The 144179-nt window shown below is 46.7% G+C and overlaps 1 long non-coding RNA gene across 1 annotated transcript; it reads right to left on the reverse strand.

Annotated features, from left to right (window-relative positions):
* Positions 1-9754: 9754 nt before the first annotated feature.
* On the reverse strand, positions 9755-73489 carry LOC129539006 (uncharacterized). The gene is made up of 2 exons (XR_008682376.2): positions 72740-73489; positions 9755-10031 (listed from the first exon to the last, which is right to left on the reverse strand). It is a non-coding gene; the product is annotated as an uncharacterized LOC129539006 (long non-coding RNA).
* Positions 73490-144179: the final 70690 nt, after the last annotated feature.

Here is a 144179-nt window from a genome sequence, read left to right on the forward strand (position 1 = left end):
TTCTGCACTCTGTGCCTCGTGTTGGGCCAAGTGCTTTCGTAAGGGGCTTCCCAGGTAGCTCAGCAGGCCAAGAATCTGCTCCCCCTGCAGGACACACAGGTGATGCAGGATCCATGCCTGCGTCCGGAAGTGCTTTCATACATGGCGGCAAACACCCTTGAGGGCCAGCCTGGGAAGCAGTTCTCTCCACAGTTGATGATTTTGGAAATCGAGACTCAAAGAGATCAAACTTGCAAACGAAGACCATGCAGAGCAGACTTGGGACCCAACAGATCAAGTGCTGGAATTTATGGCATCTCCATTTCTCTACTTTCGAGGAAGAGCCCCAGTACTGACCAGCTTTTCAGAAGTACTTTCCTGGGTCCTTCTTGCCTCGGGAAGGAACGGATCAAGGAAAGTCAGGTGTCCCTCTGCTAACACGAGCAATGATCTTCCAGAGGGTGTGGCGGGTGAGGGCCGGGCAGGGGAATATGCCAGCCGTGGGTCAGGCCAGCCATCCTCGCCTGTGGTCAGCTCCTCGCAGCTATGCTGATCACGGTGGAAACCTGGCCTTAACGAGAGAAGGGCCCCACCAGGCTGGGCTGCATGGCCTCTGCAAGCCTGTCCAGGAGGAGGCAGTCCTGGGGTGCCAGCCAGGGACACAGAGCTGGAGCAGGCAGCTCAGCTCTCCTACAACAGACAGTGGGCATGAACCCTGGAGCCAGGAGCACTCCTCCAGGCACCTATGCAGGGCAGAGAGAAGGGGCTTCCAGAGTGAGTCTGCTGTGGGCGTGTCCTTCTTGTGGCCCTACTATGTGCCAGTCACCAGCTGGGCATGAGCAATGGGGCCGGGGCCCGCCCCCCAGGGCCCTGGTGAAGATGGCCCAGGGCCTGTGCTTGCCAGGCCCCGAAGGCGTCCCTGTGCCTCCTGTCCATGTCGCCTCTCAGAGTGGCTTCCTTGAAGTGCCCCAAGGAGGGGAGGGACAGAGGTCTCCCCTTCCGTGGCGTCCTGTGAGTCTGAAGGGAGGCTGCCAGCAACCCCCGAGGGGTCAAGAAGCACACCCATTCCACACACACCATGGACACACACACACACTCCACAGATATCCTCCCCCCCCACATACAATCCACACACACAACAACAAACCCAAGGATGCACACGTCACAGACACTAGAAGGCACACACACGTCACAGAGTCCGCCCCACACTCCCACGCCCACTCTGTACATGCAGCGAGCAAACATACACACAGATACCCACAGTCAGCTACACACACAGCACAGGGGCCACACTCAAACACGCTGCACACACACACGAGCCACAGACACCACACGTGTGCCATCCCCACAGAACTCACACGGCCACACCGCACGTGCGAGAGCACACACACACACACCAGTGTGCGCGCACACACGCGTTCTCCCTTGTTGACGCTCCTTATTCTGGGGCACCAGAAACGGGGTGAGCTGCCAAACCCCCTTCCTTCTGGAAGAGAGGGTAGGTGTGTGAAGGAGTTCAGTGTTTGCAAAGCAACTTCTTGGGCTTTCCAGGTGGCGCTATTGGTAAAGAAGCCGTTTGCCAGTGCAGGAGACATAAGAGACGCGAGTCTGATCCCTGGGTAGGGAAGATCCCCGGAGGAGGGCATGGCAACCCACTCTAGTACTCTTGCCTGAAGAATCCCATTGACAGAGGAGTCTAGCGGGTTACAGTCCATGGGGTCACAAAGAGTCAGACACGACTGAAGCAAATTGGCACACATGCAGAGAAACTTCTTGGGAAAATTAAAAAGCAGCCCTATTGTGACCTAAAGAAAGAGTAACCATGACTTTACTGTCCAAACCAGGACATGATTGAGAGTGAAAGGCAGAGTGGAACGGCATTACCAGGTACTAACTGATGCCTGTCAGGCACGGATGGCGGTGTCCCAGGCAGACCCAAGTCTTCCTCCCCTAAAGGGACCAGGAACAGTCATTCTGCAGTTGTGCTCTGCTGCCTCTAGAGGCTTCAAAGATTTAAAAAAATAATAAAATTAATGGAATAAGAGTCAGTAAGAGCTGGAGACACAGCGGTATTTGTTTTAACTTTTTATTTGATTTTATTTATTTTAATTGGAGGCTAATTACTTTATAATATTGTAGTGGTTTTGTCATACATTGACATGAATCATGTCAATGTATGGCAAAACTTTTTATTTTATACTGGAGCATAGCCAATTAGCAATATTGTGATAGTTTCAGGTGGACAGCAAAGGGACTCAGCCATATATGTATGGATATGTATGTATCCATATATGTATGTATCCATACATGTATCCATTCTCCCCCAAACTCCCTTCCCATCCAGGCTGTCACATAACATTAAGCAGAGTTCCCTATTCTATACAGTAGGTCCCTACTGGTCATCCATCCTAAATACAGCAGTGTGTACATGACCATACCGAACTCCCCTTCCCCCAATCCTTCCCCTTCTGGCAACCACAAATTCAGAACTCTGATAGTTTGGGATGATCTATTTCCCTCGTTTTTGCTTGTCTCCTTAAAGGGCAGGGAGGACCCCTTCTACCGGTGGAGCTGTTTCCATGGGTCCTTAGCCCATCTCAATGATTCTCTAATGGTGCTGCCACTAGCTGAGGGCTGGAGGTCTGCCTGGGGCCCCAGGAGCTTCTGTCTAACTGATTTCCCCACTCCGCCCACCCCACAAGCTCCTCAGAAGAATAAAGACCAAATTGTCTTTACCAGAAGTTCTGTAGCACCTACGTCAGGCAGGCATATGTTGGGCTTTGGAGGTGAAAGGTGTGACCACAGAACTCTGACCTCAAGAGGCCCAGAGAGCAGAGCAAACAGCTGTGCTCCCTGGTCTCCTGGGATCTTGCTGAAAAGCAGACTCTGCTGCCAAGGGGCCCAGGTGGGGCCTCTGCCTTTTCGACCCACCCTCCCACCATGCTTTGAGAATTAGGCACTTTGACAGACCTGTCCACATCCTGGCCCTTCAGTGATTGAGCATCCTCAGCTGCATCTACCAGGAGGCAGGACCAACATCGTTGAGTTGCCCCAGGGTCACTGACTTACCCCAGGGTCACTGACTTACCCTAGGAGTTGCCTGGGTGCTGCCACCCACCTTCAGGGCTGCTGCTGCACCCACAAGGGAGCCAGGATCTCACAGGGGTCATCTGCCTTCCGATCGCCCTATTTTCAAGGATGCCCTGTTGCTGTCGTTTAGTTGCTAAATCGTGTCCGAGTCTTTTGTGACCCTTTGGACTGTAGTCTGCCAGGCCCCTCTGTCCATGGATTTTCCAGGCAAGAATACTGGTGTGGGTTGCCATTTTCTCCTTCAGAGGGTCTTCCCGACCCAGGGATCAAACCCGAGTCTTCCTCACTGGCAGGCGGGTTCTTTACTGCAGAGCCACCAGGGACGCCCTCAGTGGCGCTCTCGTATCTTCCAGCTGGTGCTTGGGGTTCACAGCCCTTCACAAGGAGAGAAATGGCATCTGCCGGCACATGTTCATAAAACACACGGACAGAACAGCAGAGGACAGGTGAGGCCAGACTGCTCTGGATTTTAGTCCGGATGCGCCATCGCATTCCAAGCTTTGTGCTTTGGAGCAAAATGAGACAAGGCTTTCTTAACTGAAACAAAAGGATAATAATTCCAGCTCTGTGGCCGGTTATGAGAACTGGAAATAATGTGAATCGCCAAAGAGAGGGATTATTCTCAAGGTGCCCCTTTATTAATCTGTCTGTTTGGACAGTCGTGCCTGAAAGCACAGCACCTGGAGACCTGGGTAGAGTGGGACAGGGACCCCCGACTGAGGGAGGGGCTGTGGAGTGGCTGTGCCCCGTCCCAGCCACGGGGACTCAGGTGGCTTCGAGATCCAGTTAAGTCCTGGGAAAAGAGAAAGAGCCCCGGGATTACAGTAGTGAGAGCATCACACACTGGCAGACCTCTCACATCTGGAGACATCAGTGTTCCCCAGGCACCTGTGAGTCAAGTCTAGACCTCCCCCCACGGAGATTCCCTTCCACGGGGTCAAAGCAAACAAACGTGATGGGAAAGTACTTCAGTCTTAACAAAAAGACATTTAAATCTAGAAATTTCAAGTAGAGCTATTTATCAGAAAGCCTCAGTCTCCATCTACCTGTCGCAGAGCACCGAAAACTATGAAACCCTCATGGCTTTTGATAAACAGCATCAGAACCCGATGTGGGGATTCACGTGAGTGAAGCCGAGCCCCACTGTTTCAATCACAGTGCCTTTCTGAGCCAGATGCTCACATGGGGAGCAGGGGAGGAACTTTGATTCCCGACACCAAGTTTTCATCTCCACTGGATTCATCCTCTCTTACCGGCATCTCTGATGGAAAGGGAACACCTGGACCAGCCAGCAGGAGGGGAGAGTCACCTGAAGCCCAGGATCCCAAGGGTGACCACATCCATCCTGGACAAGAACCCGGAGCCCTTAGCTCAGTCATGTTTGTGCTATGATTGTGCTTGTGCAGATCTAACTGCAGGGCAACCTGCAAACATCTTACAGATACTGGAGTGAAAAAGAGGGTCTGGAAACTGGGGACAAGCAAATATCCCCACCACTTCCTAAAAGAATGGGTTCTAAAACTTGCCAGAGGGAAGGATGGAGTGAAGGGGTAGTTAAGGAGCTTGGGATGGACATGTACACACGGCAATATTTAATACAGACAACCAACAGGGACCTGCTGTATAACCCAGGGAATTCTGCTCAATGTTATGTGGCAGCCTGGATGGGAGGGGGATTGGAGGGAGAATGAATGCACGTATATGTGTGGCTGAGTTCCTTTGCTGTTCTCCTGAAACTATCACAGTGCTGTTGACTGGCTATACCCCAATACCAAAAAAAACACAAAAAAACAAAAAACCAGAACCGGTTCTAAAAACTATAGAAGAGCAGACTTGTTCCAATTTCCAAGCAAGCCCAGAAAAGGCGTGAGGCATTTGGGAAGAAAGTAGTGGTCTCTAGAGGAGCACTGCGAGTTCTCTAAGAGAAAGTCATTCCATGCTAACCTCGTTTCCTGTTTTGACGAGCTTCACCAGAACAGTCAATTAGGGGAATGCCCCAGAAAGTGTGTCTTGCTTTCAGTAAAGCATCTGAAAACCTCTCATCGGATCCTATGCACGTAAGATACAAAAGATGGTCCAAAGGATGGTGTGACCAGGAGCATTCACGCTGGATAGGAGGAGCACCCGAAGGAGTCCACTCACAGCATCATGTCAGTCCTGCTACCTCTAGTCCCACCACGGCTGCCAGAGACGGCCAGGATGGCCACCCAGAGGTCTCAGTTGGACTATTCAGGGTTCTCTCCCTTGTGGCAAGTGTGGTTTGAAATGGTTCTCTGCAGCTCTATACCTAGAGAAGGCTAAAAGCTCCAAGGGGACAGTGCTGGTCTCTGGCTGGTTTTGCACCAGTTCTAGCTACTGGAGGGAGCAGAAATGTTCCCATGGAGGCCCAGAGGGCTCTGTGCAGTCACCATTCAACTTAAGTTCCTACTGTAAGGCACGGCGAACGATATTCAACTTCCTTGACAAACCATAAAGCAAAAAGAAATACGTGTGTGAGTGTGTGTGTGTGTGTGTGTATAAGTGAATCACTTTGCTGTACAACAGAAATTAACACACCACTGTACATCAACTACGGTGGTGGTTTAGTTGGTAAGTCACGTCTGACTCTTGAGACGCCATGGACTATAGCCCACCAGGCTCCTCTGTCTGTGGGATTTCCCAGGCAAGAACCCTGCAGCAGGCGGCCATCTCCTTCTCCAACACCAAGTATGCTTCAATTAAAAAACTGATTAATTAAAATATAGCCTGGAAGGAGACACTGAAAGAGTATTTGTTGAATTTACAGAACGCAAGACCTCTGAGGAAAAAATGGCTCACTCACACGAGTTGGAAAACTGGGATGAAACAAGACAGAACCCATGTGAAGCCCTGCATTTCCTTTCAAATAGCAACCCACTGGAGGAGCACAAATTCAGGGTACATTTGATTCTAGCCATGCCGCTATGTGCTGAGTGCGGCCAGAACTGACAAAATGACACCTCAAAGGCTTCATCTTCACTGGTAAATTCTTTCTGTAATATTAAAGCTCTTCAGTGTGTGAGACAAGTCCTAAAAATCCCTTCCCTACTTACGGGGTGACCTTGTTGTAAGGACGTGGTAAAGTGCTTTGAAAAAGGGAAAGCTCTGAAATTCAAAATAGTGTTATTATTTGTTGTAAGGTGCTTTCCCTCCAAAAAAAGAAAGAAAAAACCTGACAGACTGCAAGTGATAAGCAGAAAGTGAATCAGCGCTGAGTTCCGTGTCTCCAGCTCTAACCCGAGCTGGCAGAGCTTGCGAGCTGCCCCGCTCTTGTTATCCACTCGCTCAGACTGACTCTTTGTGACCCCACGGGCTGCAGCACACCAGGCCTCCCTGTCTCTTGCCATTTCCCGGAGTTCGCCCAAGTCCATCCCCACTGAACTCACATCCAACCATCTCATCCTCTGTTGCCCCCTTCTCTTGCCCTCAATCTTTCCCAGCATCACAGTCTTTTCCAATGAGTCAGCTCTTCAAATCAGGGGGCCAAAGTATCGGAGCTTCAGCTTCAGCATTAGCTGAGCCCAGCTTCAAAAGCCTAAATGCCTCTCAGGCTCCAAACACCTCTTCTGGCCATCTGCTTTTCCAAAAGTTCTTTCTGGAAGATCAGCTTTCCACTGATTAAACAAGCATCCAGAAATCTCCCTTTCCAGAGCTGGGTCTTTAAAGATGTAACCGGGTAAATGGCCAGAGTGGACGCCAAATGACTTCAGTGGGGCCTGAGACTTTGTCAACGATTTTAAATTGTTTTCAGTCTCACTGCTCTTGCTGCTGTACAAGCCCTAGTTCAAAAGTTAGGAGAAAAATACACTGTATTTAGTTGCTGAAAGCAAGACAGGAGAGCAGGTCTTAGTCAAGGTAACAGACAGGGATAATGACCTTAAACTTCTTTCAAGAGGGTCAGTATAATTTTACTTGGTAGTTATAGGCCTCAGAGTGGTCCTAGACTGAGCTGCCTGTTAGAACTTCCTGTGACAATATGAAGGTTCTATTATCTGTTATCTCCAATATAGCAGCCACAAGTCACAGGTGGCTATCTACATTTAAATTAATTAAGATAAAAATAAAATTTAGCTCCTCAGTCACACCAGTCACATTTTAAGTTTTCAACGGATTCTCCTGGTGGCTGTCATTTTTGTCCATATGGTCCTAGACCAATCATTCTGAACCTTGGCTACACTATGGACTTACCTGGGGAGTTTTAAAAATACTGATAGAAGTCCCCCCACTCCAAATTCTAGTGTGATTAGTCCTGGTGGAGCCTGGGCATTTGAGTGATTTTTTTTTAACTCCTAGGTAATTCTAATGTCTGGCCTGGGTTCAGAACCATTACTCCAAACATTTACACACAGGGCACAGCCACAAACCCATGAGTGGTCCTGGGTTCCTGGCACTCTCAGGGGCTTTGTCTCTGCTGCTCCACGATACTTTTCTGCATAGTCTCTCCCTCTTCTAGAACCCAGGGAAACGTAATGGGGGAGGTGGATAAAAAGAACCTCAGGGTAGAGTGGAGCCTCAGGAATCTTTTCACCCGCTCTTCCTAGTGTTCTCTTAAGGAAATTGGTGTCCCGAGTTCGAGGACTTGCCCAAGGCAAAGGCTGGCAGAACAAGGATGGGAGCTGTGTCCTCCAGACACCCCGCACATCCCTTCACTGGGATGTCACCTTCTGGAATGTGAGTGAACACAATGTAACTTCAGGATATTTATAAGCAATGGAGAAGGAGAAGGGGATGACAGAGGATGAGACGGTTGGATGGCATCGTTGGCTCAATGGACATGAATCTGAGCAAGCTCCAGGAGATGGTGAAAGACAGAGAAGCCTGGCATGCTGCAGTCCATGGGGTCACAAAGTGCTGGACATGACTTAGAAACTGAAAAACAGCAACACAAGAAATGCAAAAGTTGGTTTCAGGTGAGGGTCTGAGCATCCAGAGGGCAGATGGCTCACGATCAACCTTTCCTGCTGGGCAGTGACCTGGCAGGAAGATTGGGTCCTCTCTGGGGGTACACTGTTTATCTCCTTAGGTCGTCAGAATAAAGGGATTGGCAGTTTCCTCATCCAGTAGACAGTGGTTAGAATACAAGGTGCTCAACCTCACAGGGTCGCTCTGAGAAGCAATGTCATGATGGATCCAGTCAATACCTTGTCCCTGAGCAGAGCGTCAGGTGCTGGGGACAACTTGAGGGGGAAGACAGATCAGAGCCTGCCTTTGCTGCTGCTGCTGCTGCTGCCGCTAAGTCGCTTCAGTCGTGTCTGACTCTGTGCGACCCCATAGACGGAAGCCCACCAGGCTTCCCCGTCCCCGGGACTCTCCAGGCAAGAACACTGGAGTGGGTTGCCATTTCCTTCTCCAATGCATGAGAGTGAAAAGTGAAAGTGAAGTCGCTCAGTCGTGTCCGACTCTTAGCGACCCCATGGACTGCAGCCTACCAGGCTGCTCCATCCATGGGATTTTCCAGGCAAGAGTACTAGAGTGGGGTGCCATTGCCTTCTCTGGAGCCTGCCTCTACAGAACTGAAATCCGGAGGGGCAGGTGAGAGTGATAGCTAGCTAATAAGTGAACAAGCAGCGTAATTGTAGAGGGAATGGGGTCTGTCAGGAAGGTGGTCAGAGAGGCCCCCCTGACTTGGGGACATTTGGGCTGAGACCTAGATATACATCTTGTATATACTATTCAGGGCGGTAGGGGGGTTTTGATATGATCATCATGGTCTACTGATAAATTAATTCTGAAATGTGTGAAACAGTAGGACACAGTCATTTTAAATTATTCTTATGTGTCTGCTAAGCTTAAACATGAAGACAGACGGGAATTTCTGGAAGCAACTCCTAATGGCCTCTTTGGCCAGGTCCCCAAGAGCATGGAAATGTCCTACCAAGAGCTGGGGAAGAGAGTGCGGTCCAGCAGAAGGGACGTGCTGGTGTTTACTCATTTTAAGGAATATTTTGCTGCCAATTCCAGGGGCTCCAATGTGAAGGGTGGGTTTAAAAAACCTGGGCATCTGTGGTCTGTAATGAACTGTCCAGCACCCACCACACGTGGCGAGTGACGCCTAGAGAGGCTCCCACAGAAGCAGACTACAGGTGTTGGGAAGGCCAGGCAGCCTGACCCCAGCTTCACCTTTGTCTTCAGAACCTGGCACAGAGAAGCCCAAAAATCCCTTGTGGCACGAAATGGTGAATGGGCGACTAATGTGCAGAGACGGGGGGGGCAGCTGAGAAGACGGAAGTCTGCAGTATAAGCTCAAGTTGGTGATGATTCGCGGCCACCGTCTGCAGGCCATGATCAGAGAGGCTGCGGGAAGAGACTTCCAAACACCTCCCAGTATTTTTCTCAAGTGTCAGCTCGCCAGTACTGATTCGAGAGAGGGCTTCCTGGGAGAGAAGAAAAGGCAGGGCAGACCAGACTGAGTAATAAGTGATTCAAGTTCAACACACTTCTTCTAGAAGCTGTCATAATGAGCTGTGTGGTTGTGACACGGTTTCTCTGTGGTCCTAGAGAAATGAATCTCAAACTTTATTTGGTCTCCTCTACATTGAGATTTAAACAGAGCTATTGAGATCCTGGAGGACAGCGGAGCCTGGAGTGCTTGGGGTCTGAGTCCATGGGGTCTCAAGGAGTCAGACACAACTTAGCGGATGAACAGCAACAATAAGCAAACAATCCATTTTTCTTTAGTTATGCTTTTAATGAAGAAATAGGGACAAAGGTACACTGAGACTGGCCAGCTACATAGGAAACCGACCAGACTACACCATGACCACAATATGGCAGACACATCGCACTGAATGTCGAGTCCACGGCGGTTGGAATCAGGTCCCAGGGCCAGCCCTTCCCCTGCACTCAGCTGTGGGCAGCAGGTAGAGGTGTTGCAGAGGGGCTGAGTCTTGTGTCATTTTCAAGCAAGTGTGTCATAAAGTTTCCTGTTTCATCTCCCAGTTATTCTGAAACAAAAACATGCACGAAAAACACAGGTCACTGCCAACCGCATTGAGACACAGTCACTCCAGTACATGGAAACCGAAAAGGGAAAGACAGATCGTAAATGCCACAGTAAGATGGGGAATCAAATTTATCAGCATCTATTCAAATAGTGATAATCAACAAAAACTGCGGTGGGGATGGGGGTGGGCGGGGCATCTGTTCAAAAATAATTCAGAAAGACGCTGTAAAGGCAGATGTTCCCAGAAGCCCACTGCCTGTTTACTGAAAAGTTGAAGTCAATTCTGATTCCTCTGGGTCCAGGTCTAAGTCTGGGGCACATCATGGCACTTCCCCTGTGTGCCCTTGTTGGTCTAGCTGAAGTCAGATAGGACTCCTTGGACAACCCTGGTGTTGGCCCAGGTGATACTCTAAGAGCCTCTCCTCAGGGGTCCAAAGAGACTTAAAAGAAGTCACCATGGAATTGTAGTTGGATGCAGGTGGATGTGGAGGATGGTGTCTGAACTTCTGGTCCCCTCTCCTCTTCCAATTCAAGAGAGCTGGTCTCCCAGGGACCTCACAGCATTATGAGCACACAGGCTTGTACCGAGCAGCCTCAGCGAGGTAGGGGGAAGGAGAGATGGTAAGAGCGGGGGTCTCATCCAAGCAAAGACCCTGAAGGACAGCACAGGGCTGAAGATAACTCCAGAGACTATGATTCTTTGAAAACCGCTTTCTCCACTTGAGGCTGGTATGGTTTGGCTCCCAAGCAGCAGATTGTTTTTGGAAACTCACCCTTAATTCTCCCAAATAAGTGAAGGGACAGGTCCAGAGACAGACAGAGGGATGGCTTGATTCATGAATATAAACGGTCCAACCCCTCCCAAAAAATGGGCTTTGCACTTAAATCTGCTGCTCAGACCTTGGATAAGGAAGAGAGAACTGGAGACAGCACGGTCATGGGAGCAAAGGCAATCCACACCTGCCCACTCTTCCCCACTGCATTCTCTGACCAGCCACCACTGATGGTCAGAGGGTGGGTGCGCTCTGCCCAGGACTGTCCAGAACTTTCTTGCGCACCCTGTCATCCCTTCCACGTGCCATCTTTCCTGGATGCGACCCTGAGTTCACTCAGATAGCCAGCTGCCCGGGTCCCTCTCCCTTTCCTGACTTTTGTTAATGGCACACAACTTTCTGCAAAAAAAGGTTGGGAGCGGGGGGTGCTGCATAATTTTGGAAAAGCTCCATCCTTCTGGAAGAGATTCGTTCACAATGCACAGTAACATGCAGAAGACCCTAAGAAGTTAGGAAATGAAAGCCATTTGAATTAATTTCTTGTGTGCTTCCCAAACATATCTGGAGTGGAACCCCTCTCACACTGGAACTTCTGCTGACAGGGTTCCACTGGGCGACAGAGAGCGGAGCTTCACTTAGACCAAGTCCTTGCTGTCCTGACACTCACAGGGCAGTTGTGACAGTCTGTTTATTTCTTGGAACTCTGTATTGCTTTTCCTCAATATTTTCCCTCTAAGGTCCCCCACATACGAGTTTGCTGAATCACACAAACTATTGCAGCCTTTTTTTTCTCTCTCTCATAAGCCTCCTTTGCTAGTGACCTTTCTGAGTGATGATGAACCTGGCTGTGTGCTTGCTGACATCCTGGGGAGAACGATGCCCACCTGAGCCTGTTGGGAATACCAGTTTCCTAGTTTGTGTTCAATGAGCTAGCATTTTCTAATGTGACTTAATATCTGAATCTGGGCCCAAGATTTTATATGCAGTGTCTTCCTGGGTGGGCAAAGAGAAACAGGAACTAAGACACGCATGGGTAGAAGGGGCGACCTGGTTCCCCTAGTTTGAAATAGAGAGGCAGCTAAGGAACCTATGCTCCTCTCCAGTTCTGAGTGGGAAGGAAAAACCAGAGTGCAAGAGCCCAGGCAGGATTTGGTATGCATCACTTGACCATGTGGACTTGGACCAAAATAACAATGGGGGGGGGGGTGTCATCCGGTCAACCTACATTTTACAGACACACAGAGTGAGGAAGCTGGCAGTCTTCCTGGGTCACTCTGGAGAAGACGTTGCTGGGAATGAGACCTGGGTCTCTCCTACCTTCATCCCTAGATTCTGAACTCTAGTTTTCCACTGTAAAACCTGATCTAGCTGGTGTGGGAGTTTTTGCACGCATAAGTCAAATCCTGAGCGACTCCACATTGACCGGGCTCTCCAGTTATCATGGAAGAAACTCAAGATTTTACATCCAGGGATTCTAAAAGGTTTGCCCCCAATTCAGAGCTGACCACACAAATGGATTCTCATGTGCCAGCATACATTGGGATGGGGCAGAGATCACCAGCACTTCTTTTGCATTGGGATATTCCTAGAGAAATTTCTGGTCACACGTTACTCCCTTATTCTTACTCCCAGCTTGACTGAGCTGTGTTTTTGCTGCGGGTCTCTAGCATTTGGGGGACCCCCATGTGCTCGCCCCACTGTGGGTGCCCAGCTCCACTTTTCCTCAAATCTGTACCTCACACTGTGAATACGAGTCCTCATCAGGGACTGACGCAGCCCTGAGATGCAGCCCAGGCGATTCCCTGGATGCTCCCCAAGCCAGGTCCCACATTATATCCTTTCAGCTTCTTATGGCAGAGGAAAGTCCTCAGCCTGGGAAACTGGGAAGTGGAGAGAGACAGAGCTCAGACATCCAACCCCTGACTGGATGGGTCACAGCTCAGGGCATTTCCCCTCGATTCCATCCAAGCTTCTACTTCCCAGGTGGCAGGAATAGAGCAGGAATACTGGAGTGGGTTGCCATTTTCTCCCCCAGGGTATCTTGTCAACCTAGGGATGAAACCTGCATCTCCTGAGTCGCATTCATTGGCAGGCCCATTCATTACCTTTGAGCCAGCAGAAAGAGTGGGACAGGACTTAGCGACTAAACAACAACAAGTACCCGGGCAGGGGAATGGGGAAGAAAAGAGCACACACTTCAACTTGCTGTAACATCCTTGATAGTGCCGAAACCCCAGTGCCGAAAGACCAGACCAGAGCCCCCAGCCACCCACGTGCAAAACACACATTCAAGCCATCGAGGGCTCCATCAAGCTCTTGGGAAAACGATGGGCCAGGCGCTCACATCCTGTTCGTGTTGATTCATATCGGATTCGGATGGGTTTGGAAGCCAACTTTTTTGAGCTTTTGAAACTGTTGCCAGGAGGGTGTGGAAAGCTTGGCAGTGCCGAGGGGCACACTCTCAGAAAATGAAAACTTGGAGGACACGCTCAACAGACATGACTGTTCCTTACAGACTAATTTTAGGGATAAGTGATATGGATCCCCCATGCCAATGATTCAGCTTTTGTGCTACGAGAGATGTCAGGGCAGGGGAAAGAGGAGCCACCCTTGAGAGGCCCCCTCCCTTGTTTCTGGGGAGGGCCCCGTTTTTAGAACAAAAGCCGCATATCCCCTAGCAGACATAGAACCTTTTCTGAGGGGACCTCCCCGAGAAGCGGTTTTTGCGAAGTGTTCCATGCATCATTACAGACCTACCCATGGTTCAGGAAGCCTCAGTCTTTAAGAAAGCCATCAGCAGAGTGCAAGCCTGTCCCAGGGCTGCCCCAAACACAAGAAGCATCCTGTAGTCCATTGTTGGCTGAGCTCATCCCATCCCATCCCAGATACTAGTCTGGATGTGTGCTTTCTGTGAGCATCTGCCCGCTCAGATTGCTGCTGCAGGAGCATCTTTCTCACCTGGGAGGCAGGGGAAGTTCAGCCACCAGCTGGTACCTGATAGCACTCAGCCTCCAGTCCAGCATCCTGATCGTGATGCTCCTCCACCTTCTAGGATGAACAGGAGTTCATGGGTGATTCACCCTGAGCCCCGAGGATCTCGGAAATCTGTCCACCTCTTGGTACCAAAAGGGACCCACAAAATATCTCCCTCTGTTAATACTAAAGGTTTCCACAAATGGAGACAAGGTGGGCAGCCCAAGGACTGGGCCTCACTCAATCATTTCCTGGTTTAGTCAATACCACTCCCCTCCCCTTGGTCACCTTCTCTATCCATAAAAAATCCTTGTTTCAAAGAATTAAACCTCAAAAACATTTTAGGAGATCTATAGTCTGGTTGACATTGTAAAAGGTCAAAGTTACAGGTAACCTTGCTATACTGTTACTAAGGGATGCAAAAGTCTTTCTGAAAGGCTGTTTTTACCTCTAAAGTTGGACTAAAACACACGAAGGGAATCTCAGCGTTAAAGGGGAAAATAGAGACAATATTTAGGCCTCTAGGTTTTCCAATCACCCTTGGCCCATGGCCCTAACTAATGGTCCTTAATATGGACCCCTGGACCAACAGTATCATCTGAGAATTTTCATAAATGCAGATTTTCAGGGTGTGCCCTAGACCTTCTAAATCAGAAACTCTGGCAATGGGACCCAGGGATGTCTCTTTTCACAAGTGCCCGAGTGATTGTGACACACACCTGAGTATCACCAGTGGCAAGTAACACCCGGGCCGTGGGCTCATGATCATGACCATGGCCATGGCAGGTCGGCTGTCTACTGATGCTCTCTGCTTGATCAGCTGTCCCCAGGCTCCTCACTGAACAGCTCTGCCCTGAGTTGCCGCAGTGGGAGGAGAGAACCGGCAGCCCCAAAGCCAGCTGAGACTGGCAAGCACGGTCTGGGCTGACCTGGGAAGAAAGGCCGGCACAGCTCGTTCTGTAATCCTCTTTCCCAGACGCTGTGCATCTGCAGAGCGTGGGACTGACACCGTGGGATTCTACACCTGTACCCGGGAATCCCCCACATCACATCTCTTTCCTGGCCAAGCCCTCTCCTCCCACACACAGCCTTCCTCTCCCCCACGCGCTCTGCCTGGGGAGAATCCTTGAGCCATGATGTCTATTGGTATTTCTCTCGAATAGAAGACTAGAGAATGCCTTTACCTGACTGCCACTCTGAGAGGAGAGGGGAGCACAGGCCCCCTCAGCTTCGGAGCCTCGCTCACCCCCGGTGGTACACAGGCAGGGGGCTGATGGCTGAAGGCTCACAGCCAGATAGGTAGGTAGCAACACATGACCAGGTCAAAAAAAAAGTTAAAAAAAAATAGTTTGTTTATCATTTTAAAAAAACTAACCTCATACAGGAAGTATGAGAAGAAGAAGAAGAAAAACACAGCCCCAGGCTACAACACCGAAAGTGGCAGCCTTGGATACAAACCAAGGGAAGGCCCTGCAGTTCCCATTCCCACTTTGCAGGGGTGGTGGGAACAGGTAGGGCACTGGGCAAGGGTGGGGATTTACAAGGAGGGGGTTGCAGGAAAGAAATGGACCGTGAGTCCCGAGGCACAGCCTTGCCACATACAGTGGGAGGACGGCGCCCCGTCCAGGGCCCTCCAGGCGGGGATGGCTGTCCCAGCCAGAAGTGAAGAAGAAGACGCCTAAAATGGAAACTGCCCTCTGAAAGCATCCCCCGCGTCCGCCCCTGCTGGCCCACATTCTGCCCTTTGTGTGTTTCAGGTCAGGACCAGATCATGCTCACCACGCCCCACACGCCCTCCAAAGCTAACAGCAGTCAGCTAGGCAGACCCCACCATGCCAGGCCTTCCATCCAAGCCGGTGGCTGGGTACCCCTTCAGGACCACAAACCCAAACTGGCCAGCCTTGTTTTGGTTTGAAGGGCATGGACACGAGGCCACCCAAGGCAGACAGGAGTCAAGTAGGACCCCTAAACCAGGGCCACCTGCCCTCCCTGAATGTGGCTCAAATGGATTTATTTTTTTAATAGGGGCCAGGAACTCACAATGTCCACCCAAGAATTCAAATGAGGAAAAACAATGAGACTCAAGAACATTTCCTCTTTCATAGCACGAAATAGTAAGAGGATAGGAAACAGGAATCTTCCCTCCTCATCATTAAAAAAAAAAAAATACAAACGCTCTCAATGTGCCCACACTGGAACGACACCAACGAAATGACTCCAAGTCATGACTATCGCTGTCAAAGAAAGCCATTTAAAAAAGAAAGAAAGAAAGAAAAAGAAAAAAAAAAACTCTGCACACCCAAAAATCTCAAAATAGAACCAAAACCTGCAAATCATACTCAGGCGTCTATTGTGAACCTATGTTTTAGCATGCTCTTGAAAAGGTTAATAATTTTCCTACCGAAACTGAATGTGGGTTGTGAAAGAACATTAAAATGAAGAAAATTTCCCCGTGGCTGCTATTTTATTATCACCAAAGCCATCAAGTTTCAGTTTGAGTTATTTGTATTTATTTGTGAAAACAAAGATTAGATAAGTAGAAACATAGACCTCATCCTAATTATTGCCCTGGAGTATCTGATTTTTCAGACAAAAAAAAAAGAAAAAAGAAAGAGCATCAGACACACACTCAAGGCATGAGAATTCAAAACAACAGAGAGGAGAGAGACGGTCCTGTTATCTCATCCTATCACTTGAAACGATGTATTGTCTCATGTCAAACATTAATATTTGTTTACAGTCTCTAACAACCACACGAGAGGCAATGGGTGCTTTGAGTCGTTAAAGCTCTGGTCCACTGTAGGCTCAGGTAGAGAACTATCTTTTTTAAGCTGCAAACTTTCATGTTTTTGTTTTACACTTGCAGAAATGCAGTCCCAGCCATATATTTCCACGTTGAAAAGTCTTGAAAAAAGGGGAATTGAAGAGTTGCTTGAAAACATCCAATTCTGAGCCTTGAGATACTTTCCAAGCAGTTGAGCTGGGATGAAACCTGGGGTTGAGATGCAAAGCTGGATTTTAACTCAAATGGGTCTCAGATGCCAGGTAAGCAGCTTGTTTTCTGAAGTTTTCAAAGAAATCCTCTGAATGAAATGGTTAATCAAAATCAGGGGTGAGCAAAAATCTCTCTCCACGTTCTGCCGGCACAACATAAACAGCAGAATGAAAAAAATAACATGCAAAAAGACCTGCAGTGGTCTCACATCACCGAACAAACTGTTTTTCTACCTATTTTGTGTTGCTGGCTTTTGTTATCAGCCCAATCGGCAAATTGTGGCCAATTTTGTCATGGTTGAAGCAGACATTTTGTTCCCAAACTGCTTTCAACATTTTAGCTACCAAATAGTTTATGAGAAATTGAAGTAGCCACAATACAAACAGAAAAGGTACCTAATCTTGCTACATTAACCCCTTTTTAAGGTTAAAGTGACACACACACATAAAAGATTAAAAACAAGAATTCTAGCAAATTCAAATTCTGAAATAACCTAAGCAGAATTTCCTGGAAAAAAGAATAATTAATGATTAACCTACTGATTGGATTTTGAAACCAACTACACAACATTCCCCGATTCTGACCACAGGACACCACGAAAAGAGCTTTTAATGACACAAGAGGTAACTTTTATTTTACATCCACACACATCAAATGCTGTTTGAACCTGCACAGCCAAATTCTAAAGGAGTCGATGAAATTCTGCTAAAGGCAAAGAATCGGTTAAGCACTTATTTACTACTGAAAATAAATGACACCCACGTAGTTCATCTTATATATTAATATTGAAACCAAAGAGCAGTCTCCTACCACAAATCATTTCATTAAAAGAAAATAATGAACTAGTTAAAATGAAAACACAGGGTTTTACTTGATGAAACATTCAGTATTCAGATCAAAATGAGAGAAAGCTGACCTGGCTTTTCAAAATTTCTTTTTGCTTAATTCCAACAACAAATTGAAGATGAAACAAGGATGAAAGACTCCTTGTTAAAAATCCAAGGAGTATTAGTTGCAAGAAAAGCAGAATTTCTGACAGAAGACTTAAGAAAACTCTTCTCTGTTTGCAATCCTATCTCATATTTGAAGGCACAGCATTATGTACATTTTTAGCCTTTTAAAATATCAGCATGCCCACACACTATCTCAGATTAAACCAAGGAGAAAATGACACATTCTGAAACCATTCTCTAAAGCTCCTTTTCCTGATAACACTCAGGCACTCACAATCAATTTAATGAGTTTCTAAAAAGCCCAAACAGCTCTCCATAAAGAGACAGAATTGTTCACAACAGCCTGCAGGTATTTCTAGATTTTGCAAGCAATACTAACAGTCCTTGCTATTTACATTTAGAAAAGCTAATGTGTTTTCAACATCTATATCAGAAAGAAATACTACTCAGGGCTTTGGCTAATTAAATTGAGGAACAATTTGAAAAACCCCAAAAGATCCAGTCCAGCAGTCCCCTGATTTCAAACAATTTAAAAATTAGTTCATTCTCCCCTCACCAAGTCCTTTGCACAAATACATATTCTCCTAATCTATTCCTACTTGAAAATTCTTAAGATAATAAAGAAAGTAAACACCCACAAGAGAGTAAGAAGTCATTTCTTCCTAAAACATAGGGCGGCAAGATAAACAGTGAAAAGAACTAAAAACAAGTAGCACAAGTCAGGAAGAACACAGAACACAGGCTGAGGGACAGAAAACTTAACAGGAGGAATTTTCAGTCCTGAAGGGTGAACTCATTCACGGTGAGTTTCAGGTATCCTCAGGGAGTGATCAGCATAGCTTTGGGGAAACTTGAAGCGAACACAGTATCAATGTAATAACATTTTCTGGTTAGGCTGTTTGACATCAGACCCAAAACACATGATTCAGAATTTACACACTTTATGATTTTATGATCCAGCTCTTTCAATATTATGGGACTGTTCTGATACTTGAGAGCAAGCAGCCTGACTTGCGTAAGGCAACAGCATTTTATAACAAACCAAAAAACCTTGAATGAATCCTACGATGAAAGATGACAGGGAATAAGAAGGCTATGGTAATCACCTGAATTTGTTACTTTCAGACATTTTCTGTATGAGTCTCTTACCCTAGAATATCTGCCCTCACCCTTAACCAGCATAATCGAATATTCACATTCAGAAAAACCCTGACCTTAGCCAATACTTGCCACTCTTAAACCACATATCTCCCCTTCCCCCGACATAAGACTTGGGAAATGAGGGTGATTTTAGTCATCTGGAAAGAGTGAAACATGACATTGGTCTTTAAGCACTTTCTTCAGAACCGTTGTCATTTAAACTCTTTTACCACAAGTAAAAAAGGCCGTGCTCACGGAACAAATTCAAGTTCATCCTCAGTTGTATCTGTAACCTGGGAATTTCTCATGAGCAGGGTGGCACAGGACAAAAGCTTTCATGGAAGAAAGATTCAAAGCACTTTAAAAAAAAAAAAAACAACAACTCCCACTTTTTTGGCAAGTGTAAAAATCAAAAGGTAAATTCTACCATATGAAAATTTCATGTTCTCAGCACAAGTACTTCACCTACAACTAGCTAACTTCTTCTTTTTTTTTTTTTTTTCACAAAATGCATGTGTTAACACCAAGGTTTTGAAATACCATTGTTATATTTGGAGGCATTCCTAGGTGTAAGTAAGGGTTTTCTCCCCCATTTTATAGATACACATTTTTACTGGGAGTCAATCTGTTGTGTATGAAATGACAAAAATTTTGTTAGAGCAATCTGGCTTTACAGGTTCTACTGTAAAATTAAAAATTAGAAACCAAACCATTTTTTTCTTGAAAGCAAGAAATAATTTTCCAAAATCCAGAAATAACTGCCTCTGGAAAAAAGAAAATAAAAATGCCAGACAGACAAGGGTGAAAAAAAAGCTCAGAATCTTTGCCCTGAAAACAAAGGTCTCTCACATTGCATTTTCTATTTTTCACAAGGAAAAAACCAAATAGCTCTCTAGTCCCCAAATGAGATATGTAACAAGTACTGGAAAAGTGCAATATGTTAAATATTAATAAATCTAAAGGAAAACAGGTGTTGCAATTTTTTTTTCTTATTAGTATGAATTCAACCTACTGTGTTGGTGAATTGACAGAGATCAGACCCTGTGTCTATAGCATCAGAAATAGGATGATGTGTGTTGGAAACTCAGGTTTGAGCTAAATGATTCTCCATCTGACAGGGTCTGTTAGCATTATTAAAAGCATCGTGAATAACCCTGGATCATGAATAGCATAGTATATTTTTGAGTCTAAAAATCCTTCATTGATGTTGGCTTGAAAACTGTTTAATTAGCTGTAAGATGCCAACCAATCTCTTTATCAAAGCCAGCTGAAAACAAAACTGAGAGAAATAGCTTGTGGTTTCACAAAAAATGTATTTACATGAAGTATATTTTAAAGGGAGTTCGATCATTAGGTACAATGTCATCTATGCCGTGCGGTGGATTTGACATTTAAAGATGTCAGAGGTTGTCAGATTTATCTCCAGCCTATACTTAGTTCAGAGGTAACCACTTCTGTGAGCAGATCTTGTTTTGTTGATTTCTAGCCTAGAAATCTGCAAAGATTTAACTCTTATTTACTGAACACAGATCCTTTCCCTGTCCTCTCACTTCCTTACTTAAGACTGACTAAAAAGAAAGTGGGGCCAAGGGGGACAAAGTGGAATTGAAGCCCACTTTCACACTGGGTTACAGGGATTGTGACAGAACGAGCAAGTCATGGTGAACTGGGCACAGAGGAGCAGAGTGATTGACAAGCGTGATGTTTCCTAAAACACAGAGGGGTCCAAACCCCAACCCACTGCTTCACACAGCGTGTCTTGGAAACAACATGCTGATAAGAAGAACTGTTCTTCACTTCACACTTAACATTGTCCACTTCAATGGAAAACCCAGAGTGAGACCAGAAGTTTTACCACGATGAAAACTGTCTCAGCAAAAGTCCCCTCGAAGGAGCAGTAAAATATCCCAGAAAGACATCAGCCTTTAAACATCTTCACATCAGGAACATGGCTTGATAGTTTTGTCAGTCTATTTAGTGGCCATGTAGTCATGCTTTACATTTAACTGAGATGGTTTAGTGAATCACCACCGTTGCACTATCACAAGAGATGGGTTTAAAGAATGCATTAGTCACTCATTCACTCTTTTCCAAAGATCACTTTTCATCTTGTCTAATTTGTTGAAAATGAAAATTAAGCTCAAAGACAAATTCAGCTTGAGAGAAGCCGTAGTAGACCCAAGTGAAATTTGCAGCCAACAGCACCCTTGAACCACACAACCTCATGCCTGGGACCACACACATCTTTCAAAATGAAAGGGAAATGGTCGTTGATGTTACAGGACCAAAATGTACATTGTAAGTAAGAACTCTGTTCCTCAGGACCTTTCTACCTTAATTCACGTTGTAGAGGTCAAAGGGTACCAGCGTCAGGATATTAATTCAGGAATTTACATGCAGTTAGAAACAATTTGTAAAGGAGTACAGAAAAAATGTTCTCAAAGACTGCCACTGCTCATCAATTACTTTTCATAGTTTGTTTTACAAAGGGCTTCTCCCCAAACCCAAGTCTTTCGTTGTTAATCATTTTTTTTAAAGATGTAGCATAAAATCTGTCCATGTAGGTTGTCATTCAACCCCAAGAGAGCCAGGAAATCCCCACCAGGGTCTGACACAGCAGCTAGAAAAGGAAGCATAACAGGGGCCCGAGGAACGAGCAGAGGACAAGAATGTGTCCTGTCTTCTGCTCTGTGACTCTCTGAGTGAGAAGCAGCCATTTGATTCATTTTCTAAACTGAAAAACAACTGGGCTTCGTTTATGAAGAGTTCTCTTCTTGCCTGTGTGGTGGCTTTCCTTTGGGAAGTTACCAAAACTAGTGCCCAAGCACCAGGAAAGCTGGAATCTGGTGAGGGATGGGAGAGAGGGGCTTCCTGTCCCCCAAACGAGGGGCCTCTGCTTCTAGATTCTGAGAGACCTCGTCCTGCCTGTTCCTTTGACCTCCGGACCGAAGTTCAAAGCCAGTGCACAAGGGTCCCAGGGACAGCTAATCAGCCAGTTTCCTTTACAGACTGGTTTTAAGGACAGATAAAGAAAAATGGAGTTACGAGACAGCACTAAAGCACTTCTGATGGGACGATTCTAGAATGGGAAGGCGAGCCTGCAAAATCCGACATGAAATCTTCCAAACAGTTCAGCACATCAGAGGGATTCCCTCATTGGCAGGACCCTTCCCAGCGGTCTGTGGCCGTTGTCACAGACCAAAAGGCCAGGAGGTGACAGGCCCTGCCACGTGCACCTCCTCCCTGGGCTGCCTTTGTCCTTGCCGTGGTTCCCACTCTGTTGATTTTGTGACACTCCCGCCAGGCTTGCTTTCCGCAGTCGGTCGCCTGTTTCCAGGGAAGGAGCCCTAATCCCTTCAAAGGAACAAGAGCAGCCGCCGTCCACACTTGGCAGTGAACAAGCACAAACGTCTCCGTTTGGTGACAAGGCAGAAGCAATCCTTCAAAACACCCTCACTGGCATTTTCCCTCTGCAGGCTGGCAATACTCCCCCCTGCTGAGACGCGTCTTCTTCTCCTTCAACTGGGGTTGGTGCCTTTGTGACAGATCTCGTGTCTGTAACAACTGTCCTCGTCCCCCACCGCCCTGCCCCAGGTGATGGCGGACGACTAGCAGAGCTCAGCTGTAGGTCTCACTCCGCTGTCAGCCTTTATTTACCTTTTTTTTCCCCTTTTTGTTCTTGGAGCGAAGCAAACCACATCGTCAAAGCATTTAAAAACACAAACCAAAGGAAGCTGGGTTTCCAGGCTTTAAGTAGATGCTCTTTACCCACAGTTTATTTCCAGGAGTCGCTTGGAAACCATTGTCACTTTTCACTCGGATTCAGTGAGAAGCCTAGCATTTGGAGTGGTAAAAGTGATCTATGCTTGCCTCTTGCCAATGGGAAGCAAAGCCCAGCCTCTGTCCTCAGACCGAGACTCACCTCAGCTCCCCTGGACGCGGCTTCCCCAGCTCTCTTCCGCGCCTTCTGTGCGGGCGGCCGGCGTCCAGGCCCTGCTGGCGGCCGTGGCCCCAGAAACTGGTGGACATGGACTGAGCCTTTCTGTCTTTCGATGCCACCACCCCTCATTTGAATGGAAGTCCAAATGTCATTTTGCGGTTTGAAAGTCACCTCCTGTCGCCTCTCCCTGGGACACGTTGTCACCTGAAACACGTAGGCCTCTGAGAAGCTGGGTGACCAGTGTCGAGATAGGCTCGGTCTGGCTCGATTGTGTCTTATCCTCTCGCAGCGTGGTGTTTGGTCCGAGCTGGCGCTGGGTGAGAATCTGATAGATGGGCCCACAAGTGACAGATGGATGCAGCTTTTCAGGTAGCAGGAGCTTGGGCCTCACCACAGTTCCAGGGGAGGCACAGATGGGTACCACGAGGTGACAGAAACCAACAGCTACCCCTCACTGAGGGCCCATTCTAGGCGCTTTGTGTGCGTTATCGACTTGCCTCAAACTTCTGAGGCTGCTACTCTTGTTACCCTCACTGAGGGAGAAGGAAGCCATGGGGTGCAGAGTGGGAGGTGGTTAACTGGCTGCAGATGACAGCAAGTGAAGAGTCGGGAAGGATGGCTGACCTCGGTTGCCCCAACCTCCATCTCTGCCTTCTGACGCCGCCTTCATCACAGTGTAAATCAGCAGCCCCCAAGCACAGCCCATGCAGCGCCTTCCACAGAGGTGGTTGGTCCACAGATCCGCGTGTCTGGCCTGACTGTAAGCTCTCCAGGACACCTGCAGCTGACCCTGCCTCCCCAGCCCTGAGCGCCCTGTCTGGAGCATCATGGACACTCAATCTGTGTTCAAGAAGTGAGTTGCCATCTCCTGCCCATGGAGACTTTCAAAGCCAAGAGGGCACTGTCTTCAGTATTGGATGTTTGGGCTCACACTAAGAGGAAGAAATTCGAACCGCAGCTTCATCACTCCCACCTGGAGAAGGCTCCTCTCTCCCAGCGTGCACTTTGGGAGCCTGGGTCTCCCTCCTTTAGCTTTCCTTTGGCCCTGAGCGTCCCCCAGGGAATCCCTCCAGGCCTGTTGCGAGTCCTAACACCTGCACTGCATTTCCTGTCTTCCATGCCCCTACTCTTGACCCTTCTCCACAAAGACGGGGGAGGTGGCCTGTGGGCATCAGACCCCTGGGCTCAGCCTCCCAGACCAGCCGTGAACACACCTGGAGGAGGCTTATGTGTTCATAAAACTCTCAGAGCAGGATTTCAGGCCTCTTTTCAGAGCAAACTGTGGGAGTTGGGAGTAGGGAAGGTGGGGGTTTTGAGACAAGCCTGTCCCTCCAGCAGGCAGCTTATAAAATTTCTCCCAGGGGAGCCCGAGGACCATTTCTTCTTAACCAGTCTTCCCCTGCTTGGCCCACGGTCTTGCTTTGGGAAGCAGACAGTCATGGACCACCCAGGGCACTGAGGCTTTTCTGTTCCTTCCCTTCATTTGAGCTCTGACCCATCTCTTTCCCTGGGACCACCTAACACAGACCACACATGGCCTGCTTGGTGGGAGGGACATCCTCTCTGAGTCACTCCATCATTGGAAAAAATAATAAAATAATTGTGTTTCTGTTATTTGCTACTTCCCTTGGCCTTCTTTTCCTGTAGATGAATATATCCAGGGTGGTTTCACTGTTTAATTTGTGTCTTTTTTTTTTTTTTAAGCAAAAACACAAAAATATTTTTCTTATTTTTTTAAGCAAGTTATGTACATTGTCTACAAAAAAGAAAAAAGTTCAGAGAAAAGAGAAGATGAGGACTCAGGGAAAAAAGCCAGAGGACAAAGAAGAAGGGGAAGGGGAGATATCTGGGGAGAAAGGAAGGAAGCGGGGAAGGAGGGATGGAGGAAAAATCCACCCAGACACTGAGGCTCCTGCCTAGAGAATCTGAAGGAAGCCCAGGCCTCCTCTCTAATTTAGATACTTATTCCGTGCAGTTCTTAAAAAGCTATTGTAGGTGCTTCTCTGGTGGCCCAGTGGTTAAGAATCTGCCTGCCAGTGCAGGGGATGCAGGTTCGATCCCTGGTCCAGGAAGATCCCATCTGCTGTGGGCAGCTGAGCCCACGTGCCATAACTACTGAGCCCACAGTCTAGGACCCAAGAGCCACAACCAGAGAAAGCCCACACGGAAACCCAGCACAGCCAAAACTAAGAGTGATTCACAGGATCCTTTCAAGTGGGGAAAAGGTGATCTTCCCTTGTGATAAAAACATGACTTTGCCTACCTAGCACTGTGACAGAACTGTTTGAAAAGCCAGTCAGTACATGAAGCCAGGGAGAATGGTCTCAAGACTGTCAATATGACACTGGAAACCCCTGCTATGGGAATAAATCTCTTTGCCTGCTGGGGAAAAACAAATCCAGCCAGAAGACGCTAGGAGCCAGCAGGGGCATTTCCGGGCACTTTTAATGAACTACTGTTATCATGGAAAATGTATAGATATAAATGACAATTCTGCAACTTATTTGAAAAGTCCAAAGATGTAATAACAGAAAAAGTGCCCCGTTATGGCCATCCATGTCACTCCTGGCGTGACCTCCAAAACACGATGTAACAGTCATAAAGAGGCTTTCGGAGGAACACTGGTGGTCATGTTTGGGACAACAGGCGTCAAGGTGACAAAAAGCTCAGCTTTAGAAACAGCTCCTGATTCACAGGCAGAGGTGCAGGTGTAAACCTGGCTTCCCTAATATCTTTTGGCTTGGAGGGGTGTCTGCAAAAAAGCCATAGTTTCTCAGGCCCGCACCTGGCCCAGCGCTCCACCAACACACCCCTTATTTGCTAGTTCATCCTGTTCATCAACTTTTCCTTCTAACCTTCTGGGCAATGTCACCAGAACCCATCTCTAGTTCTTTTTCTGATAAGTCCATTTCACACTCTGATAGACACATCCCTGTTAGAAAGTTAATTTCTAATATGAAATTCCAGGACGTCCTTTCTTGGTTTCACCCCATTACCCTGGTCACCCTTCCTACCACGCTAAATACTTTGTTTTTCTCCTAGGCATCAGTCACTTTCATGGAGACGAGTTCTATTCCTTTTCCTGCCCAAGCTCCACTCAGACAAGATCAACACATTTAATTCTCAGGAGCCTTGGCCCACCAGGCTGCCCTCTGTGACTTTCCTCCAGCCACTCAGCTCCTTTGCCTTCCTCCTCCTCCATGAGGTTTTTCTTTTTTTTCCACCCTAATGTCTGTGTGGTCCACTTCTAAAGGAGCTCACACCCAGAGACAGTCCTCAGATTAAGAGAGATGTACTTTCACCTAAGTTTCCCAGTGGGGCTTCCCAGGTGGCTCACCAGTACAGAATCTGCCTGTCAACGCAGCAGACACAGGTTTGATCCCTAGTCCAGGAACATCCCCTAGAGGAGGAAATGGCAAGCTGCTCCAATATTCCCGCCTGGAAAATCCCATGGACAGAGGAGCCTGGCGGGCTACCGCCCATGGAGTCACACAGAGTCAGACATTACTGAGGGACTAAACAACAACAACACTCCCAATGTGCTGAGTTACAGGACTAACCGCAGAAAGAGCCTGGAACAACCCTGATGTTGACGGTGATATCCCTGGCTCCACACTGGGACGGTGTGGGAGGGCTGCTTATAAATCCATCAGAGGTGCTGTCATTCATGCTAGACTTTTCCGAATGGCATCTCCGTGGGCGAAGGATGCAACGAAGCAACCGCTGTCTCCAGCGAGATGCATTTTAGAAAGCGAAAGGCAAGCTGGCTTTCTGGTTGTAGCGCTGCCTCATTTGGAAAGAAAAAGTATGTCGTGCACTTGTTTCACTGAGATGCCTGTCTCACACATTAGGCATTTGTGGTCCCTAGCTCAGGCAATTTCTTCATTTCATTGCGGCCTCTACCCAGAATTATTAATGCTGACACTGGGCACAAATGTGTTACAATTAAACCTTGCACGGGTGCGGCATTTACTCTCAGGAAGTAGGTAAATTGTCTACAAGTGGGACTACAGCGCGTGTGAAATTAAACATAACGTGTTAGTTCCAGTGAGGTGGACTTTTAAAAAAATCAAACGTGGCTCAAGAACTTGTTTGATGATAGGGGATATACATGATAGTAAAAAAATAAAAGAATATCATAGAAAAGGAGATTCTATGATATAATGATACGGTAGAATTCTGCGATAGACTCTCTTGAGTCTATCGGCCATAGAATGTTTATCGAAATTCATTTTATGAGGGTTTACTTCCCAAGCTGACTGAAACCACTTACAAACACGTGAGTGATTCTCACATACATACTTCCCTGGGTAAGATGGCACATTGACTTAGTAGATGCAAACTAAATATGAATGAAGGTTCAAAAGCGAGGACAGAGCCCATCAAATGCGAGCCTCACAAGGGGCACTGTCTGTGCCCTGGGAGAGCCAGGGGGCTGCAAACTGCCACGAGGAACCACTTCAGTTTCGTACACAATCTTCCCGTGAAATGACAGCCCGTCACAGGGCTGGGAAACCGGCCCCAGGTCTAGGGGCCTTCCCTTCGTGAGGTATCCATCTGACTGACGGACTGTCTGGATTCAAGACTGCAGGATGAAAAGGTCCTAGCAACATGGCTTTAGCACAAAGCTAATCTAACCAATGGCATGCTACTCTGAACAAGAAGGAAAGGTTGTTCTGGGGAGAGGTGGCCACGTGTCATCTCAGAGCTCTGGACTACGTCTCCCCAATCCCTAGGGGTGAGACACGCTCCCTCCCAGCCTCAGCTCTCAGATCTGTGCAACCGGAGGTCTGGACTCGACGGTGGCTCTTGAGATACTCTTCCCCCTCCATAATTTCTATAATTCCTTGCAAATTACATCTAGCCCCTAACTTTATTATACACAGTGATTCATATGGCTTATTTCCATGCATGTGTTTTGTTTTTTTTTTTTACTGTGGCTAAATATACATAACATAAAATTCACTATTTTAACTAATTTTAAAGCTTACAATTTGGTAGCACGGAGCACATTCATTGTGTTGTATGATTATCACCACTATTCATCTCCCGAAATTAGCATCATCCAAACAGAAATAATTTTAAACAATAATTCTCCATTCCTCTTTGTCCTCAGCCCCTGGTAACCCCTCTTATACTTTCTTTCTCTTTAGATTTGACAGCCCTAGGTATTTTATATAAGTACAATCATACCATATTTTTATATTCACAAATATTCTCAGCATGGTAAGAAATAGGATTATGGTTTATCTGGTACACTGTTCTTTTTCTGTCCTGCAACATGTAAGATATAGTAAAACAAAGTGGCCTTCTTTAGGGTCACTGGTGTGAGAAATTTTTCACAGATTTGAAAAATGGAAGTGAAGTCAAGACATCTAATTGCATAGAAAGCCTGTATACAGAGAGAGGATTCAGTGGTAAATATTGCTGTTTTGGTTTGGTGAAAGACACACTTTAAAAACTGCTGTTTTAGAAGTCATTTCAGAGGTAAAATCTGTCAGGCTGCTATCTCATATCCATCACAAGTAGTCTGCATGCAAGCTCGCTCTCACCACTTAGTAAACTTTTGTGAAACAACAGGAAATTCATCATGGATCCCAATAGAAAATACAGTGAGTAATTCCCCTGAAGAAGGGATAGCTGAGGTGGATGATTTAGTGGTTAAAAAAACAAAAAAGAACCAACAAAAATAAAAAGGAGGGAGAAGAGAAAAAGAAAAGGTTTTCTTATGACTAGAAAAGGCAAGTTTTCTTTTTCAAATTCATTTGTTATCATCAAAAAGTGTGGATAGGGCTAGCATGTGGCATTCATTTTGTATAGGGAACCACACGCATCTTGCTAATTTTCTTGACTTGTGTACTAAAAAGATGAGCTGTAGTATCACAGAAAACTTAATTGCATAGGCAAGCAAATATGAAATATGAATTTCATAGGCAAGTTTATATAAAATACTAATTTAATAAATAAGCAACTGTGAAATATTGATGCCATGCAATATGGGTGAATATGAAGATACTGAATTCTTATCTTCATATATGAACAGTTCATACGTGAATTATTGATTAAAGACCACTGTTTACTATTTTATAACAACAGTAAAATTTGTAAGCAACCATATGACAGTTCTAATTTGAAATGTAATTCTAAATCATATTTTACCTTAGATCTGAAAAGGCCTGATGGTATGTAAAAGGCTTAATGCTGCTGCTAAGTCACTTCAGTTGTGTCCAACTCTGTGTGACCCCATAGATGGAAGCCCACCAGGCTCCCCCGTCCCTGGGATTCTCCAGGCAAGAACACTCGAGTGGGTTGCCATTTCCTTCTCCAATGTGTGAAAGTGAAGTCGCTCAGTTATGTCCGACCCTTAGCGACCCCACCGACTGCAGCCTACCAGGCTCCTCCATCCATGGGATTTTCTAGGCAATAGTACTGGAGTGGCTTGCCATTGCCTTCTCTGAAAAGGCTTAATAGAGGGGGGAAAAAAAAAGGAAAGCTAAAGTTTCCATTTTGATTCAGAATTCAGCAAATATCAACTTGTTTCAATTTCTGAACCCTCTCCTGTTGGGATTATTATAACAATGTCCTTATTGATATTGACAAGAAATGGAGGTGAATCAACTATTATTTTTCTCTTTTAAAAGGATTTAGCTCATTGGTATATATACATTAACTACATAAAATATACAATATTTAAATACAGATGAAATATTATTAATACAATAACCAAGCAGACATATGAATAGGTTTCCTAGGAAAACAGGAAATTTTTCTAGAAAAGCAAATTTCTGATTTGGCACAATTAACTGAAGGCTCTCTGAATTATCTGGAGGGAGAGATTACAGAGTATATATATTTACATATATTTATAGAAGAGAATGGATCTTTCAGACCAACAATCAAACACCAAAATCTAGAATTACACCATCAAAATCCTCTACTGTTTCCTTCTTTTGGACAAAATCTAATTGCTTGTAGTACACTGTTTGGTGCCAAGTCTGGCCAATCGATGGGCCAAGTGAGCCACCTGGCCCCCAGACCCTAAGACCAAGCTTTATCACACTGTAGGGTTTTGAAATCATCAAGTCACCAGACCACACACTTCACGGAAAGAAAATACCGATATTTAAAACGAAAGCTTTATCAACTTTGGTCTAAAGCTGGTAAAATGACCTTCAGGAAATGTCAAAGTGAAACTGATCAAATTCATTTTCAATCCCTCCTAAAATATAAAATGTCAAAAATATAAATAGGCTGATCAGACTCAGGGTGCCGATGTTTGAAAATGACTCAAACAGCATCATCAGGGAAAGTCCTGCAATTTCGTAACAGGGCCCTTACAAACTGGTTGTTCCATCAGGTTGCATTTGAGGGGTGATCTTGCCCAAACTTTCATGTCTGGATGCCAGAATCTGGAGGGGGCGCTGACCCTCACAGGACTATGGGGTGGATATTTTATGCCACACATCTCCCTCTACCACCAAATATTGTGACAGAGAGGGAATGAGTGCTTCAAAAATACCTCTGGCTCACAAACGACTGCCAGTCAACTCACATTTGACTGTGAAAGCCACAGCGGGGGAGAGAAGATCTAAACTGGCTACAGGGGAGGCAGAGGGGCTCTGCTCTAGAACCTCTGGCATCTGTGGGTGAGCAGATTATTTTCTAGTGAGTAAGACTGAGATCAGTGAAAATGCTCAGCGCTGCAGAGACGGATTACTTATCTGCTCTCTAACCTCCAAGCCATCTAAGAAAAAACTCAATAAACCAGGAGCCCAAAGAAACAAAAGCAGCACCCTGATAGGTCCTGCAGAGTATCTTCACCTGACTGCTTATGAACTAAATTCTAATTGTTTCTGTTCACAGACACTGTAGGGGTCTGGTCTGGGAAGCATTTAGACACTTCTTTGCTGGGGCATTCTATCTGCTGACAGGGGCTAACTTAGGTGGATGCAGTTCTTGACTCTGAACAGAAAATAAAATGTTAAAAATAGCCATGAAACCTACTGTACAGCACAGGGAACTCTGCTCAATGTTATTTTGCAGTCTGGATGGGAGGTGAGTTTGGGGGAGAATGGAGACATGGATTTGTGACTGAGTCCCTTTGCTGTTCACCTGAATCTATCACAACGTTGTTAACTGGCTATACCCCAATAGAAAATAAAAAGTTTAAAAAAAAAAAAAAACCGTAAGAGAGCTGAATACCTATGTACTCAACATAAAATGTGCAATGTCTTAGGGAAATCCACTAACCACTGTATCCAAGAACAGTGATCACTGCCCTCCAAGAAACTGGTTAATCCTGTCAAACTCAGGCTTCTTTGCCCTAAATGTCCTTCAAACACCAAACTCCACAAGGAGACATCTGTCCCTCTAGAATCTTTTTCCAGAACCAAAGAGAATGTCACACACACACACCCTAGTTCTCCCAAGAGGGCTAAGCCCAGAAAAGACCGCATGGGATTACTAACTGGTGAAATCCTACCAGGTTCAGGGTGAGAGAAGGGATTTATTTCCTCTCTCCCGTTTTTTAAATTAAATTTATTTTTTAATTGGAGGAAAACACAATGTTGTACTGGTTTCTGCCACACAACACAAATCAACCACAGTTATACACACACCCCCTCCCTCTGGAGCCTCTGTCCCCTTCCGCCTCACCGCACCCTCTAGGCCATCACAGCGCCAGGCCGGGCTCCCTGTGCTGTGCAGCAGCTTCTCACCAGCTATCTATTTAACGCACGCCGGTGTATATGCGGCGGTGCCTCTGTCTCCGTTTGTCCCGCCCTCTCCTTCCCATGCTGTATCTACAAGTCCGTTCTCTGCATCTGCGTCTCTGTTCCATGTTTCTAGACTCCACATTTATGCGTTGATATACGACGTTTGCTTTTCTCTTTCTGACTGTAACAGGCTCTCCATTCATCCGCCTCCCTGCCGCTGACTCACTGCCACGCCTCTCTCCCATTTTCCCGCATTCGCAGCAGCAAGCACTTATTCACACGGCCTCGGAGCTCCAGCTGCTGGGATCCCCGGGGTGGGGTCTGGGCACTTGGCACTTGCCCCCTTACCTTGCCCGGACTCACGCTCCTGTGACAGCATGCCTGTCTTCTCCTTCTAGTTTTTAGCACTGAGTTTCATTTAACTCTGAGTGCAGAGACAGACGAGACAGGCGGGGGTCGGGGACACGCAGCTGCCTGAGGGGCGCAGCATCAGCCAGGGTCCAAGCCCGGCGATGAGAGCAGGCACTGGGCAGTTCGGAAAGAGACCGGGCAGCTGAGGATAAAAGCCCGGCGACAGCAGGGGTCCTCTGCGGGAGGTTCCTCTGGGCAGGGGCTGGGGCCCTGAACACACCCGGGACAGCCTGGCCTGTCCCCTTGCTAGCATGCCCGTTTCCTCAGCTCCCCTTCCTGCAGCGCTGCAGCTCTGTGTCCTGCTACGGTGACACCACGGTGGGGGCAATGTAAAGGCTAGAGGGTCTAAAACTCCAGGTTCTGCAAACCCTCACACAGTATGGGGAAGCCCTGAGAGGCAGAGAAACAAGTGCAGGGTTAGAAGCAGCAAGGTGACATTACACTGTGGCTGATAACTGTCCCCCCAAAACCAGAACATCTCAACACCTCCCCTGTCTAGCTTCTGCTTGCCTGGGGGCGGGAGCGCCCAGACCCCGGTTCACACGGTGCCAGGAATAGCTAAGGGCAGAGGACCTAGGGAGGTGAGGGTCACATTCAGGAGAATTCACTGTTGCCCTTCATCTTATCACAGATCCTGAAACTATTGCCATGATTATTCAAGTCCCCCTTTGAGAAAAGGAGAACAAGATTCAGGTTTTCTTAACAACTTGTTTCAATGGCAACAGACCAAAGAGCTGTCTTAAAGACAAACAAAGTTTGCACATTCCTATTAAATTGTTTGCTCTTGGTTCTTTAAAACACACACACCACACTCTGTCTCTCTCAGAGACACACACAAACTCAGGGGAGATGAAAAAGCCTCATGTATTCAGGATGAGGAGCAAAGAAAAAAAATTTTTTTTCCATAGGAATGGCCTTACTTTCACATCCTTAAAATTCTACAACTGGGTTCAGGGCAAATAAAGAGGAAACCGCTGAAAAATCTGAGTGGGCCCCACAGATCTTGAAGGCTGAGGCCTCACTGGGAGGCACGCAGATGCAGAGCTGGTTCCAGCAGCCCAACTGGTTCATTTCTTTTTTAACACCACCACCTACAGGGGCTGCTTTGAATAGGATGGTGCGGTATGGTCCATAAAGCCTTACAAGAAAAACAACATTCAGAACAATTGCACCACATTTTTTTGAACTTCCTGTTTATTAGTATTTTATCTAAGAGCAGAACAAAAGTCTGTATAAAAGGGGGAAAAGAAAACAAAAGAACTCAGTCTAACATCTTACAATGCACACACACACATACACACACTCACAAAATATCTTTTCCAAGGCTATTTCATGTGGATTTTTTTCATGGGACCTACTTCAGGTCTTCAAATGCCATTGATGGCAGAGGTTAAGAGGAAATGCACCATCTTATAAAAGTTATAAAAGTTGCATGTTATTAAACAGTTTTAAGTGGGCTTGTTTTCCGTACCTCTGGATGATGGCATTCATTTCTACACCGGAAGAATTCACGTGTTATCAGCAAGATTTTTGTATTTTGGCAGACATACCCACGAACACAGTGAAAATACAAATGCCACCCACAGCTTTTATTGCAAAGGTGGGTGGTGTAAGAGAAGGCTGAGGCTGTGGGATTGAGGCGAAGGGTGTCCTGCTTCCCAGGCTCAGAGGAGGCCAAAAGGCTGAGACGCCTGTTTCTCCTCAGAGGAACAGGGGACCCTGAGAAGCTCATTTCAGCTAAAACATGAGGTCATTACTGAACTATCAGTGAATTCTGTGAAGTCTTTCTTCCTTAATTTGGCTACCTTGTCGTTCTTTGGGCTCCTACCCTGCCCACATTTTGAACAAGATTCAGGGTCAATAAGATTGAGGGAATAGAGAACAAATGGCCACAGAGCTAAAAACAGATCTGGTTGGCCATGTTTTCTCTTCAAAACATCCTAGGTGGACTTCCCGGGTGGTCCAGTGGATAGGACTCTGCCTGCGTATGCAGGGGACATGGGTTCCATCCCTGGTCTGGGAAGATTCCACGTGCCACAGGGAAACTGAGTCTATGTACCACAACCCCTGAGCCTACGTGCTGTAGCTACTGAGTGTAGAGCTGGCGCCACGCAACCAAAGCCCCCGGGAGCAGCAGCACCACAGCTAGAGGAGGCCCGCTAGAAGCAAAGAAGACCCAGCACAGCCAAAGATCAGTCATTAATGACATAATTTTTTTTAAGTGTACAGTCTATCTTTGTGGACATGCATTCATCAAAAACCTTGCCCCAGTTCCGTGGAACTCTTTTTAAACAGTTCTAATATCTTGTCTTCTCTTCTCAAGAAGGATACCTAAGCATTTGGAATTATCAGCTCAAGAAATTACTAAAGTTTTCTTCTATGTGCCAGTAATCTGGAATTTTATATAGTATCTCCATGTCTTATTCTCTTATAATATTAGCCTACTTAGCTTCGCCTAGGTAGATCTCATACCAAATTACTTTGTTCACATGAAAATGAGAAGGAATAAATAAAGAGATCTTCTGTTGTATGGGGTAACAGCAACACATCCCAGCAGATAGGGAAGACATAAATTAAAGCTGAAATGTGAACTTAGCCCTGGTCAAGACCATTTTAACTAATCAGAAACAGACTGAATACTCAGCAGAACAAATATGTGTCTTTCTAAATGAATGAAAATGAAGTGAGCGTCTAAAAGTGAACTGGACAACCACAGTGAACAATGAAGTTCCCGATTTATATAGCAGCCATCCTTTGCTCGCTGGTTGTAATCTCTGAGAATTCACTAGATATGCCTTAAACCTGGAAGACAAAGAAATGTGAGGTTGGGATATATGTATATGTATGGCTGAGTCCCTTCGCTGTTCACCTGAAGCTATCACAGTATTGCTTGTTAATTGGCTACATCCCATTACAGAGTAAAAGGCTTTAAAAGAAAAAAAGAAATGTGAGGTTTTTTTTTTTTTCGCTAAGTGGCCTTGGTCACCCTGCCAGTGGTCAAAACTGCTAAAGGGATTCTTATTAGAGACAGTATCCCTGTAGTATTTGACTGGCAAAATAGATGAACCTTTAGGAGGTACTTTCTGCTAAGGAAAGACTTGCCCCTTGGGCATAAGAGATGACAAAACATTTTATCAGAATCAGAGAACATTTTTGAAGCAAATCACTGGTTCTAGCTAAATGACATAGAGAAACTCAGACAAAGCTCCTGGGTTTGCTTCACAGAAAGAAAATGTGGATGCATGAAATGAGAAAAATCCTTCTCAAACACAAAAGACAATGCCATGGGCCAATAAGGAAGGAGTCAGACACTTGGCACCAGGAGCTGGGGTTGCTGCGAGGGAGGTGGAAGAAATGACCGACCATCTGTGAATAGGGATTGTTCTGCCACCAACTGCACACCAGGCTTAAGAATAATGGACACAATGCTCAATTTATAAGGGGCTACCTTGCAAGCTGAGCTTCTCTGGTGGCTCAGTGGTAAAGAACCCGCCTGCCAATGCAGGAGACATGGGTTTGATCCTGGGTTGGGAAGATCCCCTGGAGAAAGAAATGGCAATCCAGTCCAGTATTCTTGCCTGGAGAATCCCATGGACAGAGGAACCTGGTGGGCTACAGTCCATGCAGTCACAAAGAGTAGGACATGACTTAGCGACTCAACAACAAGAACAACCTTGTAAGCTACTGAGGTCCCTCTTCCAGCTAGCTGAACAAAAGGCATAGGAAGCGTGACAAGTACATGATAGGTGGCTACTTGGAAGTCAAGAAATGGGTCCTTTGCACACCAGTAAGCATACCTTTAGTGAGTCACCTGTGTCACTGAGTAAAATCTAGTGGATATCAATGGTTTGCTGTCCTAGTTATTCATTCTCAATCTTCATAACTCCTTCCCCCGCCCCGTGTCCCCCCAGGAGAGGAGTGAAGATAAGATCAGGCAAACCAATGAGTACATCACAGTCCTCCAGCCACTGTGATTGGCTCAGGGATAGGAAAATGACCTCAGCTGGTCCAATCAGAGTGAATTTCAGCACTTCTGCAAGGAATGCTGGGACAAAAGCTCTTTGCTGCTGGATTTGGACCCAGAAGGACAAATGGCAGCCACTTTTGAGGGCATAAAAGTTGAATCTGTTTGAGAAGGCAGTCAGCACATTAGAAACTGAGCCAAGAGGAGAAAAAAGTTGAAAAGTCTTAACTTCATCTGAGAGGTATCTGTGAAAATCCTATTCTGAGACTGCTTACTGACATGAGATGGTAAGTTCTAGAATTTTTTAAGCCAGTTCGAGTTGGATTTTCTGTCATCCTTAACCTGGAAAGATTCTTAATTAAATCTGAAGCTCATCTGCAATTATATACTATCCATTCCTAAAGGAAAGGGTCTACAAGTGTAGATTCCTCGTTTTTCTCTATTCAATGTTACTTAACAGTCCATCCCATTTAACTGCAAACGTGGGAATATATATCAAAAGATAAAATTAAACAGAAAACAGTTCTCTCAGTCCCTTCAAGCCTTAGCATGATGAGAAATCTTAGAGACCTTACTCCAAATTTCCCAGGTGGGTCCGTCTGAGACTCCTTTAGAATTGTACAATTATAAAGGAAGTTAAAAATAATTTAAGCTAAAACATACAGAAAATAACAGAAAACTAGACAAAACTGTTGAAACAGAGAAGACCAAGTCACATGCTATGATCATTAGACTTCCTTCTATTTTCAACATTATTTCTCATCCAGTCATTTTGTAAAATCCCAACTCCCCTCTACCCCAGGAATTTTATTTTCTTTGGGGATCAATAGTCTGCTCGAGAATCTGACCAAATAGGATAGAATAATTCTTGAAGAGTTTAAAATATAAAGATTTTTCATTTTAATTCAGTTTATGATACAAAATGCTCACAGGTTTCTTGGCATTATTGGTTTCAGAATAGCTCCATATAATAAGGTCTTTTAAAGGGTGTTCACACATTCAAGCTTCAAAATAATAAGAAACATGGATCCAACTTTGATCAAAGTTCCCTTTCAAAAATAATCTTGATATAGTAATTTTTGGTTTGCTTCATAGAACAACTCTAATCATAAGGTCATCTGCTGAGATCTGATATTTGATCTGCCCTAATCTTTCATTCATTCATCACTGTGCAGCCCTGAGTACAAATAAAAGCACCAGGATATTGAACTTGAGCTTAATGTGTAACCAAGGTCCACCAAAGCAAGGAGCAGAGAAGGCATCCCAGCTAGCCTCCCATTGGCAATGACGGAGATGCTGAAGAAAGAAAGTGGGGGCACTGAAGTGCTAGTGGCCAAGTCAGCCCTGGAGCCCATCAGGCTGTCCATGGGCCTCACCCTTCATGGCCTCTTTGGTCCTCCCGATGCACCACCACTCTCATGCCTTAACTGGCCCATGCACTGCCCTCAAAAGATCTGATGCAAGGCTGGGCATGGTAGCACCAAACAAGTATTTAGTTTTCTAGCTAAAAGCCACCAAAGGGCAGGAGAGGCATCTCGCTTCTCCATGGCCCAGCTTGGCATCTTTCAGGTGCATGTCACCTTCATTTGTTGTTGTTGTTATTTAGCGGTTCAGTAGTGTCTGACTCTATGTGACCCCATGGACTGTAGCCCAACAGGCTCCTCTGTCCATGGCATTTCCCAGGCAAGAATATTGGAGTGGGTTGCCATTTCCTCCTCCAGAAGATCTTCCCAACCCAGGGACCAAACCTGCATCTCCTGCATTGCAGGACGCTTCTTTACCACTGGGCCCCCAGGAAAGCCATCACCTACATCAGAACATTTCAAAATCTCTTTTTCTCATGACTTATTGGGAGGCTTTCTAGTACCAATAAGTGAAATCCCCAGGCAGCATATCTTGATGAAATGTTCTCTTTAGTGTTATATTTTTTACTCACTTTATGTCCCGAATGACATGTATGAGAAGTGACATCTTGCTCTGGGGGACAGGAATATCATCCTCACCAACATTAACCATGTAGCCCTGAACTGAGATCTACCAGGATGAAAACTAACCAGAGTCCTATAAAATGTGATGGATCTCTAAGTGTGAACAAATGGCCTTGTGACACTTTTCTTCTACTGCCATTAGCAGGAGAAGCCTCCTCACATATTCGTCCAACACGGGTGCCCCAACCCTTCTTGGCTGAGCTAAACATCAACTTCTCTTTGAACACACTCTGGATGCCCACAGACAGAAGCCTTGGAGTTCTTCTCTGTGCTCCCAAAAGGCTTCATTTATAGTTTGGTTTAGTACCACGGCAGTTGAGAACAGCACTCTGGGATCCAACTGTTGGCTTCAAATCCAGGCCCTGCTACTAACCAGCTGTGTGACCCTGCACAGATTACTTAAACTCTCTGTGCCTCAACAGCCTCATCTGTAAAACAGAGGTCATAATAGGATCCTTGGACTCTTGGACTGCATGAAGAAGAAATGAGATCATTCATTGGATGAACCTGGTCCAGAGTCTGGCATGCATTTGGCCCTTGGGCAAGAGTATTGATATCACAGTACCTTTCACAACTGTCTGCCCTTCTAGGCTATGAACTTCCCAAGGACAAAGCACTATTAGGGTAGCTTGGTGCCTAGGACATAAAATCATTTATGGAATATGTGTGAAAATAAACACATGTGATAACACAATCCTGGTTTTAAAACTGGTTTTTTCCCTCCTTCTTCCAAAATGAAACAATAAAAATAACACAGGTCAGTTAAAATGTCTAGGTTAATTAAATAAAGCCCCCCCCCCCCCGCTCCTGTCTTTTGGCCTTAATCACAGGTTTTCAGTGCAAACACCCTACAAAGGCCTAATAAAATCACACACATATAAATTACCTTCTTTTCAATGTTCCATAAAATAAACATTTTTAAATAAGAAGTTGATGTTGAGAAGCTATACCTATTATGGAAGGATGAAAAGTAGTTCCACGATGTTCATCTTAGGAACAAATGAACAGTGACCAAAGTTTATAAATGAAAATTCCTGGAGAACACAATTCCTGGTCCTGTACTGCCATCTCCTTGGGGTTCTGCCCAGCACCAAATCTTGTGTCAGGACTGTGATGCTCATCTCCTGAGCCCCAGTCACTACCCCCTCACACATATTATGGTACTAGTTATACAGTGGTTCCGCAGTAAAGAATCCAAATGCCAATGCAGGAGACATGGGTTTGATCCCTAGTCTAGGAAGATCTCTATTAAGGTAATGGCAACTCACTCCAATATTCTTGCCTGAGAAATCCCATGGACAGAGGAGCCTGGCAGGCTACAGTCCATGGGGTTGCAAAGAGTCAGACACGACTTAGCAATTGAACATCAACTTTTTTTTAATGATATGATTTTAACTAGGCATATAAAAGAATTTGTATCATATATCAATACATTAAAAAAAAAAAGCCTCTGTGTCAGAGAACACATAAATGCCAGAGCCATTAGTTATTTACAATGGCTGACATGAAAGTGGATTTCAGAGGCCCTGAGAACATCCCAGGGGACATGAGACCTCCAGGGTGGGACCACTCCTCCAGAAAAACATCTCCCACTGTCAACCAGCAAGGGTACAGGCCAACTGCTGGCTGAAGACAGAGCAGAAAGAAACATCGCTACAAAAGGCTCTTATTTTCACAGCTCCTATAAGGAGTATATATTTTACAGCAGAAAACCTAGTACTGAGAGCAAATCTGAACTGTATGAAAAAACATTCTGGTGTTATTTCCCCTCAACTCCCTCCCAAACCCACCCCACTGCTTGGAGACATTAGCTAGCCAAGCACGACAGAAAATATAAGATCATATAGTTTTCAAACTACTACAAGCCCAAACTGCTTTTCGATACTTCAGGGTACCGGTTTAACGTAGGGAGCTACGTTTATAACACCCTGTTCGTTAGGAAATAGAAGGCCACGGGTAACCCTGACCTCTGTTACTGGACTCTGGGAAATGCAAGTCAACTCAGACACTGACTCTCAGGGCAAGGAAAAAAAGAAGAAGGAAAAGGAGGAAGAGAAGCAGCAGAAGAAATTCTTGTAAAGAATGACTTATCCCCGTTTTTCAAGACTCGCCCCATCACACAAGATGAGATCCCATTTGAAAGAGGGTCACGCAAGCATCAGGAGAAAAAGCTGATGTATGCCTCTTCAGGCGTGAGACCAAGACGCCCGAGGCCCGCCCGGCAGGTGTTGATTCTGGTTTCACCCTTTGCGGTCCCCGCCCCGCCACCCCTGCCGGGGGGCTGCCACGGGGCCGCGGGTGTCGGTGGGGGCGGGCGTAGGCGACGGCGCTGACGTAAGGAAACAGGGCCCCACCCACACAGCCGGGGTTTCAGTTTCACCCCGCAGCAAACACCATTATGCAAATGCTTCCCTGCCCACCCCACCCCGGTTCAGTCTTACATATTCATTATTCACGCTGAAGTTCACGTACATACAAGGCCAGCTAAGTATTTGCATCCTATTTACTTTAAAATGCCCAGATGCAATTTGGAGACAAGATTCTCGTTTCCGAAGGGCGATCTCGACTGTAAAGTATTGAATTAGGTGCACCGGCAGGAAAAAAAGCCCCGAGGCTAAGAGCAAACTTCTGACAGAAATGGACCCGTTGAAAGGCACGTGTCAGGAATGACACTGAATCCCAGGCAGGAGACAACTGCGGGTGTGTTCTGACTCCTAGAATCCTTGAGTCTCCCGAGGTTTAGGAAGGCGAACGTCCAGTTCACATTCAAGTCACTCGAAATTGGGAAGTGCAGTCATTTTTGTTTGCATAATGTGTGATTTTACTTGCAGTTTAACTCAAGTGGTTTAAGGTGTCATCCATGCTCACCAAAAAAATTCCCAAGCAGAAACAGTGTTGGTAAAATGGGGTGGGGGGGTGGGGGGGGTGGGGGTGGGGCGGGATATGCAGGAGAGGGCAGAAAGTCATGCCTTCCAGCACTTTTACAGCTAAATAAATCATTTAAGGGTATTTTAATACAAGCTTTAGACCAGGATGATTCTTTTTTAAGTTGTAATCCTTATTGTTTCATTTATGAGATTCACATAAATCTTGGTGAATGATTTAGGATTTATTTTTTTTCTCCTTAAAAATGTCAAGAGTTTCTATCAGCAGATACACAGGAGCAACCATTTGCTGGACAGTCTTCTGCTTCCCTCAAAGGCATGCTTCCTGGCTCCCAGTTACATGCAGTTTCATTTTCAAGGTGCGTTTGCAGGGTTGGTGTGACGCTCCCATCTGCACTGAAGTGACTGATGACTCTGTAAATTATCCTGAGTGCAAAGGAAATCTAGTTCATTTATAAAAAGCTCTGAAGTAATTATAAACTCCACTGCAGGTGGGAAACTTTTATAAGACAAAACTACCCAAGCACAGACACTTCTCGGAAAACCCCAAGTAGTAAAGAAATCCTCTAGTGACTTGTGACTCAATTTAAAGCTGATCCACGTTGAGAGCAATACCTTTCAGCCCTCACGGTGAGACCCATCGAATGTAAGGCACGACCAAGCCCACCGGGCCTTGCAAGGGATTCTGAGCAAACTTAGAGGCTGTTTCTGCTTCCATGGCAGATGCTGGGCACAAAGCCAGGTTGAGGAGAGCTGTAATTACACAGGTGGAATCTTCCCAGGCTTTCCATGAATCCCCACCAGTCAGTGAGTTGAGCGTGATCCCTTCCCTTAGGTGATGAGCGCTGTCTCTACTAGAGGTGGTAAAAACAAGATTTAGAAGAGATTAACTTGCCCAAGATTCTGGAAAAGCTAGAAATCAAGGCATTTTTCAAATATATATATATATAGTATATTTTACTTTTGTTTATTTATGTGGCTGCACTGGGTATTCTTGCCTGGAGAGTCCCGTGAACAGAGGAGCCTGGCAGGCTACAGTCCATAGAATCACAAAGAATTGGACACAACTGAAGTGAACTCTGGGAGTTGGTGATGGACAGGGAGGCTTGGCGTGCTGTGATTCATGGGGTCGCAAAGAGTCAGTCACGACTGAGCGACTGAACTGAACTGAACTGAAGCAACTTAGCACACACTCACTGGGTCTAAGTTTCGACATGTGGAATCTTTTGTTGCAGCATGTGGGATCTAGTTTTCTGACCAGGGATGGAACCCAGGCCCCCTGTACTGGGAGCTTGGAGTCTTGGCCACTGGACCACCAGGGGAGCCCCAAGGCTTTCCTTTTTTTATCACCACACACTATCCCTCTAAGGGGGAACAACAACCAGATGTACGAATTCTGTCCAACTTCTGGACACCATTTACTCAAGAATGGCCTTCCTGTCCCTGGTCGGCTTGGACACATCTGGTTAGTTCTGACATGTGACATCATGGATCTTACTGTTTCCACATAAGAAAACCATGGTCACCACCAGCTCTGTCAGTGAGAATATCTGATATCTGGGAGGGGAAGTTGATCTTGGTTCAGGACACTCCCCAGTGTCCTGACATGCAGGGAACCATGTCCCTTCTTTGCCCCTGGATAGAACCTGAGAATCTGAGTCCCCTTTGCAGTCTGCATTGGACGCTCGTCACCTTCCTTCCCTGCCTTCTTCCCTAAGGAACTTTGAGTTTACCACTCTACAGCTGTAGGCTGATGCAGGGAAGAGATAAGGGGCCCTGCATCCCGCAAGGATCATAGATGGGTCTTTACATAAACTTGTAAGGAATGTAGGGACTTCCCTGGTGGTTCATTGCTTAAGACTCTGAGCTTCCAATGCAAGGCTCCCGGTTTGATCCCCAATCAGGGAACTAAGATCCCACATGTTTCGAAGCATGGCCAAAAAAATAATAAAGGAACATAGCATCCTGGTGTTCAGTTATGGGACTGTCATATGCCCCCTGAATATTCATTGGAAGGATGGATGCTGAAGCTGAAACTATAATACTTCAGCCACCTGATATGAAGAGCCAACTCATTGGAAAAGACCTTGATGCTGGGAAAGATTGAAGCCAGGAGGAGGGGACAGCAGAGGATGAGACGGTTGGATGGCATCACCGACTCAATGGACATGAGTTTGAGCAAACTCCAGCAGATGATGAAGGACAGGGAAGCCTGGCATGCTGCAGCCCATGGGGATCACAAAGAGTCAGAGATGACTTAGCGACTAAATAACAGATGCTCTACTCTGAGTCACCACAGGGAGGATAAAGTTCCTGGATACCCAGCGAGCTTCCCTGGGACCTGTCTTCCTAGAATAAGTGTGTGTGAGGTCCAAACTGTAACAGTCCATCGCAGATTCGGCCAACACCTGTACCCTAGGTGGCAAACACCTTTTTAGAGACTCTCACAAACTCACTTGGTCAGGGTAATCGGGGGCCAAGATTTGAAACCACCAAATAGCTCAGGTATAGCCGGGAAATCACTCAGATCCTTTGGGACATTGTTGCTATTGATCCTACAGAGGAAGATTGAACCCCATCACATACATGGGACTTCATTCTTTGAGACAAGAACAATGTTTCAGAATCTAACATCAATGATTTCCTGAAAGAACTTCATCATTGAAGACATTAGATTTTCAGTTGGGTTCTGTAAAATCTGCATCAGCATCCCTTCCAAGGAAATGACTTCTGGAGGTGTGGACAATGGAGGAGAATGGGCACAGGTTTTAATATATGTATGGTTGAATCCTTTCCCTGTTCACCTGAAACTATCACAACATTGTCAATTGGCTGTGTCCCCAATACAAAATAAAAAGTTAAAAAAATTTTAAAACAGAAATAAGTGTTATCATTTACCTCCATCTTATGGATGAGGATGTTGGGAGTTGGGAATACAAACTGAGTTAACCTAACTTACTAACATACTGACTAGTATATGGTGGGCTCAAAATCCAAGCCTTTGTCTGTGGGAATCCAGTGATAAAAGAACCAAAGCTGCCAAAAGAAGGTCAAGTGAATTGTATATTTTTATTTTCCTATTTTTTGGCCACACTGCGCAGCATGCAAGATCTTAGTTCCCCAACAAAGTATCAAACCTGTGCTCCCTGCAATGGAAGCACAGAGTCCTAACCTTTAGACCGCCAGGGAAGTCCCAAGTGAATTGTATTTGAGAGCATGCTGTGCTGTGTTCAGTCATGTCTGACTCTTTGTAACCCCGTGGACTGTAGCCCGCCAGGCTCCTCTGTCCATGGGATTTCCCAGGCAAGAACACTGGAGTGGATTGCCATGTCCTCCTCCAGGGGATCTTCCTGACCCAGGGATTGAACCCACATCTCTTGGATCTCCTGCATTGGCAGGAGGACTCTTTACCACTAGTGCCACCATTAAACACATTCAAAGTCTGAGAGAGAGACCTAAGTTTTTCACTCAGGCATTCCTTGACTCCATCTGGTCATCACCTTAGTGACTTCCTGCTGCTGCTGCTGCTAAGTCACTTCAGTCGTGTCCGACTCTGTATGACCCCATAGACGGCAGCCCACCAGGCTCCCCCATCCCTGGGATTCTCCAGGCAAGAACACTGGAGTGGGTTGCCATTTCCTTCTCCAATGCATGCATGCATGCTAAGTCGCTTCAGTCGTGTCTGACTCTGTGAGACCCCATGGACAGCAACCCACCAGGCTCCTCTGTCCTAGGTGACTAGAATATGTGGGAGAAATTAATATCAAAAATTGCCAAGTAAAAGAAAACCCAAAAATCTAGGGCAGAAAAGCGCCAAAGATAGCCAACCTCCTCCAACCTCCAACCTCCTTCTCCTCCTCCGGAGTCTCTACAATTTGAACTTGAAACATGCATGGAGAAGAATGGTGGAAGGTGGACCAGATGGAAGCCTCTCTGTGACGGGAGAAACATGCCTGGGGCAGGAAGTCCAAGTCTTAGAGGGTGAGTCAGCAGGTCTCAGGGGGTAGAGCTGATCTGGTCATCGGTCTGCCTGACCCCTAGAGTTGCTCTCTGCCAGGGGGACCAAGCAGGTCAAGCCATTTGGCAGGTGGCGTGACCCCCTATCACAGGAATAAAGGGTCCTGTTCTGAAGATCAGGAGCCCCTGTGCTCCCATAAGCATGAAAATCACGTCCCACCTATTTGCAGTTGTCCATGGATCAAAATATAGCTTCCCTGGTGTCTCAGCGGTAAAGAATCCACCTGCAACACAGGAGATGCAAAAGACATGGGTTCGATCCCTGGGTCCCCTGGAGAAAGGAATGGCAACCCACTCCAGTATTCTTGCTTGGGAAACCCCATGGACAGAGGAGCCTGGCAGGCTACAGTCCCTGGGGCTGCAAAATAGACACAACCTAGTGACTGAACCACCACAACAACAAGGGTTAAGGTATGCAGAGATAAAAGTATTCTGTTTGAGCAGAGATTTGACACTCTAGCTTGCAAAACTCTGAATTTGCTATTTAAAGCAGGGAAGCCAGAGTGAAGAATGCAAAGGTGAATGTATTTTGTCTTTATAATCGAGAGAAATTATGTCAACTGGCCAAACATTTCATCCAGCCACTGGCTGCATAATTCATCCACTGGCACGGATTCGAGTCTTTTAGATCCATCATCCAAAAATGGGCTGAATTGTGTTTCCCTAAAATCTACGTGTTGAGGTTCTAATCCCCACTCAATCCCACAGAATAAGACTGCATTTGGAGGTAGGGTCTTTAAAGAGTTGAATTAAGCAAAATGAGGTCATACGGGTGAGCCCTAATCCAAGATGACTGTCCTTTTAAGAAGAAGGGGGATTTCCTTGGTGGCACAGCAGATCAGAATCCGCCTGCCAATGCATGAGCCACGGGTTCAATCCCTGCTCCTGGAAGATTCCACATGCCTCGGAGCAACTAGGCCCGTATGCCACAACTACTGAGCCTACGCTAGAGTCTGTGAGCTGCGACTGTAAAGCCGGCCTGCTGCCCTCCAGCCGAGAGCCTGTGTGAGGGAGGCCAGCACCACAAAGAGACGCCTGTGCCGCAAGCGAGGAGCAGCCCTTCTCACGGCAACTAGAGAAAACCTTCGCGAAGAAGACCCAGCAAAGGCCCAGTGCAGCCAAAAGTCAATGTAGAAAAAGAGGGAGAGGAGACACAGAGAGTCATCAGATATGCACGAGCAGAGGCGGGGCCATGTGAGGACACAGCGAGGAGGTGGCCAAGGAGAAAGGCCTCAGAAGAAACCAAACCTGCCAACACCTGGATCATGGACCTCTGGCCTCCAGAGCTGACAGCATATACATTTCTGTTGTTTAAGCCATTCAGTCTAAGATATTTTGTTATGGCAGCCCCAGCAAATCAATTACACATTTTGAAATCACTTTGGTTTTTCTATTTCTTTGCAAACAGTGGCAAGTTGTCCAGGGTTTGTATCTCCTGGGCCACCAGGAACAACAGAGGCCACCCCAGCCTGCAAGTGCTCAGAGGACCCTCATCCACATGGTCTCAGCCAATTTGTGAACTGTGACTTCATAAAACTTAGTATTGTCCTCCCAGTGGAATCCTAAATAACAAGGACTGTGATGTGGAGCCAAGACCGCCAGGTGGACAACACGGAATCACAGAGAAAACACCTACCCTGGGGGAGTCAGCGAGAGAGAGTTGTCGGGAGAAGCAGTTGAATCCAGGTTGAGCACTGTGGCAACTCTAAGATGGCAGGAAAAAGAGAGACCAAATACATAATTTGGAGTCATTTTCATGTCCACGTGACGAATAAAGAATATTCTTAAAATGATCTGGTTCTTAAAAATCAGGGCTATTTCGTGCTATTTGGAACCAGCAAAATCCACTGTTCACTAAACTGCTTGTCCTGGAAACTCACAAATTTGCACACTGAGGCTGTTCATAAAGGACTAAGTGAATAATTCAAACAAACCTTTCAATTTGCAAGTCATGGTTTGGGTTGCTTCAGGTTCAGTTTTCAAGCTCTTCTGGAAAAGCTTTTGGGGCCCACCGTGCTTTTTCTGGATGTTTAACAGAGCGACAAATTTCACGGGAGAGAGTTGAGGAGCTGACAGGCAGAGTGAGCCTGGTGGGGGCCTGGCTGAGCCACAGCTTGGTGGCTAGAGCTCTTTCCACTGTGGTCCTCCAGGGCTCTGAGAAGAGTGCCCCAGAAGGAGCTTCGGCCCTGCTCTGAGCAGCCTTAACCTTGGCGGAATGGATGTCCTGAGGGTTTGGGGCTGAGGGGTCATTTGCATACTCATGTCACAGCAGGTCAGATCAGGACACACTCCTGTTCCTGCTGAGTTCCTGCTCTACCTCTGTTCACTCTCTCACCAGCCAGATGACACCCGGCACTCACCCCAGGCACAGTCTGGACTCGCCCACCTCTGTGGTCTCGCACCAGCGGGCACCTGCTCCTGGACAGCCTTCTGTTCTCACCACTGTCCATCCCAGGCTACGTGCCTCCCACGGTCTGGTCCAGACCCCACCTCCTTGGCAGACACCACGGTCCCAGCGTAAGCCATTCACTCCCATGGTCCAAATCCCCCTTCAGGGTAGCTTTATCCCTCACTGTCATTTCCACCAGAATTCTCTTCCAATGTATGACTGAGTCCTCATCAGAACCTATGGTGCTTAAATAAAGGATCTGTGGATTTTCACTTCATTCAGATCTCAGTACTTCCTCATTGTGTGTGTGTGTGTGTGTGTGTGTGTGCTCAATCGTGTCCAGCTCTTTTGGGACCCCATGGACTGTCGCTCACCAGGCTCCTGTGTCCATGGAATTTTCCAGGCAAGAATACTGGATTGGGTTGCCATTTCCTTCTCCAGGGTTTCTTCCCAACCCAGGGATCACATCCACATCTCCTGCATAGGTCGGTGGATTCTTCACCCCCGAGCCACCTGGGAAGCCCACTGCGCATAGTATATTTTGGTGCTCTTTATAACGTACAAGGACTATCAGGTCTGCCCTTCTAAGTACTGAAAACCTTCCATCAATCTGTCCTGGTTATAGGCCTTAATTAAGGAGGGATTAAAATATCATGGTCCCTGTGTCTGCATACCACACGTGAGAGCGCACTCCCACACTATGTGTGCCTGGATGGGAACAAACCGAGAGCAGAGGCCGGCTGAATTTCTCTGGGGGACGTTCTGAAGGTGCAGCATTTGATCCAGATGTGGTGTGCTTCTAGGAGATGCTGTTGCTCAACCTTTGTCTCCTGAATGTCTCAGTACTCAGCCTCAGAACCTGTGACTTCCAACCCACAGGGCTTGTTTGAATTATCTACTTAGTCCCTTATTAAGAACTTCAACATGCAAATTTGTGAGATTCCAAGACAGGCAGCTCAGAGGATAGTGGATTTTGCTGGTTCCAAATAACAAGAAATTCCTCTGCTTTTTTTTTTTTTTAAGGCATTGGCCACAGCTGGGGCTGGCTGTTGCTTCTTTTTCTTTTTTTATAATTATTTATTTCTCTGCACTGGCTCTTCGTTGCCGCACATGGGCTTTCTCTCGCTGTGTGGCGCGGGCTCCTCGGCGCAGTGGCTTCTCTCATTACAGAGCATGCGCTCTAGGGCGCACAGGCTTCGGTAGTTTGCCTTCCCAGCTCTGGAGCGTGGGCTGTGTAGTTGTGGCACACGGGCTCAGTTGCCAGGCAGCAGGAGGAGTCTTCCTGGATCAAGCATTGAACCTCTGTTCCCTGCATTGGCAGGTGAATTCTTAGCCAGTGGACCACCAGGGAAGTCCAACTCCTATGCTTTAAAAGAGCCAGATGCAACTGGAATATGACTGAAAAAATACCTGTCTGGGAGCGCAGTTACCGCCTGGCAGTGCTTAGCCGTCTATCATTGAAACGGCCCGTCTGTGCCTCCAACTTCCTCCGTCACCACGCGGTTTCTGTGCAGACAGCGGGCCGAAGGACGGGCCACGCCTCACCGCCACGGCGCGCACCTACGCACAGGTGCTCCCAGGTGTTACTGGTGCTGCTCCCCCACTGCACCCGAGGGAAATGGGGAGTCCCTCTAATCTTGGGCGAGAGAAATGACTTCCACCCCATGCCCACCCCTCATGTGGTGGCAGCTATCTTCCTCGCCCATCTGTACAGACCGGCCCAGGTGTTGCCATCTGCTCTGAGTTCTCAAATGTCAGGAGTGGCGTGGGCGACCTGGAGTTTCGCAAATTAGCCAGTTCTCCCAGTTGCTGCTTCTGTCTTGATTACGGCTCTCGTGTATCCATTTGCCACCCTGCCATGGGCCAGGTCACTCCTTCCTGGCCATGCACACCAGGCTTCCGTGACGAGTGCCTTACAAGTGGGCTCCAGGTTTCCCGTAGGTCTTTGAGAAGTGAAAGTGAAGTCGCTTAGTCATGTCCAACTCTTTGCGACCCCATGGACCACCAGGCTCCTCTGTCCATGGGACTTTCCAGGCAAGAGTACTGCAGTGGGTTGCCATTTCCTTCTCCAGGAGATCTTTCCGACCCAGGAATTGAACCCAGGTCTCCCGCACTGTAGGCAGACGCTTTACCTTCTGAGCCACCAGGGAAAACCAGTAGGTCTTTAGTGCTTCCCATAAAGTCATTTTTCTAAAGCTTCAGCATCCTGTCCCAGGTTTTACAAAACCGTTAAGTATTGCACACGTGCACACACACCCTGCAGGTTAAAGGCCTTCCGTACACAGTGATCAGGCAATCAAGATTCTAACAAAACACCCAGGCTCCACGCCAGCCAGCTCTACAGGCTGTGCTTGCCTCTGACCACACCGTTCCTCCCATTAAGTGAAGTCGTGTCCAAGTCTTTGCAACCGCACGGGCTGTAGCCTGCCATTCTCCCCTATCCATGGAAATCTCCAGGCAAGAATACTGGAGTGGGTAGCCATACCCTTCTCCAGGGGATCTTCCCAAACCAGGGATCAAACCTGAGTATCTTGCATTGCAGGTGGATTCTTTACCGTCTGAACCACCAGGGAAGTCCACCCCTCCCATTTAAGGATCTTTTCCCATTTTTAAGTTTCAATCCAAACATCACCTTTCAGCCCATACTAAAATATTCCATTTAATCTTCTATAATATTGCACAGTGTATCCCAAATTGCATTCACTGGAACTCTGGTTCTATAAAATTCTCCAAGAAATAAATGAGAAGAGGGTTCCCTCATCACCTACCACCAACCGCTTATTTTATGCTGTTTCAGGTATTCACAAAGCATGGCCAAAGGCTCTGAGAAGTTCTGCAGTTTATAAAAAATCTTGAATTAACTTGGATTTTCCCACTCTGTCCTTGCCTGTAGGCTCTTTGGGGAGCGTAGCCTTTATCATGGTCTACACCCTCACTTACATGGCTACATAATGAACAACTTGACCCACAACTGGCCTGAACATGAAAGCAGCAGAGGAGAAGGTTTTTTTTTTTTGAAGCCTCTGCTTCCTAGGGCTGGCAACTGCAGTCAGAAGCCCTGGGTATTTCATTTCAGCAGCGATCAGATTGGTTGAGCTACCAGCTTCCAAGAACCCCTCAGTGGGCTGAGCTCAGTGGACACTCAGTGGTCTGAACCTGATCTGTGAAGTCCAGCAGGAGAACTCATCTCAGAGTCCTGGGTTTAGGAGAGCTGGGGCAGGAACGTAGGCTGTCATCAGGCCAATTTTTGTGTATCTGTGTGTCAGTCTCTCAGTCCTGTCTGACTCTTTGCGACCTCATGGACTGTAGCCCACCAGGCTCCTCTGTCCATGGGATTCTCCAGGCAAGAATACTGGAGTGGGGATCTTCCTCCTCCAGGGGATCTTCCTCACCTAGGGATCGAACCCAGGTCTCCCACATTGCAGGCATATTCTTTACTGTCTGAGCCACCAGGGAAGCCCTTGTGCTTCTTTCATAGCTTGACAGCAAGTTTCCCCCAATCGGAGGGTGCCTGAGCCTCATGTCCAGAAACACCCCTCCGGTGCTACCTCACTCCCGGGTGAAGTGCAGGCCTCTCCTGCATGGCCTGTCCTGCAAGGCTGCAGGACACAGATGGGCACTGAGAGAATCCTCACCAGAAAACGCTTCTCTCAGTCTTCAGGGCTCCCCAGAGATGAACATAGTCCAACAGCTCCACCCCCTGGAGGATGGTTTTGATCAGGACAGAGACATAATCCCTCAGGCCCCTGGCCTCTCTTTTAAGACATTGTTGTTTTTATTTACTTTTAATTCAAGGATAATTGCTTTACAATGTTGTGCTGATTTCTGCTGTACAACAGCATGAATCAGACATAAATATACATCTGTCCCCTTCACCTCCATTCAGTGGAGCACCCGGGCCTCCTGCTGGCAATCTCCCTTTTCTGTGGGTCCTTGCAATGCAGAGAACACAGCCCAACTGCAGGGACTCACAGGACTGGAGGTACTTTCAAGGGGGCAGAATTTCACCGCAAACTCCCCCCCTTACACACACACTCTTCCCCTTCATTTCCGTCAGCTGCTCTGAAGCCGCGTTTCATAAATCAGGATGTGCTGTTACATGAAGCAGCCGTGGAGAGTCCAAGTCACCCAGAACCAGTCTTTTTGACTCTTGAGGGCCCCACTTTCCTTCAGGCAGGGGCTCCCTGGAGCACAGTGTGCAGGAAGACATGGGATGGCAGCGGGACCTATTCCCCACCTTCAGGCCTGGATGCGGAACACAGGGGGCCCAGGGGACCTGCAAAGTCCCTTGTTTAAACACGTTGAAGAATTTCAAGATGGTGACAGCAGGGCTTAAACCAAGCACCGACCTTCTGGTCACAGGGACCTGTGGGATGCATAGAGCCCATACCTCCGACGTTGGTCCATCTCTGCCATGGATGCTGGGGACTTATCGGTCTCACCCTAAGTCTTCACGGTGGGAAGACAGACATCACAGCCTCTCAGGAAGCCTTCTTTGAAAGGAGGCTCTCAGACTGGCCCTCTGGATGCCTGCCACAGATTTCCACCCGCCTCGAGCCCTTACCAGACCTGGCAGCCCCTCTAAGCATCTGGCTTGATTCCACCTCCACATGGCAAGGTCAGGCTCTTTCTTAAAGACGGTGTCCATACCAGATCTTGAGGTTATCTTCATTGATCTGTTTGTTTTTGGCTCCAGAAAACTCAGGCTTCTTTTCTCCCTGGATAGCATGTCTATTTTTCCAGGTTCAGATTTTCTCCATGTGAAGACATTCATCCAAACTGAATTCTCCCAGCACCCACAAGTCTCCTCAGTACCTGGCCCAGGCACGCCTGCATCCACTGAGTATCTGTGTTCTATGAACTGACTGCCCACAGGACCTGTTTATTCCAAGCCTCCCCTTAGCCCTCTCCTGATGTCTTCTCTCCTCTGCCGAGGCTCTTCTGTCTTCCCGACAGTGTCCACTGTCTGTGTAGCCCCATTTATCTGCCCCTGCCCCTTCCTGTTTCTATCTCACATTCTCTAAAAGCTCTGAGCACCCTCAGCCCTGAGGACACAGGACGTCTGAAAGGCAGAGGCGTTGTGTCAAATCCCTCAACCCTACCCTCCTCCACCCAGAATCGCTTCTGCCACGCCCTCCATCTCCCCCAACCTAAAACATGTAAATGTACAATGTATTTTCAGCAGGAAAGAGGTGAACTGCCTAAAAAATGACACTGGGGAAAAAATGCTGGCCATTTAAAGACTCATTAGATGTCTCCCCCAACTTCAAATCATAAACAAAAATAAATCCCCATGGATTTGGAATTTTAAAGCTCAAAAATAAAATTTTAAAACATCAGACAAAAAAAAATATGTTAGAATACTTTTGTAATCTAGAGGTGGGAGCAGATTTTCTAAGCAAGCTAAAACCTGGGGGTCAGGGAAATAAAAACAGATTGGACTACATAAACTTAAATGCTTCTATAAAAGGAATAAGACACAAGAAACAAAGTAAAATGTCAGGCAACAGGCTGGGAAAAAAATATCTGTAGGGTATATAGATCAAGGGTTTAAAATTCAGAATAGCTGAAGAGCTCTTACAGAACAACAACAAAACAGAAAACTAGGAAGGAAGGGAGATGGGAAAGGAGGCAGGGAGGGAGGAAAGTGGGGAGACACGCAGGGAAGAGAGAGGAGGGAAGAAGGGAGGGGTGGGGAAAACAGGGAAAGAATTGAGTAGACAGTTTTTAAAAGAATAAACTTATCCTTTAAACCAACTCTCCCCAGAACAATCTGCAGTTTATACATCTGTTTTTAAAAATCCGTGTTTCTGGAGGCTGGGTTTACTCCTTCACATGTTTTTAAGTATATAACTACACCTTTTAAGAGTTATACCATGAAACTCTTCAGCAGAGAGGGCAAATTCTAAAGACATCCCTAAATGCGGACACTTCTGAAAAGGGGCTAGCTGTGCATGACTGCAAGGTAAGCTGAACACAAAAACGAAGGCCAGAGTGCTCTGCATGGAGAGGGCAACCTGGAAACACACGTGACCATATGTGAAATAGATGGCCAATGGGAACTTGCTGCATGACTCAGGGAACACAAACCAGGGCTCTGCAACAACCTAGAGGGGTGGACGGGGAGGGAGGTGGGAGGGATGTCAAGCAGGAGGGGATACGGGCAAACCCGTGGCTGATTGGTGTTGTTTGGTAGAAACCAACACAGCACCGTCAAGCAATTATCCTTCAATTAAAAATAATGTTTTTTTTAAAAAAGGGGTGCTCCATGAAGTGTACTGGTCTAAATTTTAAAGATTATTTTACAGATTACTTACGTAATTACTAAATACATACAAGGGGAAAGACTAGAAGGGAGCACGTGTGATGGGAACAGCAGAAAGCTCTCAGTAAGAATACAGGTGGGCGTCACTGTCTTCCCAATCTCTGATTCTAAAGCCTGCACCCGGCGGCATGACAGGCGTCCAGGTGCTGCGGGTCCCAGCAGAGCTCCTTTTCTGCCTTGGGACACTCTTACAGCACCTCCATCCGCAGGCCACATTCACCTGGTACTTTTATATTTTCTTCAGATATTACCTTAAGGTAATAAGCCATTTACATCCCATGGGCATTATATATTTTTACATGCAGTTTTTGCTTTGTTTTAAATCATGCCCTCAATTTTACAATAAAAGAACCATTTAAAATTTTCAAATCTGGCCCTTGTAGCAAATGCTGGCAAGCAGGGGGCCCCGGCAGCTGGTGTCTCCACTGCCTGGTCACAAGGGATCACACAGTGCCCGAGGGGGGGCCTGTGCGCGTGGATGCCCACCCTGCCAGTCGCCTTCTGTTCTGAGTCTGGGCTCCCCTGTCTACTGACTTTGAACTCAAGGTTTCACCTGACGACTACTCATTGCTAAAGGCTCCCCTTGCTACTAAAATAACTTTCCATGAAACACTCTGAAAGAAGCTGCTTGACTGTAAATGCTCTTATATGATAAGAAATGCCCGTGTTTGTGTGTGGTTACATCTTGTGTAACCGATCCCACCAGGTTTTCAAGGTGAAAATTGCTCACTGTGGTCATTTCCCAAACCTGACTTTCTTTCACTATAATGTGGCAACTTCTCGGTTCTTTAAACTATTTTTTCTTTAAGTTCTCATGAATTGATGGTTCCTGTTTTTCTGAACTGCTTGTCAAACCCGTGTTTATGTTAGGCTCACAGACACCCGTGTTCAATAACTATGAAATGTGGGAAAAGTCCCCCCAGAAAATGTGACTTCCTGGCCCCTAGGGAACCCCTGCCCCACTCTGCAAATGCGGAGTGATGAGTGTGAGCAGCGTGGGAAGGGAGAGAAGCTGGAAAACAAGTGACCGCCGAAGTTCCAATTGTTCTTGTGTGAGGTTCCCTACTGACATGGAGCCCGTGGCTCAGGCGAGCTCCCGTATGGGGACACACCCCATAGCCTGCTTCTGGGATGGAGCACCGGAACCCATCACTTGAAAAGATGGAACACGCTTTTCCTTGTCTTCCCTTTGTAAATTTTTCTTCCAGCAAATGTAGAGACCACACTCCATTTTTGAGCTGTTGCCTTTCGGCAGTTCAGGGAAAGTGAAAACATCTTATGTGCTTAAATAAAACCTGATTGCCTGCATCAGTCATTCACTGATAGACTGCTGGAGATGCTTCTTGAGGGTTAATACACCCTGAGCTGGGCGCAGGTGGAGACCTGCTTAGAGGTGCCTCCTGCAGCAGCTTTGAGGACAACCACCGTTTTGTACTCATTTCCTAGACCTGCCATCACCAAAGGCCTCAAAGGAAACCAGGGGACTCAAACCACAGTTCCGAGGGCTACAAGTCAGCGATCACGGAGTTCCAGGGCCGGGCTTCCTCTGAAGTCTCCAGCAAAGAATCTGCTTCGAGCCTCCCTCCCCGCTCCTGGTGACCCTTTGTCACCTTCCCGTGACACCCCCTCTCAGCGCCTGTCCCAATGGCCCCCTTCCTGTAAGGACACTGGCCATCATGGACTAGGGGCCCACCCGACTCCAGGAGGACCTCATCTTCACTAGCTACATCTGATACTATTTCCTAATAAGGTCTCCTTCTTAGTTACGCGGGGATGGGCCTTCAACAGGTGAATATGGGGGTGACACAACCCAACCCGAACACACCCAGGGGCCCCCGATGGTGACTCACAGAGCTGGACTCCTACTCACTTTCATTGTCACCGACTCTGCCTGTCTCCTCCCTCAAACTCATTCCCCGCAAAGAAGTTCCCTTCTTAAGAAGCACCTTCATTTGCTTCCTCTTCAATCAGAGTCAACGTTCGCACTGAGATGGAGTCAAATTAAAGGCGTTAAAAAGCTCAGAATTCCATCTAGCTCAAAATCCTGCTGCTGATTTCCAAGGTCCTCAGGAGGAAGGGCTTCAAAGCCCAGCCTCCCTGGCAAGCCCAGTGTCTAAAAAGAACAGGGTTGGATAGGAGGGCCGGGCTTTCATCTCTTGTCAAAGCAGACACCCAGCCTGGGCCTTTGTGGTGCCTTCTGTCCCCTAAGTTCCTGGGTGCTCTGAAGGTAAAATCTAGGAAAGCTCAGTGACCTCAGCTGTCCGTTGAGAAGCCAGCGTGGCCTTGGGAGCAGCTGGCCAGGGACTCTGGCTCCGCCACTTGTCAGTTGAGTGACTCAGGTGCTGCTTCCTCTCCGAGGAATGGGGACCATCCTTAAGAGGTATTTGGTGAGTGACGGCATCTGAGACACTGGCCCAGGGAAGGTGCTCACTGAAAGTCAGCCCAGGCTGCTTGAAACGCCTTTCACCCCTGAAAACTCAGTGACTTTCAATAGGCAGGGACACTTGCTCAGAAGAATTCTGAGATAATTCTTTTGAACCTGCAGTCTCCGTTTCCTCATCTGTCTGCTTTGTAAATACAGTTTGGTGTCAAAGTGACTTTGAGGGCCTGTGACCCTCAGGAAGCACCACCTGTGAGAGTCGAGTCTCTCCTTCCTGTCCTTCAACCAGTTTCCGAACCATCACCTCGGGGGACGCAGACGCAGCCCAGCAATGCGTCTCAGAACCGCCTGCTCCTGACGACGGCAACTCAGCCCTCTGCCTCTTGGGGCTTCACTGGGGACCGGGGTCCATGCACACATGACTTCCTAGACTGTTAGGGCCTGTCCATCTGTCACCTGGATGCCTGGACAAGCCCACAGCCCTACCGGCAGGACACCAGGAGAAAGGGACGCCGGGCCAGCCGCCCTCGCACCCTGGGATTTGACCGCGCTAACCTGGGGACCACTGAGCTTGGCACCCACAAGCTGAGCCTCTCCGCACACACAGTGGCTTCACAGTCAAAAATGACTGTGATAGTTTTTGCGGAAAATAGGAAAGAAAAGAAAAAGACTCATTCAACTACGTGCTTATATTTGCATAGAGAAAGTCTTGGCAGATACATAAGAAACTAAGAATAGGGTGATGGAGGGGGCGTCAGAGGGAACCGGATCAGAGACCACGGTAGGAATGAGGTTTCCATTGAAAACTTTTTAATACAGCTTTATTTTTGAAACTTCTTCAAACAAATTAAAGCTGGAAACCCTATTCCCTATTTCCCGCATTTGTAGATTAAAAAGGATATTCTATACGGTCATTTAAGGGCTTCCCTGGTGACTCAGTGGTAAAGAATCTGCCTGCAATGCAGGAGACACACGGTTCGATCCCTGGGTGAGGAAGATCCCCTGGAAAAGGGAATGGCAACTCACTCCAGTATTCTTGCCTGAGAAATCCCATGGACAGAGGAGCCTGGCGGGCTCCAGTCCATAGGGTCGCAAAGAGTTGGACACATGTGGAAATCTCAAGAGATGCTGAGAAGCACGGACTGAAAGTCAGTGCCCCCTAAGGACCCCTTTCCAGGAGCCAGCCTCTGGGTGCCCGTGATTGGAGGATGCCCCCTACCACTCACCAACCACAGAGCGCCCAGCGAGACTCCCTGCACACAGGAGCGTTGCTCCAGAAGGGGTTACAAAAGAGTTGTCTTCTCTTGGCAACAATGTACTTGAAAGGTCCTGAAAGGCTTTCATCCTGATGTGCCCTTGGAAAATAAAATCCCCTCTCTAGTGACTTTCCCGTTCCACTGAGCTGCTCGCTGGTGGTGGGCTCAGCCGGTGAGCGCAGGGCCAGCAGGCAGAGCCCGGGAGACTTGCTTTCCCCGGGGACGCGCGGGGTTTGCAGTCACCCCTCGTGCTGCTGGGTGGCAGTCTGCACTCACTCTACGTCTCACCTCTCCCTCCAGACCTTTACCCTGAGCAGGCACTTCTGGGACTTCAAAGGGACCGCGCACAGACAGCCTCCCGTCTGACAGACTGGGCTCAGTGGCTCCCGCTTGAAAGGTGAATCTGAAGCAGATCGAGTGCATCCAGCCCACAAACTCTGAGGATATCTATGTAAAACAGCTGAAACTGGGATCATTGACAAGCAAGAGTTCAAATGTTCTAGAAGTTTAAGGTAACCTACTGCTAGTATTTAGTTTTGTGCTCAGTCGTGTCCAACTCTTTGTGACCCCATTGACTGCAGCCTGTCAGGCTCCTCTGTCCACGGGCTTTCCCAGGCAGGAGTGCTGGAGCGGGCTGCCATCTCCTCCTCCAGGGGATCTTCCCAACCCAGGGGTCAAACCTGCATCTCTTGCATCTCCTGCGTTGGCAGGCAGACTCTTTAGCACTGGTGCCACCTGGGAAGCCTCAGTATCTAATTAACAGCTACTCAAGAGTTAGCTAGCCTTCCCAAAAGCTTCTCACGCCTGAGGATGGGGGAAAGAAAGAAGAGAAAAGGAGAGAAAGAGGGTGGCTACCCATCTCCCATCAGAAGTCTGGCTAAGTGTCTAAATTATTGCTACGCTCTCTATCTGTCTATAAGATCACATCACACATCTGATGGTATGTTACTCATCCTTTCATCCACATCACTGAAACTTGTGTTGCAAGGTGAGTTGTTTGTGTTTAGTGAAGTGCCCCAGAGTGTGGATGCTGGTAGCCTCGAAGACAATCACCAGTGGAGTGCCACAGGTCTCTGCTCTAGGTCTCCACTAAGTCAAAAGATCTTCCAGTCAATTTTCAAAATTGATACCCCTCTAACTGGCCAATGATGTGGAGCTTTACATTAAAAAAATTTTTTTTTTAATTGGAGGAACATTGCTTTACAGTGTCATGTTGGTTTCTGCCATGTAACAATGCAGATCAGCCATAATTATATATACATCGCCTCCCTCTTGAGCCTCCTTCCCCTACCCCTCTAGGTCGTCACAGAGCACTAGGCGGGGCTCCCTGTAATCTAAAAAAAAAATGGCATTGATCAACCTATTTGCAGGGAAGGAATGGAGACACAGATATAGAGGACAAACTTGTGGACACCGGGGGAAGGAAAGAGGGGGACGAACGGAGAAATCAGCATTGACATACATTCACCTCCGTGTGTAAGAGATAGCTGGTGAGGAGGAGCTTTGCATTTTAACCAGAGGATATACGGATCAAATCTAGAAGATCAAATGAAAGAAAATGTAAAATTTTACTTCTGTTTAAAAAAGTCAAAAGCAATTCACCATCAAAAATGCAAACTCAGAGAGATGTGGCTTTACACAGATCTCCACAAAGAGGCAGGGTGGTGGCTGACTGTGGGTCCAACGGATGAGCGAGTTGGCCTAAACCTTCAGCCCAGCAGGCAGGGTATGGGGCCTCTGTGAAGAGGGGCGTCCGAGAGCTGCAGTCCGTGCCGTGAAGGGGTGTGGGGTCAAGGCTGCTGCGCGTTTCAGGAACCACGGGGAGCAGGAAGAGCTTGGACACAAGTGGTGATGTCCACGCCATTGGAAGGGCTCTGGCGTGGAAGAAACCGGGGCTCATGTTGTAATTCAGCAGTTTGGAGGACAAAATAATTCATCAATGGATGCTAGGGCATGTGTTGAATTATGACCATAATTACTATCCTGGCTATGACAGAGTAGCTTCAGGGGCAGAGACAGGTCCAGAGTGTGTGAATGCCAGGAAGGAGGCTTTGGATGAATCTATGTCTGGAAGGAGAGAAGGGCTTCAAGGACAGATCAGTATTCTGTAGTAGCCTAAATGGGAAGAGAGTTTGAAAAGAGAATAGATACAGGTACATATACAACTCAGTCACTTTGCTCTATGCCTGAAACTAATAACACTGTTAATCAACTGTAGCCCAATACAAAATAAAAAAAAATTTTTAACAATATAGGGCTCGTGCAGAGGGACTGCGGGGGTGGAGGGCAGTGCCCTTCGAACCCAGGGAACTCCCAGTGGGAAGTGAAATGTGTTTTCATAATGAAGATGACTCCAGGTGGGACTTTTGAGCACTAGCTGCTGTGTGTCCCCACACCCGTGCGTACTGAGGGTCAGAACGGTTCAGTGACCAGCTCTTGGCCACGTGGCTGGCAAGGGGCAGCCAGAGTGCCACTCCAGCTGCCAGATCAGCAGAGGAAAAGCAAGCAACACACAGACACACAGACACACACACACTTACTCTCAGATCTCCTCTCAAATGTCTTCTCATCAGAGAGACCACCCTTTACATGGGAAGCCCCTCCTCCAGAAGCCCTCCTCACAGCCACATTTGCCCTGGAACATTGATCCCATAGGTCTCCACAGGTCTCAAGAAACACATGTCAAATAATGAGTGAATACAAGGGATACTGATATAGTCACACTTCTATATTTAATATGGATAACCAACAAGGACCTCCTGTATAGCACAGGGAACGCTGCTCAATAACCTGTAACAACCTAAATGGGAAAAGAATTTGAAAAAGAATCGATGCATATACATGTATAACTGAATCACTTTTCTATACCTGCATGCGTGCTATTCGTTTCAGTCATGTCTAATAACATTGTTAATCAACTATTTGCTGTTCAGTTGCTAAGTTGTGTCTGACTATTTGTGACTCCGTGAACTGCAGCACGCCAGGCTTAATCAGCTATGGCCCAATATAAAATAAAAATTGAAACAAAAAAGATAGGATGGACAGTTGAATCTCCGTCTCCTGGTGGAAGCCACACTGACCCTTGGGCCTGGTAGAAAACCCTGAAGACTTCTTCAGATGCCAAGGTTGGAGAGTATGGGGTGGAGGTCTTTTGACTTTTTAAGAGAGAAGCATTAAGCTGTGTGCAGTCACCTTGATTGGAAACACACTGCTTGTGTGTTTCTTTCTCCCCGTTGTAGGGGTGGAGATCTGGGCCCCAGAGAAAAGTCAGGAGTAAATGACATATTCATCATCTATGCCTCAATTTAAAAAACAAAACAAAAACAGTGAATGGCAAAAAGGCATCAGTTCTAACAATAACAGCTAACTCTATAGAACACTTACTATTTGTGGCACTTTTCTAAGGATTTTTCATGAAGGATCTCCTTTCATGAAAACATTTCATTTCAAAACAATCCTCTGTGGCCACTGCTCCCGTGTTCCCATTTCAAGGATTAGGAAACAGGCCAGGAGGTTCGAATGACTTACCAGGCAGTTAGTCACAGATTTAAGCAGAATTTCAGCTCCAGCAGCAGCTTTATCACAGTACTCAGTGGCCTCCCTGCTGACAGATGGTCCAAGAAACAAAAGCAAAGGGCCCTGGGCTTGGGGGAACTGCCAGGAGCAAAATCTTGGAATTTGGGGTTGCTGGACTGTGAAGAAAGCTGATCGCTGAAGAATTGATGCTTTTGAACTGTGGTGTTGGAGAAGACTCTTGAGAGTCCCTTGGACTGCAAGGAGATCCAACCAGTCCATTCTAAAGGAGATCAATCATGGGTGTTCATTGGAAGGACTGATGCTAAAGCTGAAACTGCAATACTTTGGCCACCTCATGCGACGAGTTGACTCACTGGAAAAGACTCTGATGCTGGGAAAGGTTGGGGGTGGGAGGAGAAGGGGACGACCGAGAATGAGATGTCTGGATGGCATCACCGACTCTGTGGACATGAGTCTGCGTGAACTCCGGGAGTTGGTGATGGACAGGGAAGCCTGGCGTGCTGTGATTCATGGGGTTGCGGAGAGTCGGACACGACTGAGTGACTGAACTGAACTGAACTGAACTGAACTGAACTTGGGGGAGGAATGGCAGCCTGTCTCAGCCCACAGTCCCACACATGAGCAATGACATCATCTGTGCCCGAGTGAGCGTGTACTGTGCTGAGAGCTACAAGGCCAAAGGGCCAAGGTTTGCCGTCTTCCAAGGTCAACTCATCTCCCCACTGCTTGTGTGTTTCTTATCAATGATGACTGGACACAGCTTAATGCTTCTCTCTTAAAAAGTCAAAAGAGGGACTTCCTTGGCCATCCAGTGATTAGGATTCAGTGCTTTCAATGCTGTGGGCTCAGGTTCAATCCTGGTCAGGGACCTAAGGTCCCACAAGTTGCGTGGCGGGGAAAAAAAGAGTCAAAGAGTCAAAAGATGCATTTGGAGGATGTGGAGGAGGCCAGTGACAGGAACACTTGAGGTTTCCTTATGCCAATCTGCTTAGTCCTTGAAATGGCTCTATGCAAACAAAACTAAGGCTGCCTGTCTGCTAAGAGGAAAGTTCATGATCAGATACCACAAACATAGATGGTCAGGCTGTGTGCTCCTCAGCTGAGGCCCCTGCACCTTGAAAAAGCCATCAACACCACTGGCAGAAATGTTCCGGGTGCCAGGAGCCCAGCCCTGGCATCCTCCTGGACAGGCCCCTCACCTGGGCCCCTCCAGTCCCTGAGAATCACTTGGGGTTTATCCCCCAGAGATGGGGACATTGAGGCTTATGGCGGGGACTAAGGCTCAGGATCTCCATCTGCCTGGCCCACCCTCCTGGCGGAAGGCATCTCCACCTGGGAGAGGCACACACTCTTCTGGGGGCCCCAGTAGAAAAGGTGCCCCATTCTGAACCTTCACCCCAGGGCCACATCCTTTCTCGGGGTGATGGCCCGGCTCTCAACCCGGATTAGGAAAACAAGCTCTCCATCTGTGCTGTCCAATAGGGTAACCACTAGCTACATGCAGCTACATACACTCACTTTTAATTAATTGAAATGAAGTATAAAAAAATTTAATTCAGCTCCTCAGTTACACTAGCCACATGTGGCTGTGGTTACATATAGGATGGTGTGCTCTGGAGGGTTTGGGAAGCCGCAGAGGATACCACATGACTCCCATGGGTGGCCCAAGTGTGTCCTGTTTCGCCTCCACTGTTAATATCGCTCTTTCTGGCCCCCCAGGCCAAGACAGAGGCCCAGGTTAGAAGTGGTCCAGCAGCAGGCATTGAGCAGGACGGATCAGGCAGACAGCACTCCCATCGGACACGGCCAAGGGCAGCTGTGGAGGCTTAGGGGCTCACGCCAGGTTGCAGGAGAAGTAGCGTACCTCCAACGAGGGGACCTGTGGGAACGGGACAGTCCACCGGGTCATGTGGGCCCCTGTTTGGTAGAGCAGGATGCAGAGGAGCTCTGGGGCCTCACCCCTGCCATGCCTTCAGTGCTGAAGCAGCAGCTGTGGCGGCCATCTCACTCACTGGACTACCGCCCCTGCCCCCATCTTCTGGCACCACATGACCCCAAGATTGTTTGATGACCTTGGACCAATAAGGATCCCCAATAATGAAAGAATCTGAATTCCCCAGCAGCCAGATTGAGGGGGTACAGTAGGGGCAGGGTAAGCTTGCAAGAGACTGTGATGTAATTTCGAGAATAAAGGAGTGTTCTAGCTTTAGATAGGCTTCCCTGGTGGCTCAGCTGGTAAAGAATCCACCTGTAATGCAATGGCACAATAAAGGACAGAAATGGTGTGGATCTAACAGAAGCAGAAGGTATTAAGAAGAAGTGGCAAGAATACACAGAAGAACTGTACAAAAAAGATCTCATGACCCAGATAACCACAATGCTGTGATCACTCACCTAGAGCCAGACATCCTGGAATGCAATGTCAAGTGGGCCTTAGGAAGCATCACTACGAACAAAGCTAGTGGAGGTGATGGAATTCCAGTTAAGCTATTTCAAATCCTAAAAGATGATGCTGTGAGAGTGCTGCACTCAATATGCAGGCAAATTTGGAAAACTCAGCAGTGGCCACGGGACTGGAAAGGTCAGTTTTCATTCTAATCCCAAAGAAAGGCAATGCCAAAGAATGTTCAAACTACTGTGTAATTGCACTCATCTCACACGCTAGCAAAATAATGCACAAAATTCTCCAAGTAAGTCTCCAACCATACATGAACCAAGAACTTCCAGATGATCAAGCTGGATTTAGAAAAGGCCAAAGAGCTAGATATCAAATTGCTAATGGGATCATCAAAAAAGCAAGAGAGTTCCAGAAAAACATCTACTTCTGCTTGATTGACTATGCATTTGACTGTGTGGATCATCACAAACTGTGGAAAATTCTTAAAGAAATGGGAATACCAGACCACCTTACCTGCCTCCTGAGAAATCTGTATGCAGGTCAAGAAGCAACAGTTAGAACCAGGCATGGAACAACAGACTGGTTCCAAATCAGGAAAGGAGTACGTCAAGGCTGTATACTGTCACCCTGCTTGTTTAATTTATATGCAGAATACATCATGTGAAATGCCAGGCTGGATTATGTACAAGCTGGAATCAAGATTGCCGGGAGAAACATCAATAACCTCAGATACTGCAGAGGACACCACCCTTATGGCAGAAAGCAAAGAACTAAAGAGCCTCTTGATGAAAGTGAAAGAGGAGAGTGAAAAAATTGGCTTAAAACTCAACATTCAGAAAACAAAAATCATGGCATCCACTCCATCACTTCATGGCAAAGAGTTGGAGAAATAATGGAAACAGTGAGAGACTTTATTTTCTTGGGCTCCAAAATCACGGCAGATGGTGACTGCAGCTGTGAAATTAAAAAACGCTTGCTCCTTGGAAGAAAAGCTATGACAAACCTAGACAGCATATTAAAAAGCAGAGACATTACTTTGCCAACACGAAGTTTTTCCAGTATGGTTTTTCCACTAGTCATGTATGGATGTGAGAGTTGGACTCTAAAGAAAGCTGAGCACCAAAGAATTGATGCTTTTGAACTGTGATGTTGGAGAAGACTCTTGAGAGTCCCTTGGACTGCAAGATCAAACCAGTCAATGGTAAAGGAAATCACTTCTGAATATTCATTGGAAGGACTGATGCTGAAGCTTCAATACTTTGGCCACCATTCGAAGAGCTGATTCATTGGAAAAGACCCTGATGCTGGGAAAGATTGAAGGCAGAAGGAGAAGGGGAAGACACAGGATGAGATGGTTGGATGGCATCACCGACTCAATGGACATGAGTTTGAGCAAGCTCTGGGAGTTGGTGATGAACAGGGAAGCTTGGGGTGCTGCAGTCCATGGGGTCGCAAAGAATTGGACACAACTGAGCGACTGACCTGAACTGTAATGCAGGAGAACCAGGTTTGATCCCTGGGTCAGGAAGATCCCCTGGAGAAGATAATGGCAACCCACTTCAGTATTCTTGCCTGGAGAATTCCATTGACAGAGGAGCCTGGCAGGCTACAGTCCATGGCGTAGCAAAGAATCAGACATGACTGAGCAATTGACATACACACACACACACACACACACACTAGCTTTGATACCTTAGCATCAGAGACTGAAACCCATACCCACTGGACAAATCCTCTGCACAAGTGGTGCAGTTACAGGCAGAATGAGGAATAGGGAAGTAAAAATGAGCACAAGCATATGACTCTGCTCTGAGAATCCTTATCTGAAAACCCACACAGTCACTTCCAAAACTGAAGTGAGTCTCACCAACCACACACAACAGGCCAGACCCATTGGCCAGCCTCAGAGGTGCTGCTGTGGGTCGTGCGCAGTCAAGAGGGCCACTCACAATCTGGAAGGTCACTCACAGTCCAGGAGACTATCCACAGTCTAGAGGGCCACCCGCAGTGCAGAGGGCCACTCACAGTCCAGGAGACTATCCACAGTCTAGAGGGCCACCCGCAGTGCAGAGGGCCACTCACAGTCCAGGAGACTATCCACAGTCTAGAGGGCCACCCGCAGTGCAGAGGGCCACTCACAGTCCAGGAGACTATCCACAGTCTAGAGGGCCACCCGCAGCACAGAGGGCCACTCACAGTCCAGGAGACTATCCACAGTCTAGAGGGCCACCCTCAGTGCAGAGGGCCACTCACAGTCCAGGAGACTATCCACAGTCTAGAGGGCCACCCGCAGTGCAGAGGGCCACTCACAGTCCAGGAGACTATCCACAGTCTAGAGGGCCACCCGCAGTGCAGAGGGCCACTCACAGTCCAGGAGACTATCCACAGTCTAGAGGGCCACCCGCAGTGCAGAGGGCCACTCACAGTCCAGGAGACTATCCACAGTCTAGAGGGCCACCCGCAGTGCAGAGGGCCACTCACAGTCCAGGAGACTATCCACAGTCTAGAGGGCCACCCGCAGTGCAGAGGGCCACTCACAGTCCAGGAGACTATCCACAGTCTAGAGGGCCACCCGCAGTGCAGAGGGCCACTCACAGTCCAGGAGACTATCCACAGTCTAGAGGGCCACCCGCAGTGCAGAGGGCCACTCACAGTCCAGGAGACTATCCACAGTCTAGAGGGCCACCCGCAGTGCAGAGGGCCACTCACAGTCCAGGAGACTATCCACAGTCTAGAGGGCCACCCGCAGTGCAGAGGGCCACTCACAGTCCAGGAGACTATCCACAGTCTAGAGGGCCACCCGCAGTGCAGAGGGCCACTCACAGTCCAGGAGACTATCCACAGTCTAGAGGGCCACCCGCAGTGCAGAGGGCCACTCACAGTCCAGGAGACTATCCACAGTCTAGAGGGCCACCCGCAGTGCAGAGGGCCACTCACAGTCCAGGAGACTATCCACAGTCTAGAGGGCCACCCTCAGTGCAGAGGGCCACTCACAGTCCAGGAGACTATCCACAGTCTAGAGGGCCACCCGCAGTGCAGAGGGCCACTCACAGTCCAGGAGACTATCCACAGTCTAGAGGGCCACCCGCAGTGCAGAGGGCCACCTACAATTTAGAGGGACACTCACAATCCAGAAGTCCACTCACAATCCAGGGGATCACCCCCAGTCCAGAAACCATTCCCCCAGTCGACTGGCCTACAGCCTCCATGACAAGACCCTCCCAGGTCCTTCCTCTGCTTGGACACACAGAAAATAAGGCCATGGGCTTACAAGCTATGCCTTCCACTGGCCACCTTGCCTGTCAGGAACTGGAAGAGGAGGCCCTGAGATGGTGCCAAATGAGGAAAGCACAGGAGGGGCCTGAGGCCCCAGGTGTGTGTTACTTGCTTCAGTTGTGTCCTACTCTCTCTGACTCCATGGACTATAACCCACCACGCTCCTCCATCCAGGGGGTCTTCCCGGCCCAGGGCAGGTCCAAGGTGTGCTAACAGCAAATATTTCCCCTCCACCAAACCCCTCCTGTCCCCAGGCATCCTGTCGCCCCGACTGTGTCACTAGGTAGCAGGCGGCTGTGCGGAGCAGAGGTGGCCAGATTGAGCGGTGTGAATAAACTGCAGGCCCTCGGAGCCCCGCCTCTTCTCCTTCAGTCGTTCTCCTCTTCCCTGGAACCCCGCCCAGCCTTTGAAGCCGGATCTGGGCAGTTTCCTTGCTACAGCGCTGGGTTGGAAGGGCGTGGTCCTGACTCGGGAGCCCGCCAAGTTGGGAAGAGCTGGCTGCAAGGAAAGGGGTGAGGCACGAACCCAGACATAGCTGAGATTCTTGGTGTGCCCCCCGGGGGAGGCGGGGCGCAGAGGCTCAGCTCGGACCTGATTGTTCAGTGTGTCTCCAGGCACGAGGCACTGCCCGAGATGAGAACTCCCCATCGCTCGGGCCGGTCTCCTGGGGCACCCGCGACCTCCTAAAGTTCCCGGGTTTATTTGTGTCTGTTTCACCAGAAAGATACGATAAGTGACAGCTTGTCTGCCTGTTCACATCTCTGGGTCCTAGAACCAGATGGTTGGTTTCAAACCCAAGCTCAGTGTGGCCTTACTTATCTTCCTAAACCCCTCTGGATCACAGGTTCCCCATTTGTACAATGGGGACGATACCTGATGGACTTTGCACACACTTCTGTGAGGACTAAGTGAGGTCATATTTACAACGCATCCAGAACTGGGCCTGCTGCCAAAAACAAAACAGTACTCAGATTTTCATTATTTTACTGGATAAAAGAGAAATATTTGCTAAATGCGTGAATGAAAAGAAGTTCTATTTAGATATAACACAAAAATCAAAGGGATTTCTGTCCCTTTGAATGTCTCCTCCAGTTGTTCAAAGCTCTGGAAACTAGTCTCTTTGTACTCCCCTCCTAATACCTCCAGTGAGAGCAATGTCAGGGTCAGCAATGTGCCCAGTTAGAAAAAAAAAAATTCCTGGGATCCTCTCCAGGTAGGAGGCCAGTGAAAGATTTAGGCAGAAAGGGTTAGTTGGGGGTTCTAGGAAGGCTCTTTAAAGGAGCTTGACATCTAGGGTTCTTAGCTTTTTTCCGTCATTGTCCCTTCTTCCTCCTGTGTGGAATGAAGAGGTGATGGCTGGAGGTCCAGCAGCCTTAATAAAACCATAAGGCAATTTCAAGGAAAAGCCAATGCTGAAGATGGCAGAGAATAAAGATGAATGAACTGTCTTTTGGCCTTCACCCTGGAGACACAACCTGCTTTATCTTTTTCTAAGAGAAAGTAAACCTAAACATTTGCTGGACGCACTGCTATTTGATAGTTTCCCTTTATATCTAGTTGAACTGATAGAAACTCTCCCTCTCATACTCTATGAAGGATTTGTCCAATGAGAACATTTCAGCCATTATTAAAAATTCCAAAATTTTAAGTATGATACTTTTTTGAAAGGACAGGGTGGCTAGAAGGGCTAAAAGCGCCTGCAGTAGAAGCCTTCCCTTGCAGAATAACCAATCTTGAAAGCAAAAAATAAGCAAGAAAACTGCAGTGGATGAGATTGGCCATCACCATTAGCTTTTCTGATTACACAAGAGGCAATAAAACCAGTTGTTTGGTTTTTTTTTTTTTAAATCAGAGGAATCCTCTGAGACCAGTCAAGCCTCCCACCCACCCCTCCTTCCTGTGGCCTCGACTTCCTTCTGATCTGTTATTGGCTCCTCCTTGCCTGAGCTCTGTGGTCTCTCCAGAACTGTCCTCTTGAGTCTGGAAGGAGCCCAAACTCTGCCCTGCAGCACTGATCCAAGCACAGCACTGCCCCACTCTAAGGCGCTGGGTAGAGGGTCCTCTGGATTATGGCAGAAGCAGCTGCAGGGGGAAAACTGTCCACGAAGTGACACCACTTAAGACTGACTGACACACTGGAGCCAGAGCCCAGGATGCAAAGCCTAAACTCAGACAGGAGATGCACAAAGCGCCTGGCGCCTTACTTTGATGAAGCAGTTCCCAGGAGAGCAGACAGAGCACAAGGACACACTTGGGACTTTGGGACCCCTGCAGAATGAATGCAAAGATTTGACTTTTGAGACACTGTCTGATCTTGAATGTCTCCAGAATCGAGAAGGCAAGGCCATATTATCGTCCCCTGTGTTTTAGTTTTAAGTGTATCTTACTTAATATTTTCAATATGAGTCAGTTCCATATACTATGATGATTTTCAAACAACCAGAAGTTGACTATAGCCGACTTTAAGACAGGAAGCATGGGTACAGAATCCAGTTGCTTCGACCCTGGGGGCAGCTCTAGGTTCAGTGGTCCTGAGTCTTCTGGCCTGTGGCCTGAGTCTGGTTGGATGATGCTCAGATTCCTCCTAGTCCCCTGATTTTCCTGACTCTCCTCTCCTGGTGGGGGTGAGGGGCTCTCCCATCATCCGTGCACTCCTTGAAGGAAACTGCTCTGCCTGATACACCTGCCTGGGAATCCTGGATCTCCAGTGAGTAGAGGAAAGCAGCCCTCCTTTCTGTCTTCTAGGGTGGGTACATGTGGGGCTTGGTAGAAGGGGGTTAAAGATAGTATACAGACAGTTACTATTATTACCACGTGGTTGGACAGAATGAAATTAAAGCTGTTCTCTCTGTGATACTTTAAGGACAAGGATGGTGATGATGGTGATGATGGTCATGATATCTAGAAGCCCGTTTTCCTGGCGAGAACCAAGAAGACTTTCCCACTCACTTAATCAAGAAATGTCCTGCAAATACAGAATGTGTCACATTATGGATGGCACAGACAGGATCTCACTTCAGGGGCGTCAGAGCCAGTTCTTTATGGACTCACAGGGTTCAGGGCCCAGGGAGGGATGGAAAGGTGTGTGAATACATTTCTGAATCAGTGAATGTGTACGTGATGGCTACTGAGTCTCCTTGTATCTTGTGTACTAATTATCACTGATCTTTACAAGGCCCCGTGAGACTGGTGCTATGATATTTGCATTTCATGGTGATGAAGGTAGGACACGAGTAAGTTAAAAAACTAGCTCAGATTGCCAAAAATCGAGGGTTTGGGGGGCCACCTCTCAGGTGCCATGGAAACCTCACAGCAAGGGATAATGAGAACCCTTGGTTGGGGTGTGGACTAGGAGCAGAGAGTGGGGGACCTAGGCAGCAAGCCACAGGCCAGTCCTCAGGCTGAGGGCTCCACGACCACAGGGCACAGGGCGACTTGCCAAATGTCTTGAAACTCTCAGCGTTTTCTTTTTGCCAAAGATGTGCTTTTAAAACATCTGAAGTTTCTATTATAGAATGTTTCTCTCTCTTCATCCCTACCCGCATTCACGCGTAGACTCAGCACCTTTGGGTAGTTAGAAAAAGATGTTGTAGTTATTGTTCAGTCGCTCAGCCGTGTCTGACTCTCTGCGACTCCACGGACTGCAGCTCGCCAGGATCCTCTGTCCATGGGATCTCCCAGGCAAGAATACTGGAATGGGTTGCCATTCCCTTCTCCAGGGTATTTTCCTGACCCAGGGATTGAACCCAGGTCTCCTGTATTGACAGGCAGGTTCTTTACCACTGAGCCACCAGGGAAGCCCTAGAAAAAGTTGATAAAGCAGCAAATCACATTCAGAAATGCTCTCTTTTCAGCCCTATCCGTGGCTTAATTTCAGACCTTCTTAAATGACTCTTCTGATTACAGATGTGATGACAGTTCACCATAGGCTTCTGTCTCGCGGGTGCGAGGCCTTCAACAGCCATACAACTGCCTGACTTCCACACAACAGAACATGATCAATGTCTAGGATAAAACCAGCCACCCGAAAGCCAGGAGGATTTAAAGACACAGGACCCAGGGATAAACACACGTCTGATGCCTGGTGCAATCTTTGAAATGTGGACAAGAGAGAGGACTGGTGGACATGGAACAGAGAGGCACCACCTAAGGCATTTCTACTTTTATGGGCTCTTCTCTCCACAAATATGGCATTTCTCTGAGCACTTACAAAGATTACTCACCAAGAAAGAGATGCTGGGCAAATCTCCCACCTTAGAAACCCCTGCCGCCTACCTGGCTGAGCCCCTGAGTTGACACTTATATGGCTGTGACTCAGCCTTGGAACAAGGCTCATTCCACTGGAATCACAGGATCTTGCTTGAAAAAGTTGAGGCACTAAACTCAGGAGTGTAAGCCCAGATCCCCTCAGAGTCCAGGTAAAAGGAGAAGGCAGTGGAGCTAACATTGACGGGGTCCCTGCTGAGTCCAGGGGTTTCCCAGGTGACTCAGTGGTACAGAATCTGCCTGCCAATGTGGGGAGAGGCAGGAGACTTGAGTTTGATCCCTGGGTTGGGAAGATCCCCTGGAGGAGGAAATGGCCACCCACCCCAGTATTCTTGCCTGGAGAATCCCCTGCATGGAGAAGCCTGGCGGGCTGCAGTCCGTGGGGTCACACAGAGTCGGACGTGACTTAACGACTCAGCACACATGCACTGCCGAGTCCAGACCATCTTGTGTGCACTTGGTTCTCTGAGTCCTGCTGACCTTCCGCTGAAACGAGCGGAGTCACACATGGTCTGGAAGCCCGAGAGCCTTGCTATATTGAAGGAAAGTTATATGGGGTCTGGGATCCAAAGAATATGGACCCGCCACCTATAGTCATCGGAACACCAGAAACTAGCCCTGGGCAGCCAACAGACCTTAGTGCAGGACGGAGTCAAAAGGGCCTGCGCTGTGGCTTTGAGCAGCTAGCCTGCAACCCAGTATTATTGTTTAAAATTTTAATATTTTTCTCATGTTGTAGATAAGAAGAGGAAAGCTGGAGGGAGGTTCTCTTCCTCAGAATCTCGCTCTTGGCTTTTAATCGGTCTTCCCATGCTACTTGTCACCTGCATGACGTGGGCTTTGAAGCTCACGCGGTGACCGCCTCTCCCCCTGGGTCCCTCAGCCAGTGTGACGTCACAGGACACAAGACGCAGCTTCAGCCCTGGGCCACCACTACCCTTCACAAACTATGGATTTTTAATTGCACCAATTGTATACTCAACCAATCCCATGATGGCAGACCCTCAAACCCCTCAGCATCTGCCAGAAGAGATGAACCTGCCCAGGGACCCCTCAGCAAAGGGGTCTCCCAGCCACACAGAGCAGAGCTGGGACTGAAGCCAGACGGGCCACCCAAACAGGAGAGGAGACCAAACAACCACACCCTCCAGGAGGGGCCCGCCAGCCCCTGGGCTGTGCTGGGGGCAAACAGAATGTTCTCTCAGCCACTCCAATTTGAGAAATCGGGTGCTGACTCATTATTAACCCAGGAAGCCCACGCACTCAAATGACTGTACTGAAAAAGCTCTGTCATACCCTGCTTACTGATGTGCAGATTTTTAAGCAAATTTGAAAAATGTTTATCATAGGTATTTATGACATTTTAACCGTTTCATTTACAGTAACCAGACATTTGAAAAAAAAAAAAAAGTTTCCTGTATTTTACTTGACAGTAAAGCGAAGCTTTATCAGAATAGTAACAGCTTGAGAAACACATATCAAGGTCAAGTCAAGCCTCAACGACTCAGCGCACCTATCCTCACACCCCACCCCCGCTGGCCCCAGCACCCCGAATATTTTCTTTCTGATTTTACTACCGTTTGTGACTTTCAGTGCTAAGGAGAGGCAAAAGACATCCGATAAGCTCCTGGAATCATTCACATGCTTTTAGAGAGAAAAGTCAAAATTCTGTCTCTTTATTGTAATTCTTGCACCAAAAGTGGGCAGCTCAGACCACGAGGCCAGAAATTGCTCAGAAGCCGTCTTGCCTCCACCCCTGAGAAGCGGAAACCAGCCCAACCTCAGCACCCCTGGGTTAGCATGGTCACCCACCTCCATCTCTGAATTTCCCTTTGGCTCTAGAGAGGAGCCTCAAAACAGCTTCTTTTAAACCAGCCAAGCATCACCAGCTTCTCCATAATACACACGCTCACAATTAACAGGCTAAGAAATTTCTCCAAACCATCAGGCTCACAGACAGTAGCTAGGGGGGGGTGAGGGCACTGGGAAGCCAACTTCTAAAGTCAGAGATCTTCAAAGTCTGAACGAAACACAGCATCCACTCCAAGACCCCTCAGCCAAGCTCCTGGAGCTGAGATTCTTGAGACAAACTGCAGAAATGAGCAAGAAAGTGACAGAAACATACTCACCAGGGAGAAGCTGAGAGCTCTACCTTCTCAGGACCAGGCTGTGAAGGTCTGAAAGCCCGGGGCTGGCTCAGGCACAACCCGCCTGCAATGTCGGTTTGAAACTTAAAAGGCAACGACCATTCAGTCAGTTATTTCCCTCCATTCCCAGTGATGTCCACACGATTGAGACTCAAAAAAATAAAAAAAATTTAAAAAGTGAGAGAGAAAAAAAGGCGCACACCTCAGTCTTCATTCTCATTGGAACGAGATGACTCATGCTGACTCACAGCCACCACTTCCTCTCCCGACATTCTCTTCATACTTGTGAGCAGCCTAGTCCTGTTCCCAGGGTCTCTGCAGCCCTTCCTGGAAGAACAGCCTTCCTGACCCCCGGCAAGCAGACTCAGCCGCTGCCCTGACATGCTGCCCGGGAGCCTACTCTAGGGAAAAATGCCTTATTTAGGAAGTCTAGGAACGGCCAAAAAAAAGAAAAATGCATGAGTCTTCCATGCATTTGAACCTTCAATAGACACTGACGTTTTGTAACTGATTGCAAAGCTCCTGCGCTGAATGCTTGCTTTTTCAGGCATTTCAGGGACATAGAGAAGAAAGAATTCTCTCACTCTTTAAGGGCATTACTTTGCCCTCATGCTTATTTCAGTGTGTGTTTGTTCCTGCACACCTTCCTCTGCCAAACTAATCACAGGATCTACAACCACAATTTCTTCAAAGTTATTTATTAAGAAGGGCTGTGCCCTGTTTTTAGGATCAAGTGACTTACAAAATCTCTTCTAAATCCATCTCTCAGGCTTCAAGAACATGCCAGATTTGAATATTCAAGTCCCAAGGAATGAAATGAAAGCAGAAGCCTGGAAACTGTAAAAAAAAAACCGTTGACGGACGTCTGCATGCAAGGAATGAGGCGAGCCTTACCTCCCAGTTTTCTTTGGAATGATCCCCAGGGGTGGGGCAGCCTTCCACAGCTTCCCACATTTTTAAATTATGAGAAGCAACGGAAGAGCAAAATCCATGTGATGTTAAGCAGACTGTGAGCCACCAAGAAGCGTGGCTGTGGTTGCATCAGCCCCATCCTGGTTTCTGGAGCGTGACCCACACAAGGCCACGGGTGAACACTGGGGCCCTTCACCCTTTCTGACGTAGTGCCTGCTGCTGTGCAGCCCACACTGTGATACCCCTGAAGCACAGAGAGCAAATGAGGAAATACCATTTTGGAAGGGGACAGAAGACTTGAGCAAGCTGCATCGTTGTGTGGTGTCCTCACCCTGGAGGGGTCAGGAGACCCAGTCTCCATTTAGAGTCATATTCATCTTAGGGCAATAATTGTTATTGTTATTGTCTAGTTGCTAAGTCGAGTCTGACCCTTTGCAACCCCGGTAGCCTGCCAGGCTCTTCTGTCCATGAGACTTCCCAGGCAAGAATACTGGAGTGGGCTGCCATTTCCTCCTCCAGGGTTATCTTCCCAACCAAGGGATTGAACCTGCATCTTCTGCATTGGCAGGTAGATTCTTTACCACTGAACCACCACAGAAGTAATACTTGTTTGTTATTCTAGCTCTCAGTTCTTTTAACAGAACTATCAGGACTAAATTTTTCTATCAGACAACACCAAGTGCTTTGAAGTCCCTGTGAAAGTTGCAGTATATTAGTGAATTGACCAAATATTCTTAACTTCTGGCAGTTTTTTTGGGGGTGTTTTTTTTTTTCTTTCCAGGAGAGTGGAAAGCCTGTTGGTTTTCCAGAATTTCAGAACAGCTTTGTTGTGCAATGCTTTGCAGTGTGTTTTCTTCAGGGAGAGAGTGGAAACAAGGGTGGGGTGGTGGGCTCATGAGCAGCCTCTCCTAAAGGGACACACTTGGGTCCTAAGGGCCAGCAGCCCCTGGACACAGGCTGTGATGTGGGGGTCTGCGGGCTACTGAAGCGGGCAATGTGAGTTGTGATTTTTGTCCTGTGCAGAGAAAGCCAGCCTTCCATTATGAAGACTGAAAGTGAAAGTGAAGTCACTCAGTCCTGTCTGACTCTTTGCGACCCCATGAACTGTAGCCCATCAGGCTCCTCCGTCCATGGGTTTTTCCAGTCAAGAGTACTGGAGTGGGTTGCCATTTCCTTCTCCAGGAGATCTTCCCGACCCAGGGATTGAACCCAGGTCTCCCGCATTGTAGGCAGACGCTTTACCATCTGAGCCACCAGGGAAGTCCATTATGAAGACTGTATTAGGTCAACTCATTAATCCCTGGGGGAATTGAGAACTTATTAATTGGAAAAAACTGCCAGAAATGAATTAAAGAAATCTAAAATAATTGGGAAATGTAGGCTTTGAGGGGCAGCCACACCCTCCTGCCAGAAGTACATCGTCATTTTACCAGTGGTTTCTTCCTTAGCAACGCTGTTTCAGGGAGGTCTTCTGGAAACTTCCAGGGCAAGATCTCCTCCCATAGCAGCCATTTAAGGCACTACATGGCAAAGTCAGTAGAACTGTGTCCTCCATGTGGTGTTGCAACGGATAATCCCAGGAATGCTTTGTCAATTCCTGATTGCCCCTTTTTCCAAAGCTCTTCTCATGTGGGTCAGGAAGTGGGAAAGGGCATCAGTGCGAGAAGGGACTGCCATCAATACATCCATAAATAAATTACTCATTGAGACCGATCAGCACTGCCTTCCATGACTGTTAATATGGAAAGCTCTAGAATGGATTTTCTTTAAGGTAGCTTACCTCTGCACAGTTCATCAGAAAGGAGACAATGATGTCATTCTAAACCTGGCTGTGTGGAAACACTTTTTATCTCTTTTTTTTTCCTATTTGTTGGCTGGGCCATGCCACATGCAGGATCCTAGTTGCCCAAGAAGGCATGGAACCTGTGCCCCCTGCAGTAGACACATAGTGCCCTAACCACTAGACATCCAGGGAAAGCCCTGGAAACACTTTTGAAACATCTACATGATCCTTTCCCAATTAAAATAGCACTGGAAAAAGGTTTCTGTGAATTAGGAAAATAAGCAAGATTCACTCCTAAAGACAGTGCACAGTCTGAAGACAGTTCATTCTAACTTGTCACAGGATTCTTACAAGCCCTGATGGCTCACCTTTAAGAGTATTCAATATGTGCCAGTCAGTCTCCACAACACCCAGGTATTGTAACCGCTGATCCTCCAAATAGCCCTATGAGGAAGGTAATGACACACATCATCATCATTTTCTAGCAGAGACTCAGAGGGCCAGGAGCCTACCCCAGGTAGCATAGCCCAGTTGTGAACCTAGGACATCTGATGTCAGAACTCATGTTCCTAACCACCAAACCAAAGGGATTTCCACGAAGGACTTTTTAAAAAATCTTGGCACATACATCCCCTAGCCCCATGATGAGTTCTCTCTAATTCTGCAGATATTTGTAAAGTAGAGGTACTTTCTATTCATTTGAGAAGTAAATAAAAATCCTAGCCTTGAAGTGCCCCGCCCCTCAAGATGGCAGCAGTTCTCATTAAGGGGAAAGTCAATTAGAGTTAATCACTGCACAGGTGTGCTAAGTTGTCTCCGTCGTGTCCAACTCTGAGACACTCTGTGGACTGTCGCCCGCCGGGCTCCTCTGTCCCTGGCATTCTCCAGGCAAGAATGCTGGAGTGGGGTGCCACTTCCTCCTCCAGGGGATCTTCCTGACCCAGGGATCGAACCTGCGACTCTTAACATTTCCTACATTGGCAGGCAGGTTCTTTACCACTAGTGCCACCCGGGAAGTTACTCACTAGTACTTCCCAAAGAGACCCATGAAGCTGCACATGCCAAGACAGTGCTCACCCAACATGGTACACGAGGGCATCAGGGAATATTCCCAGTGGTCCTCCCTTCACTTGCCTAACAGAGCTCATTACCACTCTCCTTCCTGGGAGAAGATCCAGTCCCTCATTTCAAATCTAGCCCCTCCTCCCCTCTCCACTTCCCTTCTTCTCTAGGATTTTACTCCTAATCACACACAGGCCCCCTCCCTCCATCATCCTTAGCCTTTTCCTGTCTTTGGGCCTGAACACAGGCCAAAGTCTCTTCTGTCTTTGACCCTGTGAAACAGACACCAAGGATGTCCCCCATATTCATTCCATCCCTCCCCATTGGCAGCAGCCTTGACATCTGGTTGGAATTGACTCCACCCCCATACCAGGGAGAATTTTGATCGGGTGAAGCAAAAAAATGCCACTGTGGCTGATTCTAGGATGGGCCCCCAAGCCTATGTCAGTTAGTGTGTGGCTTCTTTTGGCCAAGGTGATGGGCTCAGGGGTAGGGCCATTGCCTCAAGGATGGCAGGGAAGAATGCACAGAACTAAAGAAAAAACCTAATCCCATTTCAATGTCTGCTCCTCAAAGAAGCAGGAGGGGAGATGCCATGCTGTCTAAAATGTTTAAACAAAAAGCACAGCCAGATCCTGGGTGAAATCTCACTCAGGTTTGCAGCCTGTCACTAATCGCATGGTCAGAATCAAGTGGTGGCCCACCTGCCTCCATCCTCCCATCTGTAAGACGGAAGGAGAGTCATGCATGATTCAAAGGAGTATCATTTCAATGCTTATTCTAGAGCTTGCATATATATGGTAAGTGTTCCATAATATTAGCTGCCATTCAAGCTCTTAGTTATCCCATCTTCTCAAGAGCAAGAATTGTTGTTGCTGTTCAGTCGCTCAGTTGTGTCTGACTCTTTGCGACCCATGGACTGCAGCACACCAGGCTTCCTTGTCCTTCACTATCTCCCTGAGTTTGCCCAAACTCATGTCCATTCAGCTCATGATGCCATCCAACAATCTCATTCTCTGTCGTCCCCTTCTTCTCCTGCCTTCAATCTTTCCCAGCATCAGGGTCTTTTCCAATGAGTTGGCTGTTCACATCAGGTGGCCAAAGTATTGACACTTCAGCTTCAGCATCAGTCCTTCCAATGAATATTCAGGACTGATTGCCTTTATGATTGACTGGTTTGATCTCCTTGCAGTCCAAGGAACTCTCTGCTTGGAAAGCATCATTTCTTTGGTGCTCAGCCTTCTTCATGGTCCAACTGTCACATCTGTACATGACTACTGGAAAAACCATAGCTTTGACTATACAGACTTTTGTGGCCTGTGATATCTCTGTTTTTTAATAAGCTGTCTAGGTTTTTCATAGCTTTTCTTCCAAGGAGCAGGCATCTTAGGGGTGGTTTTAAGCCACTGGGTTTATAGTAATTTGTAACACAGAATTGGTACAGAGTGATTTGTTACACAGAATAAACCCAGCGCATTTGCAAAATGGAGGCTCCATACTCACAAGGGTATATGAGAATTGAAAGTTAACATATGCCAAGTGCATACAATAATAAAGACTATCTCTAAGTATCGTCTGTTAGTCATAGATGCCACTGACTTGGTAAAACGGCTGACTACTTGAAAGTTTTCCCATCACTACAGTATCTGAGTCACAGGATACAGTCAAAAGTCTAGAATTTTAATGAATGAATCACGTACTACATATGCATCATCTTTGAAAACTCAATACCTATGGCTGAGCTGCATAGTTACAAACTATTATGTAACAAAGCAGACTGTAATAAAGATGTCGGGGTATATGGAGCCAAATACTAGAAATCTGGAAACTCAAACATTCAATGAATATTCAGTGAAAGCTGCCAGAGGCCAAGCACTGATGCGGTCCTGGGGGCACAGAGGGAAAGACACAAGGTCTCTAGTCTCATGAAGCTTTCCTTCTGGTAAGAGGAGACAAAAACCAAGTGCACAAGAAAAATCTAAGCTAGTAATAGGAACTGTGCAAAAACTTAACAAAGGGTGGAAGATTGCTCCTTGAGATGAGTGGACCAGCTAGAAAGGCCGTTCTGTTGGGGTGCCATTTAAACTGAGTTCTGGACAATGCCCAGGAGCCAACCAGCTGCATTCGGGAACAGGGCCCAGCTAGAGCCAAAGCCCCCAAGGCAAAAAGGAGTGCGGCCTATCTCAGGACCAGCAAAGCTGATGCTGATTAGCAGCAGGGAAGGAACAATGGGCTTGGCAAGAGAGCAAAGAAGGAGCTCAGATTTTATGCCAAGGTCAGTTAGGAGGCTCTGGAGGGTTTTAAATATAAGAGTGATATGATCTGATTTGGACTTTCTAGAGGCTAACTCTGATCACTCCGTGATCCTATATTCCCTTTCTGATCTGGAAACTCTCTGAGAACACGGCTTTTGTCTCATTCACCGCTGGACCTTCAGAGCCTAGACTAGTGCCTGGCATTTACATCTCTACACTACTTCAAGTTAACTGCAGGCACTGTAAGGAATGGAAATGGAATGACTTCAGAATTCACAGGAGCAGGATTGACAGAGGAACCACCCCCCGCCCCCTCCAAAGACCTCACAGCAAGCCTAGGTTGAGGAAGCAGAGATTCAGAGAATTGCCTGCTTTCCATGACCAATGAGGGGCTGAGCTAGGACTTGAAACCACATCTAAGTCCTTGTTCAGAGATTAGTCTTGATGTTGGAGTAGAAGGACCCAGAGCTCACCATCTCTGATAGGCACACCAATATTACAACTATTTATAGAACTCCTTCTCCAATAAAAAGGCTGGAACCTGCCAAAAAGATCTTCTACAACTAAAGATATAAAGAAGGAACCATAATGAGATAGGTGGACAGTGATAAAGAATCCACCTGCTCATGCAGGAGAGGTGGGTTCGATCCCTGGGTCAGCAAGATCCCCTAGAGAAGGGAAAGGCAACCCACTCCAGTATTGTTGCCTGGAGAAACCCATGGACAGAGGAGCCTGGCGGGCTACAGCCCATGGGGTCGCTAAGAGTTGGATACGACTGAAGTGACTAGCACACAAGCCCTAGACATGGAATTAAAGATCTAGTTTGGTGACAGAGAGAGATAAAGTGCTAAAACAGGAATGGAGCTCAGCACCCTGGCCAGTGTGGTTGGAGGAAAACCAAAACAAACACTGCTCAAAGGGAGACGATGTAACAGCAGGGGATTCGGTGAACACTAGTGAGCGTGGCGTGATATCTGCAGGTCCTGGCAAACACGTGATTGGTTACTGTTTGCATCCGCTGTCTCTGATTTGCTAAAGACAGACTATACGTTTGAAATGTTAGCAAGAAAAACACAAAGCAAACTATCATGAAGAGCCAAGGCAGTGAAAACCCTCTATTCTTGGCAAACAGGAAGAACTTATGAATGGTTCCTTTCCCTTGTAAATAGCGGCATGTGATAGTCGTCTTCATTTTGCAGGATTTGGCGTGACTGTGAGGTTTCTTAGGCTTGATCTTTGGTGAAACAAAATAAAACCAAGCTTTTAATGTGTAAATAGTTCATTGGTCTGATGCACACTGACGAAAGATCGGAGACTGTTCCTCTGAGGCACCATCTTGATTTAGAGCTGAGGGAGTTTTCTTCTTCAAGGGCAGCATTAGCTTCTTAATTTTCATTTCATTCACAAGGACACATACACCCTCAAACAATTTGAGTTTGCCCCTTGAAAAGCTCATAATTAAAAACGTAACTGTACTGGAAAAAAAGAAAAAAAGCCAGCGTATTTCCTGATAGCCAGTAGTGGATTATTTGTTTGCTGCTCACTTGCTCAGTCGTATCTGACTCTTTGCGGCCCCACGGACTGCAGCTCACCAGGTGCCGCTGTCCTCCACTGTCTCCCAGGGTTTGCTCAAATCCATGTCCATTGCATCATTAAGTGTCATCAAACCTGATCTTGAGATAGTTCATGCATCTCTAGTGGCTCTTAGCGGAGACTTATGAGTCAAATCACATGTCTAATAGAGACCAGCCCCACTGAGCGCTTGAGGAGGAGTAACTGGTGAAAGCACTCCCGCCCCAGGGCCACTCAGCCCAGCCTCGCTGGCATTGCCCGTCACCATTCAGCCCTAGTCACGGCAGGCTCCGCTGTGTGTCTTCCTGCCTCTGGTCTGCCAGGCACCACTCTTTTCTCTGAACTGTTCCTTTCACTTTTGTGATGTGACAAAGCCACAGATCTGATTGGGCCGATCTCCCACTGTCACACCTGCACAGCTTCTTGGGGTCTGTCTAGAGTTTAAGGGTTTGTCCTCAAGTCAAACAGATCCAGTTCGGAACCTGGTTCCCAACTAAGTGGCCTTGTAAAGCGAACTTGCTGAGTCTTTGTTCTCTCATTTGTACGTTGAGAACAGCCATGGTCACAGGGGGTCTTGTCACGGCGTTCTGGGGTGGGTTACATCATGGTGCACGTGTCGCACCTGACAGAGAGCCAAGCCCTTAGTGAGCGCCCAGCGAGCGGCACGTCGTCGTGGCGGAGGGCCACCATTGTGGCAGAGCGCCCTTGCCTGGCGCACCCTCCCCTACCCACTTTACAGGTCCCGATGGTTCTGTCATCCTAGTGTACCTCCCACTGAGTGTATCAACCAGGATTTGATACGGCTGCATATTTCCAGGAAAAAGAAACAAGGGTTTAAATTAGGATTTTATTTCCCACTCATGTAAAAGCAGTCTGGCATAAGTATCCGGAGCTGATGTGGCAGCCCCAAAGCATCACCCAGACCTTGGGCTCTTATCTTTCTGATATTGGCTTTCAACATCAAAGCAAACTCATGCTCTAACATGACTGCTGGGACTCCAGCCTGCTGCTGCTGCTACTAAGTCACTTCAGTCGTGTCCGACTCTGTGTGACCCCACAGACGGCAGTCCACCAGGCCCCCCGTCCCTGGGATTCTCCAGGCAAGAACACTGGAGTGGGTTGCCATTTCCTTCTCCAATGTGTGAAAGTGAAGTCGCTCAGTCATGTCTAAGCAAATCTATATTCTCCATTTTCACATTAGGAGAAAGTAAGGGAAGACAAAGAGCTTCCCAGGCAGTGCCAGGGGTAAAAAACCCACCTGCCAGTGCAGGAGATGTAAGAGACACGAGTTTGATCCTTGGGTCGGGAGGATCCTCTGGAGGAGGGCATGGCAACCTGCTCCAGTATTCTTGCCTGGAGAATCCCATAGACAGAGGAGCCTGGTGGGTTACTGTTCATAGGGTCTCAAAGTGTCAGACGCGACTGAAGGGACTTAGCACACATGCAAGGGAAAGTGTTAGTCTCTCAGTCCTGTCTGACTCTGCGATCCCATGAACTATAGCCCTCCAGGCTCCTCTGTCCATGAAATTCTCCAGGCAATGAGAATGGAATGGGTTGCCATTCCCTTCTCCAGCAGATCTTCCCAACCCAGGGATTGAACCTGGGTCTCCTGCACTGCAGGCAGATTCTTTACATCTGAGCTTCCAGGGAAAGTCATGCAATATACATACATATAGTCTTCCCCCAGCCCCCGCCGCCATTATGGAATCTTACTGAAAGTTCTAAATAGTAGTTCTGCATATAGAACTAAATCACATGGCCTCTCCTAGTTGCAAGCTAGTCTTAGAAATGTAGTCGTTTCATTGGACACATTACCATCTGAAGTATAATGTGATTTTGAATTAAACAAGAAGGGAAGATTTATCAGTTGTCTGATATGCCCATGGCATGGCCAGTCTGAGCCATCAGTGCCCTTCTGTGAGATCTGGTCTAAGACATCGGGAGAGAGGGAAATCCATATTCCCTGTGGACCAGGGGCTGGAAAGACTACAGTCCCACACATAGCAGCCCAGAGAGGAACGTGAGCCAGGGAAGGGCCAGAGTATAGGCCCGAGGGAGGCTGCCCGTGGAGATCTCTCTCCCCGTCTAATTTTCCTGTTTCACTGTAACCCTTTCCCCTCTGTCAAGATGGAAATGTCCTAGAGGGAAACTCCCCTCCAACCCGTCTGCCTGCTCCTACGGGTGACCATCAGTGCTGATCACTGAGTGATTGAATGCACAGCAAGTGTACTCGGCTTTGGCAAATGCAAAATATATCTCATCAGGATGTGATCAAGGGCTGTGGAGTCAGGCTACTGGGTTTGACTCCTTCCCCTGCTTCCATTGCTCCATTGTGTGAAAGGAACAATAACAATGCAAGTTCTCTCCAGGGAGAACCCACAATGCCTGACACCCAGTGGGGCCTCAGTAGCTGCTGGTCATTCATGTTATTATTGTTATTACTGCATGCCAGTGACTCTGAGATGCACTTTTTCTATAACATTATAACAGCATTTGTACCATACGACATGTCATAATTAATTAGCAGAGGGTTTTCTTTTTTTTCCCCCTTAGTGAAAATCAATGCTGTCTGTCAACGGAACTGTTACCATCAGGAAAAGAATAGAGAGAGTTTAGAGATTCAGGGCCTTGCAAGGTAAAAAAAGAGAAAAAAAAAGTCAACAGCTTATGAGATGCCAAATAGTGAGAGCTGAGCTTGGGTTGGTCATTGAGTGACCAAGCCTGGAAATAGCTCAGTAAAAAGAGGAAGAGAAAGGCCTGGTCTTCGCCACACCGTGTTTCAGAAAGACTCAAGGTAGCCACCATTTGATCAAAAGAGAGAGAAGTTGGAGGCAAGAAAGGAAGGAAATAAAGCAGGTCTGAGGCCAACAACACAAGAGAAGACTCTACACATGGACATCACCAGATGGTCAACACCGAAATCAGATTGATTATATTCTTTGCAGCCAAAGATGGAGAAGCTGTATACAGTTAGTGAAAACAAGACCAGGAGCTGACTGTGGCTCAGATCATGAACTCCTTATTGCCAAAGTCAGACTGAAATTGAAGAAAGTAGGGAAAACCACTAGACCATTCAGATATGACCTCAATCCAATCCCTTATGATTATACAGTGGAAGTGAGGAATAGATTTAAGGGACTAGATCTGATTGATAGAGTGCCTGATGAACTCTGGACGGAGGTTCGTGACATTGTACAGGAGACAGGGACCAAGACCATCCCCATGGAAAAGAAATGCAGAAGAGTGAAATGGCTGTCTGAGGAGGCCTTACAAATAGCTGTGAAAAGAAGAGAGGCGAAAAGCAAAGGAGAAAAGGAAAGATATAAGCATCTGAATGCAGAGTTCCAAATAATAGCAAGGAGAGATAAGAAAGACTTCCTCAGTGATCAATGCAAAGAAATAGAGGAAAACAACAGAATAGGAAAAACAAGAGACCTCTTCAAGAAAATGAGAGATTCCAAGGGAACATTTCATGCAAAGATGGGCTCGATAAAGGACAGAAATGGTATGGACCTAACAGAAGCAGAAGATATTAAGAAGAGGTGGCAAAAATACACAGAAGAACTGTACAAAAAAGATCTTCATGACCAAGATAGTCACGATAATGTGATCACTGACCTAGAGCCAGACATCTTGGAATGTGAAGTCAAATGGGCCTTAGAAAGCATCACTACTAACAAAGCTAGTGGAGGTGATGGAATTCCAGTTGAGCTATTTAAAGTCTTGAAAGATGATGCTGTGAAAGTGCTGCACTCAATATGCCAGCAGATTTGGAAAACTCAGCACTGGCCACAGGACTGGAAGAGGTCAGTCTTCATTCCAATCCCAAAGAAAGGCAATGCCAAAGAATGCTCAAACTACCACACAGTTGCACTCATCTCACACGCTAGTAAAGTCATGCTCAAAATTCTTCAAGCCAGGCTTCAGCAATATGTAAACCGTGAACTCCCAGATGTTCAAGCAGGTTTTAGAAAAGACAGAGGCACCAGAGATCAAATTGCCAACATCCGCTGGATCATGGAGAAAGCAAGAGAGTTCCAGAAAAACATCTATTTCTGCTTCATTGACTATGCCAAAGCCTTTGACTGTGTGGATCACAATAAACTGTGGAACATTCTGAAAGAGATGGGAATCCCAGACCACCTGACCTGCCTCTTGAGAAACCTATATGCAGGTCAGGAAGCAACAGTTAGAACTGGACATGGAACAACAGACTGCTTCCAAATAGTAAAAGGTGTACGTCAAGGCTGTATATTGTCACCTTGCTTATTTAACTTATATGCAGAGTACATCATGAGGAACGCTGGGCTGGAAGAAGCACAAGCTGGAATCAAGATTGCTGGGAGAAATATCAATAACCTCAGATATGCAGATGACACTACCCTTATGGCAGAAAGTGAAGAGGAACTCAAAAGCCTCTTGATGACAGTGAAAGAGGAGAGTGAAAAGGTTGGCTTGAAGCTCAACATTCAGAAGACAAAGATCATGGCATCTGGTCCCATCACTTCTTGGGAAATAGATGGAAAAACAGTGGAAACAGTGTCAGACTTTATTTTGGGGGGGCTCCAAAATCACTGCAGATGCTGATTGCAGCCATGAAATTAAAAGACGCTTACTCCTTGGAAGGAAAGTTATGACCAACCTTGATAGTATATTAAAAAGCAGAGACATTACTTTGCCAACCAAGGTCCGTCTAGTCAAGGCAATGGTTTTTCCCGTGGTCATGTATGGATGTGAGAGTTGGACTGTGAAGAAAGCTGATCGCCGAAGAATCGATGCTTTTGAACTGTGGTGTTGGAGAAGACTCTTGAGAGTCCCTTGGACTGCAAGGAGATCCAACCAGTCCATTCTAAAGGAGATCAATCCTGGATGTTCATTGGAGGGACTGATGCTAAAGCTGAAAATGCAATACTTTGGCCACCTCATGCGACGAGCTGACTCACTGGAAAAGACTCTGATGCTGGGAAAGGTTGGGGGCGGGAGGAGAAGGGGATGATGGAGAGTGAGATGGCTGGATGGCATCACCGACTCTGTGGACATGAGTTTGAGTGAACTCCGGGAGTTGGTGATGGACAGGGAGGCCTGGCGTGCTGTGATTCATGGGGTCGCGGAGAGTCGGACACGACTGAGCGACTGAACTGAACTGAACTGAACTGAGGCCAACACCTTGGCAAGAACTCTGGGTAAGATTGTAGCCATGTGGAACAGGCTAGAAGCAAATAGATCAGGAGCAGACTGTGTTTTAACCTGGATTGCCAAAGAAACCATGAACTTAAAAAAAAAAAAATCATTAAAATGGCATATTATTCAGCCATGTAAAGGAATGGATTCCTGATCTCTGCTATCATATGGATGAGCTTTGGAGACATGAACTAAGTGAAAGAAGCCAGACTCAAAAGATCACACTCTGTATGATTCCATTTATATGAAACATCCAGAATAGGCAGGTACAGAGACAGGAGGCAGATCAGTGGTGTCCAGGGACCGGAGGAGGCAGGAACAGGAATAAGTGATGGGTGGAGAGCCCTTTTCCTTTCGGGGTGATGACGGTGTTTTGGAACTAGAAGTGATGGTGGGACAATGCTGTGGTTATACTAAATGCTACTAAATTATGCATTTTTATGTGGCTACTTTCATGTTATTTAAATTTCACCTCAATCTTTTAAAAAGCTTTTACTATTCAACTATGGATCGCCAACTTGTCAAACAGGAAGTGGGCTGAAAAATGCTCTGTAGCACCCACTGAGGGCAGGTTCCCACCCATATGATATGCTGCCAGGGGCTCCAGGAAAACAGTGGATGGAGAGGTCCTGCAAAGATGGTCCCATAGATGATGGGCCACGGAGACCTGGGGGAGGAGTCTCACTCTGTCTGCCTGGAAGGCTTCAGCGTTTCTGGACTGGAAACCCCTGGATGCCTCCCATCACCCCTTCTTAGCATGGCAGTGCTGTTGTCGTTGTTCTGTCCCTATTCCACTGAGGGAACCTGGGCTATGCGAAGCAGCTCATGTATCTTATTGTTTTATTTTGTGTTTATAGGCCATGAGGACACTGCTAAGAGACTGCCATGCCTCACCTTAAGATTCAGGGACATTCTACCAAATGCAGCTTAAATTATGGCCATGGCAATGACTGCGGGCTGCCTAAACACATTTCTTCTCTCCTCTGCCCCCCGTAATGGAGATCTTGATTTTCAGTCGGGCACAGGAAAATTCTTCCTAAAACAATCCTGCATTTGTTAGTTTCCCTGCTTGCAGCTTTTATGCCGCCGCCTGAGGAGGGCGGGATGATGAGCTGGAAGGCGTCTGAGTTAGTCGAGATGGGGAGCTGCCGAAACTGTAGACTGCCTGCCTCTGGGTTTCTTTTACATGAGAGAGTAAAACTTGTATTTGAGCCTCTATTATTGGAGGTTTCTATAATACACAACCAACTCTAATCATAGCTGATATGTCAGCCTTCATTCTGATCAACCAATGAGTCATTTGGATACCAAAATGTAGGAGTCTGCCAAGCAGCCTCAATTCCATCATCTTTTGGGATTTTATAAGCCTCTTCAGGAAAAGGAGTACGTCAAGGCTGTATATTGTCACCCTGCTTATTTAACTTATATGCAGAGTACATCATGAGGAACGCTGGGCTGGAAGAAGCACAAGCTGGAATCAAGATTGCTGGGAGAAATATCAATAACCTCAGATATGCAGATGACACTACCCTTATGGCAGAAAGTGAAGAGGAACTAAAAAGCCTCTTGATGACAGTGAAAGAGGAGAGTGAAAAGGTTGGCTTGAAGCTCAACATTCAGAAGACAAAGATCATGGCATCTGGTCCCATCACTTCTTGGGAAATAGATGGAAAAACAGTGGAAACAGTGTCAGACTTTATTTTGGGGGGGCTCCAAAATCACTGCAGATGCTGATTGCAGCCATGAAATTAAAAGATGCTTACTCCTTGGAAGGAAACTTATGACCAGCCTAGATAGCATATTAAAAAGCAGAGACATTACTTTGCCAACAAAGGTCCGTCTAGTCAAGGCTATGGTTTTTCCTGTGGTCATGTATGGATGTGAGACTTGGACTGTGAAGAAATCTGATTGCTGAAGAATTGATGCATTTGAACTGTGGTGTTGGAGAAGACTCGTGAGAGTCCCTTGGACTGCAAGGAGATCCAACCAGTCTATTCTAAAGGAGATCAATCCTGGGTGTTCATTGGAAGGACTGACGCTAAAGCTGAAACTGCAATACTTTGGCCACCTCATACAATGAGTTGACTCACTGGAAAAGACTCTGATGCTGGGAAAGGTTGGGGGCGGGAGGAGAAGGGGACGACCGAGAATGAGATGGCTGGATGGCATCACCGACTCGATGGACATGAGTTTGCATGAACTCCGGGAGTTGGTGATGGACAGGGAGGCCTGGTGTGCTGTGATTCATGGGGTCGCGGAGAGTCAGACATGACTGAGCGACTGAACTGAACTGAACTGAACTGAAGCCTCTTCAGTCTCTTATAACTTTCAAAAGTGACCAAGCACACTGTTGTACAGCAGATCTCTAGAATGTATTCATTTTGTACAACTGAAATTTTATACCCACTGAATAGTAACTGCTCATTTTGCCCTGTTCTCAACCTCTGCAAGCACCATTCTACTCTCTTCTATGAGTTTGACTCTGTTAGGTACCTTTCCTGGTGGCTCAGATGAGAGAGAAACTGCCAGCAAGGCAGGCAACCCAGGTTCAATCTCTGGGTTGGGAAGATCCCCTGGAGAAGGTAAGGGCAATCATTTCAGTCTTCTTGCCTGGAGAATCCCATGGACTGAGGAGCCTAATGGGCTACAGTCCATTGGGTCCCAAAGAGTTGGACATGACTTGAGTAACTAACACTTCACTTCATATAAGTTGAATCATGCAGTATTTGTCTTGTGACTGGTTTATTTCATTCAGCATAGGGTTCTGTAGGTTCATCCTTGTTATCACAAATGGCAGGATTTTCTTCTTTTTTAAAGTTCAGTGATATTCCATGGCATGAATATACCACATTTTCTTTATCCTTTCATCTGTGGATGGACATTTAGGTTGTTTCCACACCTTGGCTATTGTGGATAATGTTGCATGAACGCAGGAGTGCAAATATCTCTTTGAAATCCTGATTTCAATTATTTTGGATAAATGTCTAAAAGTAGGAGTGCTGGATCATACGGTACTGCTTTTTTTCAACTTTAAGAGAGTAGATCTCATGATAAATATTCTTAACACAATTTCAAAAGAGGAAGAAAGAGAAGAAAGAAGATCCTGTTGTCTGCAACAAACAATACATAAATATGTTTTTAAAAAGTTGACCAGGGCACTATCAGTTTTTAGCAAAATGATCTCATAATTCCATATTAGAAATTACAAAAAGGAACTTGTCCAGTGCAGGCAAGATGGTCATCCCTGACCTCCCTGGACCCTGGAGTTTCTAGCCAGATTTACAAAGCAGTGAAGGAAAAAAGCATTGGTTACCTCATCTTTCTGTTCAATGTGTGGTTGGAAAAAGATTGAAAAATATCTTAATTTTTCCCAGAACATTTCTTAACATGTCTCGAAAAGGAAATTCACTTCTAACAAAGTTCTTGGGATTTTGATTTTGCTTTCATATTATTTTCATTTCATGGATGATTTTATCTACTGATTACCCAACTGACAAGAGCTCCTACCAGTTTCTGTTCAGCATTTATCTTGTTAATGGTAAGAGAATGCTGTCAAAATAACAAAATCCAACCAAGTAAATGTGAAGATCTGATTGCCTTTTACAGGCAGTTCATAAATTGAGCAGCATCCCTTCTGCTGCTACTGCTGCTGCTAAGTCACTTCAGTCGTGTCTGACTCTGTGCGACCCCATGGACTGTAGCCCACCAGGCTTCCCGGTCCCTGGGATTCTCCAGGCAAGAACACTGAAGTGGGTTACCATTTCCTTCTCCCAGCATCCCTTCTAGCAACCTTTTAAAAGGATGCTTGGAGGAGTTGCACAAAATGGAAGGTTTTCATAGAAAAGAGGGTGGGGCAAGAAGATTATTAGCAAAACAAAAGAAAGTTATTTGAGGCCAGTACTTCTACTTTGGGGACTGAAAGGGTCTTTATTATGCAGATTTCCTCACTAGCGTTGATTGAGAAATTTCAGATTGACTGTTTTGAAGGTCATTTCTGGAAGGAGCTGAAGCTGTAATTAAGTCTTGGTTGGGGAGTGAATGACTCCATTTAGGATTTTTGATTTTTCAGCAATACAATATTCAAGATAGCTGCTGCTTTGAGAAACAGAACTTTCTTTTACCAGACGTTCTTTAAGTTGGAGGGAAAGTAATAAGTCTTGAAACCATGTATATTTTAATATCAAATTTATTGTTTAATGATTGTAGAAATTATAAATGCTGCCTGGAGATAATCCAGAAAATACAGAGGCGTAGAAACGATTAATCCCACCTCCCAAAGGCAAAGTACTACTAATATTTTGCTCTATTTCCTTCTGCTTGTTCACAGTCTCTCTCTCTGCCCTGATCTGTTTACATAGTTGTATTCACACTGTATACATAACTCTGTACCCTGCTTTATTTCACTTAACATGACAGCATAAACATTTTTCTCTATTATTAAAACCCTTAGTGTGCAGCGTGGAGACCTCTTTTCACAGTGAAACTTCAACAGTACTCAAAGAGATCATCACACCCAGTCTTCTTCACACACAGGCAAGTTCCCTCCAAAGTTTTGGGCTGCTCCTGGTTAAAGAACCCGTCTGCAAATACGGGAGATGTAAGAGACCAGGGTTCTATCCCTGGGTCAGGAAGATCCCCTGGAGAAGGGAATGGCAGCCCTCTCCAGTATTCTTGCCTGGAGAATCCCAGGGACAGAGGAGCCTGGCGGGCTACAGTCCACTGAGTTGCAAACAGTTGGATATGACTAAAGCGACTTAGCACGCCTGGTCTGCTGAACAGGACCCAGAACTAGGACAGTCCTGGGCAGGAAGGACATGCCCAGACTTGTTCATTTGCCCACTCCCTGGGCCAGTTTGTGGTCTGCAAAGCAACCCCATTAATCCCGGAGTTCTTTCCTGTAGAAACACATACTTGTTTTGAACCAAGCAGGAAGGCTCATGGGCACAGCAACCCCAGGGGGGTAAAATCCAGACACCACAAGAGAAAGGAAACTATGCCATTGATAGTGTGGTAAGATAGAAGAGAAAAAAATTGACCTAATACACAGTCCTGGTACAGCGAGGCCTGGCCTACAACCACATACCTGCCTGTGACATGTGACAAGCATGTGGTAAGCACACTTGAGGTTGCAGAGAACCTGTGGACCTGGACGAGGGGAGATAGCAGGCACGATGTACTGACCCCAGCAGAAGAGACCCCAGCCGGAATCCCTGGTGTCTGATTTGACTTCTCTGAAATAAAACAAGGGAAGCCAATGTGGAAACAGAGATGGCAGCTGTGTGAGAGGCAATGAGGGCTCACTCCTTGCCATCCAGAGCAGACAAGGCTCTCAGGTTAGTTCATCCAGTTTTTCATTTTATTATCAAAGATGTTTGAATGGTGGCTTGTGGCAAACTGTAAAACTCCGAGTGTGCTTTAGTCTAGAGCAAGTCTATGTGATGGGATTAACATATGCACACTAGTATTAGAAGGACTGATGCTAAAGCTGAAACTCCAAACTTTGGCCACCTCATGCGACAAGCTGACTCACTGGAAAAGACTCTGATGCTGGGAGGGATTGGGGGCGGGAGGAGACGGGGACGACAGAGAATGAGACGGATGGATGGCATCACCGACTCGATGGACATGAGTTTGAGTGAACTCCGGGAGTTGGTGATGGACAGGGAGGCCTGGCGTGCTGTGATTCATGGGGTCGCAAAGAGTCGGACACGACTGAGCGACTGAACTGAACTGAACTGATATACAAAATTGATAGCTAATAAGGACCTACTATACAGCACAGGGAATTCTGTTTATTACTCTGTAATGACCTATATGCAAAAAGAACCTGAAAAAGAATGGATAAAGATTTCCCAGTGACCAAGACTCTGCATTTCCAATGCAGGGGGCCTGGGTTCTATCCAAGGAACTAGATTCCACATGTCACAACTACATGTAGCCACATGAAAATCATGCCACAATAAAGATCGAAGACCCCATGTACTGCAACTAAGACCGAGGCAGGCATATAAATAATAAATATTTAAATAAATAAATAAAAGTTTGAAAGAGTAGATATATGTATATGATGTATAACCAACTCACTTTGCTGCACACTTGAAACTAACACGATCTTGTAAATCATGTATACTCCAAAATAGATAAATAAAATTAAATAAAGCAAGTTTATGTAAATCTTTGTGCCAACATGTGATTGTTTGCAAAATTCTTCTTTTATATTACAGGGGTCAGGGGAAAGGATTTTGCAAAACAGACATAGTGTGCTGCTTGCTGGGTGGCTCTGGACACAGGAGAAGATGAGCAGAGGCAGGGGGTAGGCGCTGGCTCCACGGCTGGCCCCAATCCCCCCTCTCCAAGAAAGACATGCTGAATGCCTATGATCAGGGTCCACAGCATTGCTATGCCATGGGGACATCATTCCTTAGAAAGCTATTCGCATGGCAAGGACAATGTTTCTTAATCTGCTCTTAATCGGAATCCAGTTTTCAGTTCAGAGAAAAGTCTCTCTAGGCTTTTCACTGTTGCTGCTGTTTGGTCCCTCAGTCAGGTCCCACTCTTTTGTGACCCCAGGGACTGTAGCCCTCCAGCCTCCTCTATCCACGGGATCTCCAGACCAGAATACTAGAATGGGTTGCCATTTCCTTCTCCAAGGAAATTTTTAAGATGGTTTGCTAAAATGCATCAAGTAAGTGAATGGTTGACTCTGGGTCTTGCGGAGAGCTCATAGGACATTCTATACAGCAAGGATCCTAGAGGCTTTTTACTGGTATTTATTTTGGCAGCCAGTTGTGTCCCTCCGCCCCCAATGCCCTCCTCATTCTCTCCATGCCCGCGCCTCCCTGCCTGCAAACCTCTGCAGATAGCTCCTCATCGGTCTGTAGCACAGGGCTCTCATGCCTGGCGCAGCAACATTCCCCTGAATTTCTTTGAAAGAATTTGATCTTAAGCAGCAATATCCTGGAAACATAACTGGATTTTACTACTGGCCTCAGAAGAGAAATGCAATTGACCAAATTACTCAAGGAAATAGTTAACACTGAGAGATAATCTCTTACATTAACCTTCTGGTGGAAGACAGAAATATACTGGGAGAGCCAGGCTTGCTTGTCTGTCATCACTCTGCCAATCCCCTTACAGGCCCAAAAGACAAAAGGAACACTCAATCCCACAGTGACCTAGTTTCTGGCAGCTCTTATCATGGCACATTCCCATCCTCATCTCCCTGGAGCCATAAGCAGAAAGACCCCACCAGCCAGAAGGACAGTCCCTCTCTTCAGGTCTATTTGCCTGTTTACATGACAGTGTCATTCCCCAGCCAGCAAAAGGAAATCTTCCCACGCTCCCCACACACCAAGGTTCTTCTACTGCAAAAGCCAAATGCTTCCTTCAAAAACTGTGCATCCGTTCTCACGGCTCCTCCAGGCCAAGATGGTGTGCCTGGGAAAATGGCCATCCCCATAGCTAGAGGGAGGTGGGGCAAAGCCCATGGGAGAACCAGCCAGAAAAAAAATATGGCTAAAAAAAACACTCACACACATTGGTTATTTGAGAGTATGTTTTCTAATTTTCACATATTTTAAAATTGTTCCTGTTCTTCTATTGATTTGTAGTTTCATTCCATTGTGATCAGAAGTGATACTTTCTACAATCTTCTAAAATTGGTTAAGACTTGTTTTGTTGCCTACCATGTGGTCTGTCCTAGAGGGTGTTTCGTGTGTACTTGGGAGGAATCTGTGTTCTGCTGCTTTTGATGGACTGTTCTGTACGTGTCTATGGGGTCCAGTTGTTCTATAGTGCTATTCAAATCCTTTCTGTCCTTGTTAATATTCATTCTGGTTGTTCATTTATTATGGAAAGTGGGGTATTAAAATCTCTTTCTATTATATTAAACACACACACACAAAAGCCAGAAAATAGTAAGTGTTGGAAAGGATATGGAGAAATTGGAACCCTTGTGCTCTATTAGTAGGCATGTAAACTGCTGCAATGACTACGGAGAAAAAAATTAAAAATAAAGTTATCATATAATCCAAATATTGTACAGGAGACAGGGATCAAGACCATCCCCATGGAAAAGAAATGCAAAAAAGCAAAATGGCTGTCTGAGGAGGCTTTACAAATAGCTGTGAAAAGAACAGAAGCCAAAAGCAAAGGAGAAAAGGAGATATATAAGCATCTGAATGCAGAGTTCCAAAGAATATCAAGGAGAGATAAGAAAGCCTTCCTCAGCGATCAATGCAAAGAAATAGAGGAAAACAACAGAATGGGAAAGGCTAGAGATCTCTTCAAGAAAATTAGAGATACCAAGGGAACATTCCATGCAAAGATAGTCTCAATAATGAACAGAAATGGTATGTACCTAACAGAAGCAGAAGATATTAAGAAGAGGTGGCAAGAATACACAGAAGAACTGTACAAAATAGATCTTCATGACCCAGATAATCCCGATGGTGTGATCACTCACCTAGAGCCAGACATCCTGGAATGTGAAGTCAAGTAGGCCTTAGGAAACATCACTACGAACAAAGCTACTGGAGGTGATGGAATTTCAGTTCAGTTCAGTTCAGTCGCTCAGTTGTGTCCAACTCTTTGCAACCCCATGAATCACAGCACACCAGGCTTCCCTGTCTATCACCAACTCCCAGAGTCCACTCAAACTCATGTCCATCGAGTCGGTGATGCCATCCAGCCATCTCATCCTCTGTTGTCCCCTTCTCCTCCTGCCCCCAATCCCTCCTAGCATCAGAGTCTTTTCCAGTGAGTCAACTCTTCACATGAGGTGGCCAAAGTACTGGAGTTTCAGCTTTAGCATCAGTCCTTCCAATGAACACCCAGGACTGATCTCCTTTAGGATGGATTGGTTGGATCTCCTTGCAGTCCAAGGGACTCTCAAGAGTCTTCTCCAATACCACAGTTCAAAATCCTGAAAGATGATGCTGTGAAAGTGCTGCCCTCAATATGCCAGCAAATTTGGAAAACTCAGCAGTGGCCACGGGATTGGAAAAGGTCAGTTTTCATTCTAATCCCAAAGAAAGGCAATGCCAAAGAATGCTCAAACTACCACACAATTGCACTCATCTCACACGCTAGTAAAGTCATGCTCAAAATTCTCCAAGCCAGGCTTCAGCAATATGTGAACCATGAACTTCCAGATGTTCAAGCTGGTTTTAGAAAAGGCAGAGGAACCAGAGATCAAATTGTCAACATCTGCTGGATCATGGAAAAGGAAAGAGAGTTCCAGAAAAACATCTGTTTCTGCTTTATTGACCATGCCAAAGTCTGACTGTGTGGATCACAATAAACTGTGGAAAATTCTCAAAAAGATGGGAATACCAGACCACCTGACCTGCCTCTTGAGAAACCTATATGCAGGTCAGGAAGCAACAGTTAGAACTGGACATGGAACAACAGACTGCTTCCAAATAGGAAGAGGAGTATGTCAAGGCTGTATATTGTCACCCTGCTTATTTAACATATGCAGAGGACATCATGAGGAACGCTGGGCTGGAAGAAGCACAAGCTGGAATCAAGACTGCTGGGAGAAATATCAATAACCTCAGATATGCAGATGACACCACCCTTATGGCAGAAAGTGAAGAAGAACTAAAGAACCTCTTGATGAAAGTGAAAGAGGAGAGTGAAAAAGCTGGCTTAAAGCTCAACATTCAGAAAACGAAGATCATGACATCCGGTCCCATCACTTCATAGGAAATAGATGGGGAAACAGTGGAAACAGTGTCAGACTTTATTTTTTGGGCTCCAAAATCACTGCAGATGGTGATTGCAGCCATGAAATTAAAAGACACTTACTCCTTGGAAGGAAAGTTATGACCACCCTAGATAGCATATTAAAAAGTAGAGACATCACTTTGCCAACAAAGGTCCATCTAGTCAAGGCTATGGTTTTTCCAGTGGTCATGTATGGATGTGAGAGTTGGACTATAAAGAAAGCTGACTGCCAAAGAATTGATGCTTTTGAACTGTGGTGTTGGAGAAGACTCTTGAGAGTCCCTTGGAGTGCAAGAAGATCCAACCAGTCCATCCTAAAGGAGATCAATCCTGGATGTTCATTGGAAGGACTGATGCTGAAGCTGAAACTCCAATACTTTGGCCACCTGATGCAAAGAGCTGACTCATTTGAAAAGACCCTGATGCTGGGACGGATTGGGGGGCAGGATGAGAAGGGGACGACAGAGGATGAGATGGTTGGATGGCATCACCGACTCGATGGACATGGGTTTGGGTGAACTCCGGAAGTTGGTGATGGACAGGGAGGCCTGGCGTGCTGCAATTCATGGGGTTGCAAACAGCTGGACACGACTGAGTGACTGAACTGAACTGAACTGATAATCCAGACATTCCACTTCTAGATATATCCAAAAGAATTGAAAGCCAGGTACAAAGAGATCTTTGTACTTCATATTTGCAGTCAATTCACAATAACTAAAAAGAAACAGAAGCGACCAATGTCCATGACAGTTGAATGGATAAACAAAAAGTCTCTCTCTATATATATATGTGTATATATATATATATATATATATAGACATATATATATATATAGACACACACACACAATGGAATATTATTCAGCCTCAAAAAGGAAACAAGATTCTGACCCATGCTACAGTGTGGATGAACCTTGAGGACATTATGCTAAGTGAAAGAAGCATAGCATTATGCTATGCCAGGTGAAATAAGCAAGACACAAAGGATAAGTCCTGTAAGACTCCATTTGTGTGCAGCACGTAGAGTGACCAAGATCATAGAGGCAGAACATACGAGCGTGACTGGGGATGAGGAGACACTGCTCAGTGGGCACAGAGTTCCAGTTTGGGATGATGCAAAGAGCTGGAGACAGATATGCTGCTGGTAGCACAATATTAAGAGTGCATTTAATACCACTGAGCTCATACACTTAAAAATGATTAAGATGGTAAATTTTATGTTATATGTATTTGTGTGTGTATGCTCAATCATGTCCAACTCTGCAATGCCATGGACTGTAGACCCCAGGCTCCTCTGTCCATGGGATTTTCCTGGCAAGAATACTGGAGTGGGTTGCCATTTCCTTCTCCAGAGGATATTCCTAACCCAGGGATCAAACCCACATCTTCCATGTCTCCTGTATTGCAGACTGATTCTTTACCACTGCGTCACATGGGAAGTCCTTTATATGTATTTTTACCACAATTTAAAATTTTTTCATAAAAAAAGATTTTTTTTTTAATTGGAGGCAAATTACCTTACATTAATATATTGGTTGGTTTTGCCATACATTGACATGAATCCGCCCTGGGTGTACATGTGTTCCCTTTCTTGAGCCCCCCTCCCACCTCCCTCTTCCCCATATCCTCCCTCCATGTCATCCCTGAGCACCAGCCCCAAGCATCCTGTATCATGTGTCGAACCTGGACTGGTCACTTATAATAATATACATGCTACAATGCCATTCTCCCCAATCATCCCACCTTCACCCTCTCCCACAGAGTCCCAAAGACTGTTCTATATGCCTATGTCTCTTTTGCTGTCTCGTACACAGGGTTCAGGTTACCATCTTTCTAAATTCCATATATATGCGTTAGTATACTGTATTGATGTTTTTCTTTCTGGCTTACTTCACTCTGTATAATTGGCTCCAATTTCATACACCTCATTAGAACTGATTCAAATGCATTCTTTTTGATGGCTGAAAAATACTCCATGGTGTATATGTACCAAAGCTTTCTTATCCATTCGTCTGCAGATGGACATCTAGGTTGCTTCCATGTCCTGGCTATTGTAAACAGTGCTGCAATGAACATTGGAGTACATGTGTCTCTTTCAATTCTGGTTTCCTCGGTGTGTATGCCCAGGAGTGTGATTGCTGGATCATATGGCAGTTCTATTTCCAGTTTTTTGAGGAATCTCCACACTGTTCTCCATAGTGGCTGTACTAGTTTGCATTCCCACCAACAGTGTAAGAGGGTTCCCTTCTCTCCACACCCTCTCCAGCATTTATTGCATGTAGACTTTTGGATAGCAGCCATTCTGACTGGTGTGAAGTGGTATCTCATTGTGGTTTTGATTTGCATTTCTCTAATTATGAGGGATGTTGAGCATTTTTTCATGTGTTTGTTAGCCATCTGTATGTCTTCTTTGGAGAAATGTCTGTTTAGTTCTTTGGCCCATTTTTTGATTGGGTCACTTAGTTTTCTGGAACTGAGCTGCAGGAGCTGCTTGTATATTTTAGAGATTAATCCTTTATTAATTTGCTATTATTAATTATTTATTATTTGCTTTTATTAATTTGCTATTATTTTCTCCCATTCTGAAGGCTGTCTTTTCACCTTGCTTAGAGTTTCCTTTGCTGTGCAGAAGCTTTTGATTTTAATTAGGTCCCATTTGTTTATTTTTGCTTTTATTTCCAATATTCTGGGAGGTGGGTCGTGGAGGATCCTGCTGTGATTTATGTCGGAGAGTGTTTTGCCTACGTTCTCCTCTAGGAGTTTTATAGTATCTGGTCTTACATTTAGCTCTCTAATCCATTTTGAGTTTATTTTGGTGTATGGTGTTAGGAAGTGTTCTAGTTTCATTCTTTTACAAGTGGCTGACCAGTTTTCCCAGCACCACTTATTAAAGAGACTGTCTTTTCTCCATTTTATATTCTTGCCTCCTTTGTCGAAGATAAGGTGTCCATAGGTGCGTGGGTTTATCTCTGGGCTTTCTATTTTGTTCCATTGATCTATATTTCTGTCTTTATGCCAGTACCATACTGTCTTGATGACTGTGGCTTTGTAGTAGAGCCTGAAGTCTGGCAGGTTAATTCCTCCAGTTCCATTTTTCTTCTTCAAGATTGCTTTGGCTATTCGAGGTTTTTTGTATTTCCATACAAATTGTGAGATTATTTGTTCTAGTTCTGTGAAAAATATCGTTGGTAGCTTGATAGGGATTGCATTGAATGTATAAATTACTTTGGGTAGTATACTCATTTTTACAATATTTATTCTTCCAATCCACGAACACGGTATATTTCTCCATCTATTAGTGTCCTCTTTGATTACTTTCACTAGTGTTTTATAGTTTTCTATGTACAAGTCTTTTGTTTCCTTAGGTAGATATATTCCTAAGTATTTAATTCTAAAAACAGAAGATTTTTTTAAAAATACAGATAAGCAACAAGGATTTGCTGTATAGCACAGGGGACTATATTCAATTTCTTGTAATAACTTATAATAGAAAAAGTTACACATATATATATATACAGTGTTTCAGTGTATACCCTGCACTGTGGACTAAGGGTTTGCAGGAAAGCCATCCTCCAGGGCAGGAGCTAGGTGTCTTTACTCAAGACCAAGGAGCTTCATTCCCACATGCACACCCTTTTCTGTCTCTCCCATTTCCTCTCCTAACATCTTTGTCACTTAGCAATCCTCTCTGTGGTTAGGACAGGTTAGTTTGCATTGATAGAATGGGTACCATGAAGGGTGTCTGCAAATCTAGAAAATGACATACCCACCACGGCCACCATGGGCTGCATCCCCATCTGCTATGCTTTTACTTGGTCTCCTGCCCCAGGGGACCAGGACTGACATGGACTGATGGTCTCCCTACCCCTTCCCATGCCTCCTCCTTCAAATCTCTCTCTGAGTTACAAGATTCTCTTGAATCTTCCCATAAACACTCTCTTTTTCTTATGTGACCCCCAATTTTCTGCATTTTCTCTTTTTTTTGCTACTAAAAAGCCTAACAATATCTGACCCCAGCCCCCTGCCCCCCGCCTTTCTGCAGGCAAAGGTACCCATCATACCAAATGACAGCACTTCATGTAATTTTTACAACTTCACAAGCTGAACATTTTCCCATGGCTGCAGCGAATGACCAAGGCTATAACCCCAAGGACCGACATTACAATGACATTTTACGATCTCAGAGTCTCTCTCATTTGGGGATTATGAATTAGTGTTTCCAACGTTAAAAGCTGCCTTGAGGATATAGGGATAAGAGCAAACCCATTAGTTTCATGTGAGCAGCTAAACTAGAGCTGCAAACATAACCGATACGGTACAGCTCACACACCAATCCCACTCTTGGCATCGCTGGTCTGTGTGGTCCCCATCTGACCCTCCCTCACAGGATATGAACATTCAGCAAGATGAATCAGCAAGTGATTTATTACCTGCGGGTCATGTGGTAGGTACCATGGGGAATGGGGAGGGCATGTGCATCTCAGAAAACCCACTGCAGTTTCAAAGGCATGTGATTTCTGACAGGCAAGTGCAATAGGTCTTAAACTAGCCCAGAGAGGACACGGAGCCCCATCCTGCCAGGGCCACGTCCTTGCTGGTGTTTGGGGTGTAAACCCAGAGAGAGAGAGCCTGCAAGAGACGGAGACTCCTCTCCATGTCATTTTAACTGTCAGCAAGTGTTTGCGGCTTATTCAACAAGAAAAGTAGGGACAGAACACAGACTCCCTTCCACAGAAACCATGTGTGAGATGAGAGGCTCTGACAGTCGATAGGAGGAGGTGAATCTCTGATGAGAGGCCAGTGGAGAGTCATTAAAGCCAGACGAGGGGGTATGAAGAAGAAAACCAGAAATGCAAACTCAGCCAATGGCGGAGTCAAAGGGACCCAGAACTGGGCGATGTATAACCTTTGATGTAAGGGCAGAAGTCAAAGGAACCTCTCTGGGTAAGTAGTGGCATCTTTGTGAATAAACGCATTGCTGGGAAAATTCAGATCCTGCGTCTTAGCTCCAGTCCCTCTGGTGGGTCCTTGAGATGGAAATTCTAACCTGTTAGGTCTGGGAAATTGATGCACGTGTGCTTCAACACAAAAGCTCAGAATTAAGCAGAGAAATGAGAAAGTATTAATAAATAAAACTCCTAAGTGAACCACACTAATTTTAAGCGGTGTGTTCTTCAGCCTTAAAAGGTTTGTACTATTTTAGAAATTTTAACAAATCCAACAGATTAGCCATAGAAGATATAATTATTTGATTTTTTAAAAATCTAGATATAAGTTAAAAGGTGGAAGATGATTTGTCTTAGGTTGTACATAAATTGAATACACGTGATAAGTTGAATTCATCATAGAGTTACAGAAATTGTTTTAAGTGCTTGGAAAGTTTTGTTTATTATGGACAGTGGGAATTCTTAAGGGGACAATAAGCGGGGCTTTCCTGGTGGCTCAGAGGGTAAAACGTCTGCCTGCAATGCAGGAGACCCCCCAGTTTGATTCCTGGGTTGGGAAGATCCCCTGGAGAAGGGACTGGCTACCTACTCCAGTATTCTTGCCTGGAGAATTCCATGGACAGAGGAGCCTGGCAGGCTACAGTCCATGGAGTCACAAACAGTCAGACATGACTGAGTGACTTTCACTTCACTAAATGCAGTTTAACATATTTAGTAGGGGTGGGGGTGGACTTCCCTGCAGTCCAGCAGTTAATGCTTCGCCTTCCAATGTAGGGGAAGCAGGCTCAGGAAATTGATGCAAGATCCTACTTGCCTTGCAGTCCAAAAACCATAACATAAAACAGAAACAATATTGTAAAAAATTCAATAACGACTCAAAAAATCTTTAAAAAGTATTTAGGGGGTGTAATTATTGGTTGTGAAGCTATGTTAGTAAAATAGAATAATAAAATTTATAAGGAATTTGTAAATAATAGGATTTGGGATGTGTGATAATTCTAGAATTCATTTTGAAATCCCACGCCGTTGTAGCTGGCTTCTCTAGGCATGCTTGCCCCCTTCAAGACAGCATCCTCACCCACGCGGCCACCACCAGTGGCTGAGAGTCTGTAAGCGAAAGTTGGGGCGGGGTAGAAATAGAAAATGCAAGAAGAGGAATGAAGAATGTGTTCTAGGCAGGGGGAGTCCAAGGGGGAAGAAGATGGGTCCAGAAAGCAGAGTGGGGAAGGCAGAGTCAGAGTCCTCTCATGAACGTCAGTGGCTTCAACTGACCCACCTTTAGTTCAGTCAGACTGAACTGGAATGATTTTAACTCGGGAGGAGCTGAGCGGGAGAGAGAAGAGCAAGATGGAATTAGGATACAGGACCTTGACCGTCAGACTAAGATTTATTTCAGACCCAGGATGTTTAGGGCCAGGTGGCCATTAGCAACTCTCTTACCAGGTGAGAAGCAGGCAGCCTCTGCAAGCTGTCCAGGGGGAGGAGAGCTATAAGGAAGTGCACCTGTTACTAATCTATTTTATTTTTTAATACTTATTAATTTGTATTTCTTCAGCTGGGCCAGGTCATAGTTGCAGCATGCAGGATCTTTTTGTTTTGGCATGTGGGATCTAGTTCCCTTCCCTGCACTGGGATCACAGAATCTTAGCCACTGGGCCACCATGGAAGTCCCTGTTCATCTGTTTTAAATATAGCAGCATAGCACAGGGACCTCTGCTCAATACTCTAATATCTGAATGGGAAAATAATTTGAAAAAGAATAGATAAATGTATATGTGTAACTGAATCCCTTTGCTGATACCTGAAACTAACACAACCTTAATCAACTATACTCCAATGTAAAATAAAAGTTAAAAAAAAAAAGAAAGCACACCTGGCCTTGATGTGGAAGCAGACTAGAGCCCCAGAGGATGCTGGAGGTGCAGCAGCAGCTGGTGGAGGAGCCAGAAAAGAGATGAGAAGAGATGAAGAGTGAAAGTCACATGGAGGTGGCCCCCAGGCACCTGAGAAATGAGAGCGGCAAGAAATAGGAACAGAGGGAGCAGGAGGAGAGGCCTGGGAAGGAGCAGCCGGCGTGGGGCCCGGGAGCCTGGAGAGAAGCTGCTGCACGGGCATGGAAACAAGGGGGTGGCCAGGGCAAGTCAGCTGGGTTAGAAGCCAGACGTGGGGTCCGGGTTGCAGTGAGGAGGGGGCCTCGGAAGACTCTTTCACCGGGAAGTGTGGGAGGAGAACAAGGGGACGAAGCGGGCTCCATGGAAACCATCTCCCACCCGCCACTTCCTGGGAGCAGCCGTCCGCCCAACACCTCCAGCCAACATGGCAACTCTGTAAAGTGGGTGATGCCCTATCCTGCAGCTGAGGCACCTGAGCCTCAAGAAGTGAGAATTCTTGCCCAAGGTCGGATGCTGTCAGGTGGCAGAAACACAAAGACCTGGGTCTGTGGAACTCTACTGCTGAGTCCTTCCCTCTAGGGTCCCACGCCGCCAGGCAAAAGTTACATCCTTCCCAGCCCTTGGTGAGATGACAGCACTCAGAACAAATGAGATTGGGGCTGGGTTTGAGCTACTAGATGACTTTCAGTTTCACAGGAACTTGGTACAGCTCTTTTAGGGTGGGGGAAACTAAACAAAACTATTTGCAGATTCCAGTCAAGTTGTGAGATCCAGGGAAATGGTACCAAGCTGGCTCAGGCCCTGGGCCAGTTCTTCAAAGGCTCAGTGATTCGTCTGCTACCCAGAGCATCAGACCCATGGCACATCGGATGGAGAGTGTGCAGTGGGGCCCACAACCCTGAGCCTCGTCTCGGACAACAGACCATCAGGTTGCTTCTGTGCACTTAACTTCTTTCTTGTTCGCTTTTTTTTTTTAATTAAAATCAATAAATAGTGATGAAGACAGCTGGTTTTGCAAAGCATGAGAAGTCCCCAGAATCTTGGTTTCTCCTCCCAAATCTGCCAGAATACAAATACATTTCTCCAGGGCTTCGATTCACTCCCCATAAGGAAAGATAAGCCAGTCATGCATAAGAACTATCAGACATCTTAGAGGAAATTTACTTGTTAAACTCTTGAATATGGGACATCCCTGATGGTCCAGCGGCTAAGACTCCAAGCTCCCGACTCAGGGGGTTCAAGTTCCATCCCTGGTCAGGGAACTAGATCCTGCATACTTCAACTAAGACTTCACATGCCACTACTTGAGATCCTGCGTGCCGCAACAGAGATGGAAGATGCCACATGCCACAGACCCTGTGCAGCCAAACACATATACAAATAAGGATATATATTTTTTAAAACCTTGAATATACCAGCGTACCAGCAGAAGGTATGCTGCAGAAGGTGTTGGTCAACCAAAATGTGGGACTCCCTCTTCACACTGTGACCTGGGGCCCAGAATTCATGGCCCAGCCCCACTGTAGCCCCCTGGGGCCACGTGTCTAGTTCTTCCCCGTGGTGGTGACCAGAAGTAAACTGGGTCCCATCCAAGCCAAGGCTTTTGAGAAGCAGGTGGCATTTCTACAACTCTCCCATCTGCTGGCTGGAAACAGAGGGCTCCAAGACCAGAACAGCAGAAAGCCATGAGATGGGAGGAGCCAGGCCTCTGGCTCACTAGGAAAAGGAGGGACCTGACCACTAGGAACCACCTTACGTCACTAGTACAGGGGAGTTTATTTATAGCTGCTATCTATCTAGGGCCTTCTCAGATGGCTCAGAGCTGAAGAATCCACCTCCCAAAGCAGGAGACACAGAAGATGTGAGTTGGATCCCTGGGTCGGGAAGATGCCCTGGAGGAGGTAATGGCAACCCACTCAAGTATTCTTGCCCAGGAAATCCCAAGGACAGAGGAGCCTGGAGGGCTACAGAATCCATGGGGTCACAAAAGAGTCAGACATGACTTAGTGACTAAACAACAGCAACAATAGTGACTTTCTGAATTATCTATACGTCTATAAACATATTTATAGACATGTGAGGTGTGTGTGTTGTTTTTAGAAACCCCAAGATACCAATACAAGTTTTTAATAGGTCATCTGCATTTGCATCACAGAGGGTTTCTCATTGTACAAATGATTTGCAGCAGGATAGCACCTCCCTCACTTCCATGCAACTAAAATGTTGATTTCCCTACAGCTTAAGAACATGCTGCCCACGTCATAAAGGTGTGCACTGATTTGCACAGAACACGGGGAGGGCCCTGGCTAATTCTGGAGTCCCCAAACGACTTTCCCCTGTCCCCTGACCCCAACCTGATGAGGCTGGACCAGGTTTCCTCCACAACCATGCAGTGTGCTTCCCAGGGCACAGCATGATCTGAAACCTGACTGGATCCCTACAAGGCGGTTTCTTACCTGGCCCTATAGCACGGATGACATAGCCATGCAATGTCATAGAAACAGCAAAGCAAAGCATGGGTCTAAGCTGCAGTGCATTCATTTCTCTGTGGTGAACAAGGAAGGCTCTCAGGCCTCTCCTCCCAGTACCCAAGACTGAGGGCCCAGTGAGGCATCTGGATGCACAGAGTGAACGCCTGGGAGTTGAGGCTGGGAGTAAATGGGAATGAAGCCATTATGTGTGGCCAGATGTGGAGGCCACTGGCAGGGAACGTGAAGAAAGAGAATCTAAGAATGACAGTTGTGCTGAATTCACACTAATGTGACACAGCACATTTTATGAAGTCTGAAGACAATCAAGGGTTTCCCTGCTGGCCCAGATGATTAAGAATCTGCCTGCATTGCAGGAGACTCGGGTTCAGTCCCTGGGTTGGGAAGATCCCCTGGAGAAAGGAATGACTACCCACTCCAGTATTCTTGCCTGGAGAATTCTGTGGATAGAGGAGCCTGGCAGGCTGCAGTCCCTGTGGTTGCAAAGAGTCAGACAAAATTGAGTGACTAACACTTGTAACTTGTAAGACAATTAAGCTAGGAAGGTGTGGATAAATCCAAGAATGAAAATGAATCCTTGGAATGAATGGCTTTTATTTTATTTTTTATTATTTATTTACTTATCTGGCTGCACCAGATCCTAGCTGCATCACGTGGGATCTTTAGCCGAGGCATGCAAACTCTTAGTTGTAACATGTAGGACCTAGGTCTCTGACCAGGAATGGAACCCAGGCCCCCTGCATTGGGAGCATGGAGTCCTAACCTAACTGGACCACCAGGGAAGTTCAGAACTAATGGCTTTTATATCCTTGAGTCATTTATGTAAGAAGTCAGAATAGCAGCATAGGATTTAAAAAAAAATTTTTTTTCTGGATTTTTCTGGGAAGGGGATTGTTTGGTTACTTTTTATGAAACAAGGAAAGTAGTTGAAGTGTAGGCAATTACCAGAACTGAAGGCAGTTTGTAGCTCAGTTCCAAACATTCTGCTAAAATACCTTTTCTCAGAGAGATCCCTCATTCCACCTATGGACTCAGCCCCACACCCAGTCAGATCACACTAGCTCCTGGCTGCAAATTCCCATTTTGTCTGCAAATTGCCCCCCTCTCCAGAGAAGAGCTTAGTGAAGGAAGAGGTAAGGAATTGATGTGACCAAGGGCCCCCGAATTATACATAGAATGCCAAACAAGCTTTAAAAGACTCAGTCCCTAACCATGTTTATTTACAAAGCCATCAAATTAGGGATCTGAAGATTCATAGAAATATTCTCTGAACGGAGTGGGAGAAAGTGTCCTCCACCTGCCTGGTAGAGAGAGAGATTCTCAGTTTCTCAAACTTCCATAGGCATTCAGATCTCCTGAGGATTCTGAAGGTCTGGAGGGAAGCCCAGGAGGCTGCATTTCTTAAAAGCTCCTGGGGGATGCGATTGTTGATGGTGCAATGACCACACTTTGAGGAGCTAGGGTCTCAGTTCAGTTCAGTCGTTCAGTTATATCCGACTCTTTGCGACCCCATGGACTGCAGCATCCCAGGCTGCCCTGTCCATCACCAACTCCCAGAATTTACCCAAACTCATGTCCATCGAGTCGATGATGCCATCCAACCATCTCATTCTCTGTTGTCCCCTTCTCCTCCTGCCTTCAATCTTTCCCAGCATCAGGGTCTTTTCAAATGAATCAGTTTTTCACATCAGGTGGCCAAAGTATTGGGAGTTTCAGCTTCAGCATCAGTCCTTCCAATGAATATTCAGGGCTGATTTCCTTTAGGATGGACTGGTTTAATCTCCTTACAGTCCAAGGGACTCTCAAGAGTCTTCTCCAACACCACAGTTCAAAAGCATCAGTTCTTTGGCCCTCAGCTTTCTTTATAGTCCAACTCTCATATCCATACAGGACTGCTGGAAAAACCATAGCTTTGGCTAGACAGACCTTTGTTGGCAAAGTGATGTCTCTGCTTTTTAGTATGCTGTCTAGGTTGGTCATAGCTTTTCTTCTAAGGAGCAAGTGTCTTTTAATTTCATGACTGCAGTCACCATCTGTTGTGATTTTGGAGCCCCCCAAAATAAAGTCAGCCACTGTTTCTACTGTTTACCCATCTATTTGCCATGAAGTGATGGGACCAGATGCCATGATCTTAGTTTTCTGAATGTTGAGTTTTAAGCCAGCTTTTTCACTCTCCTCTTTCACTTTCATCAAGAGGCTTTTTAGTTCCTCTTCACTTTCTGCCATAAGGGTGGTGTCATCTACATATCTGAGGTTATTGATATTTCTCCTGGCAATCTTGACTCCAGCTTGTGCTTCATCCAGCCCAGCGTTTCTCATGATGTACTCTGCATATAAGTTAAATAAGCAGGGTGACAATACACAGCCTCGACGTACTCCTCTAGCTAGGGTCTACAGGCATTCAAAGACTAATCAGATGCTACAGGTGTTGGTGACACATCTCTAATCTGGGACCTGAGGCTTGCAGAGAAACTATGGCACCTGCAGGGCTCTGCCCCTGTCCTGAAATTGTCAAGGGTTACAGACACACACACACACACACATTCTTGCTCACACACATGAAGGCATCTACTCAAAACCTATGCTACAAATTTTTATTCACACCCTACAGCACATGGGTCACATATTCAACCCAGAAGTTTGAACATTAATTCTTGAAGTTTCTTTTTGAGTCTCAATCACAGGAGGAACTTCTGAAAGCAAACGTCTAAAATACACTCTGATATCCAGGCATTGGTGTGGAGTCTTTTAATATCATTAACCTCAACAGATAGGTGTTGGAGTTTTTAACTGATATTAACATGCCACATGGCGCTCAAGTGTTCATAGACTGAGATCCCCCACACAACTGTGATTATCTCCTTCTTTATAAATCAGGCGGCTATTGACTGCCAGCAAGGTGAAGTGTTTGAGACTCCATAGAGGGAAGGAGATTCAAGGACATGAAGTCTGGGCCAGGTCCCAACACGCCTTTCTCTAACCATTCCATGGTTAACCGCCACCTTGAATTACTTTGGAACTTAAAGGGAGGGGCTGGCCTCACTCTTCTCCATCACATAACTGTGGCACATGATCTTCAAGCTGAAATGCCCTCCTATGAAAATATGATTTATAAGTAAGGAAAGTGAGTAGCACTGTTTGTTTGAATATCTGTTTTGTTTAGAATTTGTGTTGTGATTTTTTTAATCAAACAATTCAGCCATACTCAGAATGAAACAAAACAGAACATGTGGCTGAATAGGAGTGCTCATCAGAGAAACCGAGGGTTGGTCAAACTCACGGTAAGCCTGGGAATCTGTCACTGGGCTGTGGATGAGGCCGCAGCCTCATAGCCAGTGCCTACAGAGCATACAGCATGGGGCCCTCTTGGAGCACCGTGGGCTTCTACGGAGCATACAGCATGGGGCCCTCTTGGAGCACCGTGGGCTCCTACGGAGCATGCAGGATGGGGCCCTCTTGGGCCACCCTGGGCTCAGGCCTCCACGCTGCCGTTTAAGGCCTTCCTGGCCTTGCGCTAGTGGCTCGACCTTGCTGAGCGTCCTGTCTGCTTCCTTGTCTTAGTCCCCCAGTGGCGTCCGACTCTTCCACTCCATGGTCTGCAGCCAGGCTCCTCTGTCCTTGGAATTCTCTCGGCAAGAATACTTCAGCAGGTTGCCATTCCCTTCTCTGGGGCATCTTCCCAATCCAGGAGTAAAATCCTTATCTCTGGTACTGCAGGCAGATTCTTTACTATCTCAGCCACCAGGAAAGTTCATCTACTTTCTTGGGTCACCGTTAAAATGAACTGAAATATCGTGCATACAAAACCAGAACATTTCAAGCTCCCCACCCCCTACTTGATAGTGAATGATGCTGCTGCAAATGAACCTTTCTGCCCCTCAGGAATATTTACCTGTTTGCCAATTAACACTCTCCTCTGAAGCCTGTCCTTCCAAGAGAAGGAAAATGTCCCACCCCGCGGCTCTTTCTGATTCTCCTAGCCTTCTTTTTCACCCAGTTGGAGGAAATTAATTTCAATACCCAACATTGCATCCATGACATTATTTTATCTGTTTTTTTCCTTTATGGTGCTTTTGATGTCTGCATTAAGAAATCTTTGCCTTTGCCAAGATCATGAAAATAGTCTCCTCTGATTTTTTTTCAAGGTTCACTTGTTTAGCTATTCACATTTAAACCTCTCTTCTGTCTGGAACTACTTTCTAGCATCATTACTTTAATTATTAACTCGGTGTTTAAATATAATATGAATAGTCATTGGGAAGTATTTGTCGTAAGTTTATGTTTTTTAATGAGAAATCAGGAATTTAGAAAGTATTGTTTTCTGGGTGGAAAAAACTATAAACCCTGAGATTACAAGACTGTTCTATTGTAACTTTAGGATAATCAGAATTTCAGAAAACAGTTTTCCATTTTATGAGGACAAATAAAAATCAAGGACTTTCCTGGTGGTCCCATGGTTAAGTATCTGCCTTCCAGAGCAGGGGTGGTAGATTCCATCCCTGGTTAGGGAACGAATATCCCACATGTCACAGGGCAACTAAGCCTGACAGCCCACACCCTCTGCAGTCCCTGTACCACAATTGGAGAGAAGCCTGCCTGCGCACTTCAACAAAGACCCTGTACAGTCAAATTAGTTAGTTACTTAAAAAAAAGAAAAATCAGTTTGCCGTAAGTGTTGGTTACACACAGAGGTGACTGAATCATGGTGACTACTCAAGACATTTAGACTGTTTTAGGGAAGGACTCATTCATTCATTCAACAACATTTATTGATGTTTGTTTTGTAAGGGCACATTCACAATATATTCAATTCAGTTCAGTTGCTCAGTCATGTCCGACTCTTTGCAACCCCATGGACTACAGCACCCCAGGCCGCCCTGTCCATCCCCAACTCCCAGAATTTACCCAAACTCATGTCCACTGAATCAGTGATGCCATCCAACCATCTCATCCTCTGCCGTCCCCTTCTCTTCCTGCCCTCAATCTTCCCCAGCATCAGGGTCTTTTCAAATGAGTCAATTCTTCACATCAGGTGGCCAAAGTATTGGAGTTTCAGCTTCAACATCAGTCCTTCCAATGAACACTCAGGACTGATCTCTTTTAGGATGGACTGGTTGGATCTCCTTGCAGTCCAAGAGGCTCTCAAGAGTCTTCTCCAACACCACAATTCAAAAGCATCAATTCTTCTGTGCTCAGCTTTCTTCACAGTCCAACTCTCACATCCATACATGACCACTGGAAAAACCATAGCCTTGACTAGATGGACCTTTGTTGACAAAGTAATGTCTCTGCTTTTTAATATGCTGTCTGGGTTGGTCATAGCTTTTCTTCTAAGGAGCAAGTGTCTTTTCATTTCATGACTGTAGTCACCATCTGCAGTGATTTTGGAGCCCCCCAAAATAAAGTCAGCCACAGTTTCCACTGTTTCCCCATCTATTTCCCGTGAAGTGATGGGACCAGATGCCATGATCTTAGTTTTCTGAATGTTGAGCTTCAAGCCAACCTTTTCACTCTCCTCTTTCACTTTCATCAAGAGGCTCTTTAGTTCCTCTTCACTCTGTAAGGGTCGTGTCATCTGCATATCTGAGGTTATCGATATTTCTCCCAGCAATCCTGATTCCACCTTGTGCTTCTTCCAGCCCAGCGTTCCTCATGGTGTACTCTGCATATAAGTTAAATAAGCTGGGTGACAATATACAGCCTTGACGTACTCCTCTTCCTATTTGGAATATATTCCAATATATTAACAGTATATGGATTTATATAAAACATTTGTACTTGTTAGTTGTGCCATATTCATTATATTTATCTGTGCATGTTTATGTAGTTATCAATATTTATCACATAAAATACATTGATATTGATGTGTCCATTAATACATGTGAGTTGCTTGGGTGAAATTGGGGAAATTCCAAAAGGAACCCAGATGAAGACGGCTTGGAGGATGGGGTCAATGACACCATCTGTGTGTAATATCGAGCCTCACTCTTTGCCTCTAAGCATGATCAGTGTTTCAAAGTGGTGTCTTTTAGTCACAGATGTGACTCCCTGAACTGAGAAAAGCAGCACGGTCTTTGTCTAGTGTGGAAGACCCTGGCATTCATAGTGTAGCATCCTGAGTCAGAACCAGAACATCAGAGACTGATTTAGAGAGATGCGGCAGAGAACAGTTCCTCCCACTGGGAACTGACTTCAAATAGTGGTTTTCCAGGTGGCCAAGCCCTGAGCAAGGGAAGTAGTTTATTTATCCTTCTCTTGAATATGAAAATAAATAAAATCAACAGTCTTATGCGGTCCTACTTATAGCATCACAAATCACTTTTTATTCTAAGTGGTAAGTGAGATCATCAGTGATCCTGGCAGGTTTACATTAAAAAAAAAAAATGCTACCTGAGGGAAGAATCTAGCCAAAGGAATCTGAGTTCCCATATTATAAAGATTTGAGAAAGAGTATGGCAACCCACTCCAGTATTCTTGCCTGGAGAATCCCAGGGATGGCGGAGCCTGGTGGTCTGCCGTCTATGGGGTCGCACAGAGTCGGACACGACTGAAGCGACTCAGCAGCAGCAGCAGCAGCAAGAGGCAGGTAGGTAGCTGGACCAAGTGCTACTTGTTAATGAATCTGAATTCCACCCTGCTTGAAATGAATAGAGCTGTTTTGTTGGTTTGAAATTTTTTTTATAATTTGCCTTTAATACTGCCTAGATGAATGACCAACTTAATTATATATCCTCATGGCCTGTGGATATCCGAAAGGACCCATGTTTCCCCCAAAGTCACTTGAACCAAAGCTCTTGGGTAAGATTCACAACTTAGCATGCTAGCCCACTCATGGGTCTTGAACATGATGATTCTTGAGCCAGAAGACTCTCTTTCAAGACAGATTACTAAGGACGCTATCAAGGACACACGGATGTCAGCAGGGGACAAGCAGGTTGTATGACTCAGGAACAAGTCAAGAACACATGGGGGCTACAGAGCTCTATTTAGCTCTGCTGTTCATACAAATGTTGCAAACGTTAACTAAATATCAAGCTTTCATTTGTTATAATGGATTCTAAGCCAGTCCGCCTCCTAACCATTTACTTGTATGATGTGCTTCTTCTAACTCCAAGTTAAGAATAACAGAACTGAGACCTCAGCTCATGGGAGAATGTTTACCTTCTGGGCACAGCTGTCACCACGGGATGCTCCAAGTTGTCAATAAAAAGTCAGAAAGGAAAGAGAGTTGATCCACTGGCCCCCTTTGATATAGCATTTCAGGTTTCTAGCATCACTTTTCTTTGCTGATTTTTACAGGTGTAGACTAGCCCAAAGGGAGCCACACCAATGAAGCCAACCTCTAAAAAGACAAAGGAGCTCTGGGAACTGTCTATCATGTTCCTGATGGATTTTTGGTTTTTGTTTTAATGAAATTACATCGAGGGTAGAATGAGCTCTACCACACCTGCCTGCTCTTTGCCTTGTGCCAGTGTAAAGACCCCACTTTGCCCTGCAAGCCTTTAATATCCTTCAGGACCCCAGTGCTCATCAATGAAGATATGAGCATCCTTTTCTCTTCTATGATGGATCCCTTAACAGCAGAAAATGCACAGGTGGACTCAGCATGCAAGTTCTTTTCTGTCTAACTTAAGAAAGAGTTGGTTAATTCTCAGTGTTATTCCATGATCTGCCCAAATCAAAACTTTATCTTAACTTTGATTAAAGGAAGTGATATAAAAGATGTACAGTAAGGACTTCCCTGGTGGTCCAGTGGTTAAGAATCCACCTGCCAGTCCAGGGAACTCGGGTTTGATCCCTAGTCCAGGAAGACCCCACATGCCACAGGGCAGTTAAGCCTGCGCGTCACAACTGTGCGCCCACGTGCTGCAACTGCTGAAGCCTGAGCGCCCTAGAGCCAACGTTCTACAACAGAAGACACTACAATGTGAAGCCCGCACCTCGCAACTAGAGAGTAATCGCAGTTCGCTGCAACATACAAAGCCCGTGTGCAGCAACGAAGACCTAGGGCAGCTAAAAATAAGTAAAAAGACGTATCGCAAATAAGAAGGAAACTGCCACAGTGATTAATACTGCAGCCCAAACTCTTCCAACTAGGGTAGAAAATTTGATTTGATTTTTGTTTGGTTGGAGGGGAGGCAACAATATGCCAGAAATGAGAGAGTGGAAGAGTTGGGTGCAGTATTCCCAACTCTTATGTCTTCAGCAATACAAAATAGCGTCAGTGCAAGTCAGCAAACAGCACATATACAGAGAATGCAAGTGCCAGTCCACTGAGTCTGGGGCACGGAGAGGATGGAGAGCTGCCTTTCGTGGCCGCTTTGCTCCTCCGCGGCCAGACAACCTGAGCGGCCTTGTTTATCTTTCTGACCCTTTGCTAAGTCACAACACAAAGAATGAAGAGAGAAATATCAGCATCCCATTTTCCAGATGTCAGTCACCTGACATTTAATTGTGGTTGTGCTGATTTTGTTGCCCTTGGCAAAATCTTGTCCTTCCCACAGTGCAGCTGAAATAGCAGGTTGAAAACACCACCAGTTTTATGTCAGACACAAAGGAAATAAAAATTGCTGACACTCTGCTTTGCAAGGACAAATTAATTTGCCCCAGAAACGACATGTTTGCCATCGGTCTCATTAAAAGTACTGTGAGATTATCAGGAAAAATTAATACAAGCTGTTGGTTATCAGGTACATCGTTTCAGCTCACAAAGGCAAGCCATGGTTGTCAGTTCTCTGCTGGGGGCAAGGACAGATGTTAACAAAGAAAGTCACATTCAATTAGAAGCCATCACCTGAGCTGGCATTTGCAGTTACTCTGCGTAGATCAGCTTGAAGAACAAACACACTGCTGCTTTTGGGTTTGAATTTGAAAGCAAGGGCACTCTGGGCAACAAGGGGCATACAGTCCTCCCTCCAGTGTGCTGAGGGAGAAAAAGAGCAGTTTGCCTGGAAATTTGGAAAAAGAGTCTCCATGGTACTAAGCATTCTCGTGACATTCAGGATGAGTAATTATTTTTAAGGTGCCTTACCGAACTCTTTTACTGAAGGTTGGGCTGGTTGAAACTGCAAGGTGCCAGTGTCACCTCCCTCATGCCCTGGGATTCTTAGAACCTCTCTGGAGACTGGCTCAAGGGCTCCCATGCATGACTCTTTGGCAGGGCAGACACCATGGAGCACTCATTTAAGGCTCAGGAAGCCCACTGACAAATGCATATTGATGGCTCCCACATGTCTTCTGGAAATTGACAAATTCTCACTGAGCTATAACTATGCACCTGGCCCCACTCTAGGCACAGGGAGTAAGTTAGCCAAGACACCAAAGCAAGAGGAGTCATGTTCAGTAACGTTTCGTAAGAGAACCAGCGTTGGTTCCCAACCTTCACAGACTGGTCGTTTGGGCTGAGGTTCATCTGAGTTACGTTCACCCAGTGCTTTTCAGGATAAGCCCATTTTCCGGGTGTCCGTTCCCCCTGCCATTGACCAACACAGGCTCAGACACAACACCAGGAGAAAGCCACCTGTCACACCATCGGCGCCAGCTCCAGAGCCTTTGGTCTGCAGCTCTCTCACCTGAGAGCTGGCTTCCTCCCATGAATCTGAGGATGCCACACCCCTTCTCCTTTGGATTTCATCCCAAAGTCACCTTCTCCCAGTGAGGACTTCCCTGACACCCCCTCACAAACTATGCCTTTCTCCCAATTTGACTTGTTCACCTCTTTCTTGCTTCACTTCTCATCCATGGTCTTCATTGTCTATACATACTGTGTGTGTGTGTGTGTGTGTGTGTCTGTGTGCGTGTGTGTGTGTGTGTGTGTGTGTGTGCTCTGTCATGTTAGACTCTTGGCAATCTCATGGGTTATAGCCCTCCAGGCTCCTCTGTCTATGGCATTTTCTAGGCAAAAATAAAGAAGTGGGTTGCATTTCCTTCTTCAGGGGATCTTCCTGAACCAGGGATTGAACCCACCTCTCTTGTGTCTCCCACATTGGCAGACAGATTCTTTACCACTGAGCTACCAGGGTATTATCCATCCTGTGCATTCCTGCTCCCTCACTGGCAGTTCTCAAGGGCAGGGACCTCAGTCTGTGCCTGGAAGAGCTGCCTGTACACAGTCGGTGCTCGGGTGACACTGGCTGGGTGAATGCATGTGTGCGCTGAAGGAATGGATGAAAGCCTTTAGTATTTCTGGTGATTTTTCAACTTGGCCTTCCCTCTATTTGACAGTGGCAGTTTCTTATCACAAGCATACAGAGCTTACATTCTGTTTCCCGCTCATTTTGATAAAAATGACAAAAGCAAAATGCAATGGGCCCTCCTAAAACTGCACCAAGATGGCTAGGAGGACCTTCTTGAAACTGACTTTGGTGGCCTGGAGGTAGCGTTGTCATGAAGGGTTCCTCAGCCAGTTCACGAAAGGACAAATTTAAGTCCTTATTATAGGCCCCATTATATTGATGACAGGACTGGAAAAGGTCAGTGTTCATTCCAATCCCAAAGAAAGGCAATGCCAAAGAATGCTCAAACTACCGCACAGTTACACTCATCTCACATGCTAGTAAAGTCATGCTCAAAATTCTCCAAGCCAGGCTTCAGCAATACATGAACTGTGAACTGCCAGATGTTCAACCTGGTTTTAGAAAAGGCAGAGGAACCAGAGATCAAATTGCCAACATCTGCTGGATCATGGAAAAGGCAAGAGAGTTCCAGAAAAACATGTGTTTCTGCTTTATTGACCATGCCAAAGCCTTTGAGTGTGTGGATCACAATAAACTGTAGAACATTCTGAAAAAGATGGGAATACCAGACCACCTGACCTGCCTCTTGAGAAACCTCTATGCAGGTCAGGAAGCACCAGTTAGAACTGGACATGGAACAACAGACTGCTTCCAAATAGGAAAAAGAGTACGTCAAGGTTGTATATTGTCACCCTGCTTATTTAAGTTATATGCAGAGTACATCATGAGGAACGCTGGGCTGGAAGAAGCACAAGCTGGAATCAAGACTGCTGGGAGAAATATCAATAACCTCAGATATGCAGATGACACCACCCTTAAGGCAGAAAGTGAAGAGGAACTAAAAAGCCTCTTGATGAAAGTGAAAGAGGAGAGTGAAAAGGTTGGTTTGAAGCTCAACATTCAGAAAACTAAGATCATGGCATCTGGTCCCATCACTTCATGGGAAATAGATGGAAAAACAGTGGAAACAGTGTCAGATTTTATTTTGGGGGGCTCCAAAATCACTGCAGATGCTGATTGCAGCCATGAAATTAAAAGATGCTTACTCCTTGGAAGGAAAGTTATGACCAACCTAGATAGCATATTAAAAAGCAGAGACATTACTTTGCCAACAAAGGTCCGTCTAGTCAAGGCTATGGTTTTTCCAGTGGTCATGTATGGATGTGAGATTTGGATGGTGAAGAAAACTGATCACCGAAGAATTGATGTTTTTGAACTGTGGTATTGGAGAAGACTCTTGAGAGTTCCTTGGACTGCAAGGAGATCCAACCAGTCCATTCTAGAGGAGATCAATCCTGGGTGTTCATTGGAAGGACTAATGCTAAAGTTGAAACTCCAATACTTTGGCCACCTCATGCAACGAGTTGACTCACTGGAAAAGACTCTGATGGTGGGAGGGATTGGGGGCAGGAGGAGAAGGGGACGACAGAGAATGAGATGGCTGGATGGCATCACCAACTCGATGGACATGAGTTTGAGTGAACTCCGGGAGTTGGTAATGGACAGGGAGGCCTGGCGTGCTGTGATTCATGGGGTCGCAAAGAGTCGGACACGACTGAGTGACTGAACTGAACTGAACTGATATTGATGACCAAGATTGTTCATGGTTATTCAGTTTTTTAAAGTTATGTGTAAAGATGTATATAAAAGTCCAGGAGGGTCTCCATCTGATTAAGCCTTGGTTAGAGTTGGCCTATTGACTGGTTACTCTTTTTTTTTTCCTGACAGCACCACTAGCATGCAGAACTTCCCGGACTAGGGGTCAAATCCTCACCCACTGCGGTGAAAGCATGGATACTGGACTGCCAGGGAAGTCTGGGCTGCTCACTTTTGCTAGAACTTCATCTCTTTGAGGGGAGGGGAGATAGAATTTGTCAGACCACATCCTCCATAATATTTTTCTTACAATTGATGAATTTATTATGATTTTATGTTTGGCTGTGCTGGGTCTGTTGCAGAGCCGGCTTCTCTAGTTGGGGTGCATGGGCTTGGTTGTGATGGGTGGGATCTTAGTTCCTCAACCAGGGATTGAACCCAGCACACACACACACCCCCACACACACACAATTTGGGAGTGCAGAGTCCTAGCAACTGAACCACCAGGGAAGTCCCCCTCCATAATATTTTGCACATGACTTTGCTGTAGCACTATAGATATAAACATGAAGTAATATAATATATTTGTAAGTAACATAAATATATAAGAAGGTCAAAATACTCAATCTTAAAGGAAGTCAACCCTGAATACCCTTTGGAAGGACTGATGCTGAAGCTCCAATACTTTGGCCACTTGATGCGAACAGCTGACTGACTGGAAAATACCCTGATGCTGGGAAAGAGTGAAGACAGGAGGAGAAGGGGACGACAGAGGATGAGAAGGTTGGATGGCATCACCGACTCGATGGGCTTGAGTTTGAGCGAACTCAGGGAGCTGGTGAAGGACAGGGAAGCCTGGCGTGCTGCAGTCCATGGGGTTGCAGAGTCAGAGACGACTTGGAGAATGAACAACAACGATAATTGCTATAGTAAATGTCCAAAAGTAAGTGTTATTGAAATGATTTGACATCGAATTTGTTTCTTTATCCCTTCTGGGCTGTGAGTCCCAGGCTCCACAACAGGCCTGGTAACCTCAATCCTGAGCAGTCCTTGCTCTGCATTGAGAGGTAGGAGAATATCCGGGGCCTGGGGCTGGAGAGTCAACAGCCCATCACCTAAATGGCTCAAGATGTGCATCTGAAAAGAAACGTGGAGCTGAATGCAGTTCCAGTCTCCTGCATCCCCGGACAAGGCTCCCTTCCCAGTCCTGCAGCCCCGGTCACCTACACCCACCTTTAGCCCACTGGCTCCTCTCTCAAACCTGATTGTTTTGGGCTGTGCCTTGAGCCTGGCACTGACTCACGCATTCAAGAGGAACCCCAGCCCTTTCCCCTGAAGGTGTGTCTGTGAGTGGCTGATGACGAGGCTGACAAAGCTTTCCTCCCCAGGTTGGGGGCCCATCACTGCAGCAGATAACAGGGGAGGTGAAGGGGTTCCCGGCTGTTTCCCGCTTATCTGAGCTCCTCCCTGAGCTACCTGTGCCTCTTCTGAAGGCAGCACCTACTTCCAGGTTGTTCTTGGTCCCGCTCACCAGCAGAAATGAGTCCTCGGTGCTCAGTACTGCCAGCCTTGAGCTCTCAGAGGTGTAAGCCAGTCAGGGAGCAGCAGGCCCACAAGGGACACTTCCACACAGTCACACTCAGTTTCCCATAGCTGTCCAGGAAGAAGCAGGAACCACTCTCGTGGACCAAAAGAAGCTGGTGATGGTTCAGTAACACAATCTCTAGATCCTGCCTTCAGTCTGAGCCTTAGGAGACCAAGCCTCCCACAGGAGACTTGTGTAGTCAAGGACAAACCCACTGAAAGCAGCCCCACTGACCCCTGGGGAGGGTCTTTTTCAGGTGGTCTGCAAGATCAGAAGTTTCTAGAATCTCTTGGGAATCTTTTGTGGCTATACAATGGGATATGAAAGCTCTACTGACAGAGAGAGGAAGCTGTCCCCGGGTCTCCATCTCAAAAATCTGTACTTTGGAAAGCAGATGGACCTCAAAGGGTATGGAGAGTCTACACCCCCATGGAAATGGGAGGGGCCAGAGTCCATAGAACAATGCCTGAAACTTAGGGCCCTTCAAATGCAAGTGATGAAAACACATGTGATCAGGGACTTCCCTGGTGGTACAGAGGTTAAGACTTTGTACTCCCAATGCAGGGGGCCCAGGTTCGATCCCTGGTTGGGGAACTAAGATCCCATATGCTACATAACATGGTCTTAAAAAAACTCAAAAAGCAAGAATGCAAAACCACATGTGATTTCTTGGGACAGAGACCCAGTGGGAGGGACCGTGGGCACAGTGCAGAGGAGACTGTTTTGGTTGACTTCTAAGGAGCTGCTTTTCAGTCACTCAGTCGAGTCCAACTTCTTGTGACACCATGGACTACAGCATGCCAGGCTTCCCTGTCTTGCACTGTCTCCCAGAGTTTGCTCAGATTCATGTCCATTGAGTCAGTGATGCCATCCAATCATCTTAGACTGATGCTGAAGCTCTGTTGCCCTCCTTCTGTCCTTCTCCTCCTGCACTCAATCTTTCCCAGCATCAGGGTCTTTTCCAATGAGTTGGCTCTTTGCAACAGGTGGCCAAAGTATTGGAGCTTCAGCTTTAGCATCAGTCTAAGGGGTGAGCTAGACCATTTTTACAATAATGAGATAGAGTGAGGGACCTAGGTGCCTCCAGTTGAAAGAAACACATTAATTACTAGTATAGTGGAGAATATTTTCTTATTCATCCTAGAGAAAGCATCCCCCTGGGACAGGGGACCAGGATGAGCCAAAACTGCTTTCCACTGCATGCGAGTGAGTGGTGTTTAATCAAACAACTTCCCACTGTGATTCATAAAGCAGCTCTTTACATATTGGTTCCAATTTTCCATTTCTCTCCAGTTGGCATCCTCTGACAAGCTCTCTGAACCTATTCTGGCTTAAAATCTGAGCAAGCCAGATGGTGACTATCCCCCCTATTATAGAACTTTACCTCGGTCCCTTCCACTCAGCATTCCACCCAAGGCTCCTCCCTGGACATGGATGAAACTTGACCAAGGTGGTGGAACAAGTACACTGGGCTGGGTGGTCACAGCTCCATAGGTGTGTTGTGTTTTTCTCAGTGCATCCATTTTTCTGCCAGTAAGTAGAAAAGACAATTTTTGTAAAAACTGAGAAACCACGTACAGGCGAGAGCAGATATTTCAGAAATGACTCAGAATCGTGTTTTGCTAGAAGAATGCTAATGAAATAAGAGCATATATTCGTGAAACTGGTAACACGCCCTCGGAAAGAAAATGGCTCTTATTAGACACCTGAACTTGAGCAGAACATTCATGTCATTGATTATAATATCATAGATTGACTCCTGCTTTATCAGCAGATGTTAGCTTTAACGTAACTAGAGAAGGGAGGTTATTTTTTGGAGGATACTGAAAGAGTACGTCTTTCTGATCATCTGAAACAGTTCATTCACCCCTGAAAGTGACTGTAAACCTTGGTGAAGAAGCTTCTCAGTAATAAATGACTCAATGAGCTTAAAAGCCAACCCCCCAGAACACAGCACCTGTAAAGCAACTATAATCGGAGTACAGTTGCTTTACAATGTTGTGTACGTGTGTGTGTGTGTGTGTGCACATTTAGAAACAGTTTGTACAGCATCCCCTAGGACCCTTGGAGAACACTGGCCTGTCATCTTGCAACCAGTTGCCCACACACAAAAATATCAAACTAGTTACTAGCATGAATATAACACAAACTTTATAAATTCCCATTTGTATAAAGTAATTGAGTCATAGCCTATTTGTGATTCTCATCACCTGCTGAGGGCATTTCTCTAGATGGCTAATTCCTGGTTGGGAAGCAGTCAGCTAATATTAATACTGTCTGGATGTCAAATGCATCTCACATTTTGGCAGCTCATCATTGTTTCAAAGAGAGAGTGTCGTTGGACACTGTTTGACAGTGGCTGTTTCGTCCTGCCTTCATGACGCTTGAGGATATTCTATAGCCATGGATGGAAATGAGTCATATGTAAGAGGGTTAGACAGACAGATGTCTAGAAAGAGGGCAGGTGTATTCACAGAACTGTGCCCAGAACTCTGCATCAGAGAGTGGTCTCAACTCCTTCCAGAATCCAGAGCCTGGTGTCTAAGGGACCCACCCTCACAAGGCACCGTTTCCTTCTAAAGGAGTAACTTCTGGAAGGATCTGGACCAAAGGACACTTTAAAACACAAAGTCATTTAAAATCAAGGGTAATAAGGGACTTCCCTGGTGGTCTAGTGGTTAAGAATCGTCCCTGCAATGCAAGGGACACAGGGTCAATCCCTGGTCGGAGAACTAAGGCCCCATATGCCGTGGAGCAACTAAGCTTCCTGTGGAGCAACTAAGGCCCCACGCTGTAACTGCAGAGCCTGTGTGCCACTAGAGAGTCCGTGCTCTGCAATGAGATCCTGCATGCCACACTAAGGCCCAACATGGCCAAATAAATAAATCATAAAATCAGGAGTAAAAAGGGTGTGAATGCTGCGATTTTTTTAAACCTTGTAAATCTGATTTGATTTTTCTTAAAACCATAATCATTATGGTCATGTTTAGCAAAATAATAGCTGCTATATCTTAGGAAATGTCTATGATACAATGTTTGGGACTTGCTTTTTAAAAAAAAGTTCTAGAGGGTGGTAGGTGGGGTTACAGATGGAAAGAAGTTGATTACAAGCTGATGACCATTGAATTCAGGTGATGGAAACAAGTGGATCATTATAATATTCTCTTTATTTTTGTATATTGAGATTTTCTATGATATAAAATTTTAAAATATTTTAAGAGATAATGGGGCAACCACTGTGGAAAACAGTGTGAAAGTTTCTAAAAAAAAAAAAAAGTAAAAATAAAATTACCATATGACCCAGCAATTCCATTTATCCAAAAAAAAAAACAAACAAACAAAGACACTAATTCAAACAGATACATGCACATCAATAGGTTCCCTGCACTGGGAGTGCGAAGTTCTAGCCACTAGACAACCGTGGAAGTCTCAATGTGGTCATTTTCAATTTAAACTTGATCCTATGGTTTAGATTGACATCCACTAATGGAAAATGTTACTGGCTTTTCATTTTTGACAGCACTGTAAAGTATACACCCTAAGTACAATTGTTTGAGCATGAAGAGTGAACCATCAGACAGGAAATGCCCAAGTGAACAGTCTGCTAGCAGTGCATGGATACGGCAAACCTCATGAAAATATCATGGGATGCTCGAGAGACATGTGTTTACAACCCTCTGAACCTTGTTGAAGGCTTCCATGATGGCTCAGATGGTAAAGAATCTGCTTGCAATGCAGGGGACCTGGGTTCAGTCCCTGGGTTGGGAAGATCCCCTGGAGAAGGGAAAGGCAACCCACTCCAGTATTCTTGCCTGGAAAATCTCATGGACGGAGGGGCCTGGTGGGCTACAGCCCATGGGGTCGCAAAAAGTCAGACGCTGCTGAGTGACTAAACAACGACGCATAGCTCACCAGGGCTGAGTCTCTCTCCTGACCTTGGAGTGGTCCAGCAAGCACTCTAGAATCGGTCATTTCAATTTTCTGCTCCTGGACCAGACTATGCCAGCCATAGGACATCATCTGTGCCAAGTGGAGGCACAGTGTCCCTGCCTCCCCAGACAGGTGCAGGCTGCATCAGCGATGAGGTTACCAGGGGCTGGGCGCGTCCCCGTGGCCCCTCCCACACAGTGTGACACGGACAGTCTGCCCTGAAGAGGACCTCTCCTTATGAAGGCAGCGTATTTCCCTTTGGGCAGGTCTCATGTGCATCCTCATACATGCTCAGTCGCTCAGACTCTTTGCAACCCCATGGACCGTAGCCCGCCAGGCTCCTCGTTCACAGGATTTCCCAGGCAAGAACACTGCAGTGGGTTGCCATTCCATTCTCCAGGGCATCTTCCTAACCCAGAAATCGAATCTAACTCTTCTGCATCTCCTGCATTGGCAGACAGATTCTTTACCACTGAGTCACCTGGGAAGCCTGGCAGGTCTCATCTCCACCAAAATCAGGACTGTGTGTGGGCTCCCATTGGCTGCCAGGGGCCAGAGAGGATCTGTCATCGGCCTGGGGTCCTGTCACCAGGCCCCACCCCAATCTCATGCGTTGTTGAGCTCACAGGGCTCCTGCTCCCCGGGGAGGCCAGGCCGTGTCTACACCACTTGAGCAGTTTTCTGGTAATGGATGGTGCCCTGTGCCTTTCCTCTTTCTTTTTTCTTTCTTTATGACTAATTGATTTTTTCACTCTAGGTGGCTTTTTACTAGTAGACTCTTTTCTGAACAGTTTTAGGTTTACAGACAAATTGACCTGAAGTACAAAGAGTTGCTATAAACACCCTCCTCCCTTCTCCCCAGTCTGCTCTATTATTAACCTCTTGCATTAATGTGGGACATTTGTTACCATGATGAGCCTTATTATCATCATCATTAAGCTTCCCAGGAGGCTCAGTGGTAAAGAATCCACCTGCCAATGCAGGAGATGCACGTTGGGTCCCTGGGTCTGGAAGATCCCCTGGAGGAGAAAATGGCCACCCACTCCAGTATTCTTGCCTGAAAAATTCCATGGACAGAGGAGCCTGGCGGGCTACAGTCCATGGGGGTCACAAGAGAGCCGATACAACTTAGCAACTAAATAACATTATTATTATTATTAACTGAAGTCCATAGCTCATATTAAGGCTCACTCTTTGTGCTGTACATTCTATGGGTTTGATAAACGGAAAAGGACATGTATCCATCACTGGACTATCAGACAGAATAATCGCACTGCCCTCAAATGCTCTGCATTTCAGTCTTTTTCTACAAAATCTGCTTCTGCTGAAAGGCCAGCTGAGCTGCTTCATGCACTTCCGAAAGCGGGCCCTGGCAGAGTCTGCGGGCACCTTTCCTTACACGAGGGCTGGGGGACGGGTGAGAGGGAGGGCACATAAGGTGACATTGTCATGGAGACGCGGCCGCAGAGCCAGTGAGCTCTCCTTGAAGCATTGCACGCGCGCTCAGCCATGTCTGCCTCTCTGCGGCCCCATGCACTGTGGCCCGCCAAGCTCCTCTGCCCAGCGGATTCTTCAGGCCAGAGCACTTGGAGTGGGCTGCCATGCTCTCCTCTAGGAGATTTTCCCAACCTAGGCATCAAACTCATGTCTCTTAGATCTCCTGCATTGGCAGGCAGGTTCTTTACCACTAGCGCCATTGGTGGTGGTTAAAAACATTCTTCATCCTGCAGCTAGGGACAGCACCTTGCTTTGTGGTCATCACCTGTGGGAGTAGGACCCGGGATCTGGAGTCTGTGTGGCCCCCACACCCCGGCTACTGGAGCTGGAGGACAAGGGCCAAGTTCCCAAGCATCTGCCACAGCCATCTGTGTCTGCACGTCTTCTCGACGAGGGGAGGGAGGCAACCAGGGACAAACCTGGGCCTGACGGGGCAGCTGCGTTTCTGCGGTCTCTGCCAGCACAGAGCCTGGTGCCCCGCCTCAGCCTCGGGAGCACAGGAGAAGCCCCCCGGGAGTGCGGACGGGAGAGGCCATGTCGGGGGTGGGAGGGGTGTTGGGAGGAAGACTGGCTGGCAGACTCAAATTTCTCTGCTGGAAACATAAGATTTCAAAAAAGTAAGTGTTCCCCCACGCTGGGAGTTTCTTCACTGAATCAAGCATCCTTTTTCCCCTTTCCTGGAAACATTATGTCCTGAGGCCAGAGCCAGCCTGTTCCTGGAAGGGCAGATGAGGCAGACCCCCGAGGCAAGGAGGTCTGTCCTGGTTGCCACATCCTGGGTGCCCCGGCACACTCTTCAGGTCTGTCTCCATGTCACCAGATCACCCACGCCAGTCTCCAAAAGTGGTGGAGCAGAAGTAGAATACGAGGCTTTTTATTATTATTACTGTGATTCGTATACAACCCAATGCAAAAGATTTGAAAAGCAGTAAAAATAAAGAATTCTATCAGGAGCCCCAGAGCATAAAAGATGAAGCATCCCACCCCACTGACCCACATGTGGTCTGTCCAGGTTCTGCTGGTACAGAAGCTCTATGCAGTCACCCCAGGGGCAGAATGGACCATGGGGGTGCTGCAGGTAAGTAGCCATCTGGAAGTCACCAGAACCACCCGCCATGACCACTCTTAGAACTCTAAAAGGACAACTAGAGAATTTTTCTCCAGCTCTAGTCTTAACAAACTCAGAGGAAATGGATGCACACGGACCCAATACCAAATACGACATCAAATGCAGTAGCCTTTTGCATCCTCTGTGAAGGAGGTTGCCAAGAAGACAGCCAGGCCTGGACCACACTGCTGGATGAGAGTCCCAACTGAGCTGCCTCTTAGTCGTGCAGCCCTGGGCAGCTTGGTCTTCGACTCTTGGCTTTATCTGTAGAACGGGGCCACAGAAATACTGAGTTGGCCAAAACGTTTGTTCTGATTGTAAGCTACTACAGAAAAACTCAAACGAACTTTTTGGCCAACCCCAAAACACAACCATGGACCACAGAAGGGACTTGTGAGAAGGCACGTGTGACTTTGTGTATAGTCCCTAGAACAGAGAAAGGCGATAAGCAATCAAAAAGTAAAGTTAGCTTGTCCCTATTGGTCCAAAGGACTGAAGGCACTCTTTTATTTACGTATTCATTTACTTTTAGCCAGAAGATGAGATGGCATCACTGACTCGATGGACATGAGTTTGAGCAAGCTCCGGGATTTGGTGATGGACAGGGAAGCCTGGCGTGCTGCAGTCCATGGGGTCGCAAAGAGATGGAGTGACTGAACTGAACTGACTGAGAAGATGAGACGGTTTTTCCCTCTCTGATTCATATGTGGTGACCAAAACCACCTGGCTTCTTGGGGTTAGTGTGAATAAACTCACAAATCTCACTTTCTGATTGACAGCATTCCTGTTCTAGGCCCCTGTGGCTGTGAAACACAGGGACCTTTGTTACAGGAGAGACACAGGCTCGCTCATTCTCACCAAACTCAGGAAAGAAGATCAAGTTCTATAAGCAGGACCACCAGGAAGAGGTAATCATCTCACTAGGACATCCTTTCCTTGGCTATATTAAGGCTTTAAGCTTTATCTTAAAAAGTTACTAGCAAAAATGGTAAGTAATAGTAAGACACTGTCAATTCTACTGACACAACCCAGCAAATATTTTTAAGACTATTTTAATAAGATACAAAACATTAATATTTACTTGTATTTTTAATAACATAAAATGTTTAAAATACAGCATACGCTATGTGGACTTAGCAATGGTAAGACGTGTTTCAGAATGTGCAATCTTTCCAATATTCAGAACTGACATCCTCAATAAATGCTTCCATGCATCTTTACCATTACCCACATCCACAACACCCTTCTGTTGCCCACTGATGAACATCTCAGAATTTGTAGGAAAGGGTTTTGAGAAATCTTTGACACATATTTTAAAACCATGGAATAATTAGGCTAAAAGCAGCAGTGGCAACAGCAGCAAAAAAATAACAAAACCAAAAACTCACACCTATCTGTGTTGAGGAACATGTTTAAGACATGTGAAAAAAGAATCCCATGTGTACTTTATGCATGCATACACAGTACACACACACGTTCATACACAGACACACACACAGTGTCAGGCTAAGGCCCTGCTGCCTGAGGAAAACCTTATCACCTTGCAACACGATTGGGGAACCCGACTCTCACTCTCAGTGGAAAGCCCACCTTGGAGCACTTTATGCTGCGGAGGCTGCCTCTTCCAAAGGCCAAAGAAAATTGAAAGAAGTTTCGTTTAGCTTTGGCCCGGAGGCAGCCCCACTTAGCATTTCACAATAAGCCAGCTCTCATAGAGCTCCTCTGGGGCCCTCTGTAATTTCTTTAGCTACTGTTAGCATTGCAAAGCAGGCCTGCCGCATCTGATGGTTTGAGCTGTTCCATCCAGGGCACCTGTTATCCATAGAGCATGTCAGGGGCTGGACTAGGACAGTAACCTGACCTCCTGGACAACAGCCAGGCAGCCAGGGGTGGGAAGCATACTCAGGCCCAGAACCACCCCCACCCCCCGAAGTATTGCTTTTCCTTCATTCTTGGGACCTGTTCTCAGTTATGTGGGATTTTGACCCTTAAGTACAGTGGCTACTTCCTGTGTCCCTGCAAGCAGCCTGCAGGCTTTCTTGGGTCTTAATCTCTGGGTCTCACAGACTCTCCCACAGTGAGTCTTCAACAGGGCTGCATGGTGGCCCTGTGAATGAACAAGGATTTGCTGGGTGAGTTGCAGGCCATTCTTGGAGGACCTGTTGAGTTACAGCATTCTGGGCAGTGGTGGGCAGAAAGGCTGCTGAGGACAGTCAGATCTGGCCTTCACTAGCACAGAGACGGTCTCAGGAAGGAGAACAGGGTGCCTTGTTCACAAAGACAGTCACACACAGGCAAGAGGAACGTGACTTGTTCTGCACAACTGCATCCGAGTCATGACCCCAGAGCCGGCCATCACTGTGGGTCGTCAGGAAACTGTGTGGCAGATATTTGCATGTCAAAACTGACATTTTTCAGAGGTCATGGGGAAACGTTGTTAAAGTCAGGCTTTGGGGAGAGAGGAAACACTTTTTTTTTCCTGCATTGGATCTTTGTAGCTGCGTGCAGGTTTTCTCTAGTTGTGGTGAGTGGGAGCTTCTTTCTAGGTGTGGTGCTCAGGCTTCTCACTGCCTTGGCTTCTCTCGCGGCAGAGGTCGGGCTCTAGAGCACAGGCTCAGTAGTTGCGGCGCACAGGTTTAGTTGTCCCAAGGCATGTGAGATCTTCCTGGACCAGGGGTTGAACCCATATCCCCTGCATTGGCAGGTGGATTCTTAACCACTGGACCACCAGAAAAGTCCAACACACATTATTTTAGATTCCGAAAGCTCCCTGAGTGAACCAAGAGCTAGACCTGGCTATCGGGCGTGGAGTTGGCTGTAAGCCTGAATGAACAGCAGACGAGGACTTTGGAACTTTCGGAAGCTTCCCAAAGCTTTGGGAAGCAGGGAGATGCCCTCTGGCAGAGAGGAGAGGGCTGAGGGAGAGACTGGGGAGAAGAGGGGTGTGTCCCAGTCCTGCTACCGGATGAATCGAGTCCTGCTGCTTGCCACTTACAAAGTCAGACTCATAAGCACTGGTAGAGGGGAGAGCTGTCTTTAATCAGAATGCCGGCAATCTGGGGAGATGGCGGACTCAGTGTCCCCAGAGAATCACCTCCCAAGATTCTGCTCGATTATTAAGGTTTTAAAGGAAGGACCAGATGTAATCTCAGTCAAGCATTGAGGTAGGGGGTCAGAGTCATCAGCAGCCCCTCCTGCATGCAAGCTCATCCTTGGGATCTTCCTCTAGATGTTAACCTTGTTCACACAGTTTGGTCACGCCGTTTGTTCATGAGACTGCTAAAGGGGAAGCTAGGGAAGAGACTCAGTTAATTACTTATCCTTCATCCCTTCTTCTCTGATCTTCATAAAGAACCTGACAAGTTAGGCAAGATGCTGTATGATTAAAAGATTTGAAAGACAAATATATATTAACACAAGAGACTGGCATTGAAACGTATATTGCCATTTGTAAAATACACAGTCAGTGGGAGTTTGATGTATGATGCAGGGAATCCAAAGCTGGTACTCTGAAAACCTAGAGGGATGGGCTGGGGAGGGAGGTGGGAGAGCAGTTTAAGAGGGAGGGAACATATGCATACCTATGACTGATTCATGTTGACATATGGCAGAAAACAACATGACATTGTAAAGTAATTATTTGCTAATTAATAATAGAATTAAATTTAAAAAGACTCGAAAGTTTCGCTCAGCTGGAGATAAGTAGCACACAGGGGTACCTGGTTAACAGCTAGTTACAATACTGCTTTGCTAAAGTGACGAGAACAGGGCTTCCCAGGTGGCACTAGTGGTAAAGAACCCAGCTGCCAGTGCAGGAGACGCAAGAGACGCGGGCTCAGTCCTGGAGCCAGGAAGACCCCTCGGACTCCAGCATTCTTGCCTGGAGAATCCCATGGACAGAGGAGCCTGTTGGGCTACAGTCCTTAGGGTCGCAAGGGGTCAGACATGACTGAAGTGACTTAGCACGCACACACGCGAAATAACAAGAACAGGGGCTTCCTGTTGAGAGCAGTTTCCTGCAAACAACTCCTTACAGTCCCTCCTGGGAGACGCAGGAGGAGAAACGCCCAGCTTGTTGAGATGGGGCAGGCCCTGAGAAGAAGGGCTGCGCTAGAGGCTGAGTTCCTTGGGTTGTTTTCCATCCACACTAGGGAAGATGAAGTGTGTCCAAGTAAACCTGTCTGCCTCTCCTGACACTTTCATGTGACCTGAGAAGACCCAGTGATCCTCACTGCCCACAGCAGAGAAGCAGGGATAACTGGGAGCTGGCCTGCCAAGAGGTCACCATTGCAAAGCCTGGGGACAGGTGACAGACAGGGATGAGACTGAGAATGATCCATGAGGCCAAGGTGATCTGAGCTGTGATAGTCCCAAAAGACAGAAAAGTCAGCCAGACCCAGTGGTGACCAGCGCTGACGTTCAAAGACAGGGCCAAGCTAGCTCCAGCATAGCCAACAGCCACTAAGTCCCAAAGGCTGGATAAGCCCAGTGGCCCCACCACTCACGACAAGAATCCACCAGTTTCTCCCTCTTCAGCTACCAACTTGGGATAGAGGTGGGTGAAGAGTCACCTTTTCAGAAGGAAGTATAAATTTGATTCAGCTGTATCTACCCCAATGTGAATTAAACCCAGACTTCAAGTTGCCTTCAGCAGGCAAGTTTAAGTTCTCCTCCGTCCAACAACTGTCAGCAGGAAATGGTGAAATCACCTTGGGGGACTTTTTAAATGAAGTAAACTATCCTTTTCTTTTTAAAAACTTTTATTTTGTGTGGGTTCTTGCCGATTAACAATGTCATGATAGTTTCAGGCAAACACTGAAGCTCCAAAATAGCAGGACAATTGAGAGGAGAGGCTGGGCCCTGCCCAGATAAAAGACCATATATTTGCTTTTGTTTTTTACTCTTGACTAATATTTTATTCAATAAATACTTTATACAAATTCTAATCTTATTGACCCACCAGGAATTTAGCATAGCCATGTTCATAGGGCTTTTCATTGCTCTCTTTTCCACAAACCTCTGGACCTAAACTCCTAAATATTTTTCAAGCAACAGCTTCATCACTCATTATGACAGCCCTTGGGATAGATCAGAGACCCATAAAGGGCTGTATTATGGATGAAAAAACAATGCAGTAGAAAAGTATTATGGCTGAAAACTTTTCATCATCGAGACCACATATTTCTCGTTCTTGAAGTCAAGGAGATCTTCCCAACTAGACAGCCCCTTGGAGGTCAAAAGGAGTGTCAGCTGCTCACGGACACCAAGCCACCCCTGGGTCTCTTTGGTGGAATCCATCTTGGCTGAGAGATGTGCACTCACACACGGGAGGATCCCAAGACTGGCCAGAGAAAAGTGAGAAGCAGTGCTCCATGTAAGTGATTAAACTACCATGAGGGCACAACTCTCTCTGTCTACCCACACACACCATATTCTCTTTTCTCCTAATAAACACTTGTTTCCCGAATCTCGGTATTTGTGGGAATTATTTTCTGCAAAGCTGAAGGGTCAGGGCCCTTGTCACTGGCCACCAGTCTAGTGGCTAGGATTCAGTGTTCTCACTGTCATGACCCACCCTCAATCTCTGGCCAGGAACTGAAAACTCTTGATTCAAGCCCACACAAGCCGAGGCAATCCAAGATCAAGAACAAATAAACTGGGATTTCCCTGATGGTCCAGTTGCTAGGACTCTGTTCTCCCAGTGCAGGGGACCCAGGTCAGGGAACTAGATCCCACATGCTGTAACCAAGAGTTTGTATGCCACAACTAAAGATCCCACATGCTGCAACTAAAACCAAATAAATACTTTCTAAAAAAAAGAACAAAGAAACTACAGTGATACATAATAGTATGAATGGTTCTTAGCAATATAACGTTAAGTGAAAAAAGTGAGTGATAGTCACTCAGTCGTGTTCAACTCCTTGTGACCCCATGGACTGTAGCTCACCAGGCTCCTCTGTCCATGGGATTCTCCAGGCAAGAATACTGGAGTGGGTTGCCATTCCCTTCTCCAAGGGATCTTCCCGACCCAGGGATCCAAGCCAGGTCTCCCACATTGTGAAAAAAGTAAGATCCCCTAAAGTTACACATAGCATACCACTTCTACAAAGTTAAAAACAATTAAGAATACATGAAACCTTCTAGAAATACATACAAAAGCAGAAAACTAAAGGGAAACGGGTGTTAGGAATATGACTCAAAATGTTAGTGGCCTCAGGATGAAGAGAAGGGGTTAATGAGATACGGGGGCACGGTGAGCGGTAGGTTATGTTCTGGTCTTCATTTGGGGTGCTGGAAACACGGGTGCTCATACACTATGGTAAACAGCTCATCACATAGCTAAATAAATGACCAAACCACACACCCATCCCAGGGGGAGACTGTCATAACCAAGGGTTGTGATTAGTCTAACTTGTGAGCTCTGATGGATGCGGGGAAGGGGGCACCCCGTGGGGTAAGTGCTAGTTTTCTCTACATGTTACAGGCAAGGAAACTCAGACTGGTTGAGCGACTGGCCGCAGACCACACAGCTAACAAGCAGTAGCTGCTGCTGCTGCTAAGTCACTTCAGTCGTGTCCGACTCTGTGTGACCCCATAGACGGCAGCCCACCAGGCTCCCCTGTCCCTGGGATTCTCCAGGCAAGGACACTGGCGTGGGTTGCCATTTCCTTCTCCAAATAAGCAGTAGAGTGGGACCCAAAGCCAGAGTCTTGATGACACTGACGTAACCAACAGGGAGCCAAGAATGCATGCACTCAGAAGTGGCCTGTCCACTGAGAGCAGACACCCCACGGCGTCCACAATGGGTGGGCCTCCGGGTTTAAACCGGGGTCATTTATCCCACGTCAGCTCTCAAGGCTGTTCATTCGCCATGACCACCTGGAGGTCTTGGGAGACTCCCATCAGCAGATATCCACCCACACTCTCAAAGTATTTTCTGGCACCTTCTCAAATCATTTTCACATTCTTTTTGAGAAGTTTCGTTTTCTAGGCCTGTTACTTCAGAACTCATTCATAGGATACATATGAAAGAAGGGCTGCTCAGCATTGACTAAGCATTTGAGTAAGGTTTTATTTTAATCGCACCGTGTAGGAGGCGGCTTTACAAATGAAGGGGGAGAAGGGAGGCAATTCTTGCAAACTGCCTGCAGACAGGAGCTAAAAGCTGTAAAAGCAGGCTAACACAGAATTACTCTTTTCAGGTTCAGACTGAGCTCTGTTGTGTAATATCTTTTGCAAAAAAAAAGACAATGAACAATCTTTTTACATTTCATTTCTTAATGACGTCTGCCGACGCAGTGAGTGAAAATGTGTGGACCTCATAAACAGATGACACATTTATCAGGATTCCATTCTTGCCCAAAATGTGTCATGGAAATGCTCATGGTGGAATTGAGAAGTGTAGGCTGGTCTGCACTGAGGTACCATGACTTTGCATTGCCCTGAGCTGCTCAACTTCAAAGGCAAACTCATTTTCAAAGAGATTGTGCTGTGATTGGATAGGGAAGGACTGGGTAGAGTCAGGAAATGCTCTCTGCTCTCTGCCCCCATGTGCTCTCTGCCCCCCATCCGAGTCAGAGGTGGCACCCTCTCTAGAGAGCAGAGCCCAGCAGAGCTGCCACTGAGCGCGTGGGGAATGGACAATGTGGAGCCACCACAGGTGGGGTTGGGAGTGGTCCTGCTGGAGGTGGGTCAACTCCCTACCTACCACCCCATCTAAGTGGTGTTTGCTGTGCATTTTGTAGCCTCAGGGAATGGGTCCTGGCTTCCTTTTTCTGAGAAATTGCTGGGGGTGCGGAGAGGAGGTTAGCATGTCTGTGATTTTGGTGAAGGGGGAATACATGCGACCGAGCATGTATTTTTCCAGGTTCCTACTAGTCTCCTGAAGCTTTGCGTCAGCATGAAGGATTTTAGTGCTTTTCTAGATATGGGGAGAAACAAGAATTGGGCTCATAAAATCAGCTCCTAAAACTATCTAATTATGTGAAGACCTGTCCTGCCAGTTTTTCCCCACAACATAAAGTGCCTCATTCCTGCCCTGCACCCTGAACTCCTTTCAGGGGTGCTGAAGGTCAGCACTGCAGGAGCACATGATTTCATCCTTGTAGAGGGAGATGGCAAGCACCCAGGGCAAGTGCCGATTTGTAGTTGACGGTAGTCAACAGTTTCGGGTGAGCACGGCCTGAGTAGACGAAGATGCCACACACAGCCCTGTGCCCCCCTGGCGCCTGGAGGACGGACGGCAATTGCCTGGTGCCGGGAGCAGCGTGCAGGCCGCTGTGCTGCTCTCTGCTCAGGGGAGCGTGCTGCAGAGCAGGACCAGTGGCTGGCATCGGGCTGACACTAGACCATCTCATATCATGATTTCCCACTGACCTGCTCCTTGCTTTCTAGCAAAGCCTAATTTCCACAGCAGAACTCAGTTCCTCTTCCTTATTCTTTTTAAATCTTTTATTTTTATCTTATTTTTTTGCCACACATGTGGGATCTTAGTTCCCTGAGTAGGGATAGAACCCTCAATCCCTACATTGGGAGCATGGGGCCTTTAACTACTGGACTGTCGGGGAAGTCCCTCTTCCATTTTTTTTTTTTTTTAACATTTCATTTTATTTTTCGGCCAGTCATGCGGCACGTAGGATGTTAGTTCCCTACTCAAGGATCAAACCCACACGTCTTGCATTGGAAGTATGCAGCCTTAACCACTGGGCTGCCAGAAAAGTCTTCTTCCTTCATTTTTTATTTTTTTTTTTCATAGTTAAGATCGTGTTTTAATAAAGATTCGTTCACAAAAAAAAATAAAATTCAGTGAAGTTATTCTTCCTTCATTTTTTAAAATTAGCTGTTTTTTCAAAGCTGCAAAAGTTCAGCATCCACCAAGGTGTATAGGGGAAAGGTCAGAACCTCTTCACCTTCTCGAAACCCCATGCTGCAGGCGCTGCCTCCTCAGCTCCCTGTGACTTCCGGTGGGTGCAGCCAAGGCTGGAGGCATGGAGAGGGGGGTCTGGGAATCAGCAGATCCTTCGACCCCTCTCTCAAAGGAACTGGCAATGAGAGGCAGCTGCCCCCTGGGGTGTTCATACAGCTACAGCTGACAGAAAATACACGGCCCCCCAGGAGCTCTGGGAGCCTTGACCCTAAGGGTGCTGGGTGGGCCATTCTACAGGAGAGATGGGTTGCAGAAGCCTGCGTCGTGCTGCAGTGGTTTTCATTCACACTGACTGCAAGGTAAGGTGCTAGGATCTTTAGAAACCGTGACGCAGTAACAGCAATTTCGTGTTCCTCTACATAAGACGTGAAATACATCCAATTCTCATTTAAGAAAAAGGACTTGATATGGGGACAAGTGACTTTTGCCTAAGAAAATAATTTTTAAAATACAGAAGGGATGTACTTTTAAACTCCATTCATTGAAATTGTCAGTTCATGGTTCAACACAAAATTATCAACTTTCCAATTTATATCCTAACCAGGTGGCTCAATGGTAAAGAATCTGCCTGCCAATGCAGGAGATGCAGGAGATGCAGATTCAATCCCTGAGTCAGGAAGGTCCCCTGGAGAAGGGAATGGCAACCGTTTCCAGTATTCTTGCCTGGGGAATCCCATGGACAGAGCAGCTTGGCCACCACAGTCCATGGGGTCGCAAAGAGTCAGACGCAACTGAGCACAGCACAAGCAACATTCACATCAAAATTTAAATTTCCTTTCATTGTCTTTTCTGGATTAAAAAAAAAAACCTTTCGTGTAATTGAAAATGTTAGTCGCTTGGTCACGTTCGACTCTCTGGGACATCATGAACTGTAGACCGCCAGGCTCCTCTGTCTATAGAATTTCCTTGTAATTATTAGCTTCTAATTCAACATAAGGTCTTTAAATAAAGTTCTCATTAATTTTAAAACTTTTTAACTTTAGAAACTAATGTATGTTTAATAGAAATAACTGAAATGTGACAATTAAAAACAAGTACAATTTGTGGATCTCTAAGGTGTTGGAGAAGACTCTTGAGAGTCTCTTGGACCGCAAGGAGATCCAACCAGTCCATTCTAAAGGAAATCAGTCCTGGGTGTTCATTGGAAGGACTGATGCTAAAGCTGAAACTGCAATACTTTGGCCACCTCATGCGACGAGCTGACTCACTGGAAAAGAGTCTGATGCTGGGAGGGATTGGGGGAGGGGGGAGAAGGGGACGACAGAGAATGAGATGGCTGGATGGCATCACCGACTCGATGGACATGAGTTTGAGTGAACTCCGAGAGTTGGTGATGGACAGGGAGGCCTGGCGTGCTGTGATTCATGGGGTCGCAAAGAGTCGGACACGACTGAGCGACTGAACTGAACAGAACTGAACTGAATGTTACCTTTATCTTCATTCTCATCTCCAATATATCTTAGGATGCTTGTCGTAAAGGTAGCAGTCTGGCACTTCTTGATGTTTCAGGATCTTCATGACATTTTATCTCGTCTTTCATCTCGAAGTTGTTGGTTGTGGGTGTATTTTTTCACACGAACGCCAAGATCACCCCTTAGTTGGATGATCTCACTTCAGAGTACGCCATTTGTTGTAGAGACTGAGACACAGCCAAAGAAGGCCTCTGGCAAAAACGTCACAAGGTGCAGGGTGGTTCGCACCCGGAGCCGAGGCCACGGGCCCTCCCGCCTCCGCCTCTGAGGCCGGGAGCGCCACTCACGCCCCTGCGCCTCCGTAACACGCAGCTTTTATTTCTCAACTTGAGAAACTTGGCATTGTTTCATAAGATTCCTCGCCCCAGGGCTTTGGTTCCTGTAAAGCTGACCACACTGGTTAGTAGCATCTACACCCCCAGACCTCTGTCAGCCGGCTGTGTGGCCCCTCACCTATCAGAACACGAGCAAGGAAGGCACGCTCACCCTAGGAGGCTGCCTGGGAAGCCAGACTGACCCACTCAGGCCAGTATGGTGGGACTTCCTCGAATGGGACAGGATGTTGGGGAGACAGCCGTACCCTTGTGGTGCCCCACACACCGCTCCCTCAAACTCATTCTATTAGGAGCATGGCTCATGGCGAGGCCCTGCTCCCAAGAGCTCCCAGCTGTGAAGCCTTCCTGTCCGGAATCAGGTGGCCCCAGGGAGCCTGACCTCCACTGCAGGGCCCAGCAGCCCAGCCCCCAGCCCTGCCCAGCCCAGGCACTCTGCTGAGCAAGCATTGCTCAGTGCTGGCCTGGCACCTGCCACCTGACCAGCTTAGCCATGGACATGCCAGGCATTTGGTTCAGAGACCACCCACTCCCCCACCATCAGCTCAGTTCAGTTCAGTTCAGTCACTCAGTCGTGTCCGACTCTCTGCGACCCAATGAATCACAGCTTGCCAGGCCTCCCTGTCCATCACCAACTCCTGGAGTTCACTCAGACTCATGTCCATCGAGTTGGTGATGCCATCCAGCCATCTCATTCTCTGTCGTCCCCTTCTCCTCCCGCCCCCAACCTTTCCCAGCATCAGAGTCGTTTCCAGTGAGTCAACTCTTCGCATGAGGTGGCCAAAGTATTGGAATACTCAGCTTTAGCATCAGTCCTTCCAATGAACACCCAGGACTGATCTCCTTTAGAATGGACTGGTTGGATCTCCTTGCAGTACAAGGGACTCTCAAGAGTCTTCTCCAGCACCACAGTTCAAAAGCATCAATTCTTCGGCGATCAGCTTTCTTCATAGTCCAACTCTCACGTCCATACATGACCACGGGAAAAACCATAGCCTTAACTAGATGGACCTTGGTTGGCAAAGTAATGTCTCTGGGCAGTAAAAAATGCCCGCAGCTATCCCCGCGGCCTCCCAGGTCTAGGCTTATTCCACCTGAGCTAAAGTTTCAGGGTGCCCCCCATTGCCCTGCACCCTCCCCATCTCTCTCCAGTCTGCTTTTGACTCTCTCTTTGTTCCTGCGGCACATGCTATGGAGGGTTTAATTCTTTTTTCTATATTTTGTTGCTGTTCCCTTGCTAAGTCGTGTCTGACTCTTTTCGACTCCATGTACTGAAGCACGCCAGGCTTCCCTGTCCTTCACTATCTCCTGAAGTTTGTTTAAACTCATGCCCGTTGAGTCAGTGATCCCATCCAACCATCTCATCCTCTGTTGTTCCCTTCTTGAGAATTCCATGAACAGAAGAGCCTGGCGGGCTACAGCCCATGGGGTTGCAAGCACTTCTCTCTCTATATATATACACATATATATGTATTGTTTTAAATAATTATTTTGTCGTTTTTATTTTTTTGCCATACCAAGTGGCACGTAGGATCTTATTTCTCCAACCTGGGATCAAAACTATGCCCCCTGCAATGGAAGTATGGAGTCTTAACCACTTAAAACTCCATTGGAAGCATGGAGTCTTAACCAGGGAAGCCCCTTAATTTTTTCTCTTTGTTTAATGTTCACATCTTCATCTGCATTTTTCTACTACAACTTTCTGCAGAGACAGCAGCCGGCCACAAGGAAGTCTGCAGTGTGAATGGTACCACGTCAGAGACAGCTTTCCTGGGCCCACCACACCAGGCTGGGTGGGAGCAGGCAATTCCCACCATGAAATTTGAACATGAAAGTGAAAATGTTAGTCACTCATTCGTGTCCAGTTCTTTGTGACCCCACGGATTGTAGCCCGCCAGGCTCCTCTGTCCATAGAATTCTTCAGGCAGGAATACTGGAGTGGGTAGCCATTCCCTTCTTCAGTGGATCTTCCCAACTCAGGGATCAAACCCAGGTCTCCCGTACTGCAGGAAGACCTGGAAGTCGAGGGCCACTCCACAGGTGAGGTGATTTATGCTGTCTGGGGGAGGCCCTTGGCAGCATCTGAGCTTCCTGCACAGAGATCTGTGCCTCTGCAGAAAACCGGAGCCACCAGGAGAAGTGTCCTTTTTCATCACGCCATTGCAACTTAGGCCCCTAACAACATAGCTTTCTGATAGCAAAAATCGTATTGATGAAACCTATTCTAACCATAGTATCAGGGTCACATGGCTCACGCGTGCGTGCATGCTAAGTCACTTCAGTCTTTGCAACCCCATGGGTTGTAGCCTGCCAGGCTCCTCTGTCCATGTGGATTCTCCAGGCAAGAATACTGAAATGGGTTTCCATGTCCTCCTCCAAGGGATCTTCCCAACCCAGGGATTGAACCTGCATCTCTTACGCTCCGGCATTGGCAGATGGGTTCATTACCACCAGTGCCACCTGGGAAGCCCCCATATGGTTCATACAATGTATGAAAGAAAACCTACTGCAATTATCCCCCCTAAACTTGCACAATGTATCCTTTTATCTGAGGGTACCATGTTACCACATATTTTTTTATAGCTTCATGATCTCTATACACCAATGTATAATGAAAAGAAATACTATGCATCAATACTTTCTTTAAAAATTTTGTAACTGAAACCTATGGTTACCAGTGTGAGGTGGGGGATGAACTGGGATACTGAGCTTGACGGGTACACACTACTATATATAAAACAGATAACTAGTAAGAACCTACTGTATAGAACAGGGAACTCTACTCAGTACTCTGTAATGACCTACATGTGGAAAGAATCTATAAAGAGTGGATACATGTGTATGTGTCCCTGACCCACTTTGCTGTAGGAAAGAAACTACATAAACTGTAAATCAACTATGCTCAAAAAAAATTTTTTTTTTTGGTCACTGAACTTCTAAGGAATCATTGCAAATGATGATGTCTTCTGGGGGAGGGGGAGAATCTTCTGCATCCCAGGGAAGACTCCCCTAGGAAACGCTCCCTGTCTCCTTGGCACCTGGCTGGAGGCACTGCCTACAAGAGAACTGTCTCTCCAGAAGCTCTGGGGCCTGGGACTACAACTTTGCCAAGACATTTAACTTCCTAACAGGAAGTCGCTGTGAACTGTGCTGCAGGAGACACTCCAGAGAAAGGGGATGGGGGTGGGGGGGACAAACAGGACTGAGATTAGTTGGAGAGAGCTGGAAGACAGTAGGGGTTGTGGGTGGGGAGGAGCTCAGGTGGCAACACAGCAGTCAACAAACACCTCTTGGGGCTCTGGACACAGTATGAAGAGACTCAGGCCAGAGGGACCCTCAGCGATGCTGGCCTGACCACTCTGCCTCTGGCCCCTTGCCTGGGTGTAACTTTTCCTTGTTGCCATCTGATATCAATGAACATGAACTTGGGCAAATTTTGGGAGATGGTGAGGGACAAGGAAACCTGGCATGCTGCAGTCCATGGGGTCACAAAGAGTCGGACACGACTTGGTGACTAAACAACATTATTGTGTTGGCCAAAAGGTTCGTTCCCATATTTCCACAAGATGCTATGGGAAGCCCACATGAACTTTTTGGTCAACTCAATTTATTGTATTGTGATTATTCATCTATTGTCTGTTTATCCTACTGGAATCTAAATTCTGTGGCCACAGAGCTTCACACACTCAGACAAACACCCCATTATTCATCACCACGGCCATCTCCAGCATCATTTAATTCTCCTGGCAAACTGCCCGGTATATGTGATCATTCTGACTCTATAGAGGAGGAAACTGAGACACACACACACACACACACACAAGCAAAAAGCAGAGCTGAGAGTCACATGAGGTTGCAAGACCCAGATGCTTCTCCTCCATCAAGGACGCTGTTAGCAGCAGCCCAGAGGGAGTAGGGCCTGAGCCAGGGAGACAGAACTCAAAGCACCCTGAGTAGAACACTGGGCTCCAGGACAACCCCACTCTGAAGACAAGAATGAGGAAGGGATGGGCAGCCATGTACCATCACATAGCAGAGCATCCTCACCATATGGGTACAATAGATATAAATAATCCCGAGATGGATAATATTAACCTGCAGTAAAATGATTAGAAGTAGTAAGTTCTGGGTTCATTACCATCTACTACCTCTGCTTTTGGTATAATTTAATTAACTGAAGATGTATAGAATTTTAAACACCAGCTGTGGTTAACAAGCAGCACACCAAGTTCCTGAAACTCTTCTAGTAGGCTCTAGGGAGCCTGCTGGCAGCTCCCCGGCCTGTCTTCGGCGGAGAGAGGCAGAGGGGGTCCCAGGGGCCCCGCCCAAGCCGCTGCCGCGCCCGTGCTGTCACATGGGAACCACGTGGCTCAGAGCTCGCGCGCGCCCAACAGGAAGCAGACGCAAGGCGGCCCGGAAGTCACATGCACCGTGCATCCTAGCAGACGGCGCCTGTTCCCACGGATAGTAGAACGGAAACGTGCTGGCCAGACGGGGGCCCTGGGGAGTTTCGGGGATATAGCTGCAATGCACGCTGAAAGAATCCAACCGTGGGAATGCCCTCGGATAGCAGCGGGAGCACAAGAGAGCGGCTGCGGGAGAGTGGGACCCGGAAGTAGACCCGGAAGTAGGCGGTGCCTCTGGTCCCACCACGCCTCGGAACCACGGCTGGGTTCTGAGCGCTCAGACAAGGACTACTTGGAATTTATAAGGGCTGGAAATCTTGGGTCGTGGGCAGGGGGCCTTGGAAGAGGAAGGGGAGGAAGAGCAGTAGCAGGGTAGGGGGGCCTGACTCCCCACATTTGTTGCTCTGAACTGCACCTCACGGCGTTCCCACCTTGGTGAAGTTGGAACACTGGGAGATACACACACACACCCTCACACCCACCACCACCGCATCCCCGCCTTACGCCAGTAACAGTAGACAGTGACCCATGGCAAGACTCATAGAGGCGTCAGGGAAAGAAGGTTTGAGGGAAGTGGGATTCATTCTAGCTTGGCCTTGCCCTGAGTCCACTGTGAACATAGAAGCGGGGAGCTGGGCTAGATTATCTCGGAGAATCAGCAAACCTCCCATCATTAAAGCTTCAACCAGCAAAGAAGGTGACAACAGGGGCTGAGACAAATTCGTGGCATTGAGAAATGGGAGAGTTTCCAGATGAAATACACTATGCCTCAGTTCAGTCACTCAGTCGTGTCCGACTCTTGGCGACCTGATGAATCACAGTACGCCAGGCCTCCCTGTCCATCACCAACTCCCGGAGTTCACCCAAACTCATGTCCATCGAGTCGGTGATGCCATCCAGCCATCTCATCCTCTGTCGTCCCCTTCTCCTCCCGCCCCCAATCTTTCCCAGCATCGGACTCTTTTACAGTGAGTCAACTCGTCGCATGAGGTGGCCAAAGTATTGGAGTTTCAACTTTAGCATCAGTCCTTCCAATGAACACCCAGGATTGATCTAGGTAACCTTGAATTCCAGATTAAGGACAAATGATTCTTAGTATATGCATATCCTAAATATTGCACGGGACATTTTTGGTTTTGCTTCAGAGCAGCATGCGGGATCTTAGTTCCCCAACCAGGGATCCAACTGGCACCCCCCGCCAACATCCCCCACACTGGAAACACAGACTCTTAACCACTGGACCGCCAAGGAAGTCCCCACATAGTACATATTTGTACGCCAAATTATTTGTCGTTTGTCAGTATTCACTTTTTGCTGAGTGTCCTGTTTGTCCCTTGCTAAATCTCACTGGAAAAGACTCTGATGCTGGGAAAGGTTGGGGGCGGGAGGAGAAGGGGACGACGGAGAATGAGATGGCTGGATGGCATCACCGACTCTGTGGACATGAGTTTGAGTGTACTCCGGGAGTTGGTGATGGACAGGGAGGTCTGGCGTGCTGTGATTCATGGGGTCGCGGAGAGTCGGACACGACTGAGCGACTAAACTAAACTGACTGAACTGAAATCTAACAACTCTAGAAATGGGTCTAGTGCATCCCTGTTACCTGGCCCATCTGCACGTTAGCCACAATCTCCCCGCAAAGGAAGGTGAAGCCGGCATCGTGGGCCGTGTGGCATCACACAGTCTTTAGGCCCACAGTTCATTTCATGCCTTAGGACAGGTTGCAAGGAGGGCCACCATCCGTGTGAACTTGTGGCATGTTTCTGCACCTGCCCCAGGTGCCTAATGTTCACCTGTCTCTCAACCGATGGGTTTGGTATCTTCGTGATCATCTCCATTTCACAGACAAGAAAACTGGGCTCTGAGGACCAAATCAAGAAAATATGTAAAATTGTTTTTCACGTTGCTCTACTCTTGTGTAATCAAAGAAACCCATGCTCGTGATGTAACATATGGAGAAGTACAAATAAGTTTTTTCCTAAGCCTCTAAAATGACTTTAGGGGTCTGCCCAGGTGGCTCAGTGGCAAAGAATCCATGTGCCAATGCAGGAGACCCAGGTTTGATCCTTGGGGGGAAAGATCCCCTGGAGAAGGAAATGGCAACCCACTCCAGTATTCTTGCCTGGGAAATCCGTGGATAGAGGAACCTGGTGGGCTGCAGTTCGTGGGGGTCCAAAAAAAGTTGGACTTAGCGACTAAACAACAAAAATAAAATGGCTTTACAGCCCCTCCTATGAGCCCTGACTCGTTGAATGGAAGGTGAGCTCTGCTGGCCTCCACTGCTTTGGAGTAGGGAATGGGAGTGAAGAACCCAGTCACACCACTTTGCACAGCCCAATTCTGCATCGCTGACGCCAGGCAGTATGGAGCAGGCCTGACCCTGTTCTCTCACAGGCTCAGTCTGGGTGAGGATGGGGCTCAGGTCCCACTGGTCTCCGTTGACACTACCTCATGGGAAAATCAGAATACCACTTGCTTCTGCTGAGAGAGGAGTGGACAATTTGCTCCCTTTTTGGTTTCCCAGTGGGGGAGTTGGGGTGCTACCTGCTTCTGCCAGGTGTGGTCAGGGGGTTGGGTAGAGGACCAACCCCCCAGCAGGAGAATCATAGTATCATCACCTGCTACCATCTACAGGTTGGGGGAATGTGTGGAAGATTCTCTCTCTTCTCATCCTGAAATGGGGGCAGTTTTCCTGTTGGTATTTGATTGATACAGAGCTGGGACAATCAAAAGGTCTTCTGTTCTACTGGACTGCCCCTTTCTCAGTCTTTTGGCTAGAAGAGACAGGTTTTACTTAGCGCTTTTTTTGTTTGTTTGTTTATATCTGTTCATGGTTCTGAGTTACAAGCTTTTCCAACACTTCATCCCATGTAGGAGGCAAAACAAAAATTCAAAACAAAGCAGAGGATTCCCCACCGTGTTATTATTCGTCTTGAAATCCCTAGACAGTTCACCTTCATTCCCCCGTTCAGAGCCTTCCTATGTCTGCTGTGTTATGTCCAGAGGTTTTATTTTTTTTTTTTTTACTGGTAAGAGGAAGGACCTAGAAAGAATGGAGCTACTCCATTTTGACCAGACCCAGAAATCCAAATATACTTCTTAAAAAAAGCTGGGGGTGAAGGCTTTCCTGGTTGTCCTGTGGTTAAGAATCTGCTTGCCAAGGCAAGGAACACTGGCTCAGTCCCTGGCCTGAGAAGATCCCACAGGGCAACTAAGCCTGTGCGCCACAGCTTCTGAGCCGTGTGCCCCGGAGCCTGTTTCCGCAAGAGAAACCGCCACAATGAGATGCCTTTGCCCTGGCACTGAGAGCAGCACCCGCTCACCGCAGCTAGAGAACGCCCTCGCCCAGCAATGAAGGCCCAGCGCAGCCGATAAGTAAATAAAAATATATTAACAAACCTTTCCTAAAAGCTAAACCCCAGCAATTATTAAAGTTGTACAGGAAGAAATTTTGCCCACAGACTAATTTTCTTACACCTCAAATTCTATCATAGGTAGAACTAGTTTCAGTGTAGCTTGTGGAATCTCCAAATTTGGAATTCTCATAATTAGCTTGGAATCATTCCATCCAGGAATGCGCTGGTGAACCACTAATGCCTTGTCTTCTTCTGTGATGAGTCCTCTGGCTCATGTCTAATTTCACATTTGGTTTCAGGCTTTGCTTTCTATTTCTTCCTAACATTTCCCTCTCTGAATGCAACTTCCTGGGAGTTTCTCACAGAGCATGCTCAGGAGGAATATGGAGCAGGGTCTCTGAATTTTTAGGTGGTCTTCTGTGACCTGGTTTTGCTGTTATATCAGAACCACAAGTAAATGTGAAATGACCGTCATTTTTCTTCAGTTCCCTTTCTGGAGGAAGCATGGTCTCTGCTTTTTTGTTTAAGGTGAGATGCACTCTATCCCAACTGCAATTAGAAACTTGCATTACTGGCTGATGTGCCTCTAAGTCACTGTTGGTAATAACTGTCCCATACTAAAACACATGAAGAACAGGACTTTCCTGGTGATCCAGTGGTTGAGAAGCCACCTGCCAACGCAGGGGACATGGGTTTAATCCCTGGTCACAGAACTAAGATCCCACATGCCATGGGGCAACTAAGCCTGTGAGCCAAAATTACTGGAGCCCATGCACCTAGGGCCATGCTCCCCGACAAGAGAAGCCACTGCAATGGTAAGTCCAAGCACTACAGCTAGAGAGTAGCCCCTGCAACTAGAGAAAGTCCATGTGCAGCGACCGAAATCCAGCACAGCCAAAAGCAAAAATTAATTAATTGAATAAAAAATCAGGAATGGACCCATTTATCAGTTTGTGGAGATAGCCGCATGCTCATCTCTGTTATCCCATCTATTTCAACTTGATTCAACATGCAACACATTATTTGGAGGATACAGGGTGATTCTGAAATAAATACAGGCTTTTGCTCCGTTTCTGGACTTTATTATGCTGAAGACTTGCTCTGTCATCCATACCACATTATTTTCCCCAAATGCCTTCTGAGAAGCATGTCATAATTA

Source organism: Moschus berezovskii, chromosome 11 (assembly GCF_049115385.1).
Source record: "Moschus berezovskii isolate FMDL1 chromosome 11, NW_MosBer_1.0, whole genome shotgun sequence".
NCBI lineage: Eukaryota > Metazoa > Chordata > Mammalia > Artiodactyla > Moschidae > Moschus > Moschus berezovskii.